This window comes from Taudactylus pleione, unplaced genomic scaffold (assembly GCF_031769625.1).
Source record: "Taudactylus pleione unplaced genomic scaffold, aTauple2 ptg000244l, whole genome shotgun sequence".
Classification (NCBI taxonomy): Eukaryota; Metazoa; Chordata; class Amphibia; order Anura; family Myobatrachidae; genus Taudactylus; species Taudactylus pleione.
In genome coordinates this window covers 12,090,803-12,234,981 of record NW_028284646.1, presented here as the reverse complement: position 1 = coordinate 12,234,981, position 144,179 = coordinate 12,090,803, and the positions used below count along the sequence as shown (strand labels likewise).

Sequence of the window (144,179 nt, the reverse complement as noted above, 5' to 3'; positions counted from 1 at the left end):
ATTGGTCTCCTTATGTACTGGATAGTGTATTATTATACAGTATTAATAATTGACCCTATAGATGGTCTATATCAGTGCATCCTTAGCAGTGCATGTTTTCCAGATCTCCTAGTTAGTGTATTCATTACGGGCACACACATTTTAAAAGATAAACAGGTGGTGCTTATTATTTAATTTGTGACACTGAGGGAATCTTAAAAACATGAACATTTAGTATTGTATGCTATTTTATAGTGTTGTCTAGACCACCTCACAAAATTGTTGACCAAAGGTTGCAGTGAGCTGACTGGTTACTAAGTGACAGAGCAATGGCACAGACACCGCAGTTTAAAGCACATCTATGAAACATTGGGGCAGATGTACTAAGTCCTGAAAAGTGATAAAGTGCAGAGTGATAAACGACCAGCCACTCAGCCCCTAACTGTCATGTTACAGGCTGTGTTTGAAAAATTACAGTTGGGAGCTGATTGGTTGGTCGTTTATCACTCTCCACTTTATCACTTTCCAGAACTTCATACATCTGCCCCATTACCACACAGCAGTGGCAGAAATGACAGATAGAGCAATACGGAATTGTCCTTGGATAGTGGGGTACGGCCAGCAGAGTCACAGTACTTGTTTACACAGTGGACTATGGCCCAAGGAGTAACATTGCTTGTATACATAGAGGGCTATTGTCCAAGGAGTCACAGTGCTTATACACACAGAGGGCTATTGCCCAAGGAGTCACGGTGCTTATACACACAGAGGGCTATTGCCCAAGGAGTCACGGTGCTTATACACACAGAGGACTATTGCCCAAGGAGTCACGGTGCTTATACACACAGAGGACTATTGCTCAAGGAGTCACGGTGCTTATACACACAGAGAGCTATTGCCCAAGGAGTCACGATGCTTATACACACAGAGGGCTATTGCCCAAGGAGTCACAGTGCTTATACACACAGAGGGCTATTGCCCAAGCAGTCACAGTGCTTATACACACTGGACCTCATTCAGACCCGCTCGCTAGATGCGATCGCTTGCATCCAGCGTATGCAAATTTGTCAAAGTGACGACATGGGAAGCGATCACTCGCCAAGGCATAAGCACACCCACTTTGGCTGTGCGAGCGATTGCTCTGTGTATGTAGACACCCATTAGTGTATGTTGAGATGCCCACTAGCGCACATCATCTCCAGGAAGTGTATTAAAACATAGGTACATCAATGACCGAAAGTCATCCAAGTCTCGCGAGAATCCGACGTTAGGTGGTGGCTCGGGTGGACTCAGAACCCCTACTTTCAGAGCGGTTCGGATTCCACAGAATTTTGTCTTAGTCTATATATCAATAGAAGCCAAACAATAGTCAGGATAATAGCAGAAACAGCATGACCAAACATCCATCACTTCTGGACTCTAAGTATTAATTAATATATAATGAGCATATAAATATAGCAAGGAGAATAAAACTAATAACAGATCATCATATATAATAATAGAATGGGAAAGATAAAAACCTCTAAGGATCATAAAATTGGTAATACACGCGGCTGTTGGAGCTGGGGGCACTGTGACCCTTTCAGCATATCTGGCATGCCGGTGAGCTCTGAGAGGGCGATCCACTTCTAATAGGGGCCATATTAAGTATTTTAGTGAGTCCTAAAACGGACTTATGAATATCCATTTCCGGTTAAGTGGAACGCACTTCCGGTTCACTTCCGGATCCTGGAACGCAATTCCAATTGCGGAGTGGCGGTACACACACCCACTAATTAAAGGATTATTTAGGGTATATATAGGCCTTTGTTATGATCCTCTCTTATCCTCCTGATGAAGTCCTGTGAATTATGATTGGACGAAACGCGTTGAGGCTATTGCTGTGATTTACTGCCCGGGGCTCCTGTGATGTGATCATCTACAGATAAGCTTGCTTTATTTTTTACATTGTACGGGCATTTTTACTTTGTTCTATGTGTGTATTAAAATTGTTTGTGTAATATACTACACTATGGTCCTTTTTTCTTTACCTTGATTGCATATACTGCTGAGATTGGCACATATTTGATTGGGTCTCCTTACTTGGATGAGGAAGGAAAAGTGCTGAATGACCAGTGATTCTCATATGCTGATTTAATTGTGGATTATTCCACTGCATAAGGTACCCCTCCACCACATAGGTGATTTAGATTGGTGAAGGGTCCTAAGGTTTATACGAGATTGCACTAGGAGGCGCTCTTTTTCCACTTTTTGTTTTATATATATAATATATATATATATATATATATATATATATGGATCACAGTTCTGCCATGAGTCCCCGACCGCCGGCGTTGCGCACACTAATGACGTCATCGGGACTCTGATGGGACAGCATGGTGAGTGCACACGGGTGTATTGGCTGAGGTATGTATATGTGTGTCATTTTTCTTGTATTTATTCAGTCTTGATAAAAGAGCTAAGAGCTCTGAAATGTTGACTACTACTTGTGCATCTGATTGTTGATATTTTGCAGACTCCGAGTGCCATCCCCGTTTTTGTTTTGCTATTTCTATAAATAAATATATATATATATATATATATATATATATATATAATATACTTATATAGTCCACAGTAAGTATCGGCACTCTCAGTCAGAATAAAAAAGGCATAGCCCAGGTGCCCTCCTAGGGGTAGTACAGCAAATCTGTGTCAATCCTAGGAAAGACTGAGGCAGCACTCAGGGACTTGTATGCAAAAAAGATTTACTTGAAAACCAACGTTTCAGAGCCCACCCGGATTTTTTATCATCTACGTGCGTGCGAAGCACCCCCCATGTATGTATGTATGTATGTAAGGTTGGTATGTATGGGGTATTTATCTATGGGATGCCTTATGAAACATAAATGATCACTTTGTGTATAAATAAGTCTGTGTATGGGGTATGAGAGGAGGCCCCACGCTTGTCCTGTGTTATTGTAAAGAAAAATCATTTTTTAATTTAAATTAAATTCTCTTAATGCATCTCCTACATTGGGCCTTTATTATTGTCATATATGGACAGGTGCAAGGGGTGTGACCTAATTGCAGGAGGCGTGGCCACGTCCCCTTGAGCTAAAGGAAAAAAAAACACTTTTGCAGTGCCGCGTAGAGGCGCTGCGTGCTGGGGAGAAGGGCGATGTGAGCCCCTCAGCCCAGCACAAAGCCAGAGGGGGGCACGAGAGTGATCGCTCCCCCACACAGGCTAGGAGACTAGGCAGGACGCTCGCAAGCGGGTCGATGGTACCCAAATGCGCATGCGCACGATGGAGGCTGCTCCGTCGTGCGCATGCGCGAGATCCGATGGTGAGTGACAGCATGCCCCTTTGGTGGGCGTGCCGGGGCGTGGCTGCCCAGACGGAGGCGTTCCCATGGGAACGCCTACCATCTGGATCCGGCCCCACTGACATCACTAGTGATGTCAGTGGGAGTGATTTTCTCTCTGATAGAGCCAAAATCACTCCAGGGCTTGCGGCAGCGAGACCCTACCGCAGGGTCTCGTCGCAAGTCTGATGGTCGCAATGGTCTTGACCATCGCGACCATCATCATGGACGCTCGCATAAGCTGTGGGTGGTAAACCACAGCTATGCGGGCATCCAGGAGGACGCACCAAAAAAAAAAAAAACGCCCTGATTCAGAGCGGGCGCTTGTTCAGAGGGTCCGGCTCTGAATCAGGCCCTGAGTCCATGATGGGGACCTGTGGTCTCACTCTCAGATTAGTGAGGGATAGCGAGTGCGACAGTGATATGAAAATGCTCTTTGTTTTTTGCTTGATTTGCCTATTCGGCATATTATCGGAAGGTAAGTGTCAATTAATTTATATTTATTTATTTCAGTAAAGGGTTCTAAATCAATTTATTTAGAATTATGGACCTATTTATCAAGTGCAAAGAGCCCTTTTACCGTCATAAACCGCTCTTCCTGTCACACGTGGAGCTCTTTGCTTTCTATTTATGTCATTATTAAAGTGGTGAAAACAAACTTTATAAAATTAGGGGGAGATGTAATAAAGCTTGGAGAGAGATAAAATTAGAGATAAATAGCACCAACCAATCAGCTCCTAACTGTCACTTTACTGTGATAAATTTCACTGTGTATGATAATAGTGCTCCAGCCAATCAGCTCCCAATTGTAAACTGTTAGAAAAATGACAGTTGGGAGCTGATTGGCTGGAGCACCATTTATCGTACACAGTGAAATTTATCACTCGTTTTGGTGATTAAACTAGTTAATAAATGGAGGCCATAGCCTGTAAAGGGACAGTTAGGAGCTGATTGGTTGGTGCTAATTATCTCCAATTTTATCTCTCTCCAAGCTTTATTAAATCTCCCAAGTAAAAAAAAAAAAGACTTTTTAAGATTTTTATTATATATAATATTGATTATGGGCCTTAACTCAGTCAGGGGCCTATTCATTAAACCTAAAAATTCTCTACAGATAATTAGGTTTAGAACTCGCATGGAGTTCTACCTAATTATAGGTGGTATTCATCATTCCACCTCTCCATAAGTATCTATTCCGAAAAGCTGTCATTTTTGCGATGACAGCTTTTTTGGGAAATAGATACTTTTCCCTGCCTACACTACCTTATCGCATCTGGAAACAGTGCTGCGCATGCGCTGTTACATCTGTAAAACCAGCGCATGCGCAGCACTGCCTACAGATGCGTTAAGTTTGTTTCAATCACTGACAGTCTGCTGCCCCTCTGTGTGCGAACACTCAGGGCCCATACTGCACATGCACAGTACAGATCCGGCGCCTGCACAGATTTCGGAATCTGCGCAGGCACCTGACCGTTCTGCGTATGTGTTGAACAGGTCTGCGATCCCCCACGCAGACTGGCAGCAGACTGTTATTGATTGACAGTCTGCCACCATTTGTGGATGGGGAGGGTGGGGATGGCCTCCGTTTCCCGAAACGGCGACGTGTCGCTGCCGTTAGGGGGAGAGAAGAGTTCAGGATCTTCCTGGCTTCTTCCCCTTATCTTCGGTGGCCAGCTTGCGTGACCCCATGGGTCACCTTAGCCGGCTGATGTTCCACAGAGTATCTGATGCTGCGTTGGACAATGCAGCTTGGATTAGTAATGCACAGGAGGCGTGATGCCTCCTGCCGCATTACCATATCTGCAAGGGTCACAATTGCAAAGCTGCCTGCATGCATACATCATATATCTATAGCCTGCGTGCATACATCATATATCTTTAGCCTGCGTGCATACATCATATTAAACCTCCCGTCGTCTGAGGATTGACCAGCGTGTGCATCATTGACAATAAAACATACTTCGTTGAAATAAAGACACAGAGACTTGTATTTGGCAGAATTTGTTAGCTATTTTATTTAAATAACAGATAATGAATTAATTACTAAAATTAAATTAATTTAAATATGGTGGCAAAGGAAGAACGGCCCAAGCCTAACACTATAAACACTCTAACCACAACACATATGCTCAAGCCTTCCACCCGGTAAGGTGATGATGCTGGCCCCGGCGGGGTGGAAGGCTTTAATAGTCAACGAAGGTGAGCGAAACCTCAAGTAAACCAATATTCACAGTGCTAATAGGTAACCTGCTGTTCTTTCCCACCTAAAATAGTCAACGAAGAAATCACCAAACCCAAATCCGAGAGAGCACAGAAAATAAACTTTTAGGGAGGGAGGGTGGGAAGACAGGAACAAAAGAGGCTGACTCCGCCTCCAACAATCTATGATATCCCTGCTAAAAAACTATAATCGTAAAAAACCCATAGGCCCTACTTATCACCTGATCCCACACTGGTCCGCCCCCAGCCTAGGAGGTTTAATCCTCTCCATTCCTATGCAGTCATTTCATTTATCATCTATAGCCTGCATGCATACATATATCTACAGCCTGCGTGCATACATATATCTATAGCCTGCGTGCATACATCATATATCTATAGCCTGCATGCAGATTAGCAATTGTGATTCTTGCTGAATCAGGCCCATGTCCCTGTGTCTCTGTTATTTGTATACTTTATTTTAACAATTTCCTTTCTTAAATAATGTAACTGAATGGCCAAATATGGGTTTCAGTTCAGATAATATTACAATTCGATATATTTTATTATCTGCAGATACAACCCCCGGAAATTCCGGCCTATATGAAAATACATGGTGAGTTTTTATTTATCAAAAATGTTTTTCAAATCTCTATAAAGAAAAAAAGTGATTGCTGATAAAAATGATGTCATCACGTTGGCTGGTAGTGACAGCTGGTCTGACCCCTCCCTCCAGTGTCAGTGACGTTACAGGAAAGAGTGAGGGGGCGGCGATAGAGAGAGAGACAGTATAGGGAGGGAGAAGAGGTGGGGAGAAAGTGTTGGGGTGGGGAAGAGAGAGAGAGAGAGGAAGGGGAGGATGAGAAAAAAATTAAATAAAAGTCAGACTACACTAGGCATTACAGCTAGTTTATTATATAAAGCACTAAAACGGTTTCCAATTATGTCTCACAACTTGGTCCAGGAAAATTGCCACTTAATAAACTTCATTTATCCCATATTTCTTATTTTATGTGTTATTGTGGTGGACGCCACTATGATTGGCACAGTGGTCAGCATTGCTGTTGAAAATGGAGGGATTGCGGCAGGTATGAAGATATCTGCTGAGGTTCCTCCTTCATAATACATATTTGTGTGTTTCCCCCGAAAACTGGGATTTTCTGCAACTGTTTTTGATAAATAGGTGCCTCTGTGTGGTAGATGTTTTGTATGTTTGGGAATTGGTAGGGGTCTAGTCAGAAGTCTAGTTCACTAGCCCGATGCTGGACAATACATGACTTAATAGTGTTTGTAATCATTTATTTTTCTTTGCAGAGAAGTATACCAGCCTGGAGGCATATGAGGCCCATCTCATGCAGGAGATAAGGGAGATGGGAGAGAATGGTAAGTCTATATTTGTTAGATGTTATTCAAATAAATAACACAGATAGTCCCTGGCTTGCATAGCAAAGACTTGTGCATATAGATCATTTGTGTTATGTATACAAGTGGGTGTTATTTTCTTATTATGTGGCTGTACATTTATGGCATTGTACACGGGATTGTGCATTGTGTACGGCGTGTGCAATGTATCACTGGGTCCTGTGTACCCAGCTTTAGAATGGAGTAACTCTAGTGTATAGTGTAGGGGTGTGCACCGGCCACTTTTCGTGTTTTGTGTTTTGGTTTTGGATCTGGATCTTTCTTCGTGTTTTGGATCTGGGTTTTGTGTTTTGGATCTGTATTTTTTTTTAAAAAAAGCATAAAAACAGCTAAAATCACAGAATTTGTAGGTTTTTCTGCTCCTATGCTATTATTAACCTCAATAACCTTAATTTCCACTCATTTCCAGTCTATTCTGAACACCTCACACCTCACAATAGTGTTTTTATGTCCAAAAGGTTGCACCGAGGTAGCTGGATGACTATGCTAAGCGACACGAGTGGGCGGCACAAACACGTGACCCATCTAGGCGTGATACTGCAGTGGCAGACAGGATGGCAGTTTGAAAAACTAGGCCCCAAACTGTACATAATGCAAAGAAAAAAAAGAGGTGCAAGATGGAATTGTCCTTGGGCCCTCCCACCCACCCTTATGTTGTATAAACAGGACATGCACACTTTAACAAATCAATCATTTCAGCGCCAGGGTCTGCCACACAACTGTGGCTGAAATGATTGGTTCGTTTGGGCCCCCACAAAACAAGCTGGCAATTAATGTGTCCCTGCACAAACTGGCTCTACGGAGGCAAGATGTCATCCTCATCCTCCTCATCCACCGATTCCTCACCCTCTTCAGTGTGTACATCCTCATCCTCACAAAGTATTAACTCGTCCCCACTTGAATCCACCACCACAGGTCCCTCTGTACCTTCTGGAGGCTGGTCTCCCTGGAAGAGCTGATAATTCATTTTGATGAACATCATCTTCTCCACATTCTGTGGAAGCAACCTCCTACGCCTTTCGCTGACAAGGTTCCCGGCTGCACTAAACACTCTTTCGGAGTACACACTGGAGGGGGGGCAACTCAGGTAAAATAGAGCCAGCTTGTACAGGGGCCTCCAAATTGCCTCTTTTTCCTTCCAGTACAGGTATGGACTGTCTGACATGCCTACTTGGATGCTGTCACCGATGTAATCCTCCACCATTCTGCCAATGGTGACAGTATCATATGCAGTGACAGTAGACATGTCAGAAATTGTTGCCAGGTCCTTCAGTCCGGACCAGATGTCCAAACTTGGTCCTGCCTGCCCTGCATCACCGCCAGCGGGTTGCTTAGGATACCTAAGTTTTTTCCTAGCAGCCCCAGTTGCGGGAGAAAATGAAGAAGGAGCCGTTGACGTGTCACGTTCCGCTTCAGCTGACAGTGTGTTCACCAGCAGGTCTTTGCACCTCTGCAGGCTTGTGTCGGCCGGAAAGAGAGACACCACATAGGCTTTAAACCTAGGATCAAGCACGGTGGCCAAAATGTAGTGGTCTGATTTCAACAGAGTGACCACCCTGGAATCCTGGCAAAGCGAATGAAGGGCTTCATCCACAAGTCCCACATGCCGAGCGGAATCGTGAACTGACTTCACGTGTGGCAAGTTCGAAGGGCTGGAGAACCTTGCACAACACGGAAATCATTCTCCACTGCGCTTGAGTCAGGTGCATACCCCCTCCTTTGCCTATGTCATAGGTGGATGTATAGGCTTGTATGGCCTTTTGCTGCTCCTCCATCCTCTGAAGCATATAGAGGGTTGAGTTCCACCGCGTCACAACCTCTTGCTTCAGGTGATGGCGGGGCAGGTTCAAGAGTGTTTGCTGGCACTCCAGTCTTCGGCACGCAGTCGCTGAATGGCGAAAGTGGCCAGAAATTTTTCGGGCCACCCAAAGCGTCTCCTGCACGCCCTTGTCGCTTTTCAGAAAATTCTGCACCACCAAGTTTATTGTGTGAGCAAAACATGGGACGTGCTGGAATTTGCCCAGATGTAATGCCCGCACAATATTGGTGGCGTTGTCAGATATCACAAATCCCCAGGAGAGTCTAAGTGGGGTAAGCCACTGGGCGATGATTTCCCTCAGTTTCTCTAAGAGGTTGTCGGCGGTGTGCCTCTTACTGAAACCAGTGATACACAGCGTAGCCTGCCTTGTAACGAGCTGGCGTTTCTGAGATGCTGCTACTGGTGACGCTGCTGCTGTTGCTGCGTAAGGTGATACATCTACCCAGTTGGCTGTCACAGTCATATAGTCCTTAGTCTGCCCTGTTCCACTTGTCCACATGTCCGTGGTTAAGTGGACATTGTGTACAACGGCATTTTTCAGGACACTGAGGACACTTTTTCTGACGTTTCTGTACAGTCTCGGTATCGCCTGCCTAGTGAAATGGAATCTAGATGGGATTTGGAACCGGGGACACACTACCTCCATCAATTGTCTAAATCCCACTGCACTAATGGCGGATACCGGACGCACGTCTAACACCAACATAGCAGTCAAGGCCTCAGTTATACGTTTTGCTTCAGGATGACTGCTGTCGTACTTCATCCTCCTCGCTAAGGACTGTTGGAGGGTCAATTGTTTAGTAAAAGTAGTGGTGTTCCTACTTCCTCTCTGGGATGATGAACGACTCCCAGCAGCAGCAACAGCAGCAGCAGCGGCAGCAGTAGGCGTAGCAATGCAGGATCCTCCAGAGGAATCCCGGATAGGAGAGTCAGTCATGCCAGTGACATGGCCTGCAGGACTACTTCCGATCCTGACTAAGGAGGAAATTGACGAGGAGGGAGTTGACGGTGTGGTTTGCAGGCGCTTGGATACAACAGGACAACGGGATTTAGGTGTCCCTGGACTGCTTACGGTCTTAGCCAAAGTTTCTGAACTTGACAGTAACTTTTTATGAACGCGCTGCAGGTGCCGTATAAGGGAGGATGTTCCTAGGTGGTTGACGTCCCTACCCCTACTTATTTCACCTTTACATATGGTACATATGGCAAGACAGTTGTTGTCCGGATTTGGATAGAAATATTGCCAGACCAAAGAGGTGGAATGTTTGGTCTTCTGCCCAGGCATGACCGTGATGGGCTTTTTCATCCCACGGACAACAACTGTCTCCCCCGGAACCTGATTTAAACAAACCACATCACCATCAGAATCCCCCTCGCCAACTTCCTCCTCAGCGCCAGCTACACCAGTATCCTCATCCTGTTGTACTTCAACAGTGACATCTTCAATTTGCATATCAGCAAGTGGACTGTGGATGCTCCTTTCAGCACTTGCAAGGGGCGTGCAAATGGTGGAAAGAGCCACCTCTTCCCGTCCAGTGCTGGGAAGGTCAGGCATCGCAACCACCACCACACTTGGACTCTCCTTGGGGATTTGTGATATCTTCTTAGAAAGCACAGTTCTTCGCTGTGCTTTTGCCAGCTTAACTCTTTTGATTTTTTTAGTGGGAGGAGGGCTTCCATCGTCATGTGAAGCTGAACCACTAGTTATGAACATACTAGGGATCGACCTTAGCCGTTCCTTGCCACTCCGTGTCGTAAATGGCATATTGGCAAGTTTACGTTTCTCTTCAGCTGATTTAAATGTCTTTTTCAAGGTCATTTTCCTGAACTTTGCCATTTGGGATTGTATGTGCCCTCTACTATGACATTGGGCATCGGCCTTGGCAGACGACGTTGATGGCATGTTATCGTCTATGTCATGACTAGTGGCAGCAGCTTCAGCACTAGGAGGAAGTGGTTCTTGATCTTTCTCTATTTTATTTTTATCGGAGAAAGTTTGGTCCTCCATTTATGTTATATCGATTTGATATATACGTGCGGCTAAACACAGAAAATAATTTTTTTTTTGGTTTGGACTGGAGTGTACTTTCGGGGGTTACAGCACCCTTAACGGTCAAGCCAGCCGGCCCTTTACTTATGACACAGACGCACGCTTGGCACTACTTTGTTGATGCACGTGCGGCTACTGCGCACACAATTCACAAACACAGAAAATAATTTTTTTTTGGTTTGGACTGGAGTGCACTTTCGGGGGTTACAGCACCCTTTAACGGTCAAGCCAGCCGGCCCTTTACTTATGACACAGGCGCACGCTTGGCACTACTTTGTTGATGCACGTGCTGCTACTGCGCACACAATTCACAAACACAGAAAATAATTTTTTTTTTGGTTTGGACTGGAGTGTACTTTCGGGGGTTACAGCACCCTTAACGGTCAAGCCAGCCGGCCCTTTACTTATGACACAGACGCACGCTTGGCACTACTTTGTTGATGCACGTGCGGCTACTGCGCACACAATTCACAAACACAGAAAATAATTTTTTTTTGGTTTGGACTGGAGTGTACTTTCGGGGGTTACAGCACCCTTTAACGGTCAAGCCAGCCGGCCCTTTACTTATGACACAGGCGCACGCTTGGCACTACTTTGTTGATGCATGTGCGGCTACTGCGCACACAATTCACAAACAGAAAATAATTTTTTTTTGGTTTGGATTGGAGTGTACTTTCGGGGGTTACAGCACCCTTTAACGGTCAAGCCAGCCGGCCCTTTACTTATGACACAGGCGCACGCTTGGCACTACTTTGTTGATGCACGTGCGGCTACTGCGCACACAATTCACAAACACAGAAAATATATTATTTTTTTAGCACTTGGGGGGAGCACCCCTGATGGACAGAGCACCCCCTGGACAACACTACAGCACCCCTTTAGGACTGGGACACTGCACAGGACTTTGGAGTGGACACAGCCCCTATGGAGAACTGACTGCACAACACAGTCCAGCCAGCCCCTATGGACTTTGAAGTAGTGGACAACAGCAGCACTACACTACACTACACTACACAGCCCTAACTCCCACCCTCCCTCTTCACTGTCCACAGCCGAGTGAGAAAATGGCGCCGACGCGGGTACCTTATATAGGATCCAAAACCCGCGAGACTCGGAAGGCGGGATGATGACGTTTTGCCTCGATTTCAGATCCGAGTCAGGCGGGAAAAGTCGAGCCTGACTCGGATTGGACTCGGATCGGGGGGGCTCGGGGGGGTTCGGATTTCAGAAATCCGAACCCGCTCACCCCTAGTATAGTGACAGCTAGAGGATACTAAAGGAAGGCCGGACCGCCTCTCCTTAGTTATGGCCCATGACCAGCTACGGCGTAGTGTAATGAGTCAGTGTGACCCTTTATTAGTACTGCTCTCTGATAATGCCACCAGCTGTGGGCCCTTTCATTGCTATGGGCCTTGGTGCAATGCACCGGCTACACCGCCAGTAGGTCCAACCCTGCATGGAGGTGAGCATCATAGCTCTCTGATATACGGATAATACAATGTCCTATTTATCCCTGTCTTTCTGTTATCCCCACACCCTGAGAGACATAAATACTTATTCTGGTGTAATACGAATGTCATTTTCCTCATTAATAACATATGTATATATTTCTGATTATTTTTTTAGGTATATTTCATCGAATTAAAAAGTAGATGAAGACCTTGTGGCTCCTGGTAATTTAATTGTTCTATGTATTGTCCAATTGTCCTGATAGAAAAGCCTCAATCAATGGTCTTAATGGCATAAATGACTATATTTATCTGTTATAGTTAGTGAGGGGATGCAGTTTATAGACCAGCAGACTAAATGCCACGGCTCTATATCCGGAAAGGGGACTTAAGATAGTCGTCGAAATACCGACGTCTATCTTAATCCCGACGCTGGAATGCTGAAGGACGCCAGCCTGAACGAGGTAAGTCCGGGGCGTCCTTAGCGTTAGCCGCGGATGTGGGGGGGAAACCCCGGGAGGGTTAGGTTTAGGGTGTGGGAAGGGGGGGTTAGGTTTAGGATGCTGTATAGTTAGTGAGACTGCCAACATACAGTATAGTTAGTGAGATTGAAAAAATACACAGTATAGTTAGTGAGATTGCCGATACACAGTATAGTTAGTGAGATTGCCAGCTAAGAGTATAGTTAGTGAGATTCCTGACACACAGTATAGTTAGTGAGAGTGCCGGCACACAGTATGAGTAATGAGTTAGTGAGAGTGTCGGCACTATGGGTGCAGGGCGTTCTGTGCGGGGCCCCCTGCCCCGCACACCCTGCACCCATTATAGATACGTCTGGCTGCATAGTAAGTGAGATTGCCAGCATACAGTATAGTTAGTGAGATTACTGGCACTGTATGGTTAGTGAGATTGCTGGCACTCTATATGGTTAGTGAGATTGCTGGCACTCTGTATGGTTAGTGAGATTGCTGGCACGCTGTATGGTTAGTGAGATTGCTGGCATGCTGTATGGTTAATGAGATTGCTGGCACACAGTGTAGTTAGTGAGAGTGCTGGCACTCTGTATGGTTAGTGAGATTGCTGGCACTCTGTATGGTTAGTGAGATTGCTGGCACGCTGCATGGGTAATGAGATTGCTGGCATGCTGTATGGTTAGTGAGATTGCTGGCATGCTGTATGGTTAATGAGATTGCTGGCACACAGTGTAGTTAGTGAGAGTGCTGGCACTCTGTATGGTTAGTGAGATTGCTGGCACTCTGTATGGTTAGTGAGATTCCTGACACACAGTATAGTTAGTGAGAGTGCCGGCACTATGGGTGCAGGGCGTGCTGTGCGGGGCCCCCTGCCCCGCACACCCTGCACCCATTATAGATACGTCTGGCTGCATAGTTAGTGAGATTGCCAGCATACAGTATAGTTAGTGAGATTACTGGCACGCTGTATGGTTAGTGAGATTGCTGGCACTCTATATGGTTAGTGAGATTGCTGGCACTCTGTATGGTTAGTGAGATTGCTGGCACGCTGTATGGTTAGTGAGATTGCTGGCATGCTGTATGGTTAATGAGATTGCTGGCACACAGTGTAGTTAGTGAGAGTGCTGGCACTCTGTATGGTTAGTGAGATTGCTGGCACTCTGTATGGTTAGTGAGATTGCTTGCACGCTGTATGAGTAATGAGTTAGTGAGAGTGTCGGCACTATGGGTGCAGGGCGTGCTGTGCGGGGGCCCCCTGCCCCGCACACCCTGCACCCATTATAGATACGTCTGGCTGCATAGTTAGTGAGATTGCCAGCATACAGTATAGTTAGTGAGATTACTGGCACGCTGTATGGTTAGTGAGATTGCTGGCACTCTATATGGTTAGTGAGATTGCTGGCACTCTGTATGGTTAGTGAGATTGCTGGCACGCTGTATGGTTAGTGAGATTGCTGGCATGCTGTATGGTTAATGAGATTGCTGGCACACAGTGTAGTTAGTGAGAGTGCTGGCACTCTGTATGGTTAGTGAGATTGCTGGCACTCTGTATGGTTAGTGAGATTGCTTGCACGCTGCATGGGTAATGAGATTGCTGGCATGCTGTATGGTTAGTGAGATTGCTGGCACTCTGTATGGTTAGTGAGATTGCTGGCACGCTGCATGGGTAATGAGATTGCTGGCACTCTGTATGGTTAGTGAGATTGCTGGCATGCTGTATGGTTAGTGAGATTGCTGGCATGCTGTATGGGTAATGAGATTGCTGGCACACTGTGTAGTTAGTGAGATTGCTGGCACGGTGTATGGTTAGTGAGAGTTCTGGCATGCTGTATGGGTAATGAGATTGCTGGCACACCGTGTAATTAGGGAGATTAATTCCCCTTGTGAATCCTCCTCACTGTTTGGCTAAATGTAGTTTCCTGTTTATTCCTTCTCCTCTGCCAGGCATACAACCCGGACATCTCCTGTGTGTTCTGGCAGATTTATCAGCCAGACCGGCGAGGCACCATTATGTGCGGTCTCCATCTGCTCCACATCATCCTCACCCACCTGTTTTTCTAGGTGCAGGTGGAGGCCATTGCTTATGACATCAGTCTGTATAACATACTATATGAACATATCACTATTAATGCCATGTGTGTTATACTTGATAATGGGAATTGTATATGTATTGTGTGATATCAATTTTAAGTTTTATGTCATATAAGTATTTTTTCAAACACATTTTATTGTATTCTGGGCCTGATTCAGAGTTGTGTGATAATGTCATTGCTGCTGCACAACTGTTGTGCAAAAATATGCAAATGTCGCAGGCGCCCAGTAATGTATTGACACGCCCCCCCTACGGCTTTGCAAATCCAAGCATCCATGTACAAAGAAGCAGATCCTTTGAATATTGGTCTTATGAGTCACCCTCTGGTCGTGTAGAATGGGCGTGCTCACTAAGACGCCAGAGACTTTTTTCTTCCATACGGGATTGCAGACACACCCACAAAACAGTAACGACACGCCTGCATTTCTTGCTGACACTCCCCGTTACCCATACTTGCCTACTCTCCTGGGATTGCCGGGAGCCTACCGAAAATCAGGTGCAGCTCCTGGCACCCCGCAAGAGTAGGCAAGCCCCCCAGAATGGTGACCACCACCCCTTAACCGTCGCGATAGTGGGCGATCCATGGGTGCGATTTGCACTCAATCGAGTCATCGTAGCCCCACCCCCTGCTTTATAATGCCAGTAATATCAGCATTATAAAGTGGGGGGTGGGGTCATGATAACGCAATCACATTGGTACGCCCGCATTCTGCCTACTGAAACCGCCCCCGCCCTCCCTGCTGCACCGAAATGTCGGTAACTATGCCATTACCTCCACTAAAGTAGGCATATCAACCAATCAGCTCCTAACTGTCACTTTACAGGCTGTGTTTTGAAAAATGACAATTAGAAGCTAATTGCTTGGTACTTTTTCTCTCTCTGTGGCTTAGTACATCTACCCCTTATTGCTTTAGATTCATCTACTGACATACAGTACAACAGTGTTATTGGAGAAATAGCAGCGTCACATTAGAAGTGGAGTGTGAAAAATTATTTTACTACAAGACATAACTTTTTTCGTTGACTTTGTGGACATCCTTTAGGTGTAACGCTAATTGCTGCCATTGTTATTGTCTATGTGTTACCTCATTGTGGTAGGTGCGCATTCACAGTTTGGGGAAAATGGCCACTAAACCTAGCACTTTATTGGGACTAATATGCTGCGCCATCCTTGCCCCACATGCAAGATGCCATATTGTTTAACACACAACACCAAAAATGAAAAATAATCATATATTATATTTCACAGAACATGCTGAGGGACCGAAGCATCGTGTGAGACGTGGTAGCCGGAAGTCCTGCAGAACACAAGAGACTCCCAATCAGGGCCGGCAACAGATCTTGGGGGACAATGAAAGCTCTGCCCCCCCCCCCCGTTATGCAGCGATAACAACAAATCTGCGGGGAGTAATGAGGAAAAGAGGCGAGGACAAGCACACGCTAGACTGGGTTTTCTGTAGCCGGTCATAATCCTGAGTGCGGACGCACTACGGGTCAGCCCTTAGCATTGGGGGCAGAATCAGGAGTGCAGGACAACAACATCAAGATACCGCTCACCAAGAGGGGAACGCACAGCAAGACACAAACGGAGGGCACGGGATGCCACCCCTCCAGAGCAGACTACCCTGGCAGGACTTGCACCACTTGTGGACTCACACCATCCCCTGCACTTCCAAGAATGGGATACCATCATTCCCCCGAACATTATAATAAGGTGCATTACAGTGATCAGTGACTGTTGCTGGCACAGTAACATGCAGCATAGTCCACAATAGGACATTAAGTATGATAGTACTGTGCCTTCCCAATAAAACCTAACATACTATCACAATCTATCGCTATATGCATCATTTATTTGTTCACTCACATTGCTTATAGTTATTACCCTATAAATACTGCATTGTGTTATCCACTTTATGGGGCCCATTTATCAAAGATCATTTGAGGTAAATTCCCCGAAAACACCTGTTTTCGGGGGTTTACCTCAAATACTTAGTATCCCCCGAATGTATGAAGGAGGGACCGCAGCAGGTATCTCCAATACCTGCTGCGATCCCTCCATTGCCGCCGGCAGCCGCCTCCCCCATAGGTTTCTATGGGGGATGCGATGCTGCCAAATGTATCAATATCGGGAATGCTTCGCATTCCCGATATTGACCCCAGCAGCTAACGCCATCTGCAGATAGCGTTAGCCGCTGTGTCCTATGGGCACTTACCGCATTTGAGCCGGCGGAGGGATCTTCCAGATACCTCCGCCGGCAATGGGAGCCGCTCATGTGCAGTCCGCGGGACTGCGCATGCGCAGCTGCCCGGAATGCGCTCTGGCCACATCGCAGGGACAGGCTCTATTCGGAGCCCGTCTCCGTGCATGTGCCGGTTCATACATTCGGCCGGTATGATCGCATTTTGCAATGCGATCATGGGCGATACTGCATGCCCTGATCGCATTGCAAAATGCGATCCTTAATAAATGGGCCCCTATGTTTTACAACTTATATGGTATATTCTACTCACAGGCATATTAAGAGAGGATGGGCTGACTGGGCCCCCTCCTCTCTCCTTGGTGGCCGGCGGCACATTGAGCACCGCAGTGGACTCTGGGCACTAGTCTGCACATGCACAGATCACCATGCGCCATTTTATCAAGTATCAACTCTTCTTACTTCAGCCAGTGGCTGCACCAATTATCAATTCTTCAGCCAGCAGCTGCACTAATGATCAATTCTTCAGCCAGTGGCTGCACCAATTATCAATTCTTCAGCCAGGGACTGCGCAAATTATGAAGTATCAACTCTTCTTACTTCAGCCAGTGGCTGCACAAATGATCAACTATCAATTCTTCAGCCAGTGGCTGCACCAATTTCCAAGTATCAACTATTCTTAATTCAGCCAGTGGCTGCGCCAACTATCAACTATCAATTCTTACTTCAGCCAGTGATTGTATCAATTATCAACTATCAATTCTTCAATGCTCAAGGGGTACCCCAACCATCATCTTTGCACAGTCCTCAACTTTATCAGTCAGTTTTGAGTCAGCTAGCTGGATGCAACCTTTTGGTTCCTTAACTAGATGAAAAAAATAAATATTGTGAGCTGTGAGATGGTCAAAATTGACTGGAAATTAGTGGAAATAAATGTTATTGAGGTTAATAATACGGTAGGAACAAAAAAGGCCCATTTTATGTGATTTTAGCTGTTTTTATGATTTTTTAAAGAAAACATCCAGATCCAAAACCAAAACCAAAAAACAAAACACGGAGGTGAGGTTTTCGGCAAAACCAATCCAGATCCAAAACCAGGGGAGATTCAAAACCAAAACTAAAACATGGGGGTCAGTGCACATCTCTAGTTATCATGGTGTGTGCTGGGGAGGGGTATTTCCAAGCAACCGGAATCCCCCCAGCATTTACCTGTGGGTTTGCCACTGTGGTGGATATCGGATGGTTCTCCACCATCAATTACATCCTGTGAGCAGTGTTTTCTCTCCACTCAGGGGGCTTTGTGCTTAGATCTGCATTACTGAACCCCTCCCCCACATTGCCTCATCACATCGCTAAGCACTGTGGAACTGATTGGCAAGTCATGCTCCCCAGATGACCATTGATGGATGCAAAACATCAATGGTAGAACATTGATGGTTACATGACATTGATGTTAACCACCGACGGTACCATGGATAGTGACCATCAATGGTTAATCCACCGATGAGCATCCCTAACAGACACACTCACACTACTAACCCTCAGGGCCAGATTAAGGCTAGTGGGGCCCCAGGGAAACTAAGTTGTGGGGGTCCCTTCAAGCCACACAAAGCCTACTCCTCCCAGCCACATGGAGCATAATGTCCCACCCCTCACTGAGGCTACCACCCCCCCATCTTCCCACAAACCATATGGAGCCCAACTGCCTCCATCCCCGACCCTGATTACTCACCTCCTGAATCTGGCAGAGCTGCTCCCTAGTCTCTCATCAGCGTCACTGACGTGATGTGTCATGTGACGCCAATGAGTTGGACTTAGGAGCCACTCTGTGCTGCATGCGGTAGAACACAGCTTCGGCAGCTGAGCCTCCACTCGGTATATGTGCTACTGGACACCTGTTTTCAGCAGAGTCAAACCGACCCTGGGTGGGGCCCCAGGGTGACCGCCCGTCACCCCCCTTAATCCGGCCCTTCTCACCCTCTTTCACCTGCAGATCAGGTAGCTGCAGATTCCACTCCTCCATGAGCTATGTGTTGGATGCCCAATGATGACATATGATAGAGAAACACCCAGCACTTGATTGGTCTGTTCTACTGCTGAATAAACTAATCCCAGCCCTAAAGAAGCTGGAGGGTTATACTCCAGGGAAACGCGTTAAGCGATTTTAAACCTACCAACCCAGCTACAAGTGGATTGTCTACCTCAGCCCTGCCATCTGCGTATTCTCGCTAATGGGACTTTTTCTACCAACACAGTAACCACTTGGTAAATATTTGCTGTTTGTACAACCAAATGACTGTCCAAAACATTAAGTCCTAAATGTCCTTTAAAAACTACGTTATACAGTAGTCCTCCTAGTAGTGGATTTACAATATTTGATTATATGTTGAAGATCCCTTTATGCTATTGTGCTTTAATTCATTGTTTTATTATTATATTTAATAAATATGCTGCTTTAGTGTTTTTACATCCGTTTCTCATACAGTACATTCTATTTTAGTAATATATTTTTTGTAACGAGCACTGGTTCTTATACTTTTTCATTTAATCCCAAATTCCAAGCCCACGCCTTCAGCAGTGGTCAAATCTCATGTATGTCAGAGAAGGCATACACCAATTTTGAGCACTCAGGTTGGTATTCAGGGTACAAGGAAAACCCCCTTCCTAAGGGCGCCCCTGACTGTGTCATACCCAGTAGCACACTGATTGGTGGATGGTGCTGACAATTCACCAATCGGAGTAGTAGGAAGGAGAGTGGACATGACACCCAACCGCTTTGGCTGGACAGTCCTGGGTTTTGGGTACTGTCCGGCCGTCCTGCAGTGTCCTGCAGGTGGGAGTTGGTAGGTCATTCTCTCTCACGCTGCTCTGCATAGCAGAGCAGCAATGAATGGATGCTTAATCCCACAGGTACGAAAAATTACTTTTTGGCGGGTTTGCCGCAGTTTTGAGCATTGTGGGTCTCCTTCTTTCCTATCGCAAATGCAGTCCTCATAGGTTTCTATGGGATTTACCAAAATGCCCCATTTACCACAATTGTCCCCATTAGCAAATTATGGCCCTCATTCAGAGCCGTACGCTCTGAGCAGAGCGCACGCTCTGAATGAGGGCCGGCCTCCATGAAAATGGAGCGTCCTTCTGGACGCTCATATAGCTGTGGGTCACCACCCACAGGCTATACGAGCGTGCATTTTGATGGCCGCGATGGTCGAGACCATCGCGACCATCGAAATTGCGAGCCGGAGCCTGCGGTTGAGGTTTTCAACCGCAAGCTCCGGAGTGATTTTGGCTCTATCAGAGCCAAAATCACTCCCACTGACATCACTAGTGATGTCAGTGGGCCGGCTTTTGACGGGAGGCGTTCCCGTGGGAACGCCCCCGTCAGGGAGGCACGCCCCCGGCACGCCTACCAAAGGGGGCGTGCTGTCAATCAACATTGACAGCACGCCCCCTTTGATCGGACACAACGAGCGAAGGACTTTCCTTCGCTCGTCGCGTCTGGCGCATGCGCACGACGGAGCTCCCTCCGTCGTGCGCATGCTCAGTCCAGAACATCGACCCACTTGCGAGCGGACAGCCGCTCGCGAGTGGGTCTGAATCAGGCCCTATATCTTTACAGGGGCTATATATAATTAAGTGATCACTTTTGTGATCTTTAGTTCTGATATATGCCTATGTATTTCCCACTGCATGTTACTCTTCTATGAATTACTCAACCTGCCCTCTGAAACCTGTGTAGTGCACTCTACGGGGGTAAATTTACTAAACTGAGAGTTTTTAGAAGTGGAGATGCTGCCCATAGCAACCAATCAGATTCTAGTTATTATCTTCTAAAAGGTGCTAGTTAAATTTTATGTAGAATCTTGCTATGGTCAACATCTCCAAAACTCTCACTTTAGTAAATATACCCCTAGGTGTTTGCCTAGCCTGGTACTTTAATGGGCAGGTTGAACAGCACGTGGAACTATTTATGCAGTGGGTATATTCTTAGTTGATTTTCATTTTTACACTTGTATTGTATGTCTAATTTCCATGTATTGATTATCTCGTACATTGTAACCTATGTAGTGCACCCAAGATGTCTGCCCTGGCTGGTACTCTCATGTGTAGGATGAGCAATACTTGGATCTGATGTTTATGTAAAAATCACGTATCTCGCCTATTATTTTATTTCTCCCTATTATATGGCATCTGTTTCAGGCATTGCGTATTCTGCCCAGTGCAATCCTATGTAATTTGCCTAAAATGGCTACCTTGCCTGGATCCTTCTTGAGTAGAATCATACAGTACTTGCCAATTCTTCCAGAATGTCAAGTGAGAGAACTAGATTTAGGGTGGCTTTTGGAAACTTGGCTAGTCTCCTGGGGGTAAATTTACTAAAGTTCGATTTGGGATTCATTTTTATGAATCTCTTAAATCAGCTGAAATCGAATTAAAATCGAACGACAGCAAATCTCAAATTTTTATTTTGCATTCGATTTTCAAATCGTATTCGATTTGGTTTGTGTGTGTTGTCTTTATTTTAACATTTGTATATAGGTGAACTAGGTGTACCAGTAGGCCCTTAATGCCCCGTATGCTGGTACTTGAGGTTCTCCAAGTACCAGAATGCAGGGGAGGGGGTGCCAGGGGATAGCCCCTTGCTATCAGCCTAGGCCTGGGGTGCCCTGGAGAGGGGTCCCTTTATTGCAGGGGTCCCCAACTCCCTAGGGATCCCCAGCCTGGGCTAACTAGCGGTCAGGGGTAATGCTTTGGCCATGGGACCCTGTGATAGAGTTTCCCTGGCTGTGGCATTACCCCACAATTAGAAATAGCCAGGTGCTGGTTATGGAAATTACAGGGGAACCCTACGCATTTTTTTCCCTGTATTTCCAGAACCAGGACCGGCTCAGAGCCTGGCGCTGGTTGCGCTAAGTACAGGGGAACCCTACTCATTTTTTCCCCTTTATTTACACAACCAGAACTGGCTGTGAAAAGTCCGGGGCTGGTTGTGCTTTTAGGGGGGGGGGGCCATGTAATTTTTTTTTTTTTAAATTAACACTTATCAAGCTTTTTACATTAAGATACATGCATGCATCTCACTGATGTATGCATGCATCTGTGTCAAATAGAACTGCTCATGCTAAAATCGAAAGCATGACGCACTTCAATTCATTTGGGGATTTGAAGTTCAATTTGGCGTTAGTTTTACTTCCTTTTTGCAAATCGAATGTTAGTAAATGAAGGGATCCTATATTCTTCTATGGGAAAACATAGATATTTTGCAGAAATTTGATTTTAATTAAATTCATTTTCTGTTCGATTTGACATTCAATTGGGCTTTAGTAAATCTCCTCTAAAATCGAACCAAATCTAATGGAAAATCGAACAAAATCCAAACTTTAGTAAATAAACCCCCTGATGTTGCCCACTTTCCAACTGAAATGAGCGGTCAGGAGGTTGGATTACACGATTCGCATTGAATTGCATTATCCTAGTGCCACCTTCCACGTTAAAATGGCATGAATCGCAGCTTTAAACAGCAGAAGTACATGGCCATAATAACAAAAATGCAGTGTCATGCCCACACGCCCCACCAATCAAAGAGGGTTGCCCCTTCCGAGACTCTCTCGGAGGAGGATTTAAGCAATGTCAGCAAGTATGGGTAGGATGAATAGTACTTGGAACTGATTTTTGTGTATTATGCAAATATAAACTTATTTTCATGGTTTTCTGTAAAGCTCATGGAGTCCTATTGGAGAAAAATGCTTTATATAAATAAATTTTTTATTATTATTATTAATTTTAATATTATTATTATGTAATGCAAATTTTATTATTTATTCTGTCGGTATATATAAGGCAAACTACATTTTATGTTGCACTTTAAGGGGTAAATTTACTAAGGTCGAATGACATCAAATGAGGCAAATTTGACCGTTAAATTTACTAAAGACCAAACTCTGCTGACTTTGCTCCATTCGATGTTTAACACTCTACCGACAATATCTGTAACTCGGCCGGTAACATGCTTCCTGAGACATAGACCATCGGTACAACTCGAAAGCACTTTCCCATAGACATCAATAGGACCGTGAAATTTACTAAGAATTCGTATTTGTTGGCCGAAATATGCAACTCGTCTGCAAAAGACACAAAAAAGAACCCAAATAGAGATCTCGAATGCCCCCCCCCCCCAAAAAAAAAAAACAACAACCAGCATCGGGCTTTGGAGACCCGGTACTTGTTGTGCTAAATACAGGGGACAAATGACATAGGGATCTCCTGTATTAAGCACAAGCAGCGCCACGCTATTCAGAACCAGCCCTGGTTGCCAAAATACAGGGGACAAAAGACATAGGGGTTCCCTGTATTTAGCGCAGCCAGCACTGTGCTCTGATCCAGTTCTGGTTCCGGAAAGGTAAAAAAAATGCGTAGGGTTCCCCTGTAAATTCCAGAACCAGCACCAAGCTTTTTCTAGCAGGAGGGGGGGGGGATGCCACAGCCAGGGGAACCCTTTCACCGGTCTCCCAGCCAAAGCATTACCCCTGACCGCTAGTCCCTGGGGAGCTGGGGACCCCCCAATAAAGGGGTGCCCCTCTACAGGGCACTCCAGGCCTAGGCTGATAGCCCGGGGCTATCCCCGGCACCCCTGGACAGTGGGTGCTGGGTTGATTAGAACCTATACGCACAGTTAAGACAGGTTGACCTCACTCAGGAATTGCTAACTTCAGCGTACGCTGTGAGGCTGCGTATGACCACAAAGTGGATAATTTATGCAAGGCCCGCACTGGCACGCCTGCATTCGACCGACCACCCCCCCCCCGTCACCACTCACAAAGGGCACTTCCTGTCAATCACTGTGCTCTGGGTTTGCGTAGCTTTTGCAATCGCAGTTCGGATCGCAATTGCTAGTTCACGCACTGCGATGCATACGCATGCGCAGTACACAACAAATGACTGATAGTGTGCGTATTAGCAACTGCGTTCCTTGCTGAATTGTGGAAGGCTGTGCTGGGATCACGTTTGATCCCAGCATCAGCCGAGGTGCAGGGGCAGGCAGAGGGGATGTGTCCTCAGCGGGACACATCCGTTGCCGGCGCTGGGACAGTAATGTCCCTAGCGTCGGTGCAGACACCGCGGGCACCTGGTGAAGGGACCGCCTGATCCCTTTCACCAGTGCCGGTGGTACTTTGGCGCCGGGAGAAGCTTGGCTCCGGGCGCAAGCTCAGCGGAGCTTGGCGCCCGGCAGCCAAGAAGCGGCGGGTAGCCAGCGCTGGGACAGAGTACCTGCGTTTAGTGCAGCGGGCGTTTGGCTCTGGCCGCGAGCCAAACCTGGCTCACGGGCCAGCAGCCAATCAGAGGCGGACGCGACGAGCCAATCGCGGCTCGCCGCGTCATAGCCCCGCCCACTCGCGCCGTCTTGTATTAGACGGAGCCAAGCGGGAAAAGTTAGTTCGGCAGCGGAGAGGGAGGAGAGAAGACCTCCCAAAGAGCGGAAGATCGGCGCGGCAACAGGGGGGGCGGCCGCGGAAGAGGCCAGAAGACGCCGCTGTCAAGAAAGAAGACAGGCGGCGCCGGCTGGAAGAAAAGAAGAAGAGGCGGCGCCGCTGGCCAGCGGCCGAAGAATGCGGCTGAGCACCGGAGAGGACTGCGGGGGAGGGAAGTGAAAGAGCGTCACGAAGTTCCCCCCCGCAGCCTCTTCCAACGTAGCAGGTAGGCCCTCCATGAGGCCCACCATATACCCCCCCTCCCTAGACCGCCAGGGTTGTCGGGCGCTAGGCCCGTGGAGCATTGTCGGGCACTAGGCCCGTGGGCAATTAGTCGGGCACAAGGCCCGGGGCACAGTAGCGGGCATTAGGCCCCATAAAAGGATTCCCCCATAACTAGGTGTAAGTGGTCTGGGTACTAGGCCCAGGCCACTAAATAATAAAGTAGGCGGGCATCAGGCCCGTGGCCATAAACCAGGCATAGGCCTGTACCCATACAGGAGGGCACTAGGCCCTATATATATGAGCCCCACAGACAGGCAGGCAAATAGGCCTGAGCCCCATAAAAAGTGGTCTGGGCATTAGGCCCAGGCCACTACCAGAGCCCACCGTTTGGCAGGCACCTAGGCATGAGCCGCAGGTAAGACCCTGGGCGTTAGGCCCAGGGCCCTGAGCCCATTAGCTGGAGCGCTAACATAGAGGCGGATGATTAGAGGTGTGAGCAGTGGTGGAGGGCTATACGGCTCCCACCAATGAGGTAGTGGTTTCCCCAGTCACAGAGAAGAGGAGCTGGCCAGCTCTGGATAGGTAGGTAGCAGACATTTAAAGAGACAGTACTGTGTTTTACTCTTGTATATTTAGTCTGTGATTGGTGTTCCGTGCAGGGCAAAAGTTTAGTTGTTGTTATATCTGTCACACTACACACACCATAGGTTGAGGGTGATGCCGTTTTAGTATGTGTAGTTGCTTGACATAGGTTTAGGCCCTGCACGGCTGTGTTGTGTATCTCCTTACAGGGACCTGTAGACGAGTGAGCGGACGAAGGGCAAGTGTGGACACGGTGAGGAATATCTGTGTGTACTGTCTCTCCTTGTTTGTTTGTCACTATCTATCTCTCCTTCCTTCTGGGCGGACGGTGAACCTTGCAACCCGGTGCAAGAACGGATCTTCACCTGATGTGTGAGTACCGATAGGTGAAAATTCGGGATCTGAGGCCAAAAGTGCCAATGATGATCTTCACTTAAAACCTGAATTTATCCCCCGGTTCGGTAGGGCGCGTCGGTCGACGTGAGGAAGGACGGTACTCACCTCGTCTCCTTCCCCCTAGGTCATCGTGTCCGTGTTCTATTTGGAGGTCCCAGGACCGTCTGCTCAACACACGGCCTGAAGGTGAGAGGGTGCGACGCAAGGTAAGTAACAGACGTACACCTGCACGGCAGCAGGCATTGCACTGCACCCACCTCGCACAGAATCAGGCCCAGAAATCTGCAGCTTAGTAAATTTACCCCTAAGTGAGCAGCTTCCATTTTATTCTAGAGAACCCTCCATCACCTTCCATCACCCTGACAATCAGAAACTATCACAACTGCTGGGAAAATTGAGATTTAAGTACTGGTTGCCATGTTGATTGCGTGCCTCAACCTCCTGCCACTGGAGCATACAGCAAGGCAATAGTGTTCTTAGTGGAAGTGGACTTCAGAAGCATTAAGCACATGCCCATCGAGGGTATCATGCCCTAATGGGACATGGTCATTACCCCCACACATACAGAAGTGTAATCCCTTTTCAGAGATGCTCCTTGCCCTGAATCACCTTGCTAAATGTTTGGAATTATAATATACACATACACGCACCAATAGCAATATTATGTAGTGATTTTTATGAATTTGTGACCTCTACCTTATAGTCTGTGAGTTGCTGTCTGTTAAATTGGACTTGATTTATTGATAAGATACGACAAATGTTAATAACACAATGTAGCACGACAAATGTTAATAACACAATGTAGCACTGAATGTAATAAACAACATTACCCAGGAGAGGGAGCTCACACACAGCAGTCACAACGTAACTTACCAAAAACAAAATGCACACAATTTATTTTAGAACACGGCCTTATTCAGAGACGGACAGATTTACACAGCCGCACGCACACAAGCGGCTGCACATATCGTCCATCTCACATGTAAATGCAGAAGGAGGTGAGAGACACCTCCTTGCTGCATTTGCGATCACAGCACTGTAACCAGCATCGCAGGCTGGGATCACCATCTTCGATTGCTCCATAGGTCAGGCTGCGGAATCCCGACCCAGACCCTGGCCTCGCCCCTCCCGCCCTGCCTCGCAAATACCATACTGCGTCTGGCAGACCCCCCCAATCATGCTACTGCTTGGGGGGGTCTGCCAGACGCAGACCCTTCAACATCGGAGATGTGTGTTCTTCCTCGGATGAACGTACGTCTCTGAATCAGGCCCACTGTCCCAACCCATGAGAATTTTCACAATTTGTGTTTTGCAAGGAAACATGGTAGCGCTCAGCGCAATAACACAAGTTATTTAAAATTTGGGGTAAAGAAACTAGTCAATGGAAGCAAGGATTACAGTGCATTTCTATGTTTCTCATGTAGTATCATTTTAATGCATTCATTTTTCAGTCCCATCACCCACAATTCAAGTCCATCTACACCTCCCAATGTTTTGCATTTAGATTGCAGTTTGCATTGTGTAACTAACAAAAAAAAGAAGTCGCACAGCTTTGTGGAATGTTGCAGAAACACGAAAACCTCAGCAACAGGAGATTTGCATAAAGGATACCCAGTTTCAAATTGTATGTTAATCTGGTTTCCAAGTTAGCTACAAAAACTAGATAACATTCAATTGGCTAAATTCTCTTTTTATGCAGCAGTGATCATCCATTTCCCAGAATTGGAGCTCAGGGTCGGCTCCAGGTCTACTAGCACCATGTGCGAGAAATTGTGGATCACACCCCCCAGTGAAACTACATCCTCCCACAGTAACAAAAAACATTCATTGGCCCTCACAGGTAAAAAAAAGCATTTCCCATCACAGGAAAAAAGAAACACACCCATTGCTCCTCCATATAGTAATACCCCTGTCTCCGCACTACAGCAACACAACCACCTCCAAACCCACACTACATCAACACTGCTGCTTCTTCTAATCCTGCACTACATAAACACCACCACTTCTAACACTGCCCTGCAGCTGTACCACCATTCATAAACCTATTCTGTTACAGCTTGAGAAACCGCCAATTTTGTCTGAAACGTTGCTGACTTGCACAATAAACACACCTTGTTTAGTGCAATTGTTCCAGAGTGCAGTCTATTTTTTGCTCTCTCTACATTACATTAGGCTTGGCACCAGGACCTTATTTTTTTTCTGATTTATCTTATTTATCATATATAAAAAAAACTGAATATATAGCACAAAAGAATGTAAATCAGATTCCTCCCATGAGCCCCCGTGGCCCGTATCCTTCTGCGCATGCGCAGAAGGACTTCTGGGTGTTCAACCCGGAAGTCCCTCTGCCCGGCAGCATCGCAAAGGGCAGCTCTTATCGGGGGAGCTGTCCTTTGCAAAATTCTTGGTACATACCATGGTAATGAACCGCGGTATGTACCCAAAGTCAGGGGGGATGTACCGCATGTCAGAAGCGATGTTTAGTACATCCCACCCATAGTGCTATAAATTTATTTTTTATATACAGTTGTAGCCTCCTACAAGTTTTGCCGCGATGCGTGCATATGGGCACACGCATCGCAGCTCTCTCCGGGCTACGACTAGGTGCGACTGGCGTTCACCCCATTGAAGTCTATGGTGTGCACGTGCATATGCGCACGCATTCCATAGACGCGGGCACACGAGTCGCATCATCCATGCCGTGATGTGCTCGCATCACGGGATAGATGAGCGCACTGGCTACCTGTCAGATGGCGAATTGTTTTCAAGATTGGCTTACTGACTTACAAAACCCTGCATGACCATGGCCCAAGGTACATAAAGCAGCTTCTGATTCCTTACCGTCCCACTCGATTACTGCGATCCGTTGATGAAGGACTATTAACAGTACCTAGAATCTCCCGGAATTCGTCAGTTTTGGGGCTCCAACCTTATGGAACTCACTTCCCCGCACAGGTCGAGAGGCCTCCACTCTAGAATCCTTAAAAAACAGACTCAAGACTTACCTCTTCACCCAAGCATTTCACTAATGTCCCTTGTTTAAGCTTATTTTGTATTTTATACTGTAAAGGCAAATGTAAAGCACTTTGAGTCCTTTAGGAGAAAAGTGCTATATAAATAAAATTATTGTTATTATTATTATATATATAAAATGTAAAAAGCACTTTACAGAGAAAATATGGCCATTCACATCTGTCCCTGCCCAGTGGAGCTTACAATTTATATTCCCTACCATATGCACACAGACACTTTCATTAGGGTAATGTCAGTAGGGTAATATTAATATACACACACACTCGCTATATACATATATATTCCATAGACAAAAAACCTTACGGTTTCATATGTCCCATTAAGGCTGCTTAGACATGATCTGAAAATTCACAAAACCTATTGATTTTCTGCCACTCAAACTCCAAAAAGCAATCAAATTCCGATCATTAAGGCTGACGCCTTAATGGACGTGTTCCCTGCGTAATACAGATATGGTATGCCATCACACCCTGTGGTTAATGGCAGATTCAGCACTCTCACAGAATGAGATTGCTGTCACTCACAAAATAGTGCAGCTGCTAATTCACAGAACTGCAGTTCCACAGCAAAAGCCAATATTTAAATTTTCAAATGCACCACACTTTACCGGGAAGCTGGAGAGACCAGCTGAAGAATGACGACGAAGGGAAGCCCTGGATATGCGGTGGCCGCGCAAAAGAGCTTACTGGCCTCCGCGCTCCAGTTGAAGACGCCGCAGAAGCCCTGGTTGTGCGGCAGCCGCGCAAAAGAGCTTACTGGCTGCCGCGCTCCAGGTGAAGGTCCCGGTAAATAAAAGATTTAGAAGACTGTGTCTGTGTGTTTTATTTGAATATTTATTTTGCAGGGGTACTATAGGTGCCAGCAGGCCCTTAATACCCTGCCTGCTGGTACTTGTGGTTCTCCAAGTACCAGCATGCAGGGGATACCTGCTGGGACCTGTAGTACTATTGCAAAAGACAATATTTATATTTTCTTATGCACCACACTATACATAATCAACCCGGCAGCCACCGCCCAGGGGTGCTGGGGATAGCCCCGGGCTATCAGCCTGGGCCTGGGGTGCCCTGAGGAGGTGGACCCCTTTGTTGGGGGGTTCCCAACTCCCCAGGGATCCCCGGCCTGGGCTGACTAGCGGTCAGGGGTGATACTGCAGCTGGGGGACCCGGTGAATGGGCTCCCCTGGCTGTGGCATCACCCCCCCGCTAGACGGAGGCCGGTGCTGGTTCTGGGAAATACAGGGGGAGCTCTATGCATTTTTCCCCCTGTATTTCCAGAACCAGGACCGGCTCAGAGCCCTGTGCTGGTTGCGGAGAATACGGGGGATCCCTAAGTCATTTGTACCTCGTATTTTGGCAACCAGGACAGGTTCTCAAAAGCCTGGTGCTGGTTGTGCTTAATACAGGGGACCCCTACATCGTTTGTCCCCTGTATTTAGCACAACCAATACTGGGGCTCCAAAGCCCGGGGCTGGTTGTTTTCTGGGGGATGGGGCCACGCCATTTTTTTTTTAAACACAGGCACCCAATCATGGTTGTGCTTAAATACAGGGAACAAATGACATAGGGTTCCCCCATATTTAGGCACAACCAGCACTGGACTAGTCAGAACCAGCCCTGGTTCCCAAAATATGGGGGACAAATGACGTAGGGGTCCCCCGTAAGTTATGCAACCAGCACTGGGCTCTGATCTGGTCCTGGTTCTGGAAATACAGGGGGAAAAAATGAGTAGGGTCCCCCTGTATTCTCCAGGACCAGCACCGGACTATTTCTAATGGGGTGCTGATGCCACAGCCAGGGGAGCCCTTTCAACCGGGCCCCCAACCGCAGCATCAACCCTGACCGCTAGTCAGTCCAGGCCGGGGATCCCTGAGGAGCTGGGGACCCCCCCAATAAAGGGTTCCCCCTCCTCAGGGCACCCCAGGCCCAGGCTGATAGCCTGGGGCTATCCCCAGCACCCCTGGGCGGTGGGTGCTGGTTGAGTGTGTTGTGTGGTGCATTTTAAAGAATATTTTCTTTTGCAGGTGAACTATAGATCCCGGCACACCTCCCTGCATGCTGGTACTTGGAAAACCACAAGTACCAGCATGCTGGGCATTAGGGCCCACTGCCACCTGTAGTCCACCTGTAAAAAAAATATTAAAATAACACAACACACTTTAATATTGTAATATTTTATTTTACAGGTCTTCACCTGGGGGATGGTGGCCTTTAAGCTCTTTTGCATGGCTGCCGCCACCCCAGGCCTTAGGCATCTTCACCTGGTGGGCGCCAACCCGCCAGGGCTTCGGCATATTTGCCTGGCGGGCACCAACCTGCCAGGGCTTCAACGATTTCACCTAGTGGGCAGCAGCCTGTGATAGCTCTTTTTCGTGGCTGCCGCCCACTAGGACTTCCGACGTCTTCACCTGGCAGATGCCATTACATCAGGGCTTCAGTGTCTTCGCCTAATGGGCGGCAGTCTGTGATAGCTCTTTTACGTGGCTGCCTCCCACTAGGACTTCTGGTGTCTTCATCTGGCGGGCGCCAACCCGCCAGGGCTTCGGCGTCTACACCTGGCGGGTACCAACCCGCCAGGGCTTCGACATCTTCACCTAGTGGGCGACAACATGTGTCAGCTCTTTTTCATGGCTGCCACCCACTAGGACTTATGGCGTCTTTGCCTAGTGGGCACCAACCCGCTAGGGCTTCGGCGTCTTCGCCTGGTGGACGCCAACCCGCCATGGCTTCGACATCTTCACCTAGTGGGTGGCAGCCTGCGATAGCTCTTCTTCCTGGCTGCCTCCGACTAGGACTTCCGGCATCTTCGTCTGGCGGGCACCAACACACCAGGGCTTTGGTGTCTTTGCCTGGCAGGCACCAACCCGCCAGGGCTTTGGCCTCTTCACCTAGTGGGCAGCAGCCTGTGTCAGCTCTTTTGCATGGCCACCACCCACTAGGACTTCCGGTGTCTTCACCCGGCGGGCGCCAACCCGCCAGGGCTTCGGTGTTTTCGCCTGGCGGGCGCCAACCCGCCAGGGCTTCAGCCTCTCCACCTAGTCGGCGGCAGCCTGTGTCAGCTCTTTTGCATGGCCGGCGCCCACTAGAACTTTCGGTGTCTTCACCCGGCGGGCGTCAACCCGCAAGGGCTTCGTCGTCTTCGCCTGGCGGGTGCCCGCCAGGGCTTCGGCATCTTCGCCTGGTGGGCACTCACCCGCCAGGGCTTCTGGCGTCCACCTGGGGGGTGGCTGCCACCTCCCCAGGGCTTCTATGGTCCTCTGCAGGTGCCGCCGCTTCCAATGATGTCATGAGTCGTGATTGGCTCGTGGTGGCCATCTTTGAAAATCAGCCTACACAATTCACAAAGACAGAAAAAAAAGAATAATTTTTTATTTTTTGTGGAGCGCACTTTGAGGGTTACACCACCCTTGTTCGCTCGTTCAGACATAGAGGCGTCAACAGACCGCAAAGAGCGAGCGCTTAATTTAAATAGCCAGACCCTTTTTCTGAACGAGCGAGCGCAAATAGCGTCCGGCTCTGAATCAGGCCCTTTGTGCGTTACACCACCCTTTAACAGACAGACACACGCTTGTCGCTGCTGCTTTGAGGATGCAGGTGCGGCTACAGCCCACACAATTCACAAAGACAGAAAAAAAAAGAATTTATTTTTTGTAGAGCGCACTTTGAGCGTTACACCACCCTTTAACAGACAGATGCCCGCTTGTCGCTGCTGCTTTGAGGATGCAGGTGCGGCTACTGCACATACATTTCACACACAAACACAGAAAAAAAGAAGATTTTATTTTGGTTGGAGCACACTTTGGGGGTTACACCACCCTTTAACAGACAGACGCACGCTTGTCGCTGCTGCTTTGAGGATGCAGGTGCGGCTACAGCCCACACAATTCACAAAGACAGACAAAAAAGAAGAATTTTGTATTTTTTGTGGAGCGCACTTTGAGGGTTACACCACCCTTTAACAGACAGACGCACGCTTGTCGCTGCTGCTTTGAGGATGCAGGTGCGGCTACAGCCCACACAATTCACAAAGACAGAAAAAAAAGAAGAATTTTTTATTTTTTTGGAGTGCAATTTGGGGGTTACAGCACCCTTTAACGGACAAGCCATCCGGCCCTTTACTTATGACAAAGGCGCACGCTTGGCACTGCTCCTTTGTTGATGCATGTGCAGGCACAGTGCACACAATTCACAAACACAGAAAATAATTCCTCCACCATTCTGTCAGTGGTGACAGTATCATATGCAGGGACAGTAGACATGTCAAAAATTGACATTGTTGGCACGTCCTTCAGTCCGGACCAGATGTCCAAACCGGCCCTTGACTTATGACACAGGTGCACGCTTGGCGCTGCTGCTGTGTTGATGCATGTGTGGCTACTGCGCATACATTTCGCACACAAACACAGAAAAAAATTAATTGTTTATTTTTTGTGGAGTGCACTTTGGGGGCTACACCACCCTTTACAGACTTATGGGACACAGGCGCATGCTTGCCGCTGCTCCTTTGTTGATGCACGTGCAGCCACAGTGCACACAATTCACAAACACAGAAAATCTTTTTTCATTTTGTTTGGAGTGCACTTTGGGGGTTAAACCACCCTTTAACAGACGAGCCAGCTGGCCCTTTACTTATGACACAGGCACATGCTTGGCGCTACTTTGTTGATGCACGTGCAGCCACAGTGCAAACAATTCACAAACACAGAAAATTATTTTTTATTTTGTTTGGAGTGCACTTTGGGGGTTACAGCACCCTTTAATGGACAAGCCAGCCGGCCCTTTACTTATGGGACACAGGCGCACGCTTGGTGCTGCTCCTTTGTTGATGCACGTGCAGCCACAGTGCAAGCCAGCCGGCCCTTTACTTATGACACATTCGCACGCTTGATGCTACTTTGTTGATGCACGTGCAGCTACTGTGCACACAATTCACAAACACAAAAAAATATATTTTTTTATTTTTTTTGGAGTGCACTTTGGAGGTTACAGCACCCTTTAACGGACAAGCCAGCCGGCCCTTTACTTATGGGACACAGGCGCACGCTTGGCACTGCTCCTTTGTTGATGCACGTGCAGCCACAGTGCACACAATTCACAAACACAGAAAATTATTTTTTATTTTGTTTGGAGTGCACTTTGGGGGTTACAGCACCCTTTAACGGTCAAGCCAGCTGACCCTTTACTTAGGACACAGGCGCACGTTTGACACTACTTTGTTGATGCACGTGCGGCTACTGTGCACACAATTCACAAACACAGAAAATTATTTTTTATTTTGTTTGGAGTGCACTTTGGGGATTACAGCACCCTTTAACAGTCAAGCCAGCCGGCCCTTTACTTAGGACACAGGCGCACGTTTGACACTACTTTGTTAATGCACGTGCGGCTACTGTGCACACAATTCACAAACACAAAAAAATATATTTTTTTATTTTTTTTGGAGTGCACTTTGGGTGTTACAGCACCCTTTAATGGTCAAGCCAGCCGGCCCTTTACTTATGACACAGGCGCACGGTTGGCGTTACTTTGTTGATGCACGTGCGGATACTGCGCACACAATTTACAAACACAGAAAAAAAAAAAATTTTTTTGGAGTGCACTTTGGGGGAGCACCCCTGATGCACAGATCACCCCCTGGACAACACTATAGCACCCCTCTAGGACTACAGCCTTTATGGGACACTGCACAACACAGTCCAGCCAGCCCCTATAGACTTTAGAGTGGACACAGCCCCTGTGACTGCAACTGACTGCACAACACAGCCCAGTCAGCCCCTATGACAGCAGCACAACACAGCCCAGCCAGCCCCTATGGACAACAGCAGCACAACACAGCCCAGTCAGCCCCTATGGACTGAGTGGTCACAGCCCCTATGGACAACAGCAGCACAACACAGCCCAGCCAGCCCTAACTCCCACCCTACCTCTTCACTGTCCACAGCCGGAGTGAGAAATGGCACCGACGCGGGGACCTTTTATAGAATCCAAAACCCGCGAGATCCGGAAGGCGGGATGATGACGTTTTGCCTCGATTTCAGATCCGAGTCAGGCGGGAAAAGTCGAGCCTGACTCGGATTGGACTCGGATCGGGGGGGCTCGGGGGGGTTCGGATTTCAGAAATCCGTATTCATATTCATATTCCCTTAATGAAAATCGTTCGGTTGGTCAGTCTGACTGAACTACAAACTACAAACGTGAACGCGCATGAATGATAATCGTTCATCGTTTTAACTCAGAAAGTGAACGATTTTTACAACGATTGAACGATAAACGGTATCGTTAACGATAATCGTTCAAAAAATTGTTGTGTGTGTATGAATCTTTACTATTCCTTCCTGATATGTCATTGTAAACAACTATGGCCCTGATTCAGACCCACTCGCAAGTGGGCGTACGTACGTTCGGCGTACGTAAAAAAATATTTAAATTCAAGCACTCGCTCGTTTTTTCGTTCGCAGCTAAAAATCCGCCCCAAACTCAGGCGACCCCTCCTCTAACTAACGAGCGTGCCAAATAGCGAGCGTACATCCCCGAAATGGCTTGAAGGGAACGCACGCACAAGTACAAACCGGAAGTGGGCCTGTCAGATTCCGATTACCTGCTCGTTTTTTCTGCCTACCTCCCTCAATCGTATCATGCCAATCAATGTATCAATTAGCTTAATTGTTTTTTTTTTTTTCAACACAATGCAATAAACTTTAATCTTGTCCGTGTTTGTGTTTACTCGCAGAATACGTACGGCTGAAACCTTCGCTTTTATTGTTCAAAAGACATGTTAGCCCCAATTAAACAATTGTTCTATTTGTTTGTATCCCCACAAATTTTCTGTGGTTCATTTCTTTATTTAAATTTGCTTACGCATGTCACTGCATCAAGCCTATCATAACTCTCAAGAGATTTGTGGCCCTGTCGAACACATGACTCATACACTAACCAATAGAATTTGTCCTGTTAATTTCCCAAATACATTAGCCAATCAAATTTTTTTTTGGTGCTTTATTAAAAATAATTTTCTAAAAATACACCATTGCCATCATGAGATCCGCCGCATTCACCAGGCGCGAACTGCTGGTGCTCACGGAGGTGATGGACAGGCGGATCACCAGTCAGCCTCCACCCATCTCAAATAGCAGAAAGCGTTCCGCATATGCGGAGGTACGTCGCCGCCTGCGCTCCTTCGGCTCACGCCGACATATTGGCCAGCTGGAGCGCAGGTGGTCGGACCTGCACCGGCGTACGCCCCGCTTGCTGGCATGCTTTCGCATGCAGATCGAGGAAAGTAAGTTTTATGGACTGTAGTTTTCAAGTTTATCTTGTGGGCCCTAACTGCATGTGCATGTTTTCATGTCTGTCCTATTTAGTCATTGTACTTATATCTGCATGTGCATGTTTTCATGCCTGTCCTATTTAGTCATTGTAGTCATATCTGCATGTGCATGTTTTCATGTCTGTCCTATTTAGTCATTGTAGTCATATCTGCATGTACATGTTTTCATGTCTGTCCTATTTAGTCATTGTAGTCATATCTGCATGTGCATGTTTTCATGTCTGTCCTATTTAGTCATTGTAGTTATATCTGCATGTGCATATTTTCATGTCTGTCCTATTTAGTCATTGTAGTCATATCTGCATGTGCATGTTTTAATTTCTGTCCTATTTAGTCATTGTACTTATATCTGCATGTGCATGTTTTCATGTCTGTCCTATTTAGTCATTGTAGTCATATCTGCATGTGCATGTTTTCATGTCTGTCCTATTTAGTCATTGTAGTCATATCTGCATGTGGATGTTTTCATGTCTGTCCTATTTAGTCATTGTAGTCATATCTGCATGTGCATGTTTTCATGTCTGTCCTATTTAGTCATTGTACTTATTTTTTTTTTATTTTTTTTTTGGTATTTGGATTCCTGTTGAAACTAACCACAATATTTTTTACATCTTTTAGGGGCACAGCAAAGACTACGGCGTCATCGCCAGACAAGACGCCGGTCCCGGCCCCTCTCTCCAACCCCCAATTCCTCAATTACCCCCTCCTCCCCAGACCCTGTGGCTGAGATTTCTGGTCTACTTCCCCTCCAGCCCAATTCCCCCTCTCCTCCATCCGCCCCTCCTCCAAATACCACCTCCCAGGATTCTTCCAACACCCTGCCCCTAGGTTTGGGGAATGTAGCCACCTCCGAGGTGGTCGAGGGAGTGGCTTCTCGCTCTGGCGTTTTGCCGAACGGTATGTTTTTTTTTTATTTTTAGGGCACCACAAACTGTTTGTATGTAATCATGTGTCGTCCCCATTTTTGTTGGCTTTCTGTCGCCCTAGGGTATTTTGGGGGGTTGTCTTTACCTGTTCCTGCTGATTTCACCATACACATATCACACCTGTGTGCATTTTTTTAGGGCCCTTGTATTTTTGGGCTCGGACATTTTGGGGTGCTGGGTTTTATCCGTGTAATGTTGTTATTTGGCACAAGCTTTTAAGTTTTGGTTTGCTTGTTTTGTGTTTTTTTGGAATGTTGCCTCATTATTGATGTATTAATCCCCAAACTTTTGTCACCCACAGAGGAACTGAGGCGTCGGGCAGAAATCTGTCAGTGTGTGGCACGTATGCGGGAGCAAGTCACCGGGCTTCTGCAGGGCCTTGACCATCTGGCGGTCCTCCTTAGGAATTAGTTTTTTTATTATTTTTTTTTCAAATTGTTTACAAATAAATCAGTTTTAATTCACGCTCTGTCTCATGCGTTTTTAGTAAATCCAAGATTCTTTACACTGACATAAGTAGACTCTTCAAGCAAGGATTGCCAAATAATCTCACTACAGATTGTGTGTTGTTTTTTGAAGGCAAACAGGCACAAGAAACACCTCCCAGTACCAATGTCATTTTCCTTTTTTGGGGTGGACAACATGATAGTTTACAACATTTTACAGGTTCCTATTTGGTGGCCAATCTGCTTAGGCCAATCTTTCGAAGGCAACTGATTGTACAGGATTCCTTGGTGTGTTGGTTAGTACCCCGAAAACATATTACATTTTAGCTCCACTTGCTTCATTACTGGGTTACCCCTTACGTAAATTTAACGTTTGGGAGTTTGGTTACACTTGCTTCTAACGTGCCCAAAAAGGAAACAAATTACACTCTCCAAATATTTATTCACAACAGAAATCAAAAAACAAAGTGGTCACTCAAAAACAAAACACACAGTGATAATCAGAAATACACCACATACCAAAAACAGGAAACAAACACACAACAAATCAAGAACTGGTTGACGAAGGTCCATGCCCACATGATTTCAAAAATATGGCGTTGCAATATGGGTGTCATAATATATTCCGGAAGTTTCCACAGAAAGGTTTTTGAAGGGTAGCAGGAAGTAGTCATCGTGGGAGTGGCAAAGATTATGCAAACAAACAGAAGATGGTGCAAGAATTAATATAACAAAAGATGAATGCCAAAAAACCATAACACATTGGGTATACACACTGTTGTTTGGTCAATAATTACCTAAAATATCGGGCCACCACATCATCGCGTATGCCCCCCCCACATACTGACCTCCGACCAAACTCGGGGGGGCCATCCTCAGGTAAGGCATCCTCTGGCTGCATTGGGACACCACTCCTTATGGCGATGTTGTGAAATATCCCACACAGGACCACAATTTTTGAAACCATATCCGGCAAATACATGAGCTCGCCACCAGAGCGGTGGAGGCATCTGAATCGGCCTTTTAAAAGGCCGATACATTGCTCCACCACTTGCCTGGTGGCTGTAAGTGCGGTATTAAACTCACTTTGTGGGCCTGGTGTGGGAGCCAAATAAGGAGTGAGCAGCCAGGGCATGCAAGGGTATCCACTGTCTCCTGTGAAAAAGAATAGACAACATCAGGATCACTGTGTATCAAGCTTAACATTGTTATGTACTAAAGGTCTCCACTTACCCAGAAGCCACGCATCACCAGCTTGTAGGTTATTTAATTTGTGCCATATCCCTGATTGCCGGATGACGAAGGAGTCATGTGCACTTCCTGGTAATTTTGCATTCAGGGACAGGATCTGGAGGGAGGCATCACATACCACCATTACATTCAGGGAGTGATAGTGTTTATGGTTGCGAAATATTGCCTCCAGCCGTGCTGGAGGCTGAAGTGGTATGTGAGTACCATCCACAACACCTATGATGTGTGGGAAGCCAGCTATTTGGTAAAAATTGGCCTTGGCCACACTAAGGGCACCCATATCCAAAAGCATTTTAATAAAATGATGGAGGTGCTTGAAAAGTGCCTCCATCACTGCCCTCAGGATCCTGGAAAGGAGGATTGAGAGATGCCCGCCACTATTCCCACCGTTGTTTGAAACGATCCTGAGGCACAGAAATGTAACACCGCCATAAATTGCGTAAGTGGTGGTATTGCTGTTGGACTGTCAATTTGCCGCTCAAGATCACTCTCTATTAATGAGAGAGTGTCTATGATGATTTTGGGAGGAAGACGGTAGCGTCTTAAAACCTCATCATCGGGCATTCCAAAAAGGGTGACACGTGTTCGAAATATCTGGGGCCTTGCACGCCTACGATGCCTACGCCTGGGACGAGATTGAGGTTGGTCGGCTTCCGGGAGCATGGCCAGAACAATCCGCCCAAGATCAACCTGAAATTGCAAGATTTGAATGTAAGGCTTTGGACCCACCCCAAAAGAAAAATAAAACAACTTAGCTTGATGATACCATCCATTGCTGCTTACATGCCGGGGTATTGTCATGATACGTCAAAACTGAAAATAATCCCAATATTAATTTGTAAAAGTTTAGTCTGTGCATTTATGTATCTAAATTTGGTGCTAGACAAAACATAAAATAGGCGAAACACACATTTGGTCAAAGAGCAAAACGACATTGCACACAGTACGTCAAATTGGGGTGAAATGTAAGCCAAAAATGCTAAAGGGCAACCACAAACAAATTTACAGGATGAATAAGCATTTAAAAATGCGCGAATTAGTTCGCCAATACAAGTCACTATACAAACAGATAAAAATGCGCTAATTAGTTCGCCAATACAAGTCACTATACAAACAGAGAAAAATGCACTAATTAGTTTGCAAATACAAGTTAAAAAACAAACAGATAAAAATGCGCTAATTAGTTCGCCAATACAAGTCACTATACAAACAGATAAAAATGCGCTAATTAGTTCGCCAATACAAGTCACTATACAAACAGAGAAAAATGCGCTAATTAGTTCACCAATACAAGTCACTATACAAACAGAGAAAAATGCGCTAATTAGTTCGCCAATACAAGTTAAAAAATGGACTTACCAAGAGCAAATATATAAGATTCCAAATCAAAAGGTCTTTGGGTCCGAAATAAAAAAAAACCTAAAAGAGATGAAATTATGGTTCAAAAAATTAAGAACAATAACAAACAAAAGAAGACACCAATTGAACCAAAGTTAGAATTCACAAAACTTACCAAATCAATAAACGAGGCCAAAAAAAAACCAAATAAAAAACGAACGGAAAATAAGAACGCAAATCTAGCAAACAAAATAAACTACAAACGCCAACTCCTGAATCCGCAAACAAGAAACTCCAACCAAGGTAACCTCCAACAATCCAAAAACGCCACCTCGACTTGAGACACACCAAGCCATAAATAGTGTTTCGTTTCCCGCACAAATTAAGGAGGGATCATAGGAACGCACAATCAATGATGCGGCCGCAAAATAAGGACGCATGTATAAATACGTCACGAAACAACATTTAAATTCTGGTGTATTTCTTGTTTGGACCTCAGACATGGCTACAGACCAGGGAAACAATGGACAAGAGTCAGGCGGTAAGTCTTTCATGCATTTTGTCTCAATGATTAATTTGAAACATAAGATTGGGCAAGTTGTGAATTTGAGAAATCGGCATATTTACACAAATAGGTGAGGAGGATGACATGGAAGAGGCTGCTGGGCCCAGTATTCCGGCCAAAGCTGCCAAAAAGAAAAGGCAGCCACATTTCACAAGAAAGGAGATGGAGGTTTTGATTCAGAAGTGTGTGGACATCCTGCCACAGGCAGACAGGAATATGAGTACAAGCCAGAAGTGGAGAATGTGGGAAGAGGTAGCCGTGGATGTCAATAGGGTGGGTGATTATGTCCGTCTAGCCCGGGATGTCAAACGGCGGTAAGTAAACACTTGCCCCCCCTATAAACAAACCCCATTTTAAACAAAAGGATAATGGTTCCCATTTTATCCCACAGATGGGGCGACTTCAAATATCGCCTAAAGCAAAAACTCGCGGACAGGGCTAGGCATGCAAGGGGGACAGGTGGGGGTCCCACCCCTGTGTCATTGGAGTTGACGGATTTAGAAGAGCTGGCACAGGGGTATGTGCAGCCTGTGGAGGTGTTTGGCGTGTCCAACATGGATACGGACATGCCAGACTTTGCGGCTCCTCATGTTGGCCCAGGTAAATCTTGTGATGTCACCAACTCTGAAATGTTATTGGGCCAATATGTAGATTCTAATGTGAGTCTTTTCTCATTTTTCCTAACAGAGACACAGGCGGATGAGTCTGCTCCAGAGGGGAGCCTTGGCCGCCAAATTTCTGCTGGCTCTGCAGGGGAGGAACCAGTACATCCGGCTGAGGACCCTGCAGAAGCCAGTCCAGGGCAATCCCCCTCGCAGGCAGTGGCCCTCCTCACAGAACTCAATTTCAAATCGGATTTCCATACGGAGATTCTGCAGAGGATGGACGCCAGTCTGCTACGGGTGGCTGAGGCCCTGGAGCAAAATGCTGCGGCCAACGTGACCATTGGTCAGGCCCTGGCGGAAAATACCAGGGCCAACATCCGCATCGCCAATGCCCTGGAGCAGCTCGTTCGCCAGCACATGGTAGAGCCGACCTCCCTTCCTGCCGGAACATCAGGATCCTCCACCTCTGGCACAACATCAGCCAATCCTCCAAATGTGCCTAGCCCTGTGCCTAGTCCAGAGGCAACAACATCTGCCTCTGGACAGGCAAGCCCGATGACATCCCGGACCCGGTCTGGCGCCCTCCCTCCCCCAGCCAAACGGGTGAAAAAACGGTGACAGCAATGGCGACTTTTCCCACACTCCTTCTGTGCTTGGCTCATATTCCTTTCTGGTCAAAACTTCCCTCTCCTTTCTTGTGAATTGTTTTTAATTTTGTGTTCTACATTTCATAAATCTTTTATGTTGGCCCAATTATTGTAACTTTGGGAATGAACCCTGCAAAAAAACTTTGCCACAAATTGGTTTTTTTTTTTATTTTTTGTTTGAGCAATAAAAAAAAAGTAAAAAACTGACATTGTATTCTCACATTATTGTCAAAATGGGTTACATTTAATCCAGGGCCAAAAGGCACAAACTGGCAAAAAACACATTTTAGATGCCAAAAAAAAAAGGGCTCTTTAAGGAACGTTTAAAATTTAACATAACGATGCAAATTCAACAGGCCAAAAGAAAAAGGTAAAAACCAAAAAAACAGGATGACATTATTGTTACAATAGGCCCTAACCCACAAATTGAGCCCAAAAGAAACAACCACAAATGTACGAAAACTGATTGTGTAATCATCACATTAGCAGCTATGATTTGCACCTGCGTACGCTTTTGTGCTAACACAAAAAACTGCTTTCAAAACACATACCAAGCCGGTTTTCAATCCAACACTAATTGCTGTTCTGACCACCCGCGATTAATCGCAGCAACATCGTGGAGTGCCGGGATGGAGGAGAAGGCCATCGCCAATGTGGTCGAGTAATCCAGACCCTAAGCTGTGCGAGCATTTTGAAGGGAAAGAGGATCATCCAGTGACGTATGAGTCGGTCCGTACACATTTTACGCTCGCATCTGCTAATGTATGTACGCCCCAAAAACGCCTCGCCACGCCTGCGTTTTTCCATCTCCACCCCCGTCAACACCCAAAAACGCCCTGTTCTGTCAATCACATTTGACATGTCACTTCCTGTACGCTATTTGACGAACGAGACCAAAAAAGCTCGCAATCTGCCGTACGCACATGCGCAGTGTTACACCGACGCATGCGCGGTTAGTCAACATCGGAACGCAACGAGCGTACTGCTGTTTGCGTACGGCTCTGAATGAGGGCCTATATCTTTTATGTTTTTCCCTCTTTTGAATGAGGGTAAGATTGAGCTTTCTTTGAATTCAGGGAGATGCTGATACGATGTGTCTACAGGCCAAGCTCTTTTGGAAGATTGTATAATCGATTTACTGACTGGTGTATAATCCTGTTTCCAGATTATTTTATTAAAGACCGTGTTGTTTTTAATTTTTGCTGTCAGCGCTGCTTGACGTGATATACTAAGTGCCTTTTCTTTATCTCTTTTCAATTATTTAGGGGAATATCCTCTGGTCAGAAATTTATTGAGCATTAGATCTATTTGTACCTCTGCATCTTGATGATCGCTGCAGATTCTTATCCTCAGGAATTGTGAAAATGGTAATCCATTCTTAGTTGGTTGAGGATGATTGCTACTACCATGTAGCAAAGTATTACGATCGGTAGGTTTGATATACAGTGTAGTATGTAATTCCATCTCTCGATTGATCGATACTTCCACATCAAGGTAATGAATTTTGGATTTGCTGGCTTGCCAGGTGAATTTAATTGCTGTATCCTTTTGATAAATATCTTCCATCGCTTCTTTTAAGCTGTGTTCATCTCTTGACCACAATATGAATATATCGTCGATGTAACGACAGTACAACTAAATGCGATCGGATATGCAGTGGTTCGAAAAAAACAGCTCTTTTTCCACTTTGGACATGAAGATATTGGCAAAGCTAGGGGCCACACAGGACCCCATAGCACATCCTGTACGTTGAAGGAATATTTTAGAATCAAAAATATGTCAGGCATTCATTAATACATCCGTACAACACCGACCTAAAATCCCCGTCCGCACAAACTACAATATTCCCAAAATTATAATTTATATACACCCCATAACTTAAATACAGTACATCCCCTTACAACATAATAATACACCCCTCAGATAACATTGATACACCCTCCACCCCTAAAATAAAATTAATAAAACACTGTCACACAATACATCCCAACCCTCAAATAACATTAATACACACCCCCACCCCATATAATACAATAAACCTCAAATAAAATTAATGTCCTCCCCACATAATACACCACCACCCACCATAATACACAGCATATCCCTCAAATAACATTAATAAATTCCCACTCCACATAACACACCACCACCTCACATAGGGCTCTATTTACTACAATCCGCATATTGAATGCGGATTGTAGTGTGATATTACCGAGTGAATTCGCATTGCGAATTCAGGCAATATCACAGGGATTTACTATAAATCCCTCGCAGGGACAGAGCTTGCGATAAAGCTCTGTCCCTGCGGATCCCATACGCACTCTAGTCGCGGTATTTTCGGAAAAAATACAGCGACTAAGAGCCCGCGCATGCGCCGACCGACCACCGCTACTATGCCCTGATGACCGGGCCCCAGTGCACTGTGGGAGACCAGCTGACCGGAGTGGAGCCATCACCGGAGGCCCGATCACCGGTCCCTGGAGTCAGGTAAGTAAAAAAAAAAGTTTAATTTTTTTTTTCTTTTTTTTACAGTTATCAGCTTGCAGTCTGCTTAGACCACATAGCTGATTACTGGTACCGGCTCCCGCCTCTGCTCTCCCCGTTAGAGCAGAGTGGGAGCCCGGTAACCGGGGGAGACCCTGGATAACGTCACCTCCAGGTGGCGTTATTATCACAGGGCTTCCCCCGGTATTTTTTTACAATTTATTTTTAGTAACTGTGGTCGGATCACATTTCCCATTACAATTATGGGAAATGCGATCTGCTTTACTAAAAATAAGTGATACTGGGGGTTGGAGTAGAATTTTACTAATTCTACTCCAATTGCTCAGTAATAACTACAGGTGAAACTAAAATAATGTGAAAAGGGTGTGAAAACACCCTTTTTCAATTTATATTAGTAAAAATAATGTTAATAAATAGAGCCCTCAATAATACAACTGACACCACTCAAATAACAATAATATACCCTCACCCCACATAATACACCCCCACCCCTCAGATCACATTAATCTACCCCCACGACACACTTCTCAAATAACATTAATACTCCCCCTTCCCCGTATAACTTTAATAAACCACCACCCTACCCACATATAGCATTATTACACCCTCCCCAGACACTTATTCTCGCTACTGAAGAAGGCTCTCACTGGTCTAGTGACAGCTGGTGATTTCTTCACTGTCATATTCACACTGTGCAGCTCCAGCTTCCTGTATAGGATAGTCCCACAGAGACAGGAGGAACAGGCAGAGCCGGTGCAAGGCCTAGCTGGCCACTGGTATATATATATATATATATATATATATATATATATATATATACTAAGATATATATATATATATATATATATATATATATATATATACAGTCCGCTGCCGGCCGCCGGGGAGAGAGGAGGGGAGCCTGGACGGGGAATGCACCCGGGTCCTTCCTCTAATACGTCCTTGCACCAGGGCCGGCCTGAGCCCAAGTGTTTGGGTAAGCGGGAATAGATTTTGGTGCACCTCAGTGGACCTTCATCCTAGCTCACTCACTCCCCCCCTATAGAGCCCCTCACAGCCCAGCACCCCTCATCACAGCCCCTCACAGCACCCCTCACCACAGCCCCAGTCATCACAACCACCCTCATCACAGCCCCTCGTGATGGTGATCCGAGGCTACATCTTTGGAAGCAGCATCCAGATTGCAGACACATTAAGGAGGTGTCTATTTCCTACAGACGCCTCCTGCTACATTAGAATATTAGTTGGACTATATTGAACAGCTGCTTCCATATGTCTGTGCAATACTGTCCATGTCTGAAGCAGGCTCTGAGATCGGATTTTGGGCCTGATTCAGCAAGCAAGGCAAGTGAGAGAACGCACGGTGCGAGCCGATGTTTGCGATCTGCGCATGCATCGCATTGCGCGTGCGCGAACAGGTTGCTGAGTACGCAGAGAGCCCGCAGAGACCTTCGATGTTGATTGACAGGAAGTGCTGTTTGTGGGTGGTGACAGAGGGGTGGTCGGCTGAATGCAGATGTGCCATTACAGGGGCATGCATAAATTAATCTCAGCGGCACTGCACGCAGCCGGGCGCCTCTCTGCGTGCAGGAATCTCTCAAGTCAGGTCTACCCTTAGCTTACACGCAGCTTCGATGGCACTCCATGTTCCCTATGTTTACACTGTCAATCACGGCATAGGCTTTATGTTTTGCTGGGTGTCTGCTTCTTGTGCTGTGGTCTCCATGCGTATGCATTGATTAGCATATTCTCGCAGTGGCTGGGTGCATGCGTCTGCTAGCGTGCGTTCCTTGCTGAATCAGACCTTTATACATAAATTGTATTGATTTGTAAAGTTGTTTTTTTTTTTACTAAGTGAACCTGAAGTCCCACTGCACATACTGTACATGAGCTGTCAGACCAGCCCACATCTGAGCACAACTACAGAGACTGGGCCAGCACAGCAGTGAGTTAGCTCTTACCACTTCAGGCCAGTACTGTCAAACTCCGCTGCCTTGTAAATGATGAGAATAAATGATGTAATAGCATAGAGAGCCAATAAACACTCTTGATTATTACTACCAAGGGCACTTGACTAATGTAAATGCTTATTTTTATAACAATTAAGTCCATGTTAATACAGTCAGTAATTAGTGGAATACTGTACAAAAGACATTTATCTCTGACAAAATGGGCCATGTTGGCCTATACTTGAGATATACATTAAAGAAAAATTTCACAACTGTTTGGAACATACTTGCCGTCATTTATTATCTGCTCCCCAGGAGATGCCCGGAGAGCAGACACAGCAGGCCACTTTGGGGGGCGGGGCCGGGTTTCTATGTCATTAGGCACCACCCCATCAAGGCAAACTACCGTGAGCTGCGGGAGGGGGCGGGGCTAAATGACACCGTTTTGTGCCATTTAGCCCCTCCCTTCCATACGAAGCCGTGATTCACGGCAATTCCCCCGCGATTCAAGGCAATTATCTCCCCATCTTGCACACTTCACTAGGAAGTGGGCGGGATGCGGGAGATCCAGATACTCTTCCGAGGGTTCCCCACAACTTCCGGGAGATTAGGCAAGTATGGATTGAACATTTTATGCTAATTTACAGAAATATTCACATTGTAAGATCCTATGGGGCCTGTTCATCATTACTTAAAACTCGATGGAGGTAATTAGGTTTAGAACTCACATGGAATTCTACTTAATTACCTGAGGAATTCATCATTCCTTCTCTCCATCAGTATCTATTCCGAAAAGCTGTCAGTTTTGCGAAGACAGCTTTTCGGGAAATAGATACTTTTTCCTGCCTATACATACCTTACCGCAGCTGTAATTAGTGCTGCGCATGCGCTGTTACATCCGTAAAAGCAGCGCATGCGCAGAACTACCTACAGCTGTGGTAATTCTGTCCCCCCCAACCCCCCCTTCTCTCCGCTCCCCCCTGTCTCCCACTTACCTGGCCGCTGGAGCCGCCTCAGGCTCCGTCTGCTGTGCTGACACTGTGTTCTCCCGCCAGAACACAGTAAAGTTTAGAAGAAGAAAACCTTTTTTTTTTCTTCTAAACTTTACTGTGTTCTGCCAGGAGAACACAGTGGGTCTGATTCAGACCCGCTCGCGAGCGCTATGCGACGGATAGAGGATAGCGACGGGCAAACCGTCACTCCGGGTCTCGTACCAAAGGGGCGTGCTGTCGATGTTGAGTGACAGCACTCCCCCTTTGGTGGGCGGGCCGGGGGCGTGGCTGCCCAGACGGAGGCGTTCCCATGGGAACGTCTACCGTCTGGGGCCGGCCCCACTGACATCACAAGTGATGTCAGTGGGAGTGCTTTCGGCTCTGGTAGAGCCGAAAGCACTCTTGGGCTTGCGGCAACGAGACCCTACCATAAGGGTCTCGTCGCAAGCCCTATGGTCGCGATGGTCTTGACCATCGCGACCATCATCATGGCCACTCGCTATAGCTGTGGGTGGTCACCCACAGCTATGCGAGCGGCCAGGAGGCCGTTCTGAAAAACCAGAGGGCCGGCCCTGATTCAGAGCTCTGTCAGAGCGTCCGGCTCTGAATCAGGCCCAGTGTCAGCACAGCAGACGGAGCCTAGGAAGGGAACAGAGCGCCAGAGGAAGGACCTGCCCAGCTGACAGCAGGTAAGTGTCACCCGCTGTACGCCACCTCAGAGTGGCATAGGGCAACAACATCAAATTCCGAAAATACATAATTTTCAGAATATGATGAATAGCATAATTTCCATATCCCCATACTAATGTATGGGGAGTGGGGAAATTAACGCAGGTGGACTTAACCAGGAGATATCAGTGACATCTCCTGTGTTAAGTGTCTTCATGAATACTAAAATGTCCTTAAAAACTTTATTTTAGTGTTGATGAATAGGCCCCTATATCCTGTCACATGTGTCCCTTCCAGATACTACAACATCAGGATTCTTGTGCTCTACCTTCATGACTTTAATGACATTCTGATGGAATTAACCAAACTGTATCTACTGTATCTCCAAACTGGAGGTGGAGCTTACCACAGAGTTAATAGCATAATAACAGATATTGGATCTGTAAAGTTTAGTATGAACTGGTAAGTGTATACTTAGTCGTATGTTGGCGCTTTTCACCTATAAATATTTAGATGACTCTCCTAAAATTATGTGTACGTACAGTATTTCTATAACTTGTCAGTCATCTCTCCCACCAGGTTCTGGTTCCATCTCCACTGGTTTCCTATAATAGCCATCTATGTCACATGTTGTTCCAGCCTCCAGTCTAATACAAGCATCACATGTTATTTTCTCTTGAATGGAAATGCTTATTTTTAATTTTGCATTGACACTAATGAATATTTATTGGTTTGTAAATACTGTGTGTGTATATATATATATATATATATATATATACACAAATATATATATATTATATATATATATATACTGTATCTCAAGAAAAAAAATTGCCTTTAGCCTTTGCTAACGAAGTATTAAATATACAATTTCTGACGGATATCAAAAACAGCTGCACCTTTTTACCTGACCCATGGGACTGCACTACATACATACACACAAAAGAGAGCTTACAATAAATGATTATCACAGTTTTAAACCGCACTATGTCGTATATAAATCAATCTTGGAACCTTCAAACCAATTAATGGACTGTAGATATGGATATGTCCAGACAGTCTCTTTTTATGACCTTCCTGTGGCCACAATTTGGGGCAAATGTAATAGGGTGTGAGTTTGTGCTGTGACTCGCAAATTCAATAGCCTGCAAACTTTTCAGCTCGAGGCTAGTACATTTGCGAGTTTAGGCGAGTTTAAGGACCAGTAAACTGACACCTTTTAATGCAAGTAGCATTAAAAGGGCGAGTTATACAGAAGCCATCGTAGATCAGAGAGATCAGTGATGGTTTCTGTGTCTGTTTTAAAAAAAATGACATGCAGCACCCGTAAAAGCCTCACCTACCCCGGTTTTTATAAAACCTGACCTGGTTCTAAAAACACAGGGGACAAAATGTGTAGGGGTCCCCTGTATGTTAAGAACCAGCACAGGGCTTTGCAGAGCCGGTGCTGGTTATGGAAAAACAGGGGTCCCCAACTCCCCAGGGTTTCCCGGCAAGGGCTGACTAGTGGTCAGGGATAATGCTTTGGCCGGGGAAACCGGGGAAATTTTTTCCCTGGCTGTGGCATTACTCCCCCCCCCTCTCGCTAGAAGGAGTCCAGTGCTATTTAAGAAATTTACAGGGGTCCCCTACTCATTTTGTCCCACTTTTCCATAACCAGCATCGGCTCTGCAAAGCCCTGTGCTGGTTCTTAATATACACGGGACCCCTATGCATATTGTCCCCTGAATTTTTAGAACCAGGACAGGCTTTATAAAGCCCGGGGCTGGTTATGCTTTGGGGGGGGGGGGAACTGCACATCATTTAAAAAACAAAAAAGTTTTATATAAGTACACACAGAAACATGCACATATCTCATGGATATGTGCATGTTTCTGTGTTAATCTGACCTGCATAGGATATACTCGCTGAAGCAGGTCTATTATTTGGGGAGTTTTGGTTATTTTTTTTTTTGCGAGGCTAAAACAGACACCCTATTACATTATGCGAGTTGATTGTTTTCAATGAGAAAACATCTGTATGCGAGTTTGAGAATGGGGATTTTTAGTAACACTGAAAAAATGCGAGTTCTATTGAACTGACACCCTATTACATTAGAGAGTTGTGAAAAATTGCAAGTTTAGCACAAAACTTGCAATTTACCAAAACAGACACCCTATTACATTTGGCCCTTTGTGTCTGTTAAAAGTCACCCCTGATGAAGTCCTGCTGAAGGACGAAACGCATCGGGTTGAAGGAGTCTATTTATGGACAGATAAAGTGAGTCCACTGTCACGAGCTCACATTCTAATGGGTGAGACAGAGGTTTTGGTGTCATCTACCAGTTTTTTGGCCATCTAACAACACCTGGTCTAAAACATTGATGTAAGCATATTTTATTGTGATCTGTTGGGTTTATGTGAAATAAACAGATTTTCAAATATTATATAACATTTGGCCTGGTTTTTGGGTGTATTTTTTTCTGGTGCGAGGGTGTATTTTCAGAAGCCCTTTTGGATTTCTTTATGATTCAAAAGACTGTCCTCAAGATTTCTCTCTGAAGATTGCTTTCAAGACTGTGTAAACCAAGCAGTATCTAAAGATTACTTCTAGAATTGTATGAACTAAGCATTACGACAGGAAAGTCATAAAAAGAGACTCTCTGGACATATCCATATCTACCATCCATTAATTGGTTTGAAGGTTCCAAGAAAGATTTATATACAACGTATTGCGTTTTAAAATCGTGATAATCATTTATTGTAAGTGCCCTTTTTCCTGTTTTGTATATATATAAATAATATATACATACATATATACACGTACGTACGTACATACATGCATACATACAGTTAGGACCAGCAGCTGGCCTGGGTCCCGATGCCTGCTCAATGAATCTGGCAGGCATCGGGACCGGCGCATGCACACATGCCGTGATGGCGCCTCGCATGCGCACGCATAACACCAGCTTCTTGGTGCTGCATTGGTTGCAGCCCCAAGAAGCCCTGTAGGCTGCTCGAAAAGGCAGAGCAGCAGGTTCCCCCTGGGGCTGCCTGTCTTCAACGTGACTGGCAGGTGGCACTTCCAATGGGAAGCCACGTCCAGTCACAGTGAAGCCAGTGCAGTCACGGACTGCACTGGCTCACTGAAGTGGCGGATTTTACAGTGGGGGCAGCAGCCTCGCACCCCTAGATAAGATCCTCCACTGGTTAGGACCATATATATTTGGACACTGACACAATTTTTGTTATTTTAGCGGTTTACCAAAACATAGTCAAGTCAGTTATATAATGAATATGGTTTTATTTATTCATTTTTTTTATTTATGCCACAAACCTGCAGTGTGTCTACCTGTCACTCACTTTGCAATTGGATCCTCTGTGCATGCGTAATTTGAAATATGAGAGGGGATGCTGGGTTGTCCTCAGGCTCTCCCCGCACTGTGAACAGATGCCAGCATGATAGAGGTACATTGATCGTTATGTCAAGTTACCAATAATATCCTTACAGACAATGATTATGCACATTAAGGTACTCAGCCTAATGTAGTCTTCTCCTTCCCTCATATATCTCGTCTCACCAGATGCAAGCGGATGAAAGTGCAGGATCACATAAATATGCATATCCATGTGGATACTTATCATTGTATGTGCAGAGCAAAGTTATGCCGCGTAAACTGTATCAGTTCGCTTAATGCATATCCACATAAATGTGGTATAAGGGCACAGATGCCCACTCAGTAGCTGTGGATTTCCGGTGTGCCTTGCTGGGTGGATTTGGCATGTGCCTAGGTGTGCCACTTGGTGGGGGTGGCACAGCAATTCCCCCCTTGCATCAGAGCCCTGCTGCCAGCTGGCCAGAAATATCAGCAACTGGGACTGCTCAGCCAGCAGCTGTTTTTGCAATTGTTACATGTGGCAGATGGACTCAGAATCCTAACCATGGCAGAGGGGCAATTGTGGTACAGGGTTGGAGACTGGTGGGAGAAGGATGACCATCTCATGCTCCTACCTATGTGATATTACCCCACTGATCCAGCATCTAATCTGCCTATGAAGAGCCTGTGTTCGCAGTTTCGCCCTGCACCAATTTTGCCATTGTTGAATAATGCGGCCGCTTATGTGGCTTAACACAGCATTGGTCATACAGCTTCTGCAATCTCTATTATTCATGGTGTATGGCTCATTCTCCTGCTTCTGGATGCATTTCCAAGTATCAGGTAATGTGCTCATAACCTACTAATGAAAATAATAAAATTGTGAGAGGGTGTGGGGTGGTCATATTATTGTGTCTAGTGTCGGACTGAACCCTATATCTGCCTCTAAGTATATAAGACTGTGAAGCAAAAATGAATGCCTTTGCTGAGGACCTAACTGTACTCTACCTATTAGTTGGTCATTGATTCTACCTCTACAGATGCAAGTGGGTGTAAGTGCAGAATTAACCAATCTGCACTTCCCCATAATACATTTCTACATGAGTTTTCTTTTGTGGAATTCCAAGGAACTCCATGCATAAACCGTACAGACAACAACAGAATATTGAAGTAGAATGATCTCTATGCCAAGTCACCAATACTATCCCTATAGACAACGATTATATAGTATAAACATAGAGAATTATAAAAAGTAATATTGTCATAATTTTCGGGCAGTAACAGCCATGTATATTGTCACACATCGAGGACTTACAGTAGTTCCCATATTCAGCGTTGTCTCCTGAGTGCCATCCGGGTCCATCCTGGCTAAATTGGCATCTCTATAAGGGTTGGCTGCTCTGCCATTTCTGAGTCAGTGTCCCCCTCATGGCGGTTCCAGTGTCTGCATTGCGTGGTGTGTATCATCTGACAGTCTCCAACCAATCACGTGGCCGCTCAGCCTTTCTGCGTTTAAGGCGCCCTATTCAAACCTGGACTTGCTCACTAACAACAGCATCTATATCCAGAGACTGCCTCCCTGGCCCCTGGCACAGTTTGCCGCTGTTCCAGTGTCTGTCTCAAGTTGTCTGCTTCAGTCTGCAAATGTGTTATCTGTCTTCAGCAGTCCACTTCAGTCTGCAAAGGCATTACCTGCCTACAGCTGTCTGCCTCAGTCTGCTAGGGTACCTGCCATCAGCTAACCATTTCAGCCTACCAGGATACCCACCTTAGCCTGTTTAGACATTTAGCTCCAGGTCTCCTACTCACCTCTGCTCAACATTCCTTCACCTCCACACAGTAGTAGCAGGTCTGCATGAGGGGAGTCCCCTAGAACCAGCTTCATCCACTCTCATGAAATGGAGGCCAGCCCTAAGGTTCCTGAAACTAGCAAACAAGATTGCAGAATCCTGACATATATAAATGCTGATATATATGAATGATATCGACAGATCTCCAAGCCACAATTTTGCCGTGATGTTTCCTTTTCAATGTAACAAGAAAACATTCAAACATGCCTTTATAGACAGTAAGAGGATGTATGGCTAGAATAAGGTTAAGATTCTAAGCCATAGAGGACTTACTGGGAACACTCCACATCACAGCATAGGGTACATTGATGCCAGATGTATGCTCAAGTATAGATATGTCAGAAACTCGTTATCCAAGATGTTATTCTGGCAAATATGCCAAATATTAATTCAAAAATAATTTCCTCTTGAAACCTAATCTTTAACGTTTTTTGTTACAGATGACTCTCAATATTTTCTTTCGGTAGGCAGCATGCTGCCTGTTTTATATTTATTTATTTATTTATAACACAGGATACTGCACAGGAGTGATGAATGTGTGCTTCAGTGATTGGGTCTAAATAAAACGTTAGACTTTTATGTATGTGTTTAAACTTTATGTGTGTATATATATGTATGTGTGTGTTATTGTATATACAGTATGTGTTTGTATACTAAGTGTGTATATATGTGTGTGTATTTGTTATTGTATATACAGTATGTGTACCGGTATGTGTGTATACTGTGTATGTGTTTGTGTATATATGTGTGTTATTGTATATATACAGTATGTGTTTGTGTGTGTATACTATGTGTGTGTGTATACAGTATATGTGTATGTGTTATTGTATATACAGTATGTGTTAAGCTGGCCACACACTAGACCAACTTGCATCCAACTAGTTGATTGGTTGGAATGAAAATCTGGTAATGGATGGGAGTAACTGATGATCAGCAATTTGCTCCTAAATGCCAGAAAACAGATGAAAATGGTCGTTCAGCCAAGTTTTTTAAATGTTGGATCTAAACAATTTGTTCAAACAACAGTTTTGGTCCATTTTCCACTGTGTGGGAGCAAATTGCTGATTGTCATTTGCTTTCATCCCTTACCAGATTTTCATTCCAACCAATCAACTAGTTGGCTGGTTGGACAGATAATCTTTAGATGTGTGGCCAGCTTTAGCGTGTGTATACTGTGTATGTGTTTGTATGTATATGTTAATGTGTATATATGTGCTAGTGTATGTATACTGTGTATGTATATGTGTTAGTGTGTATGAGTTTGTGTGTGTATACTGTATATGTGTGTGTTAGTGTGTAAGTTATATAAAATATATAACTAAACTATGTTTGCTACATTTATATTATATGTGTGTGTGCATGTTTAATGTGTGGCGGGGAGGGGGGTAGGCTCCATGTGGCTTGGTGGGGGCCCCCACAACTTAGTTGCCCCAGGGCCCCCACAAGCCTTAATCTGGCCCTGCTATGTATGTATAGGTGTGCGCTATATAAATAACTGGTAATAATAGGGGCTGGTAGTGCGGCATAGCATACTACTCTTATGGTTTCGGTCTAATTAAATCACTTTACTCCTCCTAGGATGTTGAGAATTGCAGATGGATCTGTTAGTGTGTTGTACACTTAGCTGGATCATCTATTGGGAAACTAAGGCCCTGGCCTGGAACCAGTGGATATTGAGGGGACCCAGATCACCATAACCAATTTTTATGTTTTTTTTTATTTTTGACAAATAGAAGAGGGAGGTGGGGCCCAAACCAGTATGTTGCCTAGGGCCTTATGGAGTCTTAATCCTGCTATGGTAAATGAGATAGGGTGAAATTGGTTTAGTGGTAGACCATGATACACCTGTGTCATGAAGAACATTTTGTGACAATAGAAGGAATACCAATGAGTCAGTAAATGCTCTTTTCCTTCTTTCATTCCTCCCCCAGTGTCTTGACAGCCGGAATGTCTCTGAGATATGTTCTCTGTCACACACAGGACCATGTTCTCATTTTTGCCCAATGCCCTGACATCTTTCAGAACAACAGGATGTGGACATTGCTGGTGCTTGGCAAGGATTCGAGATTGTGTTCTCAGTTCAGTTTCTTATTCCTAGAGACAAGGATCCTGAATCTTTTATTTAGTTCTGTTCAGCTCTGGCATTGTGTTTGTAGTGGTCACATTTCTAGCTCACAAGAGCCTTATATTTTTCTTCATTTCTTCCCTGGAAATCACATCTCAACCAAGTCATCTCAATGTCTCAATCTTCCACATAAAGTTGTTTTTTTCTGCATTCAGATATCTTCTGCTAAACCAGATCTTCCTTTCTATATAAATGGAACTGGGACATGGATATATGTGCTTCCAAAAACACAACGATGGAGACAATATAGAACTTGGCTGGGGATGGATATAAATCGTAAGTATTACAAATACAAAGATCATTTTCTATTGTACTTTAAGAAATATTCCATTGTAGAATATGGGAATAGTACGGAGATTCAAATATAACTAATCCAGCCTATCAAATGATATTACTCTTTGAGGGCCACTAGGCAATCTTATATTTGAAAAATCATAGTGATGCAGGAGGTAACAGAGCAAATGACATACCTCTATAACAATAAATATGTAACGTGGGTCCATAAAATGGATTTCACAGAAGACCTAAACCTAAAAGAAAATACATTTTTCATGTGTTTCAGTGGAGGATGAAATGTCAGACTTTAGATGTATTTGAATATAAGAGCAAACATTTGTCAGAAATGAGTTATTACATGCTGGTATAGGTACTGTATGTAAAAGTCCCTGCTTTTCCTGATAGTACAAATATATGGTACAGCTTATATTTGTGTTCCTAGCACCTGTTTACATTTGAAAATAATGAGACAATTAATATTCAGCTTTTTCAATATTATACAAATTGCTCTCTTGGGCTGAACTTTATAGCACTGCAAGGGGTGCAAATGCAAACTATTTACTACATGCTTTACAAATGTATTTATTTAATTTATTACCAGTTATTTATATTTATATAGTGTACATATATTCCTGCAGTGCTTTACAGAGAATATTTGGCCATTCACATCAGTCCCTGCCCCAGTGGAGCTTACATCTATGTTCCCTACCACATGCTCACACACATATACACTAGGGTTATTTTTTTGTCAGGAGTCAATTAACCTACCAGTATATTTTTGGAGTGTGGGAGGGAACCGGAGAACCCGGAGGAAACCCACGCGAGCACAGAGAGAATATACAAACTCCACACAGTTAGGGCTGTAGTGAGAATTGAACCCAAGACCTCAGTGCTGTGAGGCAGCAATGCTAACCATTACACCATCCGTGCTGCCTTGCATGCTAATACCATGCTTACCAACTTTTTGGCTGCCCCCTCCGGCTGCCTCATCACAGCAGGGGGGGCGTGGCATTGCTAGAGGTGGGAGGGGTGTGATGGCTCGATCACTTCATCATGGCCCCCTCCCTGCTGATATTACAGGCACTGTAAAAAAGGTTGCGGGGTTACAATGACGTGATTTGGGTCGAAATGCGTCATCAGCCCCCCCTTCCTGACTGCCGAATTTTGCTCAGTAAGTGGGCGGCCACGGGGGATGCAGGAAGGTGCCAGCCAACTCCGGAAGACTTGCCTACTCTTCCGGGCGGCCTGAAGTGCCATCCGATTTTCGGGAGCCTCTGGGCCGTTCTGGTAGAGTAGGCAGTATCCTCACCTCTCTAATCGTACTTGCGGACAATAATTATTTATCTCTGGGAAAGATCTGGACAGAAGTAAATCTGCAGCATAAATTCCTCTATGTTTCAGTCCGGGTTTATGATATTTGTACAGTGGTTACTGGTCTGGTGGATTCCAATGGTAAGTAATACAGTTTATAGTGGAAAAATTGTACTGTACTTTTAAAAACAGAGGATGAGCCTAGGGCAGAGGTTCCCAAATTCCATCCTCAAGGACACTAACGGTCAGGGTTTTAAGCATGCTTGGGTACAGGGGACACTAAGGGCCTGATTCAGACCCGGACGCTATTTGCGGACGGTCGTTCAAAAAAAGGGGCCGGCTATTTAAATTATGCGCTCGCTCATTGCAGTTTGTTGACGCCTCTATGTCTGAGCGAGCGAACGAAAAATGCGCTCGCTATTTTGTAAAGACGCCCCTTTGCCGTTCGCATCACACGTCATCTCCGGTATTTATTTGATTAATCGGGTACATCGAAAGGCATCTGAACTGCTCGCAGTGCTTGTGGTAGGTTTTTCCTGCCGCAATCACTGCGAGCAGTTCATGCTAAAAGACAACCAAGTGACGTGGTCGATGAGTCTCCTTTACTAATTATGCACTCCCATTAAACGCCCGTTTTGACCGTTTGGCACGCCTGCGTTCGGATCTCCACTCCCCCGTTTTCAAGCACCTTCCCCTGTTACCACCCACAAATGGTACATTCTGTCAATCAAATTAGCAGTCCCTCGCTGTTTTGCGAGCGCTCGATTTCCGACCGCAATGACTGGTTTGCTCATGCGCATTTCGGCCCATATGAATCCGCAGTTGTGCGAACATCGCTCAGAGCGAACGAGCGCCCGCTTATGAGCGGCTCTGAATCAGGCCCTAAATTAGTACCTCAGGGGGTCATTCAGACCCGTTCACGAGCAAAGGACGCTCGCAAACGGGTTGATGTTGCCCCACTGCGCATGCGCACGACGAAGGGAGCTCCGTCGTGCGCATGCGCAGGACCCAGATAGCGACGGGCTCTCCGTCGCTCCGTCTCTCGCACCAAAGGGGGCGTGCTGTCGATGTTGATTGACAGCACGCCCCCTTTGGTGGGCGTGCCGGGGGCGTGACTGCCAGACGGAGGCGTTCCCATGGGAACGCCTACCGTCTGAGTCCGGCCCCACTGACATCAGTAATGATGTCAGTGGGAGTGATTTTGGCTCCGATAGAGCCAAAATCACTCCTGGGCTTGCGGAAGCGAGACCCTACCACAGGGTCTCGTCGCAAGCCCGATGGTCGCGATGGTCTTTGACCATCACGACCATCTTTTTGGCCGCTCGCATAAGCTGTGGGTGGTCACCCACAGCTATGCGAGCGGCCAGGAGGCCGCTCCAAATTTAGCTGGGACGACCCTGATTCAGAGCGAGCGCTCTGGTCAGAGCGTTTAGCTCTGAATCAGGCCCTCAGTCTTTTGATTTAACCATCTGTGCTCAACCATGGATATCTTTAAAACCTGGACCATTAGGTTGCCTTGTGGACCGAGTATATTAAGAACAGGAATATCCAGGAGTCTATAGCTGGAAAGGAAGTCATCTGAGAGCCATGGGTTAAGAACCTGAGACGGTAGATGTCCTAGACCCCAGGGTCAGGAGCCCAAGAGATAGTCGTAAAAGAGCCACAGAGGTAGTCATCCCAAAGCCAGGTGTTAAAGCACAGGAAAGCAGCTAGGAAGTTCAGGATACAGAATGCTGGTTCACAGAGAGAAGTGTCAACTCATTTCCAGTAGCTGGTCATTAGGCTATTCACTAGTGAAAAATCTACACAGATGCAATTGAAAGGATGCAGCAGGTTATTAACTGAGCCTGTGGCTCACTGAACTGAGGCTGCACTGCTGCAACCTACTGCGGACACCAGATTCCTACTGGGTGTTGGCCTTAAAAACCCTGTATCAGCCTTACCAAGTGAGGGCAGAGCCGATGCTACCATTAGGCAGCTTTAGGTGGCTGCTTAGGGTCACCGGACACTGGAGGGTGCCACTGAGTCCACAAAAAAAAAGGATGTTTCTTTCAGTCCCAGACATGTTGGTTTACTGTGTGTGGGGGGTGGTTTTATTGAGTGCTAACAGGGTTAGTGTATGTGTGTGTGGGCTTAATGAGTGATGGCAGGGTGAGTGTGGATGTATGTGGAGTGTAATGGGTACTGACATATATTGGAGCACAGATGTGTGGCATAAATATATTGGGGCATGGTTAGTTGGCAAAATGTATTGGGGCACAGCTATATGGCATATAAAGAACTTGGGGCACATGTGTGGTATATGTACTAGGGGCATTGTATGGCATAATTCATGGCTTACAGTCACGTTCTTACACAGCTGGGTGGCATATGTACTGGGGGCACAAATGTGTGGCATATTATGTATTGTGGCACAAATGTGTGGTATATTATGTATTGGGGCAAAATGGATGGCATATTATGTTTTGGAGACATTGATGTGTGGCATAATTATGAATTGGGGATACAGATGTGTGATAGTGAATTGTGGAACATAACATTATGAATTAGGGCAGGGTTATGAGGCACAGTATGATTTTGGGGCTCTACTGTGTGGTATATTATAAATTAGCATCACTAATATGTGGCATAGTACGAATTGGAGAGAGCACGGGGTGAAATGTTGCCTAGGGTGCCCAGACACCTTGCACCAGCCCTGAGTGAGGGCCGGGGCAAACAGTGATGTATAGTAAAGCTGGGTGCACACTATACGATCCTTCGTCCGATATACTGTATCATTCCAACATGGATTGGAACGATATATCATACAGGTCATATAGGGAGAGATGTACTAAGCTCTGGAAAGTGATAAATTGGAAAGTGATAAACTACCAGTCACTCAGCTCCTAACTGTCATGTTACAGGCTGTGTTTGAAAAATGACAGTTAGGAGCTGATTGGTTGGCAGTTTATCACTTTTCCATTTAATATTTTCCAAAGCTTAGTACATCTGCCCCATAGTGTGTATGCAAGAACAAACAGAAAAGGAAAAACTCTGTGTCGTGAGCACTCTTTAGGTATTATACAATAACTAATACGTAACTTTTAATGAATAACAAAAAAAAGTAAAATAAATACCCTACACCAACTACTATAGAAGGTAGTAAAGATTAGTGTAGTTTTGACAAAACGATGACTTATACCATTACAGTAAACATGTATAGACATATACATACAACTAATACATACATTTGGTTAAAAAAGAACTCCTTACGGATACACAAACATCTAACAGTTGAAAACATATCTCCGATTTTTGATGTATGTATGTACCAGCGCTATAAGAGCAAATAATATTGCGGTGGGGGCAGCTGTAGGTATTTGAGGTAACCACCCTCGATTTACACGTGGATCTTTGATTTTGATATTAATACCTCAGCGCTCAACCTGTATGTAATATATTGGTCTAAATAAATGAATAGATGCTGATCTTATGTTTCTTTAAAATCGTTTATTTATCAGTATAAACACCATCAAAAGTTCATATAAATGGTTTTCTCAGACACCTACAGTGTCTATTGGCAGGTAGGTAAAATGACAATTCTAAGCTATATACAGGATATAAATAAACTGTTAACAAATACTTGGTTGAATCAGAATTTTAGCTAATTGATGCAGAATATATATTTGATACTATAAAATCTCCTGCTGGCACTGAGCAATTCTAGGACGTCCACTTATAACATCACGGTACGTATACAACACAGACTGACATTGGGATGGGGGAATGTGTGGGAATATGTGATAGACAGGTACAATAGTGCTATGTGTGGGTAATGGGGGTATTGGGGGAGGGATGGATCTGTATGATGTCCCGATGGTGTCCAATACACTTGGACCAAAGAATTGTCCTGTATGGGGATCCGGGATGGTCGTTGCTGAAGCAGTGGAATAATGGCTTATTTGAAAGTTAGTAAAGCCGCCGGGGTCCGGCCGTTGTTTGCCCCGTGGGTGACTTACCCTTCCTGGGCTGCAGAGACTCCGCTCTCTCCTTTGGCATCACGGATCCGGATGGTCAACGCTAGAGTTCTGCCGCTGAAGTCCGTGAGTGGAACTTCCCTCTATGGCTTCCTGAGACGTCGGTCTCTCCTGGTGCGGCGTATTCCTTCGGGTGGTGATTGTAGTAAGACCTGCTCCGTTTGCCGCGTGGTCCGCGATCCCGCTATGATGCTTGGCTGTCAGTGTGCTGATCGTGCACCTGCAGCTTGGTCAGGCTGTGGCTTAAGTGTTCGTTTGTCAGCGTGTCAGCGCGCTGTCCTGGTCCTCCATCCGGGGTTAAATGCTTAATCCTGCAGTGCAGTGCTGGGTCTCTTCTACTGCTAGTAATGGTGTCAGTACACCAACGTGTTTCGGCTTTGTCTAGCCTTTGTCAAGGTGTATCATCTTGATCTCTTTTGGCCTCTTTTAAATCCTTAATTGTTTAATTGATCATTCCATGTAATTGATTGTATTCTCCAGAGGTGTGGTGATTGTGATGGAATCGTGAGGGTAACACAATAGATATTGTTTTACATACTAGTGAATAATAGCTAAAATATATTAGTATTACTGATATTCTGACTTCGATATATAACTGAAATAATGATCTGTCTTACCATATGTCATTCAAATCCATTTATGAGGTTAGTATTTTTAAATATACTCACAGACTGATATATTTATCCCTTTTGGGATAATATTAATACACAACTTTCTATATTCTATATTTGCCTGTGTGCGGTGTTGATGATGCAATCAGTTTGCATATCTCCAACACGATATATCTTCTAGATATCATACCCTTCTAAGCTGCTAATTAGGTTTAGTGCATATATTATGATCTTATTATTATCAAATGGTATATAATTAAAGTTGATTGTGAATACTAGATATGCCAAAAACTCCTATTCCTATATTGTTTATCTAGTGGCTCTCTTTTTATTATCTTTAGTTAATCTGTATGGGCACATGTTCACTTGAACTTATTGTGAATGGTTGATGTTTTGGTTATGTTGTATATATTGCGGAATATAACTAACGACTCTAAATTCTATATGGAATCATGTGGCAGATTATGTTTTTTATAGTATATTTTGTATCTCTAGGTCTATGTTGAGACCATTCGGTTGTAATGTGTCCAGAGTCATTATCCATTTTATTTCTGCTTTGCTCATTTTTTTATTGTGGTCTCCTCCTCGCCAATTGGATTTTACTTTCTCAATTGCTAAAATAGTTTAGTCTAGTACTTATGTATTTCTCTGACTGATTAGGTACAATCTCAGATTAGTACTTCTCTCATCAGTTGTTCTATGCCTAGAGTATGACATCATAAAGCAGAAAGGAACATCTGAGTAACATATCACTCACTCTTGATTTTCAGAGGGTATAACTGTCCTCCCATGTCACACCTCTCAGCAATGGCCTTTGGACTAAATGAGTTGTGGTAGAACTGGGAGTATCGGTTCTGTTCCCTTACTATTCTGATATTTATTTTTTCTAGATTAGTTATTGAGACACAATTTTACCACTGTGGTCTCATATGCTATTCACTATACCGTCATCTATAGGTGTCTAGTACTAGCCTAATACTATTGTATCTCTCTGACTGAATGGTTACTAGCTCAGACAATTTGTCCTTTCACTGCACGTTCTATGCGTAAGTAAGACATCTAGGAATTTGAGATTTACAGGGGTATTCAATATGGGTGCGATAACATTGTTTTTGCGTTAATATCGGAGGTATGATGTTATTATCGCAGGTTTTACTTTTACACCGTATTCAATTTCAAAGACTTATCGCAGTTTTGAAAAAACTTTGATAAAAAACGGGGATATCTTTTCACCATTGAATAGTTGTCGAAAAAAAGTGCAGATTTGGGGTTTAGGGGTGCAGGCTTAAAAAAATAGCCTGCACCCCTGGGAATGACATTTAAAAAAGAACTGTGTCAAAAAAAGTAAAAAAAAAAAAATAGGGACACCCCAAAAAATTAATTTAAAAATTGGGGTGAAAAAAAAAATGGGAAAAAATTGTTTAACAATAGGGAAATAGGTTCAGGGCTATTCTGCAAGTATGCGGCAGATGTTTTCTAGAATAGAATTATAGCGGCAGGTGCACAAATGCAGAATTAAAAAAAAATTACTTTAGGGACTTAAAAATATGCTAGTACCCATTTTCATGTACCCCAAATTTGATGGGACCATTAAAAAAACGAAAAAAATAACCTAAGTGCTCTTCTGCATCACTTATTCAATGTTGGGAAAAAAACACCTGCTGCGGCTATTTAAATCCCCGACTTTCAATTAAAGGCTAAAACGGGGGTACCCATAGTGTTCCCCCATGTTTTTACAACTTTAGGGGGGTCTTACAATTATTTTAAGGAAAAATTTGTAACTTTACGCAAATCCAACTTCGGAGTTTCCCGTTTTCATTAATTTTATATTGAATACGGGGATAAGCGGGAGCGCGCACCATACCTTAACGCAGAAAAAAACTCCGATATGAAACGTTAACTTCGACAGTGAAGTTAATGTTTCATATTGAATACCCCTCATAGTCTGAAAAACGTAACAATCACTCTTTATATTCTAAGGGATAGTGCTTGTTACTAGCTCTCTAACCTTCTCATAGATGACCTTGGGCCAAGTGGGAGTTAGTTGAGTGGAATCGGTATGAAATACTGCCGGCCGCATGGTTCGATTGTCGGCAGCGCCTGGCCGACATCAGCAGAGTTCCCGGCAGCGGAAGCCCGACAGCGCTGGAAATCCCGATCGTGGATAGGTAAGTATTCTCTAACCTAACCTAACCCCCTAACCCTCCTTAGGGGTGCCTAACCTCCCCCCCAAGTGCCTAACCCTAACCACCCCCTTCCCCGCTGCCTAAACCTAAGTCCTCCGGGGGGGTGCCTAACCCTCCCTCCACCTAGCCTAACTCTAACCCTCCCGGGGGGGTGCCTAACCCTAAGTCCCCCCCGGGTGGCCTAAACCTAACCCTCCCCCCCTGCTGTCCGCTTGCGGCACCCGGCATCCCTTCGATCGGGATACCGGGTGCCGGTCTCCCGGCGTCGGGGAAATGCCGGGCATCTACATCTAGACGCCCGGCATTTCATCCCTCACCGGGATATGACAGTCGGGAAGCCGGCTGCCGGTATTAAGGCAGCCGGCTTCCCGACTGTATACCAGTTGAGTTACTATCAGCAATCTTGTTGTTCCCTGACTATCCTGCTATTTCCCTTTGAGGCTATTAAGAAATATGATGTGATGCTTTAATTTGTTAATACCGACTGAAATTATCATTATGATACTGTGATTGGTTTTTATATGATATGAACACTGTTCTACTCAATATTTTGCCAGGTGTTTATTCAACAAATCTTTACCTTGTAATTAATGCTGAATTGCTAGAATTTATAGCATACCATTCTGTCTACGCAGATATATGTTTTCAACTGTTGGAAGTCATCGTTTCGTCAAATCTACACTAATCTTTACTACCTTCTATAGTAGTTGGTGTAGGGTATTTATTTTACTTCTTTTGTTACTCATTAAAAGTTACGTATTAATTATTGTATAATACCTAAAGAGTGCTCACAACACAGAGTTTTTCCTTTTCTGTTTGTTCTTGTCTATTATTATGACTCTAGTGAGCACCACCACTGCCTTAGTATACCCATTCCAGATGTGTTCCAGTTATTGATACGAATAGTGGTCATTACTATCTTACGATAGAATTCTCCTTAAATAGTCTGTGCGACGATATCCCCTTTTTCCCTTTTCCCTGTTGTTTTTCCATAGTGTGCCCATTCTTTCGTTCCCTGCCATCGTTCATGGAATCCTCCAATCTGCTGTGCTTTGCATCAGATGGGATGATTCCACGACCGATGTGGTGTTGTTACATGCAGCATGTAACAATACATCTCGTCGTCATAAGTCAGATCAGGTGTTGTGTACCGCAATGCAATGTTTTGTTATATCACTCATTGCATCGCTAGGTCATACCGTCATATATTACATACCCAGCTTAACAGTAAGGCATTCAGGGTCTGTGAAACTTGCACTGCAGGACATGTGAGACTGTACCAGCACAAGATCTAGCATAATGATTTCAAGTTTTTTTAATTAATGCTAAATGATAAACCAAAATAAAAACAAGGATTAAGGATCAGCGCTGTCGCTTTTTCTTAGATTCAGGTTCACTTAGGTTATAGACGGGATTTTTCGCGATAAGAGCTGTCCTTTGTGCTGTGAGGACTTCTGGCTTAATGACCCGGGAGTCCTTCTGCGCATTTGCGAGCCTCAGCGGCCCCTGAGAGGTATCCTATTGGATCCCTCCCGGGAATGCTTAGAAAAAAAGCACATAGGCTTCAATTAGGCAATGTCATCTATACAGTAGATGGCGATGCCTATTGCGTGCAAGCTCTGGAAAGTTTCATTTTCCAGAGCTTGATACATATGGGGAATGCGGTCAAACCTCTGAAAACTGCAATTTTCAGACGTTTGACTGCATTTAATTGTTAGTAAATTCAACCACACCTGAGTGATATCACAGTAACAATGGAAACATTGCTGGGACTCATGCGGAGTGGGAGGGAGTTTAAAATAAACTCCTATGGTGCGTAGTCGTACACATGGTACGATAAAAATGCACCATATGAATGATAACGATATCGACCATATCGTTAACATTCAGATCGTTAATTTTTCGGTGCCTACCAACCCTCAAATGACCAGTGATGCGCGGGCATGTATGGACAATAACGATATTGACCATCGTCCGTGCATGCAGGCCAACCTGGTCAATATCGACCAGGTTACATAGGGACCAGTGATCATTGATCGCGAGTCGCTGGCCCGTTGTTGGTGGTGTGCTGGATGAATGATAACGATCATCCAGCACACCGGGAAAGTGTAGGACGATCAGTCAGCGATATCATTATCGCTGATTGATCGTACCGTGTGTATGCACCATTATAGATGCAAATTGCTTAATAGGAGGAATATTGTAATTACATTAGTACCATATTAACTGGCGTCTACTGTATTCAAATATAGGCAATGATACATTATGGAGAACCCTTTGAAAAATGAAATCCAATTTGCAGATTTTTTCTTCAGCAAACTAATCTTAGGCGACCAATGTGTTGATTTAGTCTATAAAATTGCATGTATTTTTCCTTTCTTTATATACACCCATCTAGCATATTTATTTAATCTAATGTGAGGGATATCATATGTGGTTCGTAGCAAACACTCCTCTACCTGTGTAGTGTAATATGTGGGTTCGGAAAAAAAGATGCAAATAATTTGTCAGCCACTTGCTCAATTCTTGTAATTGGACCTTGAATACCTCAGCAGCTACTGTATCTTCTTTTAATAGATACACATAATGCAACGTATAGCCAGATTTGACTGAATGCTTCTTTAGTCTAGTACAGGTGTGGCCAGACTTTTGGACTCTGTGATCTACTTTTAAAGCTAAAAAACCTTTTATGATCTACCGAGCCTGAAAAAGGGGGGGTGACATACAAAAAGGGGGTGTGGCCTTGCAGCAAGGGACGACACACAGTAGTGCCCCTTATACAGAATGCCCACAGTAGTGCCCCTTATGCCGTGTCCACTGTAGTAGTGCCCTTTATGCAATGTCCCCAGTAGTAGTGCCCCTTATGCAGTGCCCCCTGTAGTAGTGCCTCTTATGCAGTGCACCCAGTAGTACCCCTCATACAGTGTCCCCCAGTTGTGCCCCTTATGCCGTGTCCACTGTAGTAGTGCCCTTTATGCAATGTCCCCAGTAGTAGTGCCCCTTATGCAGTGCCCCCTGTAGTAGTGCCTCTTATGCAGTGCCCCTAGTAGCCTCTTATGCAGTGCACCCAGTAGTACCCCTCATACAGTGTCCCCCAGTTGTGCCCCTTATACAGTGCCCCCTGTAGTGCCCCTTATACAGTGCCCCCAGTAGTGCCCCTTACACAGTGCCCCCAGTAGTAGTGCCCCATACACATAAAGACAGACACACACAAACACACACAAACAACACTATACTTACCAGAATCCCTGCTCATGTGCCCGCCGCCGTCCTACTGCTTCTCTTGATGTCTCTCCCACAGTGCCCACTGCGGGAGCCGGAAGGCAGAGCTCAGGAGTGAGCTCCAGCCTCCTGCATCTGCTGCAGGGAAGGAGGTGTCAGACGCCCGGCAAATGGAGTAGGCAGTGGTGGCGCCTCTCCAGCCCAGCGCCGGCTAAGCGCATTGCGCTGGCCCTGGGTGCAGTAGTCAATAAGGATCTGCCTGACTCTTATTGGCTGCTGCTGACTGCTCCCGGACGGCCGATCTCCCATCCACAGTCGACAGCAATCGACGTTTTGGCCACCCTTGGTCTAGTGTTTCTACTTCAGGGTCCATAGGGTATCCACAGGATACCTTGGGGTATAGGTGTGACGTCAGTCGCAGGGCACCAAAGAGTTAAGCTTTCAGCCTCCCAGGATGCACTAGGTCCCCCTCCTATACCCCGCCCCCAGGCCAAGGCACCTCAGTTTAGTTTGGTGCCCGGCCGGAGTCGGGTGCACCTGTTGGAGTGGGGGCTAGAAGAGCCCCTGAAGCTTTTTCTTCATGCAGCTGTGGCTGCACATCTGGATGAACAGCATGGACAGTCAGTCCTGACGTCCATGCTGTCTTCCCTACACCCCGCCGGTACCAGAACGCCGGTACTGATCCGGGGATGCTGGTGGGCGTCTGGGGTCACAGCTAGCGGTGACCCCAGATGCTCCGGACCATGGCCGGATTCAAGGGGGACAGAGGTAAGCAGCGGGGTCCCGCGGTGGGTCCCCGCTGATCACATGGTCCTAAGTCCCCAGGCAGGGGGCTCCCTGGGGACTGGCTGCAGCGTGGAGCCAGGTGACCAACCTGCGCTTCCACTACCCCCTGGGACAGCGGACCGCAGCAGAGCGGTAGCGCTGCGGCGTCCCAGGGGTTAAATGCATGCCAGGGGAGCGCGCCTTCCCTGTCTCACAGCCGGCGCCTCCCCCGCTGCACACAGCCCTCTCTGCACTGTGCTGACTGGTCCTGTGTCAGCGCTCCTCCCCCAGGCCAGCTTCTCTCTGCTCCTCGGCGGCCATCTTCTCTGCAACGCATGGTGAACGCTGCTGGAAGTCTGGAAGGAAGCATCGTGGTCTGGGTCCCCCCGCATACCTCTCCTCCGCTGTGGCTCAGGTCTGTGTATGCAGCGCTGTGTCCTACCAGGCCCTGTGTCTGTGTAGTTGAGTGATCAGCGCTGTTAGTGCAGGAATTGTTATTTCTCTGCATTGTATGTGACTGTGCTAGCGCTGCCTGTAACTATTCTTCACTAAACTGTCAGCTTTATTACTGTCCCTGTTCTTTCTGCTAAAGCCCTTGCGGTGCGGTGCTGCAGGGTGGTCTCTCGCCTATTTAATACTTAATTGGTGAGAGAGGTCACATACGTGGTGCCATCATGTCTGAAAGTGATTTTCCCCTCCGGCTACAGTGTACCACGTGCAAAGTACCGTTAGCGGAGGGGGAGGGTAGCGCGGAGGGCCTTTGCCGGCAGTGTTGTCCATGGCGCGGCCTATTACGGTTACAGCACCGGTACAGGAGCCGCCCTGGGCTTGTTTCGCTCAGGCGTTAACAGCTTTAGTGGGCCAGTTAGCTCCGCAGCCCGCGTTTACTCCGATGGGTTTGTCCCAGCAGTCTGTGGTGTCGTCACCCATGCAGGGGTTCCCACGACAATTGGTGGTACCCCACAGTCTCCCTATTTCCCCGCTCCCGGGTTCTCAGGAGCCAGCGTGGGTTAACTCCCTGACGAGTTCTTTACAGCACTTGTCGGATGTATTGCAAGGGGAGTCTGTGATGCGGCCTCATAAAAGGCCGGTGGCGTCTCTGTCCGCTCCTTATGAGGATGACGAAGGGACGTCTGATGATGGGGAGATTCTGGATCCTTACGATCAGGAACCTTTCCATACTAAGGACGCTGATGCTAAGTCCAAAGTATATATTCCTGGACTTATTCGGGCGGTCCGCACAGCCTTGGTGATTGAGGACGAAGTTCCCCCAGCGGCTAAATCTAAGTATGCCTTTTTCAAAGATGTGAAGGGCGATGCCACAGTCTTTCCTCTTTCGGGTCAGTTGGTGGACCATTTAGAGGAGGCGTGGAAACAACCTGGCAAAAGATACCAGCCGCAGAGACGCCTGGCGGTGTCTTATCCGTTCGCGGATAATTATTTTGCTAAGTGTGAATCCCCTCCACAGGTGGATTCTCACGTGACCCGTCTTGTCCGTAGTGCCACATTGCCGATGCCATCCATGTCCTCCCTTAAGGATGCTACGGACCGCAAGGTAGAAATCTGCCTGAAGTCCGCTTATTCCCTTGCAGGGGGGGCAGCACGGCCGGCTATGGCCATTTGCTGGGTTGCCAGAGCGATGGAGCGCTGGGCGGATTCATTAGAGGCTTCTTTTGAATCCGACTGTCCGGCCGAACAAGCGGAGTTGATTGGCAATCTCCGTGATTCGGCCACCTACATCAACGAGGCGGCTCTAGACATTAGTACTCTGGTGTCTAGAATTTCTTCAGCAGCGGTAGCTGCTCGTCGCACCTTGTGGCTGCGATCCTGGAAGGCGGACGCAGATCCAAGAAAGGTCTGGAAGCGTTGCCGTTTACCGGAGAAGTTCTCTTCGGTCCGGATCTGGATAAGATTGTGGCCACGCTGGCGGCAGCCAAATCTGCTTGTCTCCCGTCGGCCGCTGCTCCTTCTGGTTCTGGACCATCGTCCTTTCGGTCATCTAGGGCCCAGGGCAGGCCCAAACCACAGTCGTTTCCTCGACAGGCTGGCCCTAAGAAATCGGGCAAGCCCCGGAAACAGGCATGGAGTACCAGACGTCCGGCCCCCAAGCCAGATGACAAGCCTGCGGCCTGACGGTCCGGGTCTCCCCTTGGGGGATCCCAGGGTGGGAGGCCGCCTGCTGCAGTTCTCCCGGTGTTGGTCGTTCACTACGACAGACACTTGGGTTCTGGAGGTGGTCTCTCACGGGTACGCCCTCTCCTTCCGGCACAGACCCCCGGCTCGATTCTTCACCACGGGTCTACCATCAGACCGAAACAAGGCTACGGAGCTGCGGAAGGTATTGCACACTATGCTCCAGGCTGGAGTTATAGTGCCTGTTCCATTCTCCCAGAGGGGCCAGGGTTTCTATTCAAATCTATTTTTGGTACAGAAACCCAATGGGTCATATCGTCCGATTCTCAACCTCAAAGCACTCAACAAGTCTTTGCGGGTCCCGAAGTTTCGGATGGAGACCCTACGGTCCATCATTCTGGCGCTGGAACCTGGGGACTACATGGTGTCATTGGACATACAGGACGCTATGGCGGTCATGGCGGCTTCTCTGCGGCTGCAAGGAGTCCGCATGTTGCCGTACTTGGACGACCTGTTATTGGTGGCAGGATCTCCAGAGCTCCTGTTACACCACTTGGACCTGACCATTGCACTGCTGCAACGGCACGGCTGGCTAATTAACTGGCAGAAGTCCACTCTAATCCCGTCTCGGAGGATTCTGCATCTTGGAGCCTTATTGGACTCGGGACAGCAAAGGATCTTCGTGACGGAGGACAAGATCTCTGCTTTACAGTCAAGGGTGCGCAGTTGTCTGCACAGCCGCCGGGTGTCCTTACACTCGGCGATGAGGTTACTGGGCTCCATGGTGTCGGTGTTCGACATGGTGGAATACGCCCAGTTTCACTCTAGACCTCTGCAGCACCTGATCCTGTCCAAGTGGAACGGGCTGCCTCAGTCTCTGAAGTTCCAGACGATTGTGCTCACCCCGGAGGTTCGCCTGTCCCTTGCGTGGTGGTTAAAGATGACCCACCTCAACAAGGGACGTCCGTTCTGGGTTCCAAATTGGGTCCTGTTGACAACGGACGCCAGTCTTCGGGGCTGGGGAGCAGTTTCGGGTCCACACTTGTTCCAGGGCAGGTGGACACCGACAGAAGCGGAGCTTCCAATAAATATCTTGGAACTCCGTGAGGTCTTCAATGCTCTCCTGCAGGCACAGCGGTTTCTCCAGGGTCACCCGGTGCGGGTCCAGTCGGACAATGCTACCACCGTGGCCTACATAAACAGGCAAGGAGGAACTCGCAGTCGGGCGGCTCTCGTAGAGGTCTCTCGGATCCTGGTTTGGGCGGAGCGCAATCTTCCGGCCATATCAGCGGTCTTCATCCCGGGAGTGCTAAATTGGGAGGCGGACTTTCTAAGTCGCCAGGACGTTCATCCAGGGGAATGGTCCCTGCACCCGGACGTTTTTCAACTACTGGTGGACAGGTGGGGTCTTCCAGAAATCGACCTCATGGCGTCCCGGCACAACAACAAGTTGCCGGTGTACGGGTCTCGCACAAGAGACGAAGGGGCGTCTCTGGTGGATGCTCTGTCCGTCCGGTGGACGTTCAGGTTCGCATACCTGTTCCCTCCGGTCTCCCTTCTTCCACGGGTAATCCGGAAATTCAAACAGGAAGGAGGGACGCTCCTGTTGATAGCTCCCGCGTGGCCCAGACGGCACTGGTTCTCAGACCTTCAGGGTCTGTCCGTGGACAGTCCTCTGCGGTTGCCGCTACGACCGGACCTTCTGTCTCAGGGTCCTTGTCTTCACCCGGACCTGACTCGGCTGTTTTTGGCGGCGTGGCTGTTGAGACGGCCATGCTGAGGTCCTGGGGGTTTGCCAGCTCTGTGGTGTGTACCATGTTACGAGCTCGGAAACCGTCTTCCGCGAGGATATACCATCGCGTGTGGCATACGTTCTTCCAGTGGTGTCGACCGAGAGGTTATGCACCGCGGGAGTTTCGTCTGTCTCGGATTCTCGCCTTCCTGCAAGCGGGACTAGATCATGGGCTTCGCCTTGCTTCTTTGAAGGTACAGGTTTCGGCCCTATCTGTCTGGTTTCACCGTAGGATTGCTACAATCCCGGATGTGTGCACCTTTATGCAAGGTGTTCTCCGTATTCAGCCGCCCTTTGTTCCACCTGTGGCGCCTTGGGATTTGGCTGTGGTCCTGAGGACTCTCCAAGGACCGCCGTTTGAACCACTGGGCTCAGTGGATATTAAATGGCTAACAGCTAAGACTGTTTTCCTTCTGGCCGTTGCTTCAGCCAGACGTGTTTCTGAGTTAGGGGCTCTTTCTTGTAGACCCCCTTTCTTGGTTTTTTCATGGGAACAGGGCAGTGCTCCGCACTCGGCCCGAGTTTCTCCCCAAAGTTGTTTCCCAGTTTCAGGTTAACGAGGAAATAGTTGTTCCGGCCTTTAACTCACCGGGTCTTTCCGTGGGTGAGGCCTCTTTGGATGTTGTGCGGGCCTTAAGGACTTATGTGGACCGCACTTCTTTGTTTAGGAAGTCGGACGCTTTGTTGTCCTCTATGGCTTCTGTAAAAAGGGTTGGCCTGCTTCAAAGCAAACTTTGGCAGCCTGGATCCGTATGGCTATTTCTGAAGCTTATCTTCATGAGGGCCTACCGGTCCCTCCTTCTCTGAAGGCTCATTCCACTAGGTCTGTGGGTCCTTCGTGGGCAGCTTGACGTGGTGCCTCGGCAGTTCAGATCTGCAAGGCTGCTACGTGGTCTTCTGTCCATACCTTCGTGAGGTATTACAGGTTTGACACCTTCGCCTCTCAGGATGCTTCCTTCGGGCGGCGGATTCTCCTTTCTGCACAGGAGCGTCCCCACCCTTAAAGGATACTGCTTTGGGACATCCCCAAGGTATCCTGTGGATACCCTATGGACCCTGAAGTAGAAAATATGAGATATGGTAAGAACTTACCCTTGTTATCTCTATTTCTACGAAGTCCATAGGGTTCCACAGGACTCCCGCCCTGTCGCACCTGTGCTGCAGATGGGCTTTGCTCTGGTCACCGGTTTTCCGTCTCCCTCTGGTGAGAATGTGATTCTTGTATGTGTCCAGATCTTTGTTCTCTCTCTTCCTTCTCCTCCTCTGGCCTATGGCTTGGTAACTAACTGAGGTGCCTTGGCCTGGGGGCGGGGTATAGGAGGGGGACCTAGTGCATCCTGGGAGGCTGAAAGCTTAACTCTTTGGTGCCCTGCGACTGACGTCACACCTATACCCCAAGGTATCCTGTGGAACCCTATGGACTTCGTAGAAATAGAGATAACAAGGGTAAGTTCTTACCATATCTCATATTATATAACATAGCCTCAGGCCTGCTTTTGTAATTTAGTCTGAATGAGGACGTTTTGACTTCCTTTAGGCTTTATGCTTTTAAGATTAGTGTAAACCATTTATGTAACCATGTGTCTTTGTCCTGAACTTTCCTCCCATGGGCTTATGTCACCATCCAGAGAGCAGCAAAATTATGTTAGATGTTGGTAAGGTGTACTGGGGCTCAGAAGGCCTAGAGCAGGGTGAGCTAGAGCTATGGTGCAAAATTAATCTTAGCTTGACTATACTTATTTGATAGATAGATATGTAGAAACAGAAAAAAGTCAGCGCAAAATATGGAGATAACAGACGATATTTAAGTAAGGCTTATCGCCATTATACCAACATAGTTCAAGACATCAACCTAACTCATTGAATCTGTGAGTTATTAGTTTGCTTCAAAACTTAGGGCCTGATTCAGAGGTGGGCTGATATACAATAGCAGCTGCAACTTTTGTTGCAGCCGCTACTCCGAATTTATGCTAATGCTGGAGGCGATGAGCCTTCTACTGAGATGCCCACTGGCTGCGGCTCTAATACCCCGTGGTGTGCAAAAAATCAGTCGGACATCGGCCACCCAATGGTTGCTCAAAATGTCCAACGGAAATTCGCTGCTAGTGTCAGTGGAACTGTGTCTTTCCATGCAGTCCCTGACACCGTACATGCCCCAAACATGCCCACCGGTATGCCCATTGACGTCAGTAAGCTAATCTTGAAATATTATTTGGCTGGAATAAGGCCGGTTAGTTATCAGCCTAGCAGTTGTATTTTGTACCAGCTGTAAGCATGGCAGTTATTTTGCCAGGAGACATGTATCCTGCATGGATTAATTGTAATTAGCATCATCACATATGCTACATTGCTGCAGTATAATTAACTGCAGTGTAATACACATTATGAAGTATGATGCATAGCTGATGTTTTTACTATGGAACATTTTAATTACATATTTCTCAAGATATACTTTGTTGATCTGGTAACACTTATACGATACAAAACTAACACGCATACTTGTCCTGTAGAGTTTAAAATGATGGGAACAAAGAATGCAGGTGCACACACTAGGGGTATATTTACTAACGTGCGGGTTTTCAGAAGTGGAGTTGTTAACCATAGCAATCAAAAGGTGCAAGATAAAAGATAAGTTGAACCTTACTGGTTGCTATGGGCAACAACTCCACTTCTACAAACCCGCACTTTAGTAAATATACAGGGCCTTATTAACAAGGGGGGGCAACAGGGGCGGTTGTCCCTGGGCCTCCACACATTAAGGACCCCCACACCTACCGGGGTTAAAGGGGGCCGAAACGGGAGACTGAACCAGTTCCACCTCTGCCGGCCCACCTAACCCTGGCGCCGCAGGGAGGCTCTATTTGCTGAGCGCCCACTGAGATTTTGTTACCCTTCCCACAGTGGTAGCCAGAGCTGGAGGCTGGAGCTCACTCCCGAGCTCCAGCCTCTGCAGTGCACTATGGGTGCACTGTGCAGTGCACTATGGGTCATGACGTCTCTCCCATGGTTCAGAGGAGCAGACAGGCGGACCAGATGGCAGCGGATGCAGGAGCGGGGCTTAAGGTAAGTAATATTTTTTTTTCTGTGTGCAAGCGGCTTCATTATAGGGGGCAGTACTACTGGGGGCAATACTCGGGGGGCATTACTATTGGGGGCATTACTATTGGAGGCATTACTACTGAAGGGGCACTACTACTGGAGGCATTACTCAGGGGGCAATACTAGTGGGGGCAATTATACAGGTGGCACTACTACAGGGGCATTACTATTGGTGGTACTACCACAGGAGGCATTATTACTGGAGGCATGACTAATGGAGGCATTGCATAGGGGGCACTACATAAGGGGCACCACTCCTGGGGGCACTGCATAAAGTGCACCACTACTGTGGGCTCTGCAAAAGAGGCACTACAACTGTGGGCACTGTCAATACTGGGGGCACTGCAGAAGGGGCACTGCCACTACTGGGAGCATTGCATATGGGGCACTACCACTACTGGAGGCACCACCACTACTGGGGGCACTACATAAGGGGCACTACCTCTACTGGGGTACTGCATAAAGGGCACTACCACTACTGGGGCACTGCATGAAGGGCACCACTACTGTAGGCTCTGCAAAAGGGGCATTACCACTGAGGGCACTGTCAATACTGGGGGCACTGCATAAGGGGCACTACCACTACAGGGGGCATTGCATAAGGGGCATCACTACTAGGGACATTGCATAAGGGGCACTACTGCTGTGGACATTGTGTAAGAGGCACTACTACTGTGGGCATTAAGTGTATTAGCATTACTACAGTGGGCATTGTTTATAAGGGGAACTACTGTGGGCATTGTGTAAAAGGGGCACTACTGTGTGTCACAACATGAATAAGAGGCACTAGTACTATGTGGTGTAATGTGAATCAGGGGCACTATGTGTGGTGTAATGTGGATAAAATTGCGCAACTGGTGAATATTTCATGTAGAGATGAGCGGTTCGGATTCTGTGGAATCCGAACTGCTCCGATCATTGGGGATCTGAGTCCACCCGAACCCTGTTTGGGTGTTCCCCGTCTGACTCAAATCCCCATTCGAGGCGGAACGGCGGCCTCCTGATGTCGGATTCTCACGAGAGAATCCAACGTCAGGGCCCCACTAGTGTAGGGCAGACCGCAGTGATAGCGGTCTGCCCTACACAGAAACAAACACACAGCCACCAGCGGCAGCTGTGTGTTTGTTATAGCAGCCAATGAGAGTCACACAGACTCTCCTTGGCTGCTGCACGGAGGGAGCAGGGTGGAGCTCACTCATGAGCTCCGTCTTCCGGCTCCCTCCTCAGTGGGTGACAGAGCAGAACAGACGGTGGCAGGAGCGGGGATTAAGGTAAGTTTTTTTTTTTTTTTTATTTATGTGTAAGGGGGTGCTACTGGGGGCATACTACTGGGAGCACCACTGCTAATGGGGGCACTACTACTGGGGGCATGCTAATGGGGGCACTGCTAATGGGGACATACTACTGTTGGCACTACTAATGGGGGCACTGCTACTGGGGGGCATACTACTAATGGGGGCATACTACTGGGGGCACTGCTAATGGGGGCATACAAATGGGGGCACTACTAATGGGGGCATACTACTGGGGGGCATACTACTGAGGGCCATACTATTGGGGTCACTGCTATTGGGGGCATACTACTGAGGGCACTGCATAGGGGGCCCTACTACTAAGGGGACTGCATAGGCGGCACCACTCCTGATGGCATTGTGTAAGGGACACCACTGCTGGGGGCATTGTGTAAGGGACACTATTGCTGTGGGCATTGTATAAGGGGATTACTACTGTGGGCTTTGTGTATAAGCTTCACTACTGTGGGCATTGTGTAAAAGGGTCACTACTTTGGGCATTGTGTAAAAGGGTCACTACTGTGGGCATTGTGTATAAGGGGCACAACTGTGTTTCGTAACATAAATAATAGACACTACTTTATGGTGTAATGTGAATCAGGGGCACTATGTGCGGTGTAATGTGAATAAGATTGTGCACTGTGACTCCTAGGGCCATAGCCCACTTTGTAAACAAGTACTGTGTGTAGTATGTAAACAATGCCCACTGCTGGCCATACCCCACTGAGTGGGTGCACTACTTTTCATTTCTGCCACTGCTGTGTGGCAATGTGTCATAGATGTGCTTTATACTGTGGTGTCTGTGTCGCTGCGCCGCTGCTCTGTCGCTTAGTAACCAGTCAGCTCACTGCAACCTTTGGCCAATAATGGTGAAAACAATACTATAAGCTGTGAGGTGCTCTAAATTGACTAGAAATTAATGTTATCGAGGTTAATAATACTCTAGGAAGAAAAAAAAAACAATTTATGTGATTTTAGCTTTTTTTGTAAATTTTTATAAAAAATCCAAATCCAAAGCCAGTCACCGCAGTTTGGCAAATCCAAATCCAAATCCAAAGCCAGATGACGAATTAGAACCAAATCCGGAAAAAATGGTCCAGCGCACATCCCTAATTTCATGTGGGTGCCTATATGTGTGTTTTTTTTCCTGTGGGTATATATTGTGTGTTTATTTCTTGTGTGTGCTTGAAGTTTGATTTCTCTGGGGAGACAGTGCTAAAGGGGTTATGTCACTCTCTAAATGTCCTCCTTTCAGTATTTAACAAACAGCGCTAAGATTAGCTTATCGCTGTTTGTCAATGTACCGGTTACGAGCGATACAGTTCCCATTGTGCATACCCCCATTTCGGCCATATTTAATAGGGGTCCCCACATGTTTGTTGCTCTGGGCCCCCATAGACCTTAATCCGGCCATGTAAATATACCCCTAAGTACTATGAACAATGATAGTCAATATAATGCTGATAAACTGTATAATTAACATGGAGTAAGTGAGGTTCTTAATAAATGTTTGGCCAAAGATGTTTGCCCATCCACCACGTCAAGGTGAACCCCATCAGATGGGTCCCTAACATCCCTAATACTAACACATTATGTGAATTTATCCAGGACTTACCTATAATAGTGCCCATTCTAATATGTAGACAGCAATGTAGGAACCTTTGCTAATTAAAAACAACTAAGGGCAGCTGGGAGGGGTGCTAATACCAAGCAGAAGGAGTCTCAGCCTTCCAGTGTACAAATATATACAAATATACAAGGAAGGGGAGGTATAATTAGCATTAACATCTATCCTGCATGACTGCAGTGTAATTAACATTATATGTTGTATAGCTGAGGTTGTTACTATGCAACATTTTAATTAATATTTCTCAAGATATACTTTGTTGATCTGGTAAAACTTATACTATACAAACCTAGCACGCATACTTGTTCTGTATAGTTTAGAACAGGCCTGGCCAAAACGTTGATCATGATCTACCGATAGCCCACGGAGCTCCTGTTGGTAGATCACGAGCAACTTGCCTACAGCAACTGGGGACACTGGCCTCTGAAGCGATCAGAGGCTAAATAAGCCTCTGATCGATTCAGAGGCCAGCGTTCCCAGTGATGCAGTGTGCAGGTGCTCGTACTATGTCACCCGCGATGTGGGGAACCTGTGCGCCTGCTGGATCCAGTTTGATCCAGTCAGCGGCAACCCTAACAGCGTGGAGCAGTGCCCAGCATGAAGTCAGGTAGGTACTGCATAGGGGTGTGGGGGCTTTTCTGCACTGGGAGGGGGGACTACTACTCGGGGCACTGCATAAGGGGCACTTCGTTAGGGGGCACTTCATAAGGGGCACTACTAAAGGGGGCACAACTACAGGGGGTATTGCATAAGGGGCACTACTACAGTGGGCACTGCATAAGGGGCACTATTACAGTGGGCACTGGATAAGGTGCACTACTACAGGAGGCACTGCATAAGGGGCACTACTACAGTGGGCACTGCATGAGGCACTACTACTTGGCATTGCATAAGGAGCACTACTACAGTGGGCACTACTACAGGGTCCTTGCTTAAGGGGCACTACTACAGGGGGCACAACTACAGGGGGTATTGCATAAGGGGACCTACTACAGGGGGCATTGCATAAAGGTAACTACTACTGGGGGCATTGCATAAGGGGCACTACTACAGGGGGCATTTCATGAGTGGGAAACTACTACTGGGGTCATTGCCTAAGGGGCATTGCATAAGGGGCACTACTACAGTGGGCATTGCATAAGGGGCACTACTACAGTGGGCACTGCATAAGGGGCAATACTACAGTGGGCACTGGATAAGGGGCAATACTACAGGAGGCACTGCATAAGGGGCACTACTACAGTGGGCACTGCATGAGGCACTACTACTTGGCATTGCATAAGGAGCACTACTACAGTGGGCACTACTACAGGGTCCTTGCTTAAGGGGCACTACTACAGGGGGCACAACTACAGGGGGTATTGCATAAGGGGACCTACTACAGGGGGCATTGCATAAAGGGCACTACTACTGGGGGCACAGCATAAAGGGCACCGCTACAGTTGACACTGCATAAGGAGCACTACTACAGTGGGCACTACTACAGGGGCTTTGCTTAAGGGGCACTACTACATAGGGCATTGCATAAGGGGCACTACTACAGGGGCAACTGCATAATGGGCACTACTACAGGGAGCATTTCATAAGTGGGAAACTACTACTGGGTCATTGCCTAAGGGGCACTACTACAGTGGGCATTGCATAAGGGGCACTACTACAGTGGGCATTGCATAAGGGGCACTACTACAGTGGGCATTGTATAAGGGGCATTACTGTGTGTCGTAATGTGAATAAAGGACACTACTATGTGGTGTTATGTGAATAAGATTGTGCTGCTGTGTGGTGTAATTTGAATTGAGGATACTATGTGAGATTTCGGCAGAACAGACTCCACGCCCATTGCTGCAAAGTCACACCCCCTTTTTGCATACCATGCCCCCTTTTTCTGGCTTGGTAGATCACGAAAGGTTTTTAGCTTTAAAAGTAAATCACCGAGTCCAAAAGTCTGGCCACCCCTGGTTTAGAATGATTACAGATCTGAGTTTTGTATACTACTCAAATACAATCTGCTCCAGCCCTCCCCACTTATTTTACCAGCTGCTAGATATGATACTTATGTTTTTGTGCATATATTGTTTCTATTTTGAGCACACTGACAATATAAAAATATAAATAGAGCTTATAAACATGTTCCATCTCAGACCTTGCTTCAAAAGTTAGAAGATGATATGCAGTATTTAAGCCAAAAAACAAGGCATATATACAAATCTCAGCTATATCTGGTGAATAATGTTCTTAATCATGGTTGATGCAAAGTGTCTAAAATGGACTAATTTCTCCTGACAGCTATATTACACTGAGCCATATATGCTCCAAGGGATGGATAATAGCATCACCTAGCCACACGCCACTCCACCTTTATTCCCCTCATTGCAGAAACATTGCTGGGACAGTCTGCTGTCAAGTATGATATGAACAATACTTGATGCTATGTCTATTATGAAGCTTTTGTAGTGCCAAGTGTAATGTGCAGATACATAGCTGGTGCAATGTCTAATGAACAGATCCATATCTAGTACCAAGTCCAGGGCCGCAGCAGGGTGATAATCCATCTTGTGACAGGACGAGAAAGTAGATGATTGCCCAGAGTGTCCTTAGGACGGTCCATGCGGCTCTGCAGCAGGTTACTAGGTTGCGGCAGAGGCCATTCCAGGTACCCTGAAAAACAAATGTAGGTGCCATTGGGGAGCGACTGTTACGGCCCTGGCCAAGGCTAATGTGCAGATTGTTAATAGGTGCTAAGTCTAATGTAAAGAACAATATCTTGTTTCAGGTCTAATGTGCAAAGTCATATTTGGAGCCAACTCTTAAGTAGATAAGTATTTGGTGCCAATTAAGTTTGTGCACTTACCTACAGTATCATATTGTTCCTCACTGATCTCTGTTATCTCTCTCTGCTCTCTGCCATCTGTTACTGCTACTCCCATTTGATTGACTAAAATGGTCAGATGTAATATAGCTAGCAGTTGTGTAGTGGAATTGGGCAACCAGTTCACTTTTCAAATGCCTATCCCTATTATTTAAATAGTGCTCCTGTTACTATCGTATCAACTAGAATACAGCTCTGGGAAATCTATCTGGTTAATAAAGTTCTACAGAGGACTATGAATGGCCACTAGACTCCATTGTAAAAGTGCCTTATTTTGTAATATAACTAAATAAACACATGACATAGGATCCTACAGTGGAATTGTGGCCCTGGGCAACTCCCTAAATGCCATTAATGCTCATGTGAGATTAGTCAATGGATTTGATGTGTGTGGATTAGTACCAAAGCATAAGATTACACTACTAGACTCCATTCTTTTGTTGGTATCTTCTAGTGAATGCTGTCATTTTCAGTAGGTAATAGTTGGGGGCCATTACCCATTCAGGTCTTCCTGACCACCTAATAATGCCAATCCTTTTCTTACTGGTATTCGGGAGGTAAAACTGATTAACTTAACAATTATTTTTTTTTCCATTTGCCTTGTTTTCCATATAAATTGCCCATATGTTTTTACAGCTAGACTAATGCTGGCCATACACGCTGCATTTATCGATATCGGCGGATCGCCGCGATAATTGTAGCGTGGGGGGGGGCGACCAAGGGTTAAATATTGCTCGGTCGGGCATGCTGGATTGTCCAGCATGCCCGTCCGATGCAATATTTACCCGGTAACTGTCGGCCGCATCGGGCAGTGTATGCCCAGCGCGGCCGACAGACAGACATTTCCTGTGTGGAACAGGGAAATGTCTCCTCCCCCGGGGGCGGAGCGCAGAAGTCGGGCTATACACTGTGAGATTTCTCTCACAGTGTATGCCGCGGACATCTGCGGCTGGCAGCCGGCCAGATAAAATGTCTGTCAGTCTGACAGACATTTTATCTTGCCGTGTATGCCCAGCATAAGATACCCAAAAGAATCTCTATCAATCTACAACAAGAAATATTAAAATTCTGTAGACTATGAAATAGAAAATCTTTGCTGGTGACTACGGAAAACCTCCTAAGGCTGAAATTTAATCTAGTGATTAAGGTATGACATACTCTCGGTCATGAAACTGTTAAGCAGGATGTGGAAAACTGCTTGTTCCATGTCCTTATGCACAGCAGACACTGAAGGTCAGTAAGAAGATAAACAGCTTCCTCATGTTAAAGAAAGAGATTAGAAAACATGCCATGAAGAATTTCATTTACCTTAAAAATGCACTTAAGTAAAATAAAAAGGTTCATGTAAGGGTGACTTCCAGCATGTGACACAAGGTGCAGAATGTGAGCTGATAAAGGTGCAGATCTGGATATTCTGCTTGGCAGTAGGACAAGAAGCTATCAGTTTCTAGCAGTGCATATATTCAGTCACAGGGACCCACAGCAATATATTTCTTGGAGGGGCTGATTCCACTCCATCCTTCAGAGATTGCTGCACTGCTCTTCTGAGCCTATTCAGCCTGTCAGTACTAGAAGAGGTAAAGCATATTCACTTAGTCAGGAAGATAACTAATCAGTAAGATTTCCTATAAGCACAGTCTGGAATCTGTTACCTTCACTTAATATAGAGATTATGGACTGAAAACAAGAGTAGCCAATATGGGCACTTACACCTACCCTATGCTAAGCGCAGGAGATCCATCTCAATGGGGTAGTCAGTACCTACAGTATGAACAGACTACTCACATCCATAGTGACTACAGGAAATCCTTTTACACCTTATAATGACCCTTTGTGGGTGATTCAGTAGTGGACGGAATTGCAAAGCCATACGCAAGCAGCTTTGCAATTCCGTCCTTGCAATTGTGTTAATGCAGCAGGAGGCTTCATACGATCACATCGTCTGGCTGAGTGACCCATGGGGTCACGCAAGCCGACTGTCGCAGACATAGGCGAAACTAGACATTTGGTAATGGGTGGTCCCAATTCCAACACCTCAGCAGAACTTGGTGGGGCCCATCTAATCATAACCTCCCAAAACTATACAACCTTCTAATAGCTCTCATTCCCAAAGGCCAGCAGTTCTACAAACTATTCTCCCAAAGCTTGCAGAACTTTCATCCTTACATCTTATCAGACTCACCTTTTTACCATTCCTCCTTTTACGGACACATGATGCCACCCTACTTGATAATATTCACTTCCTCCAATCTCTCCCTTCTAAACAAACTCTCAATTGGGGATGTTGCTCTTCCCTGCATCAGATCACCGTACTTTTTCCTACAATTACACATACCTATGTATAAATGTGACGTGTAATAAATCTGATTGTCATAAGCAAAAATGGAAAAAGGAGGAGTAAAGGGAAGAGAGAAGGTGAAAGGGTAAAAGACGGGGACGGAAACAGAGAGACGAGCGGTAGAAAGGGCGGGACATAGAGAGAGAGAGAGAGAGAGAGGTGATATAACGGGAGGGAGAGAGAAACGGAAGGGAAAGAGGCAGGGTAGAAACAGGATAAGATAGAGGTAGGAAGAGATGGGGGAACCAGATGGGAAGGTGGGGGAAGAGAGAGGAAAGAAAACACCTGCAATGCTGGGCACAATAGCTAGTGACCCAGTGAATGATGGGTCCAAAATACCAGTAACATGTTTATAGGGGTCACTCACATGTCAGAAAGGTAAAAAAGGAGGAACAAATTTGATCCTGCTTTTTAAAAAGGCATAATGCATACATGTATGTCCAATTTAAAGTAGTTAAATGGGGCTCACCTTTTTCGGTTAAGGTACAAATGAAATCTTCAGCAATTCATATTTAATAAAATGCCCTCTTACACTGCAGATCTCACTTAGTACAGAAGGAAGCAAACAAACATGCTCCGTCACTCCCACATGCAGGTGATCATGCAGGTAATGAAGAATCACTCCGTCGTTCATTACATCGCTCAATGTGTACCCGTGGTTTGATATGACATAACGTCTGGGTACACATCGGCGAGTGTGTACCCAGCATTACACTGCAGATGTAGTGGGTGCAGGAAGTAATTACTAAAATAAAGAATGTTTAGATGTGAAACACTGGAAAAAGGCAATACAAACAGGATTTTCAGTATTATGAAGGCAAAATTACATTGTACAGAACTGATTTAGGGAGCTCCGTCGTGCGCATGCGCCAGACGCGACGAGCGAAGGACTTTCCTTCGCTCGTTGTGTCTGATCAAAGGGGGCGTGCTGTCGATGTTGATTGACAGCACGCCCCCTTTGGTGGGCGTGCCGGGGGCATGCCTCCCTGACGCATAAAAACTAGAGAAATAGACTTCTTGGGGTGCTGTTAGGAGGGGCCAAGTGTTTTTGGGATTGCAGGTGCATGTATGAGGGTGGTTATTCATGATTTTTAAAAGTTCCCTTTTGAGACATAAAAATATGCTAGTACCCATTTTCAAGTACCCCAAATTTGCCAGGACTACTTATTTTCACCAAAAAATACTGCTTAATGCCATTCTCTACCATTTGTGCAAAGATGCTAATTAGAAGCTATTGAAACAACTTAAGTACCCCAAACAGCTTTATTAGGACTATTCAGTTGATTTCCCCAATTCTGATACCACTTTCCACCTGTTCTGAATTTGCGGCTTGCTGTTTTCGTGTGGATTGTAATTGAATACGGTGAATAGCGGGGATGCGCATGATAAGTTTCCGCGTCCAAAACACGCGATGACGGTGGAAAAAGTTGGGCATGCGAAACTTTTCCGCAGGTGCGAAACTAATTGAATACTGCCCATAATTGGAAATATCTGCTTCACATTCTAAAATGTAAACATGACATTAGCATTTCATTATGACTAACCCTTTAGAATCATTCACCCTATATTACAGTTGTTAGCAGATAGGGCCTGCATCAGAGGTGTACGCAGACGTGGCAGTGGATGGGTCTTTTCTGCGTCTTCATTATTAAGCTAATGCCACAACCAACTCTGAGTTTACTGAGATGCCAACTGGCTGCGGTGAACCATCATTGCACCATTAGCCACAATATCAAAGATTGCACCAGCCGTATGATAGGTGCAATTTCGCAGTATGGCAAGTGCAATTTTTCCATCTGAACATGGCCTCCTGTGTCAGGTCAATTGCGTCTAATGTTCACTGCATCAATCTCTTTGCATGCAATTTCGATCTGCGTCTTAGAGGAGTAACCATCGGGACGCATGGGAAGAATGACAATCAGCCATTTGCTCTCAAATACCTGAAAACTAAGAAAAATGGTCATTCAGACAAATTCATTTGATTTGTCCGAACAACCATTTTTGGCTGTTTTCTGGTGTTTGGGAACAAATGGTCGATTGTCATTTGCTCCCAAAGATTACCAGATTTTTGTTCCGACCAGCCAGATCGGACAGATAATCTTACAGTGTGTACCTAGCTTTAGCCTCATAGTGGGATACAATTCAGACGTTGCCTCTTAGAACATTTTAATCATTGTCAGTCACCAGAAAATCTTCAGATAATCAGCTAGGAAACAGAGAATACCATTTTTTTCCGTTATATGCGCCCTCTAGTGGTTTGGTTTTGGATGGTATTTCAGTAGGCCCTCACTAAAAGGGGTCTCACAGAGAGCAGCAGCTACAGTATAGGCACAGGATAAAGGTATATTTTGTGGATATATATATATATATATATATATATTCAAGTCTCCTAGTGCCGCTGTCTATTTATTTATTTGCTCTATATATATATATATATATATATATATATATATATATATATATATAAAAGAATGCTATGATTGACAAATGGGTGACCAGTTTGCTAATAAGTGCTAGTGCATAAAATAATTAACAGGCTGATAAGTCACATTCAACATAATTAAATACGAGATAATACTTTGGCTGACAAAAGTAAAGTGTAACAGTGAAATATATAAATATAATTTATTCTATAGAAGTATAAATAAAAACAAATAAATGCACAGAAGATAATCACATGATAAAATAATACAATAATACATAGTTCAATACAGTGTGGACATTAATTAGATTAAATAAATACAAGTAATGGATAAAAGGAGGATATCAGCTTATCTGAGTAAAAAGGAATCAAAGTTCATGGGGTTAGAGACTGCTAAGAGTATTTATTTATTTATATTGGCGCCGTATCCACATATTGTTTTCAATACACACACACACACATATATATATATATATATATATATATATATATACTCCAAGGTTCCCAATGAAAACAACAAGGCGGCACTCCCAGTAGTAGGTGCAAATCAAGGATCAGGCTTTGAAAAGTCGATGTAAGATGTCACATTTTTGAAATATAGAGTTTTTGATTTGCACCTACTACTGGGAGTGCCGCCTTGTTCTTTTCATTGGGAACCTTGGAGTATATATTTGTGGAGGAAGGCACCCCGCTGTTGTCCACTTCATCCGGAGTGCCAGGCTTATTGGAGTTTATATACAATACATTATATATACACTGACCTAAGATGCTCATGTCATTTGTTTATTATATTCAATGGGCAAGATGAATAAGACAGCTGTATTTTCTGTGTGGTAATATTGTCCTATATGCACTTTTTATGAGTACAGTAAAATTAAATATGTAACAAAAGAGCATTTGATCTAACAAGCAACATTTTTAAGCTCAGCAAGTCTTTCCTTCCTTTTTCTCTTTCTGCTTCACTAAATACTCCTCTTTGCACCATATTGACTGGTAAAATGCAATATATCCACCTCTAAAGCTGCATACACACGTAAAGATTTTCTGGCCAACCATCCAACTAGTTGATTGGTTGGAATAAAAATCTGGTAACGTATGTGAGAAACTGATGATCAGCAATTTGCTCCTAAATGCCAGAAAACAGATGAAAATGGTCGGTCAGACAAGTTTGTTAAATGTTTGATCTAAACAATTTGTTCAAACAACAGTTTTTGTCCATTTTCTGGCGTTTGGGAGCAAATTGCTGATCATCAGTTACTCACATACGTTACCAGATTTTTATTCCAACCAATCAACTAGTTGGATGGTTGGACAGAAAATCTTTACGTGTGTAGGCAGTTTTAATGCTAATCTACAATGATTTTTTTCTTTGTGCTTTTCTTAGTTCATTTTGTCCTTTTACCTTTTAAAATATATTTTTATCGTGTTTTCTTTTACCTTTCTTTCCATTCTCCATTCTTTTTCTGTTTCCATTTTACCAAACATCCCCCATGCACTATGTTGAGTAGTATAGAGCAAATTTTAGTCTACAAATATATTTTTTTCCTTCTTTTTGGTTTTTTTCTTCTTTAATCTCGTAGTTTGTTATCATGTTCTCCTTTTTTCTTTTCTCTCTTTTTTATATTCTTTTTTTACTGTACTTGTTTCTTTGTTCAGGTTAAAATAAACAATCATATGTTTACAAATATAAACAGCCAAACAGGATTTAGTAATATGTGTCCATCCAATTTAGATAATAGTAAACAAAACTCTCCCTAATATGCTGATTTATGTATTCATCTATTTTACCTTCTGCTATAAGCCATTGATCCTGATCAGAGTTAATTTTCCTTCCCTGCATGTCCAGTTCAAGACAAGGGGCCTGCTTCACTACCGTATGCAACTGTGATTACGCACGCAATCGGCTGATTGTCGCGTTCTGTGCATGCGTACTAGCTATTGTGATTGGGACTGCAATCGCAGTGACTACGCAGACCCATCGCAGAGTGATTGACAGGAAGTGGCGTTTATGGGTGGTGACGGGGGGTGGTCGGGCAAATGCTGACGTGCCAGTGCATTTCAATGGCATTCATAAATTATCCATTACGATGGCCTATGCAGCCTGAGGCTTGATAGCTTGCGTGGTTTAGCAATTCCTGAGTAAGGTCAGAGCTTGTGCGAGTGTGCATGAGGCTGCGATGGTACTCGATTGTACCGATGGTTTCACAGTCTTGCTAAACATTACGGATATGTGGTAAGCAAAATGGGTTTCCTTGTGTAGTGCTACGAGGGAATATCGCTCGCAATGAGTTAGCATTTGAACTGTGTGCGTAATCGCTATTGCATACGCAGTTGCATACGGAAGTGAATCAGGCCGAAGGAGCAGAGTTCTATCAGCCAATTGCTGCAGCTGACAAAAGCATCAGACTCCTAGGATGGTACTGCCACTATCTGTCTACCTGGGTCTCATTATAGGCTTCTGGCAGTCCAATGCTGAATGTAAATGGCGACCGCTACTCCCCTAGGGGTGTCTTTGCTGGCGATTCGAATGGTGGTCAGGGGGTGCCTCAGCTGGGTGTGATATGTATTACCGACAGCGGCTACCCGACAGCGCTGGAAATCCCGATCGTCCTAAAGGTAAGTATCAACCTAACCTAACCCCCCTAACCCTAACCCTCCTTAGGGGTGCCTAACCCTAACTCCCCCCCCCTGTGCCTAACCCTAACCCCCCCTCTAAGTGCCTAAACCTAACCCCCCTATCCCCGCTGCCTAACCCTAAGTCCCCCGAGGGGGTGCCTAACCCTAACCTCCCCCCGGGGTTGCCTAACCCTAACCCTCCCACCCCCTAGCCTAACCCTAACCTCCCGGGGGGTGCCTAACCCTAAGTCCCCCCCGGGCGCCCTAAACCTAACCCTCCCCCCCTGCGGATGTCCGCTCAATCGGGATGCCGGGCGCCGGTCTCCAGACGTTGGGCAAATTACAGGCGTCTACATTTAGATGCCTGTCATTTGTCCCTAGTCGGGATAAAGCAGTCTGGAAGCCGGCGGTCGGCATTTAGACCGTCGGGTTCCAGACTACATCACCCTCAGCTGCCCTGCACTATGCTGGAGAGAGAGGTGTTCTGCTGTAGTGGTCACTGCACATTATGTGCTGCTGCTGCTGCTGTTGACCAGAGCTGTAACGGGAGTGTATCTTGTATTCACTTGTGTTCTGGGCCTTGTGGTGCGCTGTAGTAGTATATAGATATTTTATGGGTATTGTTATGTAATAATCATATGAGGTAGTGTAGCTTTAAGGATCCTGCAGCATAGAGAGACATGTGATCAGGAAGTGGAGAGATATAGGAGAAAGTAAGAGAAAGGAGAACAGCTATGAGGAGATGGTTAGGTCTAGACTATACCGCGCTGATGGACCTGTGACGTCACACCCACATGACCTGGCCTGAAAGGGGGAGGGGCGGGGATACTAACGGGGTACCAAAAGTGTCCCCTCGCGGGCTCGCTGCGCTCGCCACAAATATTTATTCCCCCTGTGTGCCCTAGTGTTTGGTAACGCAGGAGTGGTTCAGCCTCCTGCAGCGGTCACGTGATGGATACGTCACAGAAGTCCTTTAGCCACATAGGAAATAGCAGCAACCATGAGGAGATTATGGCCCTCATTCAGAGCCGTTCGCTATTTGCGGTCGTTCGTTCAAAAACAAGGGGTGGCTATTCAAATGATCCGTTCGCAAATTGCAGTCTGTTCACACCTCTAAGTCTGAACGAGCGAGCAAAACATACGCTCGTTTATTTGTTAAAAACGCCCCCTGGCCGCTCGCACCATACGTCATGTCCGCTATTTATTAGATTAATCGAGTACATCGACCAGCGTATGAACTGCTCGCTATTCTTGTGGTTGGTGTTTGCTACCACAAATTTGCGAGCAGTTCTGGCTATAAAATAACCCAGTGACGTGGTCAATGACGCTGCTGTATTAATTATGCACACCCATAATACGCCCGTTTTGACCTTTAAGCACGCCTGCGTTCGGATCTCCACTCCCCATTTTCAAGCACCTTCCCCTGTTACCACCCACATACGCCTCATTCTGTCGCTCAAAATAGCAGGCACTCGCTATATAGCGTACAAACGATTTTTGGCCGCACTGACTGGTTCGCGCATGCGTACTAAAAACCGTACGCATGCGCAGATGTGCAAACATCGCTCGGAACGAGCGTACTGCCGCTAACGAGCGGCTCTGAATGAGGCCAATGTCTTTATCTTCCTGTACTAATGCAAGTATTACTTACAATAAATAAACTACATAAACAGCATACTTGATGAGTTATTGCTATGAAGAAAAGTGCATCAGGACATAACATGCGCTGATACCCAGTGCAGTACAACGCCCAGTAATACCCTAATGCTCCAGGATGCATCAATGCTACTATTTGTACATCTTTTATATGCCAGTGTCTTATGCTACTTGTTGTTCTACCTGGATCACTTAAGGTAAGATCTGATTAAGCTGAACCACGTGTGGACTAACTGCCACCAGCACCAAACAATTGCGCTACACATTCAACACATTATACACTCTGATCCAGTGTATTGACTGTTATCTAGAGGGACTATTTACAATACCTTTTTTCCACCAAGTGTTATCCCGCTGCACATCTTCACTAACGCTACTCTGCTAATAGGTTATGAGGCCAGCTACCTCAAGTAAATAGATTTTGGTCCCGGGAGTCCCCATGCACCAGGGGTGAGGAACCTTTTTTCTGCCGAGGGCCATTTTAATATATATAACATTATTTGTGGGCCCGGTGCAGGCCACAACCCTCCGTGTGACATCGCACAGGGACAGGGCCACAATCGCCGGTGATTACAGCAATACCTGGAGCATCCTGAGGATGCCCCGGGGAGCTGTAAGGGCAGTGATGTGACCATCTGCAGCGACCTAAGGATGCTCCAGGTGGCACTACTGCATAGATTCTGGCTTCAGGGCGCCATTCTAGACATATATATATATATATATATATATATATATATATATATATAAGCAGCACAAAGATATTGTGAGTATATAGATCACTGCACGTAATAGATTAAGGCGGAACCCCATTGTCCCAGACAAACATCTGATTGATCTGGTTCATCAAATTTTTCCCAAATCTCATCCGGTCCTTTGAACCATACCTCATCTAAGGAGTACAAATTACACCCCAAGCGGGATGGCACAAAGCTACAAGAATTCCATCTCCTTGTTACATCTTCACCCCATCAGCGGGTCTGCACGGAACTGCAGGAATTATTTTCACCTTCAGGAATGTTCTCTCTGTAGGACGGTATGGACATTCTCATTTGGACACAGTAATCATTTATTCCTTGACCTGCAGGTCAGGCCCACTTTATGTGAACCAGAGACTTACTCATCTAAACTGGGACTTGTTTTCATTTAAATATATTTTCCCTGTATTATCAATTTTATTCATCTATGCATCAATTAGAATGTTTATTGCTTTTATGAGGAAGAAATCTATGAATCAAATCTAATTCATTTTTATCTTTAATCTATTACGTGCAGTGATCTATATACTCACAATATATTTGCGCTGCTCCTATATATATGCATAGATATCTTCTAATTCATCAGTCAACCGCTGATTTTTGAGTGGCTGCAGTGATATTGGGTGTAGATACAATACATTATCTATTTTAATATCTATAGTATTGATCTTGCTGGACTGGCTAGCGCAGTCTCTTGTTTGTATAATACTCTTGCGCCATTCTAGGCCCCCTGCTAGCCAGATGAGGCTATCATAAAAAGCTCAGAGGGCCAGACCAAATGATTCCGGGGGCCTTATACAGCCCCAGGGCCTGAGGTTGCCCATCTCTGCCATACACTAACACTACCATTGTATACAACATAACTATCCTTCAGGAACATAACATGTAATTGGTAGTGATACATTTGTTAGGACTATTTGATTGAATAATTATGAAACGTAATTAAGTTTTCTTGATGGCAAATATTGGTATGATATTTACAGTTCTTCCTGCTGCTAGAAATATCCAAATTTCACATGTTTGACCAAGTAACGTGATCTGATTATCAAGCTACAGTACACGGCTCTACAAAGTTCTTCCAAAACCTGTATGTTTATGATTATTCTTATCTATCAGTGAAGGAATATATGTTGAACTTTGACTGACCTGAAGTCTTAAAATGAAGAAGTTTTTCATATCTAGAGGCCAACAAATATGCTGTAATGCTCCTCTAGATGACAGGAGTCAGCAACCTGAAGAGAAAAGAAACATACATTTTGGACATAGTGGGCTTATCAGAAACAGGAAAACAGGATAAGTGAAAAGAAAAAGAGATTTTGGTATACAGTAACACATTGTAAATTGACAGTCATATCATATTGCTTGATCCTGTAGCAGAAGCCTAGAAATGCAGGCTGGTTGTAGAGTGCCTGCTCATTCCTGTGGTAAAGTACTGTAGTAGTATTGTGGAGCGAGTGAGCGCTCAACAATACTACTACAGCCTCAATGCGCACCCCTCCCCAGCTGCCGAACATGGCGATGAGCAGCGTCCTCTTTGCACAATGTACCCTATATTTTCTGAGCCTCCTGTTGAGCTTCCTAGTCATTGTGCCCCTGTCCGAGAATATCGCTGACTTCCATGGGAGGTGCCTCCTGTTCACTGACGGAGTGTGGCTGATCCGGAACATCACGCTGAAGAAGGAGCAGTTCACGATGTAGGAGTGCTGGCCGGAATCCACCTTCCAACGCAGGGATGTACATCGGAATCCGATGGTTACTAACCATCAATGTTTTTATTCCATTGGTAGGGTGTATATAATTTGATCGTGGAGGTCCGATGTTTGCCACCATCAGATGGAAATAATTTGATGGTGGCTCAATGGTTGTTTGTTTTTAATTTCTAATACCTATGCCTCCCCTGGCTCCTTCCTGGCTACTGTGACAGCATCAGAGCATCTTCATGGGTTCGTTGGAGGCTGTCTCTCACTCCCTGGCTTAGTTGTGATCCTGCTTACTCCCTGGCTCCCTCCCCTATCTAGGCTGCTGATAAGCATCAGGGCACATTGCTAGCTCTGATTGGTTCTCACTTTGCTGTTTCAGCATCATGGGCAGCTACTCTGCTTCAGCTTGGTTCAAAATTAGATTTTTTTTCTGTAAGTGCGTCACTAAAATAGTCAATGCTTGGCTCCCTTTAATTACAGATAAATGGTTCATACATCTAACCCATCCTCGACCAATGCTGTACAGAATAGTGCTAACCCCATTAAAATCCGCCCAGTGGTTCAAGAGATTAGCCCAAACAAACACACAGACCCCAGAACAGGGAACTTTATTATATATATAGTAAGCAAAAGGTCCTAATTTGGATAGACGTGAATTACTCTTTAAGAGATGTGATAAAAAAATTGATAAGGGTGCTTCGAGCTCCCCTGTTTTCACTTGGATAAATCATTTCAATAACGCGAGTTTTGAGATCAATAAGGCTACCAAAAAATTCTGGCCATTGATACTGTCCGATGGTGAACTTAATCTTTCTAGTACTAGAATTATGCCTTGTTATTCTCGAGGTCGTAATTTACGAGATATTCTCGTTAAAACGGATGTACGTTCCCTTACTAGATCAACAGGCACTAATAGTAAACTGGTTTGTATCAGATGCACATGTATGACATGTAGATATCTAATAGCAGGGGATAAGTTCTATCATCCTTATTCAGGCAAACAGTGTCAGATTAGACATACGTTGACTTGTAATTCTTCATTTGTGGTGTATCAGATCTTGTGCCCATGTGGCCTTTCCTACATCGGGAAAACCAAAAGAATGGCATTACACCGATCGGCCATACGCGCAGCAATTAATTCTGGTACTAGCGAACAGCCAGTAGCTAAACATTTTGCCATGGCTTCTCATTCTTTGGCATCTTTGAGATATAGGATGATAGACTTTATCCCTGCTATGATTAGAGGTGGGAATCGATCCCTTAGACTTATGCAGTGTGAAACACGCTGGATCCATCGGTTGGGGACCCTTGCTCCCAAGGGGCTCAACGAACAGCATGGTCTTAATTACTTTTTGTGATAATTTCAATACAAATCCAGATTTTGTGTGTTTAAGATGTTGTTAAAGATCTTTTGATGAATTGCTAGCCGTGCATGTCAATTCAGGACATTCAGTTCTGAGTTATAGATTATGTTTGATTATTTATTTGAACATATTAGTTGCTATAATTATAGTGATGTTATGCTGAGAGAGTTTGGTGAGCATTAGAACATTATTGTGTATGTGATATTCTTCTCTATACTATATATGTTCATAGCGATTCAATACTTTAAGATGTTGGTGAGCATATGAACATTAATTTATGGAAGACATTCTTCTAAAGTTTATTAGCGTGGAGTACAAAGTCGAGCAGTTTTTGGAGTGTTCTAAGTCCGTTGTTTACATTTCTTTAGTTTCCATGGTGATGGTGTGCACTAGGGACGTCATTTGACTGAGCGGGACATGTGACCGCAATGTCGCTGACGTCATCAGGCGGCGCTTCCCGACGGGGGTGTGGTCCCGACCCGGGTGCACCGCGTTAGTCACTTGGTGGAGTTACTTAAGGTAAGATGTTTATTTGTTTGTATTGTCCTGATGAAAAAGCGGTATTAAAGAGCTTTGAAACGTTGACCTATTATACGCTGTCTCAAGCCTCATATGTGCCAGGAGTGCTGCTTCCCACGTAAGATTGTTTAAATTTACCTGCGGGCACCCGGCCAAGTTGCCTTTCTTATAGGGAGTGCCAGACCTTGCTGTATTCTATATATATATATATATATATATATATATATATATATATATATATATTGTATTGGCCCTTTAGAATCTTATGTTACTTATTTGAATAAAAATATTTTTCATCTAAATAATTTATGTTTGTAACAAAATATTAACGGTTATTCTCCAACAAATCAATATACTTCTGCATATGTATCAGGGAATCCTGCATTGTTTCTATTTGCTGATAATGCCATCCAGGTGTGCCTCAGTCCAGATTTTCTCATCAGCAGTATCTATGGATGAGAAAAAGGGAAAATATTAATATCTCAATAATCAAGTGTGGTATTCTGAATAAGATTACTTTTTATTGTAAAATATTGTGATACATGTATAATTACAAGCCCTGATGTCACTTTCTGATGGTACACCTGGAAAGAGCGTCTCTCTTGTATCAATTCTTCTCTTCAGGAGCACTCTCATGACTTCCCCCTTTCACACCACAACAGAGAGGCAGGAATTTCTCCAACAGAGATAAAAAGACAAAGCAGACCAGAATTGGTGCACAAAGTAATCATCAGTATTTATTATTAAGGACAGCACCATAAAGGCTATGGTGGGGCATATGGCTTAAACAATTTCTTATGGTAAGTACAAACAAAGTATAGATTTGTTGCAACCACAATAATGGCACTGACATGTCCATTTTTAGCGTCTTTAGATGCTGAAATACCACTTGGTGTGTCTTTAGACACGCCATTGTACGCACCTTCGAAACTTGCACTAGCCCTATTGCAGATGTAGAATATTCATCTGAATATGGTCTCCTACAAGCGATTCTGCATCTCTGTATGCAACGCCTACCAGCAACATGTTCTGGACACTCCCATAACATGCTCATAAGCTGGACTATCTCCATGCATCCACATGGCCACCTCTCTGTCTCTGCCCTGTAACACCCAATGCATTTATATATCACATTCCCGTGCGCCTCAATCACAACTGTGACTCTGTGCATATGGATTCTGGATGCATGTGAAGAGGAGATTTGAGAGGCGTGAATGAATTTAGGTGGTTTGAGCCAGAACCTCCTCATGTATAGATGTGAGGAGGTAGAGATATGGCAGTGGATGATGGCCCCGAAGGCAAAAGGGAAGGAATACAATGTCTTTATTGAACAGCAGGTTGGAATGGAACTGGATATATAATACTGGATGGATGAGCAGAATTGGATTGGGATCGATGATGCTTGATTAACAGCTGGATTGGTTAGAGACCGATGTTGATGAATTGAAGAACTTGATGGATATGAATCCAATGTTAAAGAATTGATGAACTTGATCGGTTTGGGACCGATGTTGAAGTATTGATGGACTTAATTGATATGAGTCCAATGTTGATGAATTGATGAACTTGATCAGTTGGGACCGATGTTATTGAATTGAAGAACTTAATTGATGAGATGTTTATGAATTGATGAACTTAATAGGTTGGGACTGATGTTGATGAATTTAAGAACTTAATTGATAAGGGACCGATGTTGGAAGCATCGGATGAGGCCGATGGTTGGAGGTATTGGGTGAAACCGATGGCAGCTGTAAGCTGTCTCAGTGGTAAAACCAGACTGGTGGGCAAGATGGTACAGGAGACTTGAATACCAGATATAGGAACTGAATATAACGGACTGGGACCGTTCAGATACAGAGTACATGGGAACTCAGCACTAAGCCTTAACTTCAGCAAGAAGTGACATACTGGCAATAGAGGTCAGTCAGGAAATGGAATTTATAGGGGAGGATCACCAGGGATTGGATGCTGCGATCAGCTGGTCTGGGCTGCACCCTGTATGTCATCATGCTGAGTGAACTCTGGCGTGCAGCCTGTATGTCATCATGCTGGGAAGACACACTGTGAGCAAGGGGCTGCGGAGAGCCATCTCTATGCTCAGTAACAGGACACTAAGCTGATGGGGTAGGATTAGCACAGACAGACCTCAGCACCAGCTGGGAGCGATGTGCAGCATAGTGGGCATCTGTGCTATCCTCGAGTGATGCACAGTGCAAGCGGACCTCAACGCTAGCCTGGACAGACACCGGAGAGATAAGAAAGCGGTGTTAAAGTGCCAGACCATGACAGTATACACAGTGTGATTTAAAAGGATGCTCAGAAGAAAAAAATCACTCAAATGTGTCCTACTGTACATCAGCATTGGGTCTGACTCAGAATCAGACCCTATATATCTATCAGCAATTTACTTCAGCTTTATATCACTGCATTCATGTACCTCACTGACTACAGCTCTGATTATCTTACTAAGTAATGTAATGCAGATTGTAGTGTGATATTAATGCGAATTCAGGCAATATCACAGGGATTTACTACAAATCCCTTGAAGGGACAGAGCTTGCGATAAAGCTGTGGGTCTCATTCAGACCCGCTCGCGAGCACAGGATGCTCGCAAGTGGGTCGATGGTACCCAAATGCGCATGCGCACGACGGAAGGAGCTCCGTCATGCGCATGCGCGAGACCCAAATAACGACGGCCAAGCTGTCATTATGGGTCTCGCACTAAAGGGGGCGTGCTGTCGACGGTGACCTTTGGTGGGCGTGCCGGGGGCGTGGTTGCTAGATGGAGGCGTTCCAATGGGAACGCCTACCGTCTGGGTCCGTCCCCACTGACATCTCTAGTGATGTCAGTGGGAGTGATTTGGGCTCTGATAGAGCCAAAATCACTCCAGGGCTTGCGGCAGCGAGACCCTACCGCAGGGTCTCGTCGCAAGCCCGATGGTCGCGATGGTCTTGACCATCGCGACCATCATCATGGACGCTCGCATAAGCTGTGGGTGGTAACCCACAGCTATGCGAGCGTCCAAGAGGCCGCTCCATTTTCAGGTAGGAAGGCCCTGACTAAGAGCGAGCGCTCTGGTCAGAGCGTCCGGCTCTGAATCAGGCCCTCTGTCCCCGCGAATCCCCTACGTATACTTATCATGGTATTTTCGCAAAAAATACAGTGACAAGTGCCGACACTTGCGCCGACCGGCCGTCGCTGAGCCCCACCCCCCGCGACACCACCTCCCACACCCGCGACACCCCCTCCCTTAATTACACTTGCCTGCAGTGATCGGTACTCCGGTGATGTCCTCCATGGCTCTGGTCAGCTGACATCCCATACTGCACTGGGACCCGGTCAGGGAGGACATCATCCGGAGGCCTGACTTTTTACTAGCGTGTGGTCTGTTTAGACCACACAGCTAATCACTGGAGCCGGCTCCGGGCTCTGCTCTGCATGTTAGAGCAGAGCAGGAGTCCAGTAACCGGGGGTGACCCTGGATAACGCCACCTCGAGGTGGCCTTGTTATCACAGGACTTTCCCCAGTATTTTTTCACATTTTATTTTTAGTAACTCTGGCCAGATCACCATTACAATTATGGGAAATACGATCTGATTACTAAAAATAAGTGATAATTAGGGCTTGGAGTTGAATTTTACGACTTCTACTCCAATTGCAATGTAGTAACTTTAGGTGAAACTAAAATAATGTGAAAAAGGTGTGAAAACACCCTTTTTCACTTTATTTTAGTAAAAATAATGTTAATAAATAGAGCCCTCAGTAAGTAAAAGGACCAGAATGCTATTAAAAAAGTAGTTTCAGTCTGCTTATGCATGTCTACAATGCAGCTAAATAGCTAAGAGTTGTACACAGCCTACTCTCCCAACACAGTTCGCCTTGCTCAATTGCTTGGAGTTTATAGCCTCAATGAAATATACTACACGTATCCAGAACTACACAATCCCTAAAAATTAAATGAAATCTGGGGTCCACTTCTCCAGTGCATGGATACTCCAGTGAAGTTTCCACCTATGCTTCGTCCCTCTTCTGCCAGGGCACGCACCCCTTCTCCGCCCCCCCCCCCCCTTTTTATCTTCTATGATTTCACTCTGTTTCTCCTTCATATTTGTAACTCACTGTGCAAAGAGATTTTTTTACTTTTCTACATGGCTCCTATATTATTGGTTGTGGCTCTATTTACTACAATCCACATATTGAATGCAGATTGTAGTGTGATATTACCGACTGAATTCGCATTCAAAGGGTTTTACAAAAAATTTAGTAAATCTCTGTGAATGTGAACTCAGTCGGTAATATTACACTACAATCTGCATTATGATAAAGCTCTGTTCCTGCAAATCCCCTCCGCACTTATCACGGTATTTTCGCAAATAAGTGCCCGCACATGCGCCGACCAGCTGCCACTAAGCCCCACCCCCCACCTTTAAGCCCGGCCCCCCGTGATTGCGACCCCCCCCCCCCTCAGCTGACCGGGTCCCAGTGCAGGATGGGAGACCAGGTGACCGGAAGGAGGACACCGAGGCCCCCATCACCGGTCCCTGGACTCAGGTACGTTTTTTTCTTGTTCACTAGACCACACAGCTTATCACTGGGGCCGGCTCCGGGCTCTGGTCTGCCTGTGGAGCAGGAGTCCGGTAACTGGGGGAGACCCTGGATAACGCCACCTCCAGGTGGCGTTATTACCCCAGGGCTTTCCCCGGTATTGTTTCACAATTTATTTTTAGTAACTTGCACACACAGCGCATTTCCCATTACAATTATGGGAAATGCGATCTGATTACTAAAAATAAGTAATAATTACGGCTTGGAGTATAATTTTACGAATTCTACTCCAATTGCCCTTTAGTAACTTTAGGTGATACTAAAATAATGTGAAAAGGTTGTTAAAACACCCTTTTTCACTTTATTTTAGTAAAAATAATGTTAATAAATAGATCCTTAATACCTGTTGTAGAATTGTTTTTATTGAATTGATAATACTGCTTTTTTGCCAATTATTTTAAGTCTTATAGTTATCATTATTTTTATTATTCATAATTAAAACTCCAACAACAATCCGACTAGCAGGTCAAGACCTTCTTTCTTCTTTTATTAATATACTTTTTTTTTCTTGTATGCTCATAGAACTTCCACACCCATTTCTTTTGTACTGTTTCATTGGCATATGTTCTGCATGGTCTTTTTTGCTGTTTCTGATTGTATCATCTGTTATTGTTGTTATGAATAAAAAGATTACAAAACAAAAAGTGGTTTCTCCAGGAAGACTTGAACGTTGGCATACCTGGTTTGCATTTGGGTCTTTGTGTGCACAATTTAGTGCCCTTATACAGTACACTGTAGTCAGTGGCGTAAGTTCATCCCAGATGCCCCCCCTTCCTAAAAAAAAGGGAAAATAAATATGGTGCATATCTATCTATCCACCAAAGATCTGCCCCAGACCTGGTCGCTGGTGCCCCAGACCCCTGCCTCCCATGCCCCCTTACCCGCAGCTCCGTCTGGTTCATCCTTCTTGACATGCAGCTCCTGGAAGATCTGCAGCTGCGTTTATGGTCGGGCCTGCCGCACAGGTCCACGGCTAGAGCTGCCACCAGGGAGGCGTGGAACAGGGAGTTGTAGGTGAGGGAGGGTGCCAAAGTCACACTGGCATGAGAAGCTGCTGAGGAGCAGCGACATCAATGAGCGGAGACAGGCTATAGATAGACGGAAGCGGCATCTGATGGTCTGACACAGAGCCCTCCACTAGTATATGGTTATGGTAGCTTCTCAGGTGCCGGGAAGAGGTGCCATGTATTGGGCAGCCATGACGGTACATATTTACAGGCCTAAGTGGGGTGAAACTATTGTGGGCAATGGAGGGGGTGCCCCTTCAGAGCTGGCGCCCGGGGGCAGGCGCCTCCACTTTTCTCCCATAGTTCTGCCCCTGAGAGTAGTACTCATTACTACAAACTTTAAAGCAAAGTCTTTCTCTTACAAAATTGTACTGTATCTTTTTTATAGTAATCAATATTTATTTGCAGTCACAAATGTTTCAAACAGTAACATCAATTAAAAGATTAATAAGTACAAACATTGGGATTTCATTTTTGCACAGACAGTGTAATAGTTAGCATTACTGCCTTACAGCACTGAGGTTGTGGGTTTGATTCCCACTACGGCCCTAACTGTGAGGAGTTTGTAACTGTGTGGAGTTTGTATATATTCTCCCTGTGCTTGCGTGGGATTCCTCTGAGTGCACCGGTTTCCTCCTACATTCCAAAAATATACTGGTAGGTTAATTGGCTCGCCACAAAATGTAATCCTGGTATGTATGTGTGTGCGCATGTGGTAGGGAACATAGGGCCTGATTCAGACCCGTTTGCTAGGATGCGTTCGCTCGTAGCAAGCCGCTGTTTTGCAATCCGTGTATGCATATAGGTCGCAGTGCGCGTGTGCGAGCCAGTCTGTGCAATCGCGAGGCAATTGCCCCTTGTACACAGACGCCTCGCAAGAATGAGTGACAGGACGAGCCATTTGTGGGTGCTGACAGGGGTTGGTCGAGGGAAACGGGGGTGTGGTGGTGCGAACGCAGGCGTGTGTGCGTCTTAACGCCGTTTCAGAGGCATGCATAATTAAGACGCAGCGTCATAATACATGTCACATGGCTGATTTACACATTGAATCATTCGCAGTGCTAGCGGTAGAGTATGGTCAGTCACAAGTGCTGCGTATGGGTCCGATGGTACTTGATGTTACTGATTGTTACATACACTTCCTGGAGATGACGTGTATCACTAAGGGAAAGTGGGCGTATTAAGACAGGTTGGTGTGCGTCTATATACCGTACACAACGCGATCGCACTCCAAGACATAGTGGGCGTGCTAATGTCTTGCTGCGCGTTCCCGGGATTTGCATACTTTGGCAGCTGACGGCTGCGAGCGAATGCATCTAGCGAGCGGGTCTGAATCAGGCCCATAGATTGTGAGCTCCACTGCGGCAGAGACTGATGTGAATGACCAAATATTCTCTGTAAAGCGCGGCGGAATATGTGTGCGCTATATAAATAACTGGTAATGAAAATTAAAAAAAAGACTGAGGAAATTAGGAAAGGATGTAAAGGGAAGAGGGGGGATCAGATTAAGATAATGCATGTAAATGCTATATTTCAGTTCAGTGGTCAGCAATTATATAGAAGAATATTGCAATAGACCTTCAGCAGCCCATCCAACCTTTACAGACAAGGCCAATACTCACCAGATTTTTCTTCCAACCAGGCAAACCATGCAGCATTGAACTCCTGGTATCTGTCATGGCTGGAAAGGCATATGTACTTCATATCTATTCTTTGAAACTATACAGATATTGGAGGAGGGTGGAGGGCATTCCAGTAAACTAGGATTACAGCTTTTGCTGCAGTGATAAAATGTTTGAGCAGGGATTTCTTACTGTATATGTTGAAATGGAAAGGTCTACAAGGTTAAGCAGCCAGGAACCAGAGTCAGACAGAGTCCCTCCCCAAATACATCCTTGGTGATCTGGATAATTGTAATCCAGAACTTACGAGTCTTAGTTCAACCCTAACAAATATGGAAGGGAGACTCCAGTATACCTCTGCAGCGCCAACATGAATTACACAGGACTGGAAACAGTTTACTAAGAACATTTGGGCACCAAATACCATCTTATAAGAAATTTAAAATGTGTTTTGACAACTGAGATGCTGTGTGAAGAGACTTGGGTATATAAAAAGATTTTTCCCCACTATCTGCCAGAGATGGTGAGTCCCAATACACTCTGCCAGACTGTGGTAAAAGTGCGGAGAGGTCAAAACTGTACTTTAGCCACCAGTTTATATATGTCACAAAGAATATGTTGAGGTAATACATGAACAGAGCATAGAGAGTCAAAGGGGGTAAGGGCTCTGTAGAGTGAGGTCTCCCATAGATGTTTCTGTATGAAATGTTTCATTTATAAGTAGCGCCAAAGTTCTCCAACCACCAGGTTCCACCTCACCTGTAGAGTAATGAAGACACTGCATCATTTTCCACCAGCTGACCGAGACGATGTGGGCTTGATGTGCACCAATGTGGGAATGAGTGAGGGTGGAGGCCAGACGAAAAGTCAAGGTTGTAGAAGAGGGAAGTAAGAGGTGCAATCAAAGAGGAAATGTGTGTGAGGGTCCTGTGTTTTTTTTCCAACAGGATCGCGTGGGAGAGATTGTCGGGTGGGTCAAGGGTGATAGAGTGGGCACCCAAGGGGCTACTTCAATATAGGGATAGGTAAAAAAAACTATTTTTAATAGTGACCCATTGTTTGAAGTCTGTACTTTGTGCAAAAAGTTAGGGAGCTGAAGACCACCTTGGTGTTTACGTGGGTAGAGGGTACAGTGTTTGAATCTATGTCTTTTATTACCCTACAGAAAATTCTGGAGATCTTAAAAAAAGAGGGAATTTGTATGTGTATCTGTAATAAATAAAGTATCCTTGGTAGGATATTCGTAGTCAGAGTTATCACGTGTAAGAAAAACACCTAAACATTTGATACAAGAGGCGTGCCATACAAAGGGGAATGCTTGTTGCAACCCGGTTATTGTGGGCAGAGGAGCACTAATATTCAATGCAATCAATTTAGAGTAATTGATTTTGAAATTGGAAAACAGTGCAAATCTCTCCATTTTTCCCCAGAGACAGGGGAGAGATACAGTAGGGTTAGTAACCAGTGACATGAGGTCATGGCATAAAGTGCTTATGTACACTGAAGCCAATCCATATGCCACTGATGTCTGGGTTGATACGAATCGCTAATGTCACCGCAGCTCCTGAAATGTATGCGGCGGCTCTGCCAAAATATGCAAATATATGCAAATATCGTAGCCGCAGGGATTTGTATTTAGACGTCTACCAACAGCTTTGCAAATAAAAGCGACTGCATACAAAGAGGCAGGTCGGTTGCAGATCAGTCGATTATCAGACTTCTGAGTAACTGTATGGTCGTGCAGAATAGTAACGGGCGCTGAGATGCCAGAGCCATTTTCACTGCATGTGGGATTGAAGTCGCAGACAGAGACACGCCACAAAAATTGTCGCAACATGCCTAATTTGCCACCTCCCCAGTGCTACCCAAACATAGTCTTTGTCTGTCAATCACTTTGCGAATAAATCCTTGATGCGAGTGACATCGGTAATTTCTGCGGCTGCCCAGAATTCAACCTGTACCCCAATACACAGACCCCCTAACTCTCCCAACCTTGGCCCGTCGAACATTGGATTCGCCACCAGCTAACAGAGATCTGCCCTGACTGTGGAGCCAAAATTTCTATCCTTTGACTCGTCTATTCATTTGCCCAATTATCCACCGCCACACCTGCAGGTACAATGAAATTGGGACTGCCTAAAAACTGGCATAGAGACCTACTGTACAAGCCTACCCAAATAGTGTGAGCCTACTAAACCCAGGGTTATCACTTCAAGCTGCCAGTCTCCACCACGAGTGATCTTGTCAGGAATTTCCAAGGGTGTTGACAGTGCTGCTTCCATGAACAACACCCCAACACATCAGGTTCTGTTGTCATTGGAAACTGTAGCATAAGTGTGCCTTCAACCCCCAGAGGCAGTGATATCTATACAACAACTTCCACAAGTTTGAGTCCTGCATTAGAGGTCTCCTCCACCCAATTGGACCAGCAGGTAAGGGAAAACAGAGGGGAGTCTATAGGGAGCATAAAGGAAGACATAAATTATGGAAATTTGGGAATACAATAGAACTGTAAGGGAAAGGAAAGATAACATATCTGTGTACAGTAAGCAAAATATATTTCTATATGGGCTTATCTGTTATCTACTGTATCACTGTCCCAATGTAATCAAGATGAGGCCGACGTTTTTCATTGATTCAAGGTTCTTGGCCATTAATACAGTACGTAACTATGATGAGAATCACCTGGTGAACTGTGGGCCTGATTCAGAGCCGGACGCTCTTTCAGAGCGCTCACTTTGAATCAGTGCCCTCCCTCTCTTTTTTTAGAATGGCCTCCTGGCCACTCGCATTGCTGTGGGTGATCACCCACAGCTATAGCGAGTGGCCAAAAAGATGGTCACGATGGTCAAGACCATCGCGACCATCGGGCTTGCGACGAGACCCTTGTGGTAGGGTCTCGTCTGCTGCAAGCCCTGGAGTGCTTTTGGCTCTATCTGAGCCAAAAGCACTCCCACTGACATCACTTGTGATGTCAGTGGGGCCGGCCCCAGACGGTAGGCTTTCCCATGGGAATGCCTCCATCTGGCCAGCCACGCCCCCGGCACGCCCACCAAAGGGGGCTTGCTGTCACTCACCATTGACAGCACGCCCCCTTTGTAGCGAGACCCATAGCGACGGCTTGCCCGTCGCTATCTGGGTCTTGCGCATGCGCACAACCCTCTTGCGAGCGCTCAGCGCTCGCGAGCGGGTCCGAATCAGGCCCTGTTTTCTCTTTGTGCATGAATGGGCGGTGCTTGGAGCTTTTCCTGATAAACATAGACTCGTAAAAGGGTGCCAAAAGTTGCTTCTAGTAATAAGTGCATTATACCCAGGGCCGTTGCAAGGTTTCTAGGTCTCTTGGCAAAGCTAACACCTCTGCCCCCCCGCCACTCCCCTCACATACACACCTTTTGAAATATTATTGTATAGCATTTTTTAGCAACTTAAATTATAACAGTTATATCACCATAACAAAAATAGCAATAACTAACACTTTTTCTGTGTGTACTTGCCCCCATGCCTCGTCTCCAATCCCACTCCAGCTCTCGTCCCGGCCCCTATTCGTACCCAGGGCCTGATTCCGCAAGGAATGCAGTTGCTAATACGCACGCAATCAGTCGATTAATTCGCACTGCGCATGCATATGCATCGCAGTGGGCGTGCGCAAACTGCCAACTGCGATGGGAACTGTGTATGCAGAGGCGACGCAGACCAAGAGCAAAGTGATTGACAGGAAGTGCCATTTGTGGCTGGTGACAAGGGGGGTGGTCGGGCGAACGCAGGCGAGCCAGTGCGTCTCAACGCAGGGGCGTGCATAAATTAGCCACTGCGCTACCAGACGCTCTCATAGCGTGCACTGAAGTTCGCAATTCCTGAGTAAGGTCTGACCTGCCTTAACTGTGCGTATGGATCCGATGTTACCGATTAATTCGCTATGTTGCCCAAGTATACGGATGTGTGCAAGGGGAAGCGGGCGTCCTTATGTTAGGTTGTGGTCGCAATGCGATTGCAAACATTTGCACTTCACAGCTGATATTAGCAACTGCGTAGCGTGCATATTAGCAGAATAGTGACCCTTGCTGAATCAGGCCTACAGTCCCAAGACAGACTTGCAGCTGCAAGACACGCATATTCACACCTAGGTGAGTCACCTAGGGTACCTCCTAGGTGAGTCAGCTCTCGGCTTATACATGTGCTGTTATTATGCAGTACATTAATGTGTAATTATATGACCCAGAGTGGGTGCTACTATTAGGTAGCAATAATTATTTTGGGGTGAGCGTGTGGGTGTAGGGTCCCCGGAGTTGCTCTGGCTAGACCTTTTTCAGGGCATCACCACTTAATTCACATAGATACTTTTTCATCACCTTTCTATTTGTTTGTTTATTATTCATGGAATTTTAATTCTTTCTCATTATATTAACATTTATTGATTATCTTTACACATCTATACTTTACACTTCACTGTCACCTTTTTTCCCTTTTTTGTGTGATGCCCTGGGGATGGTCCTTGGCTGGAATCTTTTGAGGTACCCTGCGCTTCGGACGTGAACCCCTTAATGTTAGGGATGCCGGTATAGAGAAGCCTTGACGTTGGCCTAGCGCTTATTCATATATTTGCAAATGTATGTAACCAATACCTCTGAATTTCTATTATCATGTAAGATTTGTTGATATTGCAGTGCGCTGGAGGGAATATTCCTTTTTTTTTTTTTTCTGTGGTTCAGTGTAAACCTTGCTCTTTATGAGCACCTGTCCAATGTTATTAAGCTGATGTGAGCTTTTTTTTTTTGTATGATACATCACGCATAGTATACTCAAACCCCTACCATATAATACATCATGAAGTCACCTCATACCCTAAACATATAATGCTTCACACACAATAATCTCGTACCCCAACCATATAGTACATCACAAAGTAATTTAATAGCCCTACCATATAATATCTCACGCACAGTAATTTAATACCCCTACTATATAATATATCAAGCACAGTAATCTAATACCCCTACCATATAATATGTCACGCACAGTAATCCCATAGTCCCCAAACAACATTTTAAACACAGTAATCTCATATTTCCCATTAACACCTCACACATAGTAATCTCATAATGTAACCCCATATAACACCATACACAGTAATCTGATATCTCCAATAAACAGTAGACACACAGTAATTTCATTTTCCCCAATATAACACACCACACGCCGAAGGTGCGCACCCCGAAAATTGGGCGTGGTCACATGCCACAAGGGGCATGGTCACTGAAAAATGGGGCATGTCAACATGACACACACCCTTTCTCGTCACTCTGGGAACATTCCTTTCCATATGCACCTTAATGCAGTGCCCCCAGTAGTGGTCCACCTTATGCAGGCCCCCAGTAGTGCCCTTTATACAGTACCCCCAGTAATGGTCCCCCTTATGCAGGCCCCCAGTAGTGGTCCCCCTTATGCAGGCCCCCAGTAGTGTCCCTTATATAGTGCCCCCAGTAGTGGTCCCCCTTATGCAGGCCCCCATTAGTGCCCCTTATACAGTGCCCAAAGAGTGGTCCCCCTTATGCAGGGTCCTATTAGTACCCCTTATACAGTGCCTCCAGTAGTGGTCCCCCTTATGCAGGCCCCCAGTAGTGGTCCCCCTTATGCAGACCCCCATTAGTGCCCCTTATACAGTGCCCCAGTAGTGGTCCCCCTTATGCCGGCCCCCATTAGTGCCTTTTATACAATGCCCCCAATAGTGGTCCCCCTTATGCAGGGTCCTATTAGTGCATTAGTGCCCCTTATACTGCGCCCGCCGATGTCTGTTCCTCCGTCATGACGTCTCTCCCATCACCCACTGCAGGAGCCGGAAGGTGTAGCTCTGGTAGTGGGCGCAGCAGCCAATGAGAGTCTGTCTGACTCTCATTGGCTGCTAAAACACACACATCGCCGCAGCGCTAGCGGCGATGTGTGTGTAACTGTGTAGTGCGGACTGCACTCACTGTGGTCTGCACTACACTGGCTGACTAGGGCGGGCCTGTACCAGGGCCGGTGGCGGCCACGGCCCCTCCCCCCCTCCCCGCACCGCTATGCCCTAGTTACGCCACTGCACCTCACATGGAGCACTCTAATATCCTCTATAAAACACCTCACACACCGTAATCTCACATCCTCTCTATAACATCTCACACACAGTAATCTCACATCCTCTATATAACAACTCACACACAGTAATCTCACATATATAACACCTCACACACAGTAAGCTCAACCCCTTCATACAACACCTCACACACAATGTCATATTCTCTATATAACACATCACACAGAGTAATATGATACACCCCATATATCACATAGCATACAACAATCTCATAAACCCCATATGTCACATCACACACAGTAATCTCATACCCCCCTATATAACATATAAGTACTAGAGATGTGCACTGACCCCCGTGTGTTGGTTTTGGATCTGGATCTCCCCTGCTTTTGGATCTGGATCTCCCCTGCTTTTGGATCTGGATCTCCCCTGCTTTTGGATCTGGATGGGTTTTGCCAAAACCTCACCTCCGTGTTTTGTTTTTCGGTTTTGGTTTTGGATCAGGATTTTTGCTTAAAAAATCATAAAAACAGCTAAAATCACATAAAATGGGCCCTTTTTTATTCCTACATTATTATTATCCTCAATAACATTTATTTCCACTCGTTTCCAGTCAATTTTGACCATCTCACAGCTCACAATATTGATTTTTTTCATCTAGTTAAGGGCCAAAAGGTTGCATCCAGCTACCTGGCTCAAAACTGAGTGATAAATAGAGTTGAGGACTGTGCTAAGATGATGGTTGGGGTACCCCTTGAGGATTGAAGAATTGATAATTGGTGCAGCCCCTGGCTGAAGAATTAAAAATTGGTGCAGCCACTGGCTGAAGAATTGATAATTGGTAGGCCCTGGCTGAAGAATTAATAATTGGTGCAGCCACTGGCTGAAGAATTGATAATTGGTGCAGCCCCTTTCTGAATTGATAATTGGTGCAGCCCCTGGCTGAAGAAGTGATAACTGGTGCAGCCCCTAGCTGAATAATTCATAATTGCTGCAGCCCCTGGCTGGCTGAAGAATTGATAATTGGTGCAGCCCCTGGCTGAATTGATAATTGGTGCAGCCCCTGGCTGAATTAATAATTGGTGCAGTCCCTGGCTGAAGAATTGATGGTGCAGCCCCTGACTGAAGGATTAATAATTGGTGCAGCCACTGGCTGAAGAATTGATAGTTGATAGTTAATTGTTGATGCAGCCTCTGGTAGTAGTGGAATACAGAGCTATGATTAGTCCTGCAATAGCCTTGAGGCCTAATACTCTTGGCAAGTTGCGGCCATTACAGCCTTGAGGGCTGGTGAGGAGTGATGGAGCTGGCCTTTGGGCCGTGAAGCAGGATGCGGCCTTTGGGCCGTGTAGCAGCTTTAAGGACTGAGAACCCTTGGCTGAATGTCACTGTTGTGAGACTTGTGCCGTCGGGTTGACACAACAAGCAGCAATTGGTCCAGAATTTTCTATAACAAAAATTAAAGGAGCATGCAGGAGATGCTGTCTGTGGCCATTACAATTTCTGGACCTTCATAAACCATAACATTAAAAATGTCAGGCAGCAGTGCCCCAACCAGCACATAATGGAAAAGAAAAAGGTGCAAGATGGAATTGTCCTGGGCCCTCCAACCCACCCTTATGTTGTATATATGAAACAGGACATTCACAGTTTAACAAACCAATCACTTCAGCGACAGGGACTGCCACTTGTGGCTGAAATGATTGGTTTGTTTGGACCCCCCCACAAAACAAGCTGCCAATGCACAGTGGACATTGGTGGCAATGATCCCATACACAGACTGGCTTTACAATACATTAGATTAGATGTCGTCATCGTCATCCCCATCAGTGTGTGCATCCTCCTCTTCCTCACACAATATGAATTCATTTGGATGCTATCCCTAAAATAGTCATCCACCATTCTCTGAATGGTGACCGTATCAGACAAAGTCACGGTAGACATGTCACTTATTGTAGGCAGTTCTTTCAGACCCAACCAGACGTCATTAGATTTTGCTGACTGATCTGCATCACCAGCAGCAGTGAGTCTCTTAGGAAAATGTATTTTTTTCCTGGCAGCTGTATAAACTGAAGGAGGAGATGCTGCCGTGTCACGTTCCACTTGAGCGGACCATTTTTTCACCACCAGCTCTTTGCATCTTTTCAGATTTATGTCCGTCGGAAAAAAAGAAACATGGTTAAACCTAGGATCAAGTATGGTCGGTAAAATATAGTGATCTGATTTCAAGAGATTGATGACCCTTGGATCCTGTCGAGGCAAATGAAGGGCTTGATCTACAAGTCCCACATACTTAGCAGAATCACTCCAATTCAGCTCCTCCTTCAGTTTCTCCAGCTGCTTTTGCAAAAGCCTGATTAGGGGAATGACCTGACTCAAGCTGGCATTGTCTGAACTTACTTCACGTGTGGCAAGTTCAAAGGGTTTGAGAACCTTGCAGAACACGGAAATTATTCTCCACTGCTCTTGACTAAGGTGCATTCCTGCTCCTCTCCCTATTTCATAGGCCGTAGTGTAGCCTTGGATGGCCTTTTTCTGCTCCTCCATCCGCTGAAGCATATAGTGGGTAGAATTTCACCTAGTTACTACCTCTTGCTTCAGCTGATGGCAGGGCAAATTCAACAGTTCTTGCTGGTGCTGCAATCTTCAACACGCAGTTGCTGAATGTAGAAAATGCCCCAAAATCTTTCGGGCCACCGAGAGCATCTCCTTTATACCCCTGTCATTTTTTACAAAATGTTGCCCCACCAGCTTAATTGTGTGAGCAAAGCATGGGATGTGATCTAATTTGCAAACATGTAATGCTCGCACAATATTGCTGGTATTGTCAGAAATCACAAATCCCAAGGAGAGTTCAAGTGGAGTAAGCCATTTTGCAATGATTTCCTTGAGTTTTTCTAAGAGGTTCTCAGCGGTATGCCTGTTACTGAAACTGGTGATACACAGAGTAGCCTGCCTCTGAATGAGCTGGCGTTTTGTTAGCCGCTGCTGCTGCTGTTTGCACTGTTGGAGGCAATACACCTACCCAGTGGACTGTCACAGTCATGTGATCTTTAGTTTGCCCTGTCCCACTTGTCCACATATTTGTGGCAAAGTGGACAGTGGGCCCAACAGCATTTCGGAGAACATTAATAAGTTTTAATGCCATTGTACAGATTTTGAATTTCTATTCTAGAGAAGTGGAATCTAGAAGGCACATTGTAGCGGGAACACAGGACCTCCATTAACTGGGTAAAACCCACTGCATTAATGGTGGACACTGGACGCACATCTAATACCAGCATAGCTGTTATGGCTTCAGTAATCCGCTGTGCAGCTGGGTGTTTGCTGTCATACTTGTTTGCCAATGCAAAGGACTGTGTGACAGTCAATTGTTTGGTTGAACTTCCTGAACTACTAAAAGTAATCTTCTTCCTGGTCCAATTCTGGGATGAAGATCCACTTATAGCAACAGCAGCAGCAGCACCAGGGGTAACAAAGGATCCTTCTGAGGAACAACGGATAGGATAGTCAGTCCTTATGATATTGGATGCAGGACTACTTCCAATCTCAAATGAGGATGTTGATGATGATGCACTTCTTGGTGGTGTATATTGCAGGCGCTTGGATCCAGATAGAAGGGAGCAGCTTGGTGACACTGGACTGATTATTGTTTGTTTTTTTTGTCCCCAAAGTTTCAATAACCTTTCCGATTTGATGAATGCACTGCAAGTGACATAACAGGGAGGAGGTTACAAAATGGTTAAGGTCCTTACCTTTACTCACTGTTACTTGGCAACAGTCACAAATGGCTTGGCAAAAGTTGATCGCATTTGCGTGGAAATAATTTCACACATTAGAAGTGGATTTTTTTGGTCCTTTGCCCAGGCATGGCAACAATGGGATTTTTCCCACCATGGGCAACAACAACTGTTGCCTGATTTACAGTTTTTACACAAACATCCTCGCCATCAACATCCTCATCATCCTCAATAACATCCTCATCATCCTTGTTGTTATCGCCAACTAGATAAATATCCTCCTCGTGCAATTCCACAGAAGCATTCTCGATTTCTACGTCAGAAGGCACACAAATGGTGGAGGGAGGATCTTCTTCAAGTGCAGTATTACTAGAAAGGTCAGGCTCACACATGGCAACAGCAGACACATGGACTCTCCTCAGGGATTTGTGATTTTTTTGTGTAGTGAATGGCATATTGCCATTTTTTTGTTTCTCTAAAGCTGATTTAGCTTTACATTTTTGTTTGCTTTAACAGGGTAAAAGTTGACTTTAACCTGACTTTTTGGCCTGACTTAAGCCCTGGTACATCAGCCTTCATAGATGACGTTGACGGCCTTGCATCGTTCTCATGATTGCTGCCAGCGGTTAAAAGACCAGTATGGATCTTGCTCTCCAATGGACGGCATCCCAACCGTCGGCTTCCCGACTGTCTAATCCCGGCAAGGGGTTAAATGACAGGCTCAAATTCCCGACGGCTGTCATTTTACCTACGCCGTGAGCCCGACACCTGGCCTACCGATCGAAGGTAAGTCGGGCGCCGGGTGCGGACAGCCGAGGGGTGGAGGATTAGGTTTAGGGTTCCCGGGAGGGGCTTAGGGTTAGGCAACCCCCCCCGGGAGTTTAAGGTTAGGCTAGGGGAAGGGAGGATTAGGGTTAGGTACCCCCGGGGGGAGGTTAGGGTTAGGCAACTCCCCGGGGGACTTAGGTTTAGGCAGTGGGGAAGGGGGGTTAGGTTTAGGCACTTAGAGGGGGGATTAGGGTTAGGCACTTGGGGGGGAGGTTAGGATTAGGCACCCCCACGGGAGGGTTAGGTTAGGGGGGGAATAGGGTAGGAAATACTAACCTTGGGACATCGGGATTTTCATTGCTGCCGGGATGCCGCTGACGGGATTTGAACCCGGTCAATCATACTTAGAGGCTGGGACATTTTCTAAGCCTATTTTTTTAAATACTATACTTTATGTTTCCTAATTTTTATATATATATTTTTTAAGCTTTTTTCAAAATGACATTATTAGGTTTTTGAAACAAACTGAATTAGAAATAATTGCTACACACTGGGTTAAACATGGACTGATTTCACCTACAATTGTAAAATGAAGTGTTCGGGCCATTCATCCATAAGATAAAGCAGGAGATATCACAGACATCTACTGCTTACCTTTCTCTCATGGAATGTCCCGCTGTCCCCATACACTAGTATCACAGATATCTCCTACGTACCTTTCTCTCGTGGAATGTCCCGCTGTTTCCATACACCAGTATGGGGACAGAGGGCCTAATTCAGACCCGCTCGCGAGCGCTAAGCGCTCGCAAGTGGGTTGATTGTGCCCTAATGCGCATGACGGAGGGAGCTCCGTCGTGCGCATGCGCGAGACCCGCATAGCGACAGCACCAAAGGGGGCGCGCTATCGATGGTGACTGACAGCACGCCTCCTTTGGTGGGCGTGCCGGGGGCGTTGCTGCCCAGACGGAGGCGTTCCCATGGGAACGCCTTCCATCTGGAGCCGGCACCACTGACATCACTAGTGATGTCAGTGGGAGTGCTTTTGGCTCTGATAGAGCCAAAAGCACTCCTGGGCTTGCGGCAGCGAGATCCTACCGCAGGGTCTCGTCGCAAGCCCGATGGTCGCGATGGTCTTGACCATCTTTTTGGCTGCTCGCCTAAGCTGTGGGTGGTCACCCACAGATATGCGAGCGACCAGGAGGTCGCTCGATTTTTAGGTAGGAGGGCCCTGATTCAGAGCGAGCGCTCTGGTCAGAGTGTCCGGCTCTGAATCAGGCCCAGAATTCATCAAGGTCTGAAAATACAATATTTTCAGAGCTTGACTGTGGAAGCATTCGCCCCCCCAGCTTTCCAGGACATACAATACTCACCTTGACTCATCTGGCCACCCAGGTAAGTAGTCTATAATGCAAATGTCGCTACAAAGTCCTTCCTTGGTGTACATGCATGTGTATGAATATGCAAGGACTGAGATGCCTACTTTCAGCATCCATAGACGCTGTTATACTGCCTGTCTTTAGATGCCACCATCAAAACTTTCACCGGCCCTGTGGCAGGTGCAGATTGACTGTCTGAGTATGGCCTCCAAAGTGAACGATTGAGCAACACTTCAGCAACATGCCTGCGGTACTCCCATAACACATGCACCGTAGGAGTTTTTAGGGTTTTTGCACACGTTCAGTAGTAAAAAATCTCTCTACTCGGCGAACATCGGCATTGCATGCTGCCATGTGGGTGCAGATCCACTGTATTTGTATAAAAGCCTTGTAGAGCAATAATGTCTTGCCCGGAGAAACTTTCTCTATGTTCACTCAATGTTCACTCAGTGGCGTCCCTCCCCATGGTGACACCCGGAGCGGATAGGAGTGTAGTGTGCACGGCAAAGGCACGCGCTGGCAAGAGGGGGCGTGACTTCGTATGTAGGGGGCTGACCTCACAGGTAGGGGGTGTGGCCTTGCGGCCCGAACCCCCGTTTTACTCATTCCGGGGGTCTTGGAGATACAGACTGCCCCGAGTCTGTGTGCAGTTCCGGCTCCCTCACTGTGTCAAGAGCGGAGTGCTTCATATAATGCTACAGTGCGGCACCCGGGTCCTTTCACTGAGGATGAGTCGGCACTTTGGTGTCAGCCCTCGGCGGGTGACACTCGTGGGCTGCCCGCACCCCCCGCATCCCTCTTTTGACGCCACTGCAATAATCCTTGCTATGGCTGTACACAACACTGGGGGAGAAGCAGGAAGCACTATTGATGAGATATATTAACTCCCCCCCCCGGCCGGCTCCACTGAGCATGCGCGGGATCTCGCAAATATCGCGAGATCCCGCATGCAGCCAAGGAATCGGCAGCCACCGCAGCAGGGACAGCGCTGTCCCTGCTGTGGGGATGGGCATCACCAGGCTGCAGCTGTTGGTAGCCGTAGTTAGGGTAGTGCGGCCGGTGCCATCGCACAGGGCACCACAGGTGAGGGGGCGCTGTTTGGGCCTGTCAAATTTCTGTTTATTGTTATTCTTGCTTGTAGCTTCCTCTTATTTCATCCCCAGCATCTCCTGGCCTCTCCTATCTCTTCCCTGGCCCTTCCCCATGAAGCCATGGCCCTTTTTTAGGTGCATTATGTCCCTTTGAAAAATGAGGGGGGCGCCAATGCTCTTTCTGGCACAGGGCACCAAAAAGTCTAGTTACGGCTCTGGATAGCAGTGCCGATAATGACAGAAACCCCAAATCATACATGAGGTAGAAGTGGTATCAGCGCACATAACGTGCGCTGATGCCGCTTTGGCAGTTCATACATCTCCCCCAGTATCACCTACTTGTGGATAATTGAGCTGCAGCACAGTACAAAGCAACAAGTTATACAGACTGAAGTAAAAATAAAAAAAAAGATCACTAGAGCTCTGAAATATCACATATTTTTGATAGCAATGAAACAATAGTACATGAGATTATATGCACAATTATATTTTTAAAAATAATAATAAATGCACAATGTTGTTTATAGTACCTTTTAATTTGCACCCTCAGAAGAAAATAGATATTTCTACAGAATTAGTTTATTAAAATAACTTTGCACATAAACAAGGCTTGATTTTGTGCTATTACAGTATATTGAGTATGAACAATCTAAATTATAATAATTAGAAATGTTTAAAAGTTTAAAGGTTTTAAAGGAAACTATTAATCTGCTCATGGTCATGGTTTCCTGGAAGAGATAGGCGCAGGAAACGAGGGAAGAGCGGAAGAACATGCTTCCAGTAATGTTTGTCAAAGGCCGATGCTGTGTCACATTCTTCACTTCGCAATCAGCATTGGATGTGATGTCAGAACAGACAACGTGCACTTGTAACAGTTGTGTTCCTTAATGGGAAAATCTGCTTGACATTCCCCAACACATATAATAACAAATGCTTTGCTGCTGTTTAACACGATTTAATTTTACCAATTTAATTTTTTCCTCTAGTAAGTTTCTGTTCAGTGTGCAGCATGATATGTGATAGCTTATAATATGAGCCATTTAAAAGTTCAGTAATTTACAGGTGAACTGATATTTATGTAATGATTCAGGTCAGGGTTGCCTACCTTTAACATTCTCTTCCCGGGAGAAGCCCGGGTAAGAGATGCAGCAGGGGGCCGGCGGGGGCGGGGCTTGATTATTCGCGTCATTAAGCCCCGCCCCTCGCTGTAAAATTGCCGCGATTGGCCACAATTTACATAGGGGGCGGGGCCAAATGCTGTGATTCATGCAGAATCACAGCTTAAGCCCCGCCCCCTTCACGGAGACCCGCGATTGCCGCGGGTATTCTCCTAATTCTGCCCACTTCACTAGGAAGTGGGCAGAATGCGGGAGAAATGCCTACCCTTCCGGGGGTGCGGGGGGTTACCCGAAAAATCGGGAGCCTCCCGCGAAAACCGGGAGGGTAGGCATGTATGATTCAGGTATGTCCAAACACCTGCACTATTCGCCACAGTAAGGAGAAATGTTGAAAAGCACTCATAGCACTTAGCAATGTAAGGTAGAGAAATTCTATAACTATTCTGGCCTAAGTGATTGGACTATTTAATCAATTTGTGTCCTCGCAGTTTAGTACATGTCAGTTCAGTTAGAATTAACATATACCATTCCTGTCAAAAGTGACAAATAGGGGTTTATTTACTAAACAGTGTTAGGAGACAGAGTGAAAAGTGATAAGGTGCCGGTCACTCAGCTCCTAACTGTCATTTTTCAAACACAGCCTGTGAGATGGCAGTTGGGAGCTGATTGGCTGGCACCTTATCACTTTCTTATCACTTTTCACTCTGTCTCCTAACACTGCTTAGTAACTAGACCCCTATAGAACATTGTGAGGCATATTACATTAGCTGTGTTAACTTGGAAAACGGGTAAACGCAGCTAACTGAATATACCCCACAGTGTTCTCTATCTCTTTTGACAGGAACGGTATATGCAGGTGTGCATTTTTAGCTATAACCTGCACAAGTTAACCCGTGTTAAAGAATAAAAGTGGGTGGTCCGGGGCAACCAATGAAGCGATTTGCGCTAAATTGCGTCACCGTGGCCCCACCCACTGCTGCACACTGGCAGTAATGCATTGTGTAGAGGACTGCGATAATGCATTCACAGTCATAACCCCGCTTCACCCCCAATCGTGCGTCACGTCCGTCACCACAGTGCCCGCTGTACCCACCAGCTGGATTGTCGGCAAGTATGTCTTAATTTGGCCAAAGAATTGCATGTCATTTTTGGGGTGATATTCTGCAGAGTGCAGAATAATAGGTTGAAAGATGTGGGACAGGTATATGGGGTGCTGTATAGATGGGACAGGTGTTTCTAAAATTGCAGGTGGGAGTTACAGGTGTTTTTTAACACATTTTTAAAAGTTGCTTAAACTTACAGAAATATAAACTTACAGGTATTTGTATGCACCCCAAATTAATCTAGGGGATTTATTTGCAGAAAAACACCTGCTTGATATCTTTAAACTGTTATTAAAAATGCAAAAATCGGAACCTTTAAGAGCCCCAAATATTTTGCTATTGGCCACTGATAGACATGTATACTGTTAGCCAACATTTATTTGCATTTTTATAGGGTACAGGCTGGTTTTTAATTTTTTTGCCACACTTAATGCAGCTATTAATAGCTAGAAGTGCTGCGTGCATGCTTTTTCCAATTAAACTGGTTGTGAATTGGAAGCACCCGTAAAGATGTGCTAAGGAAAAATTACCGTGCGATAGGCACATTACATCAAGCCGCTGTAAACAAAAATGTTACCGTGGCTAATTGAAAATTTCCCTGACAGTATATACAATATCATTCTTTCTTGAGTCCTACCAACTCTTTTTCATGATGAAATGGTGAGATTTAAAACACATTTATATTACATATATGATATACACTTTTCTATTACAAAGTATTTATACGCTGTTATTACTTGTATTAGCAATACTACAATCAAAATCTATTGGAGGAATATTGATATTATTATCAGAGGAGGCGTCCCTGTGACATCAGTCTTTAATTAGCCCAGGACCATGATCTAGAAATCATGTTTCTCTTTTTTAGAGTTGAGAAACAATGATTTTTGTCACAGAAATATTAAGGGTCAAAGTGCAGGATGGACTAATTGAGAAATTCAGAGAGTTTTAACAACATAATCATATTTTTTCTATGTACTAGCAGTAGCGCACACAGGGGGGGTTTCTGGGTATCCAGAACCCCCCCTGACAGACTGGAGTGCAGGCACCGTATTCCTAAACCCCGCCTCCTCATGGCGGATTCGCGCCAGGTTGCTGTGGTCCAAGCTTCAATATGGAGGAGACTGGAGCCAATATGCTGCAATTTAATTAGAATCGAGCCATTTGGTCCCGCCCCCTCCCTATTGACCCGCGAATCGTGGCAATTTGCCACGAGTGGGCGGGGCTTAAGAACATGGTGCCAGCCTGCTAGATCCTGTCACTACCAGATCTGCTGCAAGGTAAGTTTTTTGGAATGTATGTGACATGTGTGTGTGTGTGTAAGTTATGTGTGACATATGTATGTGTGTGTATGTGTATATATATATATATATATATATGTGTGTCTATATGTATGTGTATACACATATACAATACATATAGATAAATAAATATATATACAGCATATATATATATATATATATATATATATATATATACACACACACACAGTATATATGGAAACCCGCCCATAAAAATCCTGCGTTTGCCCCTGACTAGTTAGTACCTCATGTGCAAGGGAAACTGATAAAAAAATAGATAAAAGTATGTTAGACTTCATGATTAGGTTGCAATATATTCTTACTTAATTTAAACTTCACATATCTTAATAATAGAATGCAATCAGTAGGTCATAACAGCTAAGAGAAATTGGTTAGTTTGGAATATTGTTTCATGTTTTGCATATAACATGTTTATTATTGTTTATTTGTATAGCACCTACATGCACAATGCTATAGATATATATATATATATCCGGATTCCTTCCTCACTCCCCTCATGCAAAACGCCTGGTTCCTCCATAGAGAAATAGTCATCCAGTGCCGATAAATGCAGATAAGTTCAAAGAATGCTCCCAACACGTTTTGAGTGCTTAGACATGTCCAGGAACAGCGGGAGAGTGGAGTGGCCAGTCTGGGATCCATAAATAGAATGATCCATATCAGGTAGTTCATGCAGCCCTAAGAAAACTTCTAAGCACTGGAAACACGTTGGCTGTGTTTTTTTTAACTATTTCAGTGTGGAGGAACCAGGCGTTTTGCATGAATGGAGTGAGGAAGGAATGCGGATACCCTCCATACTCTGGCTGCTATAAACTATATGCACCAGTGTTTTTTCTACAATTTTTTTTTTTAATTGTGATAGAGAATCATACTTTAGAATAGAAGGGGACCTGCTATGTAGGGTAGCGATGGTTCAAGGGAAATGAGTTAAACAGCTCTTGGTGCCACAGGTACATGTTCCTTTGATCCTCGCAGCGGCCCATGCACACCCCAAGGGAGGGCATTTGGGAGAGGAGAAAACTCTCAATTCGATACTCCAGAGGTTTTACTGGCCAGACATCCGCATGGTGGTTAGGATATACTGGCAAACTTGCACAGTCTGCCAATAGACTGTATCTAGACCTAATTATAGAGTTCCCTTGGTACTCTCTCCCATAGTCCCAGATTCAAAATTAAAGCAACACCTAAAGGGAGCACAGGCGCAACAAAAGAGGGCTTCTGATGCACAAGTCTCCATATGCTCTTATAATCCAGATGACATATGCCAAAAGGGCATATGGTGTGCACATGTGCCAGGCCCTCGTGAAGTGATAGGGTTCCATGGGCCCTTCCTTCCTCGACTTCCACCTCAGATTACATGAGGTGACGGGAAAATCAAAACTTGGTCTCGCAAAATAATGTCAAAACCCGCTCACAGAAGTTTGTGAAGCACAGAGCAGCTGAGATGCCAAAGTTGGTGAAGCTACGTGAGGGGGAGGTGGGAAAAGGAAAATCCTTTACAGTTAAAGGGTCAACATCACAAGCATTGCGAAGCTAAAGGGAAGGGTATGTGGCAAAGAGGGTTCTTTGCCATGTTCTGCTAAAAAGAATATGACTCATTCCCTGGAACAAAGAATAGTAAAGATGCTGCTGTTCCCTGATGGATACCTTTAAAACACAGCTGCACCACATTGGTCTGATTGGTGTGTGTATGTGTGTAAAGCATAAAGGACTGTGGGATTCAAGGGTAAGGGGCTTCTGATGCTGAATTAGCTGGCCAGGTAACAGAGCTGGTAATGTTAGCTTCGTGTAAGGGAGTCATATGCTGTTTGGGAAATGTGATGATATAACATTTTCATCAGTAAAAGCCGTCTGATAAGTGCAACTGCTATCATGTGTGTTTGTTTGTAAGGAGAAACTTACACTATATATATTTTTATATATATATATAAACACACACACACACACATGCCTCTCACACATGGATACATGGATACATTTTATTATTGTATGTGTATAGGTTTATTCCCAACTTAGAATGCAGACTTCCTCTCCACACTCACTCGCACTGCATACTGCACCCCCCCCACAACACTCACACACATGCAGACTGACTCAGACTCCCCGCTGTGTGCGCCACTGAAAAATAAATCATACACAGGCAGGCCATACAAGTCCCAGTACTGTGAGGTAACAATTAGGGATGTAGAGAGCAATGACAGGCCCAGGTTGTGAGAGAGGCATAGCCAAATCTTGGGGAGTGTGGCCATGTCAACCTGAAAAAAAGAAAAGAAAACTACTATGTGTCATACTCGCCCACTCTCCCCAGAAGAGTAGGCAGTCCTCCCGCATTCTGCCCAAGTAGAACTGCAGCTAAATGGGAAAAGGACGAGCCTATATGACGTGTTTCTATGAAAAGCACGTCATATTGGCCCACCCCCTCTTGATCGACACATGATTCACGGCATTCCCATGAGGGGTGGAGCATTGTAATTTGTAGTACTGGGCCCCGCCCCCATCTTTAGTCAGCTGCATCTCTCCTCTGGGCTTCTCCCAGGGGACAGAGTGCAAAAGTAGGCAAGTATGATATGTTTACTGCCAAGGAGGGAGGCAGTCTTCCCCTGCAGAGGCCGCTGCTAGGCCCCTTAAACAAGTCCGGGTCCAGGTAATTAGTAGTCATCCAGTCTCGTCAATCCGCATGCACAGAAAAAAAATTACATCCAGGTAGGAGGAGAAGAACGTACTGCCTCCTGGAGAGGGAGAGGATCCTATAACCCAGTTATTGTCATCAGGGCCGTAACTAGGGTAGTGCGACCAGTGCCATGACACAGGGCACTGCAGGACAGGGGGCACTGTTTGGGCCTATCAATTTTCCTGTTTATCATCATTCTCACTTGTAGCTTCCTCTTCTTTTATCCCCAGCATCTCCTGGTCTCCCCTATTTCTTCCCTGACCCTTCCCCAGGAGGTCATGGCCCTTTTTCAGGTGTATCTTATGTCCCTATTTTAAAAAAATGGGGGGGAAGCCAATGCTCTCTCTGGCACAGGGCACCAAAAAGTCTAGTTACGGCTCTTATTGTCATGGCAGAGCAGTGACTAACGTTGCTTCCAAACAGGGCCCTATCTGTGTGGAGTTTGAAAGTTCTCCATGTGTTTGTGTGGGTTTACTCTGGGGACATCGGTTTCCTCCCACAATCCAAAAATATTAACCCTATTGTGTGTGTGAGTCCATGTAGTAGGGAATATAGATAGTAAGATTTATTGGGGGCATTGACTTATATAAATGGCAAAATATTTTCCCTGTAACATGTGTGACCTATATAAATAACTGTTACTTAAAAAATAAATAAAGTCTCCAAAAAGAAATGTACATGCTGTACAGATGGTTCCAGAGGCGTCACCGGGTCTGTTGACACCCGGTGCGCACTCTAAATCCCCAATAAGGGTGTGGTCTACCATAAAGGAGCATGGCCTCACTGGAGCTCATGATGGCGTCACTCCAGGGTCGTGCCCAGCATCCTCGGACATGCTGGGCTGTCCCTGGAGACTGTGTCTACAGTACAGGCTCCTTCTCTGTGATAGGAGCCGAGTGCTGCAGTACAATGTACCACTGCAGCACCCTGTTCCTGTCAAGGAGGAGCAGACATTTTGGTGTCACCACCTCATAGTGACGCCACTGGATGTTTCAACTTTACCACAAATTACTATACCAGTGGGAAGGTCACACAGGCAACTTACTGAATAACACCATGATTTTCTGACCAGGAAACCACAGCACTCTAGTGCTCAGTTAATGTAGCATTAAAGTAAAAAATTATCACTGCTTCTGCCATACTGCATTGATTACACAACCCAACTAAAATAAAATTTGGTTAGTTGCCAAGGATATTTGAATTAATTTATTGTATTTTGATATTTGAATGATTTTATTGTAGTTTGGAGTTGCTGTATTAAAAAATGAAAGTAGTTTTTTTTTCGAATTGGCTCTAGTTCTTGATATAATGGATACCCTCAAGTAATAGGGATCTTAGCCACAATGTGTGCATATGGGAATCTATCGGAACATTCCAGAAGATGAAACATGCAAATATTTTAGGTGTTCACTCCACGATCATTCTAGAATATGCCCCCCTGTATATAAGTGATCGGCCACCCAACCACCAGTCAGTTGATAGTTGTCTATTGTGTTTTTCTTATTTCTCATCCACATACATCAAAAATTAGAGCCAATCTAGCAAAACCAATGTCATATTCGAAATTAGCACCACAAAGTTACCCCAAAATCACTGACCGGCCAGGTCCCGATGCCTGCATAATGAATCTGGCTTCTAGGGACTACTTTGGCTGCAGCCCCTAGAAGTCGGGGCTCCCATAAGCTCTAACTCACCCCAGTGTCTGGCCAAATCTGTAAGAGGAACAGAGGAAAATTGGCTGCATGGAGCAGCCTCTGGGCTCAACACTTTTTATTGCTTGATGGTATTATAGCTCTAAGTAATTACTCAATATAATATGATTATTGTAGTAGTCAACCCCTTCCCTACAACTGAGAGGCAGGTAAAGTTAGCAGTAACAGTTGTTGCAAACCTGTACACAACATTACCCAATATCATAGAAGAGTGTTACCCTGGGCACACGTGTAACAAGAACCGAAATTAAAATTGCATAGTGTATACTGTACTTAAATATTTTAATATATTTGCAGTAATTTCAAACTTAACACTCGGAAAAAAGAGGTTCAAATTGGTCTCTATCACTACTAGGTATACAGCAGCACTACCAGGTACAGAGCAGCACCTTGCACACAGCAGCCAATTAGTAGCACACCAGTCCAGGGCCGTGGTACAAGTATCCACAGATTTGCGAGCACAAAATAAACAAAACCTAGAATAAATCCTAGAGTGCCCAGCTCTAATTAATATATAATTCCATCTCTCAAGGTGGAAGGACCTAGAGTCCAACTCACCAAAAACAGCATTTAGCACAGCACTTACAATCACAAACAATGGTCTCTCTTTCTCTGCAGGCTTAATCCTGTTCCCCAGGCAGTGAGAGCCAGACTAGAGAAACTCACCCACTATTTATCAGCCTCTCACAGATGGTCTGACAATAAAGGTTGCTAATTAGCAACAGTCTACCAGACAGAAGCTAGGAACCTGGGGCATATATATTTCCCTTCACAACTTCCCCAGTGTTTTTGTGACACGGGATACAAACTGGAAACTCAGGAAACACTGGATCATATTTATAGTATAAAATACAGCAGATGTGTAAGGAATAAATAATTAGTTTATTAGTTGGTAAACAATCAGTTTGGAGAACTACTGTATGACTATGTAATGAAATACAAACAGAACCATTTACTTCAACTAGAGTAAATAATGTTTTGTTTGTGGGATGGATAATTAAAAATGGTTTAAATAAATGTTATTATCCATGTATAAATACAAATGCTTTCAATACAGTTGATTCGGAAGTTATCGATGTATTTCATTCACATATCATACAACTACCGCTGTTCTGAGGTTCCCCCTCAAGGACTATTATTTATTAATATGTATTTATATCATGCCAACATACTCCATTCCGCTTTACAATTGTTTGTTCATGTTCTATAAAGAGTAACTGGATCTAAAATAATTATATAAAATATATTTGGGGTCCTATATTTATTAATGTACATAGAGGTTTTACATATAACACAGTTTGCTTCAAAACAGATCAGAGGATTTCAGCACAAATTACCATACTTACGTGTCCACAGCACCTTGGGCTGATTCAATGCACAGCACCATCCTTAATCCTTGCCTTGTTACATATAACCTTTGGTATATTCTTCTGTTAGCAGCTTGATTGTAGTTCCTTAGATGCAAGGATAACTGTATTTACTAGGGATGTGCAGGCTCGGATTAGTTCGGATTTTCCCACCAAATTCGGTTCATACCTGGACAAAAGTCCATGAAAGATGATGTTTGTCCATGAAAGATGACGTTTTGCTTCTTTTTGAGACCCGATTTTTGGCGTGAAAAATCTGAATTTGGCGGGAAAATCTGAACTAATCCGAGCCTGCACATCCCTAGTATGTACTGGTATAGACTCCTACATGTAGCTTTTAAGTTTTATTGCAAAACATACTCCAAGTTAAATTAATATGTGCAGCCATTACTAAAACACTGGGGGTAAAACAGTTATATTTTGAACTAAATATCACATTATAATTTTCTTTTTCCTGTAGGAGTCTGTCTTCTGCTTATTCTTGTTTTGAGCCCCGACATGAGCTGGATGACTTCCAGAATAATCTGTGACCATCGCATCATACAGGTTTTTGTGAAACGCACACGGGATATGGAGAGGATGGCGGTGAGGAGAGGCTTATGTGAAGAGGGCAAGATCTCAGTGATATGAGAGAATGGGGTGGTGATCAAGGACAGTGCACCTTTAGGGGTATGAAAACAGTGGCAGGAGCAGCACTGGAATAACCAAAATGTTTTCACATATCAGATTCCTAATGCGCATTTTGATTGTTTTCAGTGAGAAAATTTTCGGTAGAAAATGGAGTAAAGCTGGCCATACACTGCACGATTATCGTTCAAAGTTGGAGCAATAATCTTGTATTGTATGAGAACAAACAATGATCAGCTGTTATTGTGAAAACGCTAGAACATGGCCAAAAAAGATCATTTCAAATTGGTGATTAAATCAAACATGTTTGATATAAGCAACTTAACCAGCTGTTGCTGTTAATCCCAAAATTGGGGGAAAATACTAGGTTTGGGTGCCCACTGATTTCAGGGCAACCAGCATTGGGCCTTGTCAGCAAGGTGGCACCATAGTGGAGGTAACCAGCTCTAGGCTGAAAGCTCCAGTGCTGGATAAAAAAGGGTAGGGGCCCCCATGCTTTTTTAATTTCTTTATTTTTATTCTGTTTTTTCATACAGAAGTAGAAAGTATCCACCTACTTCTGTAACATCAGAAATTGTTCAGTTGGAGAAAAGCTCTTTAGTTGGGTGGTATGATGAATAATTTGGATAGTGTACGGAGTACACTTCATTATCATTATCATTTAGTTGGTCAGATAATCAGTCAGTTGGCTAGTTGGATGAAAAGTTGCTCAGTGTATGGCCAGCTTTAGAAGCAAAATTGGAGAAATGTCTGCAATAGAGAAAACATCTGTAGAGATGTCATAATTTGTCAATAAATAATGCCAAGGTGTAGATCTCTAATTAGAATGGCAGCTATTCCACATAATATGTAGCATTCCGGTATTCTATACTAATATGGATCAGCCTATAGGAGAGAAAATCCAATCCCCAGTTATATCCAAGTGACTCCTGTACAAGTTATTGGTGTATGCTGATGTAACCTATCATTTTATTTTCATGAAATTGCCCTGGGTTTCTTTCTGTTGCTGTCTTTTAAATATAACACATTAATTGAAACCTGGTCTATGCACCAAGAGACCTATTCATCATTAGAAAAAAATGTAATGTGATAATTATGTTTTGAACTAGCATCGAGTTCAGAGCAAATATCGGAGGCATTCATTAATTGCCTCCTTTACTAAATTATCACTTCTGAAAAGCTGCTTTGTTTTGCGGAGACAGCTTTCGGAGGTGTGAAACATTTCATGTGCTTCCTCCGTATCCTCTACACAGAGTCCACACTCCCTTCCGCATCTTCTCTCCCCGCTGTCTGCTCACCATTCCCTTATCCTCTCCCCCGATGTCTGCTCCCTCCCCGAAGCTCATTCTTTTACCCGATGTCTGCTCCCTCCTCACAGTGCATCCTCTCCCCTGCTGTCTCCCCCATCCTCTCCCCCGGTGTCTGCTCCCTCCCTGGAGCGCATTGCCTCTGCGCATACTCTACCCAGTGTCTCCGTCCCTGCATCCTTACCCCTGGTATGTCCTGTCCCCCCAGTGTCTGCTCCCTCCCTGGAGCGCATTGCCTCCGCGCATACTCTACCCAGTGTCTCCCTCCCTGCATCCTTACCCCTGGTATGTCCTCTCCCTCCGGTGTCTGCTCCCTCCCTGGAGTGCATTGCCTCCCCGCTGGCAGTGGGCAGAACCAATGCACTCTTCGCAGCTGCAGACATTTCTGACAGGTTTTGCAGGCTGCGGAAACAGAAGACAGAGGATGGATTTTTGGGGGAGCTGGCAGCCACAGGAAAGTAAGATATAGCTGGGAGGGTTCTGAATAGATCCCTCTGCTGCACAAGGATGACGTGCAGTAACACCATCAAACAAATGCTTTTTCAGAATTTGATGAATTACATAATTTCTGCATCCCCATAGTAAAGAATGGGGACTGTGGAAATGATCAGGGGAGAATTGTAACCCAGAAATATCAGTGATATCTCCTGCGTTACACAGCTGATGAATGGCAGTTTCTACCAAAGTAGGTGAAAATGTTAATTTTTACCTATTTTTGCAGAAATTAAGGGATGATGAATAGACCCCCAAGTAAGGGAATTACTTCAGGGGTGGGCAATAAGCGGCCCTCCAGCTGTTGTTGAATTACACATAGCAACAGTTTTAGCATGGCCAAATAGCAAAACTGCGGCAGGGCATGCTGGGATGTGTAGTTCAACAACAGCTGGATAATGATTGGGTCCATAACAAAATCATAATGATGCCCTCCTTCTCCCAGCCATCTCTACTAACAGATACTCAGCATTAAGCTATACTCAACATTTTTGTGTCCTGATTATATTCTTACAGTGGGTGAACAGTAAAATAATAAGGCACATTTTAAAACTCCATATATAAAGCATCTATACACACAAAAGTCATACATTAGTGTTTTATACGATGAAAATTGCATTTTTTCAGTTCTGCTTCACCTGTATGGGGGACATAATAAGTGGTTCATGCTGTATAATGATAATATGGCAAATGTATTTCCCTTATTATCTACTTTCATTAAAAAAAAATTAGTGTTAAGCTGGACACACACAGTAATTTCAGCAACAATAATGGGCAATGCGCTTGATATTGCAGCACGTGAACAACTTTGATACCTGAATTGATAGGACCTTTCTGGCACTGTCCCCCTGTCCCACTTGTGGGCTGCAGTGTCCCACGTGCGGTGTGGATATTGGAAGGGGGGCACTCTGTCACATATTGCTATGCATAGCAGGGCAGCAGTGAATGGATGCGCGCATCATCCATACTAAGCCTGGACATGCTGGGGACTGCAGGCACCCATAAGGGAGTGTCAGGGTGGGGGTAGAAGGGTAGGGTTAACTTACCTTAGCCGTCAGGATTCTGCTTGTTCGGACTTCCGGCGTCGGCATCAGTAGAATGCAGTGAGCAACCTTTTCAATTTGAACAGAGCTGTTTAACTGTTTACAGTACATGAGAGGACACAATAAACAAATACATTTATTGATCTTGTAGAATATTGTTGTGACTCACATGGTTTTAATGCTCTGACTTCCTTACCTTAGAGCAAAATCAGTTACAACAGATTGTTTTCTGCCAGGTCATACTGATGTGGTGGAAAGTGGTGATAACACGATGTGTTCTAGATTACTTACAAACCTTACTTGTTATAAAGGATAATTAATTAATTCACACAAATATAGATTCTAAAATAAATGACAATGCTTTTACTTAAAGACAGCAGTCTCATACATGTATTTTGCCAATGCAGACTTACAACAAAAGACATAGATTATATTAGCAGCAGTAGGAAATACTTGTAAAATAAATTTGTGACACCCAGTGCAGCATCAGTCAGCCAATTTCATACATACGTACGGCAACGGCACTCGGCACCCTCATTGTGTGCTCTCTCCTACTTCCTCCGAGTGCTCCCCCCCTCCCTCGGGAATTTTTATACTATCATTTTGGCTATACCTCCAGTTAAAATCCAAAATGGTGAATATTAATTTATTTAATATTCGTACGTGCTAAGCTTTAATTGTTTATATGTCCTAACCAAAATATTGACACTATTCGGTGTTATCTTTCTGTTCTCATGTCATAATTGCTCATCTAGCCTTCACCTCTGACTATTGCAGACAAATGCTATCTTAGTTAGATCCATTTGTTTATAATTACTGAGACTTGCTATCCACTAGTCTACTCACGCTAAAACTGACACACTTTAAACCGATGATTCCTACTGCTAGAACAACGGTTAACATACTTTTAACTAAAATATTAAACAAGATGGCTGCTGCCTCAGACACGCACTTATTTAAGGGTAGGCCTTATCCTCTCTAGGCTTGAGGCGATTCGACAAATGTAGTCTTCGGCAACAACTATACTAATACTGAATATTATCTTAAACATTTCTATATCCTCTTAATTGCAATAAAAGTAATAGTGAAATACAGAAACGTGCATATATTTGTGAATTGCTGAAGAGACATGTACATCCACGTAATTCTGTGTTATCATTGGGGTTTGGTAATACAGTAAGAGCAGGGTAGTAAAGGAGTTTAAGACAGGGAGTTACTTCATTAAAGATATGAGTTTTAGGAATAGGGTTCAAAATCAAAGAATGATCAGGTGCTGTGGAATTTGAATACTGGTTTTCTATTTAAGATTTTATACCTCTTAGCAGAGTAGACCTGCAGCATAGTGTGTAGTGGACTTATGGTGGGTGTAAATGTTGCCAAGCCAATTTACCAACCAGAAGAGAATACACTGGGCCAGAGTGTATGTGATGATAAGTTTGTTGCACCGTTGTTTGGTGCCCGTAGTGATTAGTTCACACCTGGTATAGCTTAACCAGTTATTAGCATACTTACCAACATTCAGGCTGCCAGGTCGGTGGAGCAGGGAGGGTGGGGGCGGCTGAAGTGGGTGGAGCGGGGGGGGGGGTCAGCACAATTGCGTCATTGTGGCCCCGCCCCCTGCTTTATAATGCTGATATTACCGGCATTACAAATCAACTGTTTGGAACATTCTTAAAAAGAAAGAATGCACCGGAGAGCTCAGCAACACCAAAAGACCCGGAAGACCACGGAAAACAACTGTGCTGGATGACAGAAGAATTATTTCCCTGGTGAAGAAAAACCCCTTCACAACAGTTGGCCAAATCAAGAACACTCTCCAGGAGGTAGGTGTATATGTGTCAAAGTCAACAATCAAGAGAGGACTTCACAAGAGTGAATATAGAGGGTTCACCACAAGATGTAAACCATTGGTGAGCCACATAAACAGAAAGAACAGATTAGAGTTTGCCAAACAACATCTAAAAAAGCCATTACAGTTCTGGAACAACATCCTATGGACAGATGAGACAAAGATCAAGTTGTACCAGAGTGATGGGAAGAGAAGAGTATGGTGAAGGAAAGGAACTGCTCATGATCCAAAACATACCACCTCATCAGTGAAGCATGCTGGTGGTAGTGTCATGGCGTGGGCATGTATGGCTGCCAATGGAACTGGTTCCCTTGTATTTATTGATGATGTGACTGCTGACAAAAGTAGCAGAATGAATTCTGAAGTGTTTCGGGCAATATTATATGCTCATATTCAGTCAAATGCTTCAGAACTCATTGGACAGCGCTTCACAGTGCAGATGGACAATGACCCAAAGCATACTGCAAAAGCAACCAAAGAGTTTTTTAAGGCTAAAAAGTGGAATGTTATGCAATGGCCAAGTCAATCCCCTGACCTGAATCCGATTGAGCATCCATTTCACTTGATGAAGACAAAACTGAAGGGAAAATGCCCCAAGAACAAGCAGGAACTGAAGACATTTGCAGTAGAGGCCTGGCAGAGCATCACCAGGGATGAAACCCAGCGTCTGGTGATGTCTATGCGTTCCAGACTTCAGGCTGTAATTGCCTGCAAAGGATTTGCAACAAAGTATTCAAAAGTGAAAGTTTGATTTAGGATTGTTTAGTTTGTCCCATTACTTTTGGCCCCTTAAAAAGTGAGAGGCACATATAGAAACCGTTGTAATTCCTACACCGTTCACCTGATTTGGATGTAATTACCCTCAAATTAAATCTGAAAGTCTGCAGTTAAAGCACATCTTGTTTGTTTCATTTCAAAGCCATTGTGGTGGTGAATAGAGGCCAAAATATGAAAATTCTGTCAATGTCCCAATATTTATGCACCTGACTGTATTTTGGCCCAGGACATAGTTAATGAGATGTTCAGGAACTGAGTTCCTGCTTGTTCCTGCTGAAGCACTGGTATAAAAACACAGGGATATAACAGGAATAACAGTAGCAGTAGGGAGCTTAAGGGTACCCTTGGGGTTGTAGTGCACCAGGCGTCTGAGTGGTAAATGCAATGGTGGGTGGTAGTACTATGCCCCTCAACTATAGTGCTGGTGGTGTAATGTACTTGCAGTGAGTTTGTTCTTGGGCATATACAGGGGCGTAGAGAGTGCTGCTGGGCCCTGGAAAAGAGGGGGCGTGGCATAATTGCGGGAGGCGTGGCCACGCCCCCCTGGGAAAAAATGACTTTTGCGGCGCTGGGGCCCCTCAGCCCGGTGCAAAGCCGGGGGGGGGGGCATGATCAGTGTGATCGCTCCCCCCCTCAGGCATAGGAGATTGCTGTGGCTGATGCTTAGCAGCCACGAGCAATCTCACACTGCATCCCAGCACACGTGTGCTGCACTGCTGCGAGGGACGGAGGAGGGAGGACGGGAGGGGGGTGGCACCGCCCCCGGACCCCCTATGGGCCCCTCTGGAAGCACACGCCTGGGTAAATTGTACCCACTCCCCCCCCTCTCGGCGCCCCTGGGCATATACAGGGTTACTTGTTGGAAGAGAATATTGTGCAATCTCTGTAAAACTTCTGCTGAGGTTGTCCAGCCAGATAATACCTGGAATTGGTCAAAACTAGAGATGTGCGCCGACCCTCGTGTTTTGGTTTTGGATCTGGATCCCCTCTGGCTTTGGATCTGGATTGGTTTTGCCAAAACCTCACCTCCGTGTTTTGGTTTTGGATCTGGATTTTTTCCTTAAAAAAATCATAAAAACAGCTAAAATCACATAAAATGGGCCTGGTTTTGTTCCTACAGTATAATTAACCTCAATAACATTTATTTCCAGTAATTTCCAATCAATTTTGACCACCTCACAATATTATTTGCTTCATCTAGTTAAGGAAAAAAGGTTGCATCCAGATAGCTGGCTGACTAAGCTAAGTGACACAGTGGGCGGCACTAACATGTGGCAGCTCAGCTTCTAATTTCCAACACGGATACAGTGTGTTATACAGTGTGGGTTGGATACACCACTAGTGCACTTACTGTGACAGCAGTGTCGGCAGAGCGGGGTTGCTGAAGGTGTCCTCAGTACATGAGATGGCAGTGCTGCGGTGCTGGCAGTGTCCTCAGTGAAGGGTACCGGTGATGTTGGCAGTGCGGGGGTGCCAGCGGTGTCTTTAGTGCAGGTTTGCTGGCTGTGTTGGCAGAGCGAGGGTGCCAGTGGTGTCCTCAGTGCAGGTTTACTGACTGTGTCGGCAGTGCAGGGGTGTTCTCAATGCAGGGTGCCGTCGGTGTCGGCAGAGCGGGGGTGCCAGCGGTGTCCTCAGTGCAGGTTTGCTGACTGTGTTGGCAGTGCAGGGGTGTGCTCAATGTAAGGTGCCAGCGGTGTCGGCAGAGCGGGGGTGCCAGCGGTGTCCTCAGTGCATGTGTGCTGACAGTGCCGGCAGTGCAGGGGTGCTGGTGGTGTCCTCAGTGTGGGAGTGTCGGCAGTGTGGGGGTCACTGACGGTGTCCTCAGTACGTGGGGCAGCAGTGCAGGAGTTTCAGCAGCTGTGGTATTGGCAGCAGAGGATGCTGCCAATGGGGGTGCCGGCGGTGTCGGCAGTGGGGGTTCCGGCGGTGTCAGGTGCTGGGGGATGGTGGACGCCATCTTCTTTTTCTCTCTCTGTGCATTTTCATTGGGCTTAACGCTGATTGGCTGAGAGCCGTGACAGACGGCTCTCTCAGCCAATCAGCGTTAAGCCCGCTCAAAACAAAACCTCACGAGCGACAGCAGGGTCGTGAGGTTTTGCCTCGGGTGAGGGATACGGGGCAGGCAGGGAGATCCGAGCTTCGCTCGGATCACCCCGGATCCTCAAAATTCGGGTGAGTTCAGATCTCTAGGGTCCGAACCCGCTCAACTCTAGTAAAAACTGTAGGTAGATAGTTGATGTAAGTGCTTCCAGACTTCAAGAAATTCTAGGAAACATTGTAGAGTTGCTGTCTGATGTTTTGTCAAATTTTCAAATGACTTGTGATCAAGACCAAGGACACATGCCAGGTAGTACAAAGTGGGGAGGAGATTCATCCAGCTAGTACCTCTGTTTTACCAGAGGTTATTCTGCAATTGGAGAGGTACTCGATATGTGTGAAGCTTCTTAAAAGAAAAAGGAGGGGAGTTAAGAGGTTTAGTAATTGTAAACAGAATATCATCTGTTTAGAATAAATTAAGGTTGTAGTCGTGTGGTCTGATTTAATCTTATCATTGTTAGTCAATCAGGAACTATAAGTGGTACCCCGAATAAGAATATACAGTAGATGTTACAACTGAGATGGTTAGTACCAGGGTTGTCTTAACAGCAGTGTGGACCCTGGGCAAAGCAATGCACTGGGGCCGCTACCCACCCATTCACGGGAAAAAAATGTAAATGGTCAATAAAATTAAACCCTCCTGCACATGCAGAGACTCTGTCTGACTGATCTGAAGCCGGCGGATGAAGTGAAACTGGGACTGAGGTGAGTACTCGCCACAGAGGGGGATGGGGTGGGGGAGGTTAGATAAGAATACAATGCACCAGCGGCCGGCTTATAAAAATATCACAAGTTTACCAACTGCCCGCAGCTGCCCTTGGGCAAATGCAAGCTTCGGGCCCTTGGGTAAATGCCCAACAAGCCCAATGGAAGAGATGGTCCTGGTTAGTACAGGATATGAGTAATCTGTTTTCCATTATTGCACCAATCTTCAGCAGCACACTTGTTCTTCCTCTGCTCTACATCACAACAGAGAGGCTAGGGATTCCCACCTCCAGACACAATAAAGACCAACTTAGTAAATAAAAAAACTTAAATTATTATGGACATGGAAATAATGCCTAGTTTGGGTCTCCTTCTTTAAATATAGTTGCAGGGTTTCTCAGAATACATACCTTAAATATAACTTTGGTTCACAGCAACAATTAAGAGCAATTAAATAATTAGCTTTACAATATTCAAGAAGTACGTTATCCACCATGATTCAATCACGATACTATGGTATTATAGACTAATAACATGATGTCTCTCTATAGCATAAATCACAATGAATAATATCTAAATGCTTTTACAACAATTCTACTATAAACGGTTCTTTCAAACAAATGTGATTTTTGCTGTACTCTTTCAGATCTATTGGCTATAATAATAATTCCTACAGAACTAAAAATACAGCCACACCACCAAATTACAGCCTTATCACACTGAAACTTCCAAAGTGTTGGGGACGGGATTCAGTCAGTCAGTATCCCGACACAAGTAGATAAGTGTCCTAACCCTCCTCCTAACCCACCTTTCCTGCAGCCTAACCCTCCCATCCCGCAGCCTAACTCTAACCCTCCCATCCTGCAGCCTAACCCTCCCCCTAGTGCCTAACCCTCCCCCTAACCCTAATACTTACTTTCGGGATGACGGTGGCCGGGATTCTGAAGCCGGAATTCCGACTGCTGTCAGGATTCTGGTGCCGGTATTCTGAGCGCGGGCATCCTGACCGCCAACATGGTGACTACATCCCCTTCCAAAAGATGGTGTCCTCTCGCATAACAGCCCTGGACACTTGTTGTAGACTGTACCCTTTAGAATTGCTTAAACAGTGGCAGCCCAAGCCTCTTGAGACTTTTCAGTGCACTGTTGGGGCCCTTCATTTTAGATATGGCAGCCTATTGTTGGTGCCATAATAATTTTAATAGATAGCAATGTCTATGACAAGAAATAGTTGCTAGCAAATAATAGATTTGGTTTTGTCTCCCCAAATCCTGCAGACACACAGCTTGAAACAGCACTTTCCCCCTTGTGTTGTGGCAGGTTAGGCTGATTCCTCCTCTGTAACGTAGCGTGTGGATGCTCTCTGCTTCCCAGTGATGTCTCTGGGCCTGATTCAGCAATGCACCAAGTGCACTGCTGATGCGTGCGTAGGACCCATTCTGCAAGTGTGCAGAATGGGTCCTGCGTAGTCGCACGCAGACCCTTGAATGCCTCTGCCTGATTGACAGGCAGAGGCATTTTAAGTGGTGGTGCGGGGGTGGCCAGCTTTCCCGGTAAATGGGGGCCTGTCCGTCCCATTTTACGGGAGTGGCCAACGCAGTGTCCTGGGCTCGCAAGCCAGCCTGAGTAAGCTGAGGCTTACTCAGCTGGCCGGAGGCCCAGTGCCATCCACCGATGCGTCCATCGACAACCGATGGTCGCGAGGGTGATCCCAGCCTGCGACCTCCGTTGCAGTGCTGGGATTTCAAAAGCAGCAGGGGGTGTTATACACATCCTGCTGCATTTGCATAATAAAACGATCGCAATTGCAAGGCTTCATGCGTGCAGCTTTGCAATCGCGATCCTTGCTGAATCAGGCTCTCTGTCTCCACCTCTCTGGCATTTCCCAGTGTCTAGTCATATCGCAGCTGACCCTAAGGATTATGAGGGATGTTGGGCCTGATTCAGAGTTATACGCTATTCCCGTTGCGACTGCGATATTTTACACAGCTGCTATGCGAAAATATGCAAATGTCGTAGCCGCTGGGAGATTACTGAGACACCCATCCGTGGCTTTGCAAATCCAAGTATCTGCTTAAATGTAGCAGCATTGGTCGCTAATGAGTCGATCATCGCCCCTTCTGATTAAGCCTATGGACCCGTAGAATGGGCAATTCAACTAAAACACCAGCAGAAGTTAAGCTGTGTACAAAGACGCAGTGACTGGATCTGACACTCATGTTAAATGGTTGGGATACTTCCGCGCTTTTCTAACCACCCCTCCATTACCACCCATAAACAGCCCATAACTGTCAATCACTCTGCATCAATATCCTCTCGGCGAGCGACATTGCAGGGGTACAAGGACACTTCATGCGTTGTAATAAAAACATCGCCAACTGCGTAAATATCAGCCTAGTGTACAACTCAAAAGAGGCCCATAGTCTCTTACCACCTCGGCCTTCCCGTTATCTGCAGCTGCAATGGCAAGTCCTAAAATGTTCCTCGCAACAATGCAGAGTATCACATATACCAGTGATTCCCAACCTCGGTCCTCAAGGCACACCAACAGTCCTGGTTTTAGTGATATCCATGCTTAAACACAGATGGTTAAATCAAAATAACTGAGGTACTAATTGTCACTTGTGCTCAAATATGGCTATCCTTAAAACCTGGACTGTTAGTGTGCCTTGAGGACCATGGTTGGGAAACCCTGACATATACAGTTTCTGCTCAGACACTTCCTATGATATGATAATATCGGGATGCGGTCAGAATCCCTACCAAGGGGATTCCGGTGGTCAGAATGCCGACGCCAGAATCCCGACAGTTATCAGACTCCCGGCGCTGGCATCCTGACTGCCGGAATCCCAAAGGTAAGTAAACATGAATCGCTTCACTGAGCCTCCCAGAAAATATCTGAGAGAGGACAAGTATGCCTCCTTTATTCAGTTTAGTCCTAAATTAATATGAGAGTAAGAAGACATTGAGCTTTCTTTATTACATTTGTTGCTTTTGTATGTTTAGATATTTTTGTCTTATTGATCTACAGTAAGTGGTCGCAAAAATGCTCTTTCCTGCAAAAATACAACTACTGAAAACTGAAAAATGCACATCAATAGTACAGTAACCTGAACTCTCTCAAATCAGATTTAAAGGAAATATCAGGTCTTTTGCAGGGAGTAAAAAGCTGTGCAAAAGTGAATTTAAATAATCTTGTTTAACTTGTGGATGCATCTAATCTTTGTTTAGTACAAAATAATAACAAATGCCTTGCAGATGCACAAAGTAGGCATGTGACATCATAAATGAGCATTTGTACATTCATTAATGGGTCTTAATACTTCATTTGTGCTCACCTACTTACTTATGGCTTTATACTCTGCAGAGTATGAACAGTATTTGTAGTAATATTGTAAACATGGACACACACAAGACAATCCAACTATTTGAATAGCGTGAAAAAATTTGGCAATTAACTTGGCTTCCTGAAAACGGGTTGGGTATTGGATGCCAGTGCTCGGGATCCCTGCAGTCAGAATCCCTACACCAGCATCCCGACAGGCTTAGAATACCGCCACTGGTCGGTCAGTATACTAACTCTATACTGCCCCTAACCTTAACCCTCCCTCCCAGGTGCCTGAACCTAACCTCCACCCCAAGTGCCTAAACCTAACCTCCCCCTCCCCGCACCCTAATCCTAACCCTCCCCCCCTAGTGCCTATCCCAGACCCCCAACCCTAACCCCGCTACTTATTGTCAGGATGCCGGTGGTCAAGATGCCGGTGCCGGGATTCTGGCAGGTGTAGGGATTCCGGCACCGTCATTCTAAGCACCAGCATCCCTGTCGGGATTTTGACCAGATCCCCCTGATAACACGTAGTCTGCACAGTAGATGCAGAACATTGCTGTACAGTTAGACCTTTACTTCCCAAATGAATTTTTTAACATGCTGGACACTGATCCAATTGAAAGTAATCGCATCATTATCCTTTATAGGCAGCACTGAGGTCTTGACCTTATCTGTGTGGAGCTTGAATGTTCTATCCATATTTACATGAGCTTCCTGCGGATACCAGGAACCATGGACCTGGGACTGAAAATGTTCAAGGGCCTATTGTGAGAAACAGAGGGGACATGACCAGTGCTATGTACATTAAATTCAAATCTGTGATATTATAGTTTGGATCTCACTTTAGTCTTTTTCCTCAGGAACAATGTGATGACCCGAAAATATTAATGGCTCCAATTACTCTTCCAAATGTTGAGGTTAGAGTTGCAAACTGGAAGAACATGACGGTGAGTGACATAGGGTTATAAATGTTTTTTGATTTGTATTTTCCATTGCCATCCAGATCCCTGGCATACTTCTATATATTAGGCATACAATATAATGCGGTGATATTCGATGCTTATGGTGGTACAAGATCTAATATGTGTTGCCCAGCAGCAGCTCCTACCCTCTTACCTGAGGTGGGCTGCCGCTGTTGCTGGTCTAGCCAGCCAGGTTCCCGGCACCTGCACAATAGATCTGGCAGGCGCCAGGACCAGTGCATGTGCATGTGCGACCGCGCATGCACATAATACCGGCTTCTGGGGGCTGCATTGACTGCAGCCCCGAGAAGCCGTGTAGGACTGCCCGAAAGGCAGAGCAGCTAATCGCATCGCAGACTGGCAGTACTACGGAGAGGAGACATCTCCCCCTAAGGCTGCCTGTCCTGTGCATGACTGGCAGGTGGCGCTTCCTCCAGTCAGTGTATCCAGTGCAGTCACGGACTGCACTGGCTCACTGAAGTGGCAGGTATTACTGGGGGAGCTGCAGCCCCTAGGTAAAATCTGTCACTGGTGTTGCACATTTTTCGCACCCCATGGAAGTCTAGAGCACTCATTTAAGCCTGGAGATTTGGGCTTGGCTTCTGTTGAACTAATATCTATGCAACTCAATACTGGGTTCAAACGACTCACTGTGATATAAACTTAGGGAGCAATGTTACTTGGGGGTGCAGAACACCAGGAGAATTTGATGGATGATGATAATAGTATATAATAATAATCTTATCTGCTGCCCACATGCTATATTTATATATAGTACTTATCCTATTCATATGCTGCAAAAATGTATTTCAGTTGTTTGTGAATTTGGCATTTGTTGGGAAATAAACTGTATTATGGTATAGCTTAATAACCAAAGAGTACCCCCTCACTGGGTCAGATATAAGTATGAAGGACACACCGAAAAAACAGTCTGCAACCTAAGCATTCTAAAACTGATGTCAAATGATATTTGGCACATTATATAATACAAATGCAGAAATGTGTTTGTGGGGTGTGGCCATCCGACCAGAGAGGAGTGGCCAGCCATTGTAGGAGTCCCATAGTATAGTATATAAAGAAGAAAATGTACCTTTTAAGGCCAGTTTCACATTTATCTATACTTGCCTACTCTGTCAGAACAGCCAGGAGACTCCCGAAAATTGTGTGGCGCTCCCAGTTGCCCGGATGAGTGAGCAAGTCTCCCGGAGCCACCCCCAACCCTGGCTGACCACCTCCCGAGTAAAGTGGGCGGTACAGGCACCCGATGACGTGATTTGCGGCATTGTCTAGAGAAGGCGGGGCCTAGATGACACCCCTTAAACTGCCCACTTTTGCAGCTCCAAGGCCCCCGCAGTGCCGACCTGGCTGCCCCCTCCCAAATAGGCCAGACCAAAAGTCAGCAAGTATGCGTTTGTCATTGATCCACATCATACTAGCAGGACATAGCATCATCTTTATCACAGCATCCCCATGTGACCCCCAAAGTGTAACAGGTTGGCTATCACTGCCCTAGTGCAGTACTCAAACTGTGGGTCATGACCCCAAAGTGAGTCGCGGCCATCTCAGTATGGGGTCACGACTCACATGGGCATCAGGGTAATGACTCCTCTTATCTCTTAACCAGTGATCTGAGGAGTCTGAAACCAGTTGAACTGTCTGTTGCTGCAGACTCCTCGGATCACTGGCTGAAAGATCCGAGGAGTCATCAGGCAGCTCTGCCCTCACCCCATTGCCCAGCGTCTCCTACCCTCTCCGAGCAGCCAGCAGCCCTGCCCCCACCCCAGTGCTCAGCGTCTCCTACCCTCTCCGAGCAGCCAGCAGCCCTGCCCCCACACCATTGCTCAGCATATCCTACCCTCTCTCCCAGCAGGAGTCAGCAGCCATGCCCCCACCCCAGTGCTCAGCGTATACTGTCCTCCTTGAAAAAGGCTCTACAGTCGAAATGCGTTGGTGACACCCCCATACCTCAACGAATGTGACATGGTGGACTCTGGCATCCAGACACCGGCGTCTTCTCTCTCTGCCCCCCATTCTCCCTCTAACTATACGCCAGCGCAACTACTGACTTCTCCGGAGCACTGTCCCACTGTCTGAAAGGCCGCGCACCAGTCCAGGAGGCCACAAGCACCATCAGCGAACTTCACCACGAGCACCAGAAGATGTGAGCAGCGCACAGAACACAGGACTTTTACACATAGAGGGGAAGGTCACCCACCTCCCAGGCCAGCCATCAACACCAGCAGCTGAAGGCATCTTTCGAGCCCAGGAAAGGAGAGACTTCCCCCATACTGTGACATCACCACAGACAGTCCCAGAGCCGCAATGGATTCCATAGGTGCTTCAGTTCCGCAGACGCCCCAGCGATCCGTCCCCCACCTCCACCGAGACAAACAGCACAAGCCATTTTTGTAGAATGGTCCCTGTCTCTGCCCCAGCACCTCTCCAAAATGGCTGCATGTCAATCAAGATGCGGCTTTGGGGCACTGCGAGCGAGATTACAGAGAAGATCGACAGATGCGCAGTACCAATCCTGAACATTTGCTGATCGATAAACATCGGAATTGTGTGTAAACCATCAGGTTTACATACAACTTTGAATCAGACCCTCTATCCATACAACTGGTGCTTATGCCATTACAGAGATGGATGCAGTTTGAGCTCTGCAAACTGGAGCATTTTATGCTGCGTATTAAGGATCTGATTCAGAGCCGCTCGCTAGATGCGATTGCTCGCACGATGTGTATGCAAATTGCGTAGGCAATGCTACCGCACAGCAATGCATTAGCACGCCCATTATTTCTTAGACAGCGATCACATAGTTTATGCAGACACCCACTAGCCTGTTTTAAGACGCCCACTTGTGCACATCATGTCCAGGAAGTGTATGCAACCATCGGTACATGGGATGCGTTTGCACCTCCACTCCCTCGTTTTTAATGGCCAGCCCCTGTTACCACCTACAAACGGCTTCCCCTGTCACTCACTCTGCTGGGCTGTCTATGTGCAGCGAGCGAATGCATTTTGAACTTTCGCTAAAGGTATGCACATCCACACTGCGATGCCTACGCATGCGCACAATGCATACCATCGGCAGCAGCGAGAGTATGCATCTTAGCGAGCAGGTCTGAATCAGGCCCTAATTGCAAAATGTATCAAACTTAACAGTATTTTATGGTACTCAGAGCCTGATTCAGAGCAGCACGCAATCTGCACACAATGCTGATGTTCATGTAGTTCAGAGCATGTGCTAAAAACTTGTATGGTGCATGTGTACGTTTTACAACATCATGTCTACATATGGGCAGCTTTCAAAGATGGATGCAGTTAGCATTGCTGCTGCATCTGTGGACGCAGAAGAAATGCTAACAAATGGTAATGCAGCAGGTGGTCTGTAGGAAAAAGACACCTCCTGCTAGCATCTGCCATCTGAGTGATGCGTCCAAAGGTGCAGCATCAGTTCATCATCAGGAAAATTAGTCTCGAAGGCCACAGTAATTGTCTATAAGAGTAAGCTAAAGCTTACTTAGAATGGGCAACGGAATTGCTCAGCCAGGGTCAGGAAGTCTGCGTTGGAAGAAGCTGACCCTCCAACTCCATTTTCTGGGAACGCAGGCCGGCTCCAACCACTTCCGCCCCCAAACAGCTGCAGCCTGTCAATCAGGCTTCAGCTTTGGCGAACTGCGAGAAATCTCGCAGTAGAAGAACGCGGAGTACAGATCCTGTGCATATGCCTATCTTCTAACATCGGAGTACCCCGCAATAGAGGACGTGGCTACGAATCATTGGGGCCCACCGTGGATTTCTCACCGTTGGCCCAGTCCGATGCTGATTGAGCAACCCACTGAACCACTGCATAAGCATGGTACTCTGCATGACTTGGGTTGTTTTTTCTTTGCTTTTTTTCTCTTTTCCAGAGGTGCCCTGGCATCAATTTGGACTACTTCAGGACAACAAGAAAGGTAAGTATGAAATTAAACAAGGATGATAGTAAACTTTGTGTAGTGTTTTTATTTATCAAAATATTTTTTATTTAAAGGCTGTGGAGACCCCTTCTGTGGTTCCACCAGCAAAGGTTGATCTTGACAATACCCAGTGCTGGTTACCATGAGTTCAGGCAGTAAACAACGCCAGTTTTCTCACTGACTGTGCTGAAAGCGTCACTGCTGGGTAGAAAGTGGGTGGACCCACACACATTTTTTTTATTACGTATTTTTTCTGTATTTTTTATAAGTTGAAGTAGGTAGACAGTGTCCACCTACTTCTGTGACATGGCGATATCTTTCAGTTGGAGCGAGTTTGGCTTTTCTGATGAAAAAGATGACCCATTCTCTTAGCACTAAGCAGCTTGGCAGGGTATGCAATGCCTCTAATACCTGCCACAACAAAAGTGGTTCTCTACAGGGAATTTCCTGCACCATGACATTTTGCCTGCGCGGATAGAGCTACAGTCTGATGCTTGCAATGCTGCTCGAAACACCATCAGAGAAACACAAATCCAAACTCAGCAAAGGTTGATTTGAACTTTAGCAGAAGAGCTGAGTGAAGTGTTATATAGGAGTGTTGCAGCTGTCACTGTTGATAGTGCACTGCCACCTGTTGTCCGTAGACAGTATTGTAATGCATCCTAACAGTGGAATAGGCTCCCTGAAACGTGGATGTCCCCTCTAAATCGAGACATTTCGAAAATACTGCAGAACATATTTTATCATTACAATAACCACTAAATTGAAAGACATCTTCATTTGGGAGGTAGTTATTTTTCAGACATTCACAATGTCGAAAAATCAATTTGTCAACAGCGTGATGTCAAGTATACTGTGCCTACAAGGTACTAATAATAACTAGTCAAACCATTCTAGATGTGTCGCTAGTATAAACTTAAACATGATGTTTTACCATCATGTTTAATTACACTGCAGACATTGGGACCCATTTGCAAACGAAATATAACCCCTTTAGCGCTCGCTAAAGGGGTTATACCATCTTCCTGTATTTAGTAAACAGCGGTAATCTTAGATTACCGCTGTTTGTACAGCATCGCTGTCACCATCTAAAAGATGGCGAGAGCGATGCGGGCCCCATTGCCGGCAATGGAGACCCGGCGGTGCCTTTCCGGCTTCAACGAAGCCTTCCAGGCACTGTGGGGTCTCCCTGTCATGCACATGCGCAAACGGACCGTCGCGCATGCGCATGACACTGGAGCCCATCGCTGGCAGCGTTAGGCTGCCAGCAACCCAGCTGAGGACCTCGCTGAGGACTTTGACTTCGTGGGACCTAGCCAGACGGGTAAGTATTACTAAATACCAGTGGAATTTTCGTTTGTATCACAGTGATACTAAACGCAAATTGTCACTGCTATTTCCCTTCAGGGCCGTAGCTAGGGTAGTGCGGCCGGTGCCATCGCACAGGGCACCACAGGTCAGGGGGCGCTGCTTGGGCCTGTCAAATTTCTTTTTATTATCATTCTCACTTATAATTTCCTCTTATTTCATCCCCAGCATCTCCTGGCCTCCCCTATCTCTTCCCTGGCCCTTCCCCATGAAACCATGGCCCTTTTTTGGGTGCATTATGTCCCTTTGAAAAATGAGGGGGGCGCCAATGCTCTTTCTGGCACAGGGCACCAAAAAGTCTAGTTAGGGCTCTGTTTTCCTTCGTTTGTAAATGGGCCCATAATTACAATGCTTTAACTAACAGTACTGTCTCAGCATACTCTGCTCTACATCACACTGCCGACAAACTGATTGTCGACACTGCGGCTGTCGGTAAAGCATACCGATCCCCTTAATTTACAACTTGGTCAGTTCAGTCAATTCACACAAAAAATAACTCTCCATAATTAGTTATTTTCAAGACCGTTTTGAGATGATAAGTTTTGTATTTTCTAATTGTATGTTCTTATTTTATCCAATAGGTGTCCCAGCAAGGGATTGAAGTTTTCTCACATCTAAACCATTTTTTGAATGTGACACAAAAAGTGGACACATATGACTGTGTGTCAAAGCAGCTTAAAAGACTGAAAGGCCGGATAACAGAAATCCAAGGAATTGTTAAAAGAGCATGGCAGAAGTCTTATAACAACACTGATCTTGCTCAGGAAGCATTGCTTATTCCCTCCGATGTTCTTTCCACTAACTCTTCAGACAGCAAGGACATTTTCCACAGATTTGTCAAACTGCTTCAGGGAAAAGTAACTTTCCTTCTGCAAAGCCTGAGAGAAGCCAACTGCAGACAACGCCATTAGAACCAGGCACACTGATTGCATATAGATATTTGAACTAATTAATGGACACACAACTATAGCTGCTCTAACTTGCTACTTTTCTAAAGTACTTCTCCCTGTGCAAATAACCAACAGAACATTGAATAAAGTCAGGCCATTCAACCTCTAGTATACACCATTTTCTTCATGAGACCGTAACATGAATTAAATATTTGACTGAACTGGTAACTTTCATCTATCTAATATCTGTAAATAGGACAAGATATTACGTTACATGTAGATATTTATGTATTTATGAGTGCCACAAGATAACATATTATGTTACTTCTTTTTTACCTGAAATGAATGTACCATTTTTCAAACACAGCTATATAGAGAATAATTAACAACTAATAAGAAACCTGAGGACTGGCAACATATCAAGGTAACAACAACATATAAGGCAATACATTGTATTGTTTCAATGGGAAATGTCATTGATTGTGTATTAATATATGCTACAGCTTCAAAGAGCTTAAAAACAAGATGCTACATTTAATGGGAGTTTAACACAGTGCATTGACCGCCAATCCAGTGGTAATTCACTAGAGCAGTGGTTCCCAAACTTTTTTGAATTACGGCGCCCTAGTGCATCAGAATTGTTTTCATGGCACCCCTAAGCCAAAAGTTTGTTACTGAGTAATTCAGAAAAAAATGTAGTGAAGTAGTAAAGTGAAGTAAATTGTGCTTACCTTTCATCAGGCAGGTTTGCGCTTCTGTTTCCCACATATTTATATTACATTGGCCATAAATAATTTGATTTGGTGCTGGACCACCAACCTGAGGCACCCCTGCAAGTGTCCTGAGGCACCCCAGGGTGCTGCGGCACACAGTTTGGGAACCACTGCACTAGAATGCTGTCAATACACTACCTGGTAAACCTTGCAGTATACAGCAATGAGCTGTTAGGAGCAATGCTGGCAGCTAGACATCTATAGTAGATAAAAGATTATCAGTCCATTGCTAATGTTAGGGTTTCTCATAAAAAAAATAATAATAATTAGCTTTGATATGTCCAATTTACTTGTATACCCAAATTCAGGAAATCATAGTCTCCTTTTTACCATTGAAAATGTGGACTGTCCAAAGAGAAAAAGGACACATGAGCAGTATTTGATTTATATAGATCAGAGCAGTAACTAGACATTTTAGTGCCCTGTGACAGAGAGAGCATTGGTGCTCCCCCCCTCCCCAATATCGGAAGCAGGGACAGTGCGCACTGGGCAAAAAAGGGGTGTGATCTTGTAGGGAAAGGGCGTGGCCACACTATAGCAACCCCAATTCACATTACACCACAGTAGTGCCCCA

At 45.4% G+C, this 144,179-nt stretch overlaps 1 protein-coding gene across 3 annotated transcripts; it reads left to right on the top strand.

The window, feature by feature from the left end:
* Window positions 1–52,734: 52,734 nt before the first annotated feature.
* THPO (thrombopoietin) lies at window positions 52,735–142,985 on the top strand. 3 transcript variants are annotated; one of them, XM_088479766.1, is made up of 5 exons: window positions 52,735–53,028; window positions 55,435–55,555; window positions 123,883–124,007; window positions 136,511–136,597; window positions 142,524–142,985. In XM_088479766.1, exons 2-5 carry the CDS (start codon window positions 55,543–55,545, stop codon window positions 142,851–142,853), a joined length of 555 nt encoding a protein of 184 aa, XP_088335892.1. In that variant the 5' UTR covers window positions 52,735–53,028; window positions 55,435–55,542; the 3' UTR covers window positions 142,854–142,985. The 3 variants fall into 3 exon arrangements, with proteins under 3 accessions (XP_088335892.1, XP_088335893.1, XP_088335894.1); XM_088479767.1 differs by having other exon boundaries at window positions 52,738–52,760; XM_088479768.1 differs by lacking the exon at window positions 52,735–53,028 and adding an exon at window positions 54,278–54,330.
* The last annotated feature ends 1,194 nt before the right edge of the window (window positions 142,986–144,179 follow it).

Bases quoted from the DNA above. Each gene is read 5' to 3' on its own strand.
- THPO (XM_088479766.1), top strand. The intron at 124,008-136,510 runs GTGAGGAGAGGC...CTTTTTCCTCAG, and splicing joins GGGATATGGAGAGGATGGCG to GAACAATGTGATGACCCGAA. The intron at 136,598-142,523 runs GTGAGTGACATA...TTTATCCAATAG, and splicing joins CAAACTGGAAGAACATGACG to GTGTCCCAGCAAGGGATTGA.